The 144,179-nt window shown below is 40.4% G+C and overlaps 1 long non-coding RNA gene and 1 pseudogene across 6 annotated transcripts; one reads left to right on the plus strand and one right to left on the minus strand.

Annotated features, from left to right (window-relative positions):
- Window positions 1-4,485: 4,485 nt before the first annotated feature.
- On the plus strand, window positions 4,486-105,265 carry LOC149119710 (uncharacterized). 6 transcript variants are annotated; one of them, XR_016228260.1, is made up of 4 exons: window positions 4,486-4,555; window positions 5,580-5,630; window positions 5,955-6,046; window positions 104,926-105,265. It is a non-coding gene; the product is annotated as an uncharacterized LOC149119710 (long non-coding RNA). The 6 variants fall into 6 exon arrangements; XR_016228261.1 differs by lacking the exon at window positions 5,580-5,630 and having other exon boundaries at window positions 4,488-4,555; XR_016228263.1 differs by lacking the exon at window positions 5,580-5,630 and having other exon boundaries at window positions 4,488-4,555; window positions 5,982-6,046.
- Window positions 78,955-79,946, minus strand: LOC100341213 (KATNB1-like protein 1 pseudogene; annotated as a pseudogene).
- Window positions 105,266-144,179: the final 38,914 nt, after the last annotated feature.

A 144,179-nucleotide genomic window follows, 5' to 3' on the forward strand; every position in this document is an offset into this window, starting at 1 on the left:
TGTTTCTCCATTATCCATTTGTTATATGAAGTTAGTTCCATCAGCGACCTGGGCATAGGTTTCACTCATTTCTTTTCTTTTCTTTTTTTTTTTTTTGACAGACAGTGAGAGAGAGAGAGAGAGAAAGAGAAAGGTTTTCCTTTTCTGTTGGTTCACCCCCCAAATAGCTGCTGCGGCCGGCGTGCTGCACCAATCCAAAGCCAGGATCCAGGTGCTTCCTCCTGGTCTCCCATGTGGGTGCAGGGCCCAAGCACTTGGGCCATCCTCCACTGCCTTCCCGGGCCACAGCAGAGAGCTGGACTGGAAGAGGAGCAACCAGGGTAGAATCCGGCGCCCCAACCAGGACTAGAACCTGGGGTGCCAGTGCCTCAGGCAGAGGATTAGCCAAGTGAGCTGCGGTGCCAGCGGTTTCACTCATTTCTAGTTCAGTGGCATGGCCCACACTGGTTACATTTCATGGAATTTATTCTTCCTGAAAAATTAATTTATCTCCTTTGGTTCTTACCTCCTCCATACAGATTTTCCTGGCTCACTGTAAATTTAGGCTGCAGTTGGCATCACTCTTTTGGCTGATAATCCCACATTAACATATCTTTTCATTTAAACGTTCTCAGGTGTGTCTTTTCTCCCCCACACATTCCTCATTTCCCAAGCTCATTAAGGGTAAGAATCATATCACACACTTGTATATACCTCTTTTGTAATCCTTTTGACTTCTAGAAAATCCCTAGACAGATACTCAGAGTAATTCTTGAATGAATGAGTAAATAAATAAGTGATATACACAAGAAAAAAATGAAATAGTATACTCTGCCATCTTGTGGTTGTTAGTTTGTAGTGTTGCCATTTTTGTTGCTTTTAAAAAGAGATTTATTTATTTACTTGAAAGTCAGAGTTATAAAGAGAGAAGAAGAGGCAGAGAAACAGAGAGAGGTCTTCTATCCGCTGGTTCACTCCCCAGATGGCCACAACGGCCAGAGCTGTGCTGATCTGAAGCCAGGAGTCAGGAGCTTTTTCTGGGTCTCTCATGCGGGTGCAGAGGCCCAAGGCCTTGGGCCATCTTGTACTGCTTTCCCAGGCCATAGCAGAGAGCTGGATCGGAAGTGGAGCAGCTGGGACTTGAACCGGTGCCCATATGGGATGCCAGCACGGCAGGCAGCAGCTTTACCCACTATGCCACAGCGAAGGCCCCATTTTTGTTGCATTTTTTTTAGTGTTACAGTTTGAAAAGTGACACACCATAACAATGTCAGAGCAATGATGATGAAATGGGGGAAGATTTGTTCTTATTTTGTTTAATGTACCCACAGCATGGTTACTGACATATTTTATAAGAGAAAACTGAAATAGAGGGAAACCAAAAACTGAAACAAACCATGTATCTAAGGGCTGAATATAGATTTGTAGATTATTGATTAGATTTCATTGATTATAATCCTTGGTTTGAAAATGTCAAGTAAGAAGAAACTGTCTCAACATGTTCAACAGTGCAGAACTCTGATCAGATCAGGGAATCTACTAATAGAACTTTTATAATAGGCAGTTAGTGAAGAGAATTACTGCCTCTGAGTTAACAGTCCTGGAATCCGGTCTTAGTTTTGCTGAGCAAACTTGTACAGATAACACACAGCATCTTGTCTCAGTTTTCATCAGTCCGTTTACTTCTCAACTTACTATTATGAGAATGTGAGACCACAGTCATGGAAGTTCTTGGAAAAGTTAAAAAGAAGTGATAGAAGGGTGAGCTTTTGTTAGTAGTTAAGATACTCACATCCCATATTGAATTTTCCTGGTTCATGTCCTGGCTCCTCTTCTGATTCCCGCTTCCTGCTAATGTGCTTCCTGGGAAGCAGAACTTGCTGATCCTTCAAATGCTTGGGACCCTGCCACCAATGTGGGAGATCTGGATTGAATTCCTAGCTCCTGGCTTTGGTCTGGCTCAGCCCTTGTTGTGGGCATTTGAGGAGTGAACCTGTGGATAGAGATCTCTGTTTCTGAAAAAAAGTGATATACATGTTAACATTTCCACAAAATAAAAATATTGGGACAGGCATTTGGCACAGCATTAAGTTTCCACTTGTGATATCCACATCCTATATCAGCCTGCCTGATATCAGAGTCCCAGCTACTCTTCTTCCGATCCAGTGTCATACTGTGGGAGCCCAAGATCCAAGAGGACCTGTGCAGTTTGCCAATTCCAAAGAAACAACTCAGAGAGACATGGGTTTATTTTACTTATAGAAGTGACCAATGGTGGCCTGTCAGTCAATAATCTGCACTGCCTGGTCAGAGTACACTATGTTAAACAGCAAGCACTAATTAAGCACAACTGATTCGAGGTGAAAGCAGCCAGGTGTTTTTGTGCATTTCCACATGGCTGTCAATCAAAGACACAAGCCACAGTTGTAGTCAACTTTCATTTCCCTCCCCAAAAGATACTACCTGAGATGTTTACCCTGAGTTGTAGGGAGGCTTATCTCAGAGGCCACCCCCTAGGCATAGAATGTTCTTTCTCACGGGGGAAGGGAAGTGTTATGAGTCTTTCCCACATCCAGCTTCCTACTGATGTGCACCTTGGAGACAGTAGATGATGGCTTGAGTACTTGGATCCCTGCCACCCATGTGGGAGATCTGGATGGAGTTCCTGCCTGGCTTATAACTGGCCCAGCCCCAGCTGTTGTTGGGCATTTGGGATGTAAACTAGTGGATGTGTTAGATAGGAAGTTAAAAATTAGCCTGTGCATGTGAGAGGGGTCCAAGGAAAACAAAGCTTCCATGGAAGTTCAGAAGCATACCTTGAAAGCAGCCCAATATTTTACACTACAAAGTCCTACTTATACCCTGATAACTGAAGGTGATCTCAGCCTTCAACCCAAGGAAAACTCCCCAGGAGAATCCTCTCTGCTCAGCACCAAATTGGTTACTCAGCCTGAGAACATTGGGCAATAAAAACTTCACAATCTTTCTCCAAGGAAAGCACTCTGTGGGCTACCGATTCTGATAACACTGAATAGTGAAACCTTGGGAGGAATTTCGCCTAATTCACACTCAGCAAATCTTTGTCCTTGTAGAAGACAGACTGCATGCTCAGCTCTCAGCTTTTCCTTGAGCCATCTGCCTGGTCAGGTGTATTGTCTCCATTAAACCACGTAACTTTGCTTTCTCCAGTCTGAATGAGTGGGAACTCTCAGTCTGGAGAAGTGTCTATCAGTTCTGATGGATGCCCTGTTCCATTACACCTTGCTTACCACTCCTTTCTGTCTAACATCTGAATTCTTTCTTGCATGAAGACAAGAAACTATTCCACCCATCTTCACTAACAGATGGGAGATCTTTCTCCATCTGCATCGCTCTCTCAAAATGAAAATAAAATTTAAAACTATAATTTTCTTTTGTACAACACCTAAACATTTAGAAAGTGCCTTCATGTCTATTGTCTATTTTTATTCTCACAAGCAGCAGGCATTTTTACTTTCAATTTAGAGATGAAGTTGAGAGATTCAAATCCAGTCAATATATATTGAGGGACTATTACATACCAAGTATACAGAAGGATATTTTCACACATAAGAGAAGTTAGTTGTCCAAGATCACTTGTCTGATAAGTGGAAGAGTTTGTACTCTGACCCAGATCATCTGACTTTAGAGCCTGGTGCTCAAACACTACTACCACTTTTTTTTTTAAAAGATTTATTTCATTTATTTGAAAGGCAGGGTTAGAGAGAGGTAGAGACAGAGATCTTCCTTCTGCTGGTTCACTCCCCAATGGCTGCAATGGGAGGCGCTGGGGCCATCCGAAGCCAGGAGCTTTCTCTGGGTCTCCCACATGGGTGCAGGGGCCCACGGACTTGGGACATCTTGCTCTGCTTTCCTAGGTGCATTAGCAGGGAGCTGGATTGAATGTGGAGCAGCTGGGGCTTGAACTGGCACCCATATGGTATGCTGACACTGCAGGCTGGGGCTTTAACTCACTACACCACAGCGCAGGCCCCCAAACATTACTGTCTTTAGGTCAGTCTAATTCTTCTCCTTGGGCTATTTGCATTTCATTGTTTTCTTTGTTTTGTGGAATAAAGTATTTTGTTTCCCTTCAAGTATATTTAGGTCCTTAAGAGCAGATGCACCAAAAAGCACTTGGTAGTGTGGGGAGCAACTGAGACTAGACTAAATTACTGGAACTAAGACTAATTCTATGCATCTGATCTCCCACAATATGGCGCTGAGAGAGAGCAAACAACTCCTACGCAGCTGCCTCACCAGTTTGACTGATAAGCTGCAGGAGCTGATCCTGCTCCTGATTGGAGGAGAGCAGCATGCTCGGCGTGTGGGCAGCAGAGCATGGATTGGTGGAAGAGGACTATAAAGGAAGAGAGAAACAACATGCACCAGGAACACCTGAGGAACATCTGAGCAGCCTCTGAGAGAGCCGGCCGGTGGTGTGCCGCTCCTCTGTGGAAGCGGGGAAAGTGGCAGGGGGTGGGGGGGCCGGGGCCGGGGCCGGGGCCGGCAGCTAACCCAGGATGGTGTCGTTCCTCCGCGAATGGGGGAGTGACAGGTAGGACCACCAGCCTTTACTTAATGAAGTGCTCTCAGTCATGGTTGTACATTAACATCATCTGGGGAGTTAGGGAAAATTACTCACATCCAGGCCCCACTAAAGTGTAGTTAAAGTCTCCGGGTGTGGAATCTGGGAAAAAGTTTTCTTTATTTTAAAACTAATTCTAATGTGTATTCAGGGTTGAGAACGACTCTGCAAGAAAGGTCAGTGGTCGACAGAGTCCATCCTCAGAGATTGGTACTGGAAAGCGTCAAAAGCATGCAGTTAGGAAGAGGAAAGGGGAGTAAAGAAACACCTTAGAAATGTCATTTGTTGAGTCTGATTTTGTAGTGTAAGCTGAATAGACATTCATAAGGTGAATCATTGGAGGTAAAGAAGAACTAGGAATGAGAATATGGATCCCACTTTGAAGGAGAGAGAGAGATAGCAGATAATTCCTCCTCACCCCATGAGAGCAGACATTATAAATGTTTATTTCTTCATTCGTGTATCAGATAGTTACTGACCACTTACCATGTGCCAGGTACAATTCTAGGTTTAGACTTAAGGAATTTTTATTTAATTTATATAATTTAAAACATAAATTATATAAAATTTAAATAATTTATTTAAAATATTTAATTTTTATTGGGGGTTTAGGCTAATGGTTTTGCCACAGTTGCCCTGGTTACCTTGAATACCTCTACTTAGGCCACATGGCAACAGTTCAACCACAGTCTAAGTCACATTTAGGAGGAATGACCTGTGATCCTCTCTGAAACATGACCAGATAAGAAATATTGAGAGGAGCTGTCACAAGTTCATTTCTCATCCACCTTCCTACCTTATGGGAGGTTGTCATGAGGCAGTTTCTCATCTACCCACCTGGTTCTGGTAAACAGATTTTTCCACTGCTGTGCACATGCAGTTACCTTCAGTATAGCTTCAGTATAAATTTCTTGGCTGTAGCTTAGAGTTGGCTCCTCCATAGCAGAGGGACCCAATGATTGTGTGATTTGTCATCTGGCCTCTCCATTTCAAGGTCATCAGATGGGACTAAGGACACCAAGCTAATCTTGCTTTTGCTACCTGTGTAAGTAATAAACTGTAGCTATTTGGGCTCATTGTTTCTTATTGGCTGAACATGAATCAGCTCCTCAACTCATGCAGATGTTTAAACTGTAAAATCATAAGTTAATGGTACTTATGAGGGGGAAGGCTTGATCCAGTGATGGGGTTTAAGGTGGGCTTAGTGAGAGATCCTTATATCACTGAGGGCATACTCTCAGAAGGTGATTTTCATGAGGGGTTGGTTATAGAAGCTAAATTGAACCTAGCTGCTTTCTGTTTCTCAAATTTCCATGTGATTCTTTTTTTTTGCCATGTGATTCTTAATGGGCATTTTATTATTTGCCAGTGTTTCATCATTTGCCTCTTTCATCAGATATCAGACCAATGATCTTGAACTGTGAACCTTTAAAATGGTGAACTGAAATACTTCCTTTCTTTGTAAGTATCCTGTGTTGGTATTATATTATTGTAATTAGAAGCTGACAAATACAGAAAATTGGTACTGAGAAGCAGGCTGATTACTGTTAACTGTATCTGAAGATGTGAAAGAACTTTCAGAATTGGTGAAAGAACTTTCAGAATTGGTCTACTTGAAAATATTACAAGAGTTTTGGGAAGCAGCAAGATAATGGTTAGAATGTTGTAAGTATAGTATAATGGGCATTTCTGGTGAGGGCTTAGAAGTCCAGCAAGCTTCAGGTATTTAATTCTAGTAACAAAAAGCTGACTAATACGTTGGTTGAATACATGGAAGTATGATAAGTCAACCCAGAAGCTGTGAATGCATCGTTGCATATGGATAGCTTGACTGCTTGTTAATGGGAACAGACCCATACCATTAGACAGAAAAACAAAATTATTCAAAATTGTCATAAATACAATGAATTCTAAAATGTCAGCTCTATGTGAGTCTAGAAATCACTTAAGGCATCCCATATGGGTACCGGTTGGTGTCCTGGCTGTTCCGCTTCCAAACCAGCTCCCTGCTAGTGTGCCTGGGAGGGCAATGGAAGATGACCCAAGTGTTTGGGTCCCTGCACCCAAGAGAGAGATCCAGAGGAAGGCCCTGTCTTCTGGCTTCAACTTGGCTTTGTCCTGGCTGTTGTAGTCATTTGGGGAGTGAACCAGTGGATGGAAGATCTTTATCTCTCCTTCTCTCTCTCTGTATCTCTGCCTTTCAAATAAATAAATAAGAAATCACTTATATATTGAGGATAATGGACATGTCTTGCAGAAGAATTCCAATTAATAAATGTAGAAGTAAGAAAAATACAGATTCACCTTTAGACAAACACTATAATTATTGTGGACAAGATGGATGTTAAAAATCAGTGCAAAAAAGTTTGAGAAAAAGATAGGTCTCAGTTTATCTTGCTCAATATATTTATTAGTTATAAAGAGAAAAAGAGTTAACTTTTTAGTGGAGAAACCCAGCTACTTCTATTTGAGTGGTAACATGTGAGGGTACTTCAAAAAGTCCATCAAATAATGGAATGAAAAGATAAGCTTATTTAGGTGCATTTTAAATCTATGCATAGATTTTTCATAATATGCATTTTCCATAAACATTTTGAAGGTCTTTCATATACACAGATTTAAATAAATTAAAATAAACTTTTCTTTCCATTTTTCATGAATTTTTACAAATACTCTTTTATGGGGGACAGGTAATAAAGTATTTACACAGAAATAGGCCAGTGTGGATCTTCTGGGTCTATGGACCTACCTGCTGGTCATTTTCCTGGTTTCAGAATACATAATTGGATTGGAAAATTTGAGAAGTTGGAGGAACCCTCATATTGGTTCCTTGACAACTAGGGTAAAAGGTATTGTAGCAGGAAAGGCCAACTAGAAGACTTGGAAATCCTTCACCCTCCCACTTCCCAACACAGTAAGAAAATAGATTTAAAATCATACTGCAATCCAAGGAGACTTGTAGAATTTAGTGCCTTCAAAGACTTACACAATATAGTACCTATCAAGTGCCTATTGAATTACCCAGTGTGGCCTGTGGAAAAAAAATAAAAGGTAAATCATGACAGGTGACAATGCAGTACTGCGAACTTAACTAACTAGTGACAACTGTAACTGCTGTGTCAGATGTGTCTTTACTAGAGCAGATTAACTAGCTGTATGTGGCTCTGGATCAAGTGAATGTGTTATTTTCCATACTTATTAGAAGATGGATCAGAAACAGTTTACATTCACATGGCATGGGCATCAGTAAATGTAGTGAATGCTATGATATGTCATCCAGATTTTCCTCCAATTGCTGAGCATATGTCTAGAAGATTAGGGATCATCTCTTAAAGAGAAATTGTGTGGACTAAAGAAAACTGCCTTACTCAATATCATGCCTCCTTCCATACCCAATAACTAATCAATGCAAGAGTATAAAGGCCTGGCCCTCTTAATTTGGGACAACCAGTCATTCTAGTTCCAGGGCCTGCTATTAGGTTGTCTGAGGCTTTCACTGGGCCTGCAAGATAGATCTAGTTTTCCCTCTGCCTAGTTCTCTTTACTTTACCTCCTTTCCATAGGTGTTGATCCCAAGCACACTGCCTAATAAACAGCCCATATTCTAGTCTCTATCTCAGAATCTGTTTCCTAGGGAATCCAGACTCTGTGACAGTTAGTGCCACGATGGTCTTAGGAAGTGAGCACCATGATGCGATTTTGCACTTAGATCACCCATACCTGGCTGATATTGAGGATTCCATTAATGGTGGTAGGTGGAGCATTGATATTCCCAATTATAACTTTCATTGGTACATTGGTAGAAAGAAACACTCTGGTTATTGGGATATTTCAGGTTTTTGAAAAATATGGGGTGAATAATATTTTCCTTTAAAGATTTACTTTATTTGAAAGGCAGAGTTACAGAGAGAGAGAGAGAGAGAGAGAGAGAGAAGAAGAGATAGAGAAATCTTCCATCCGCTGGTTCACTCTGCAATGGCCAGGGCTGGGCTAGGCTGAAGCCAGGAGCCAGGGGCTTCTTCTGGGTCTCCCATGTGGTTTCAGGGGCTTAAGGAATTGGGCCGTCTTCTACTGTTTCCTGAGCTCATTAGCAGGGAGCTGAATTGGAAGTGGAGCAGTTGGATCTTGAACCAGTACCCATATAGGATGCCAGCACTGGGGGCAGCAGCTTAACATGCTATGCCACAGCATTGGCCCCCAGAATAATAATCTTTAAAAGAATGAAATTTGGTAATTATTTTTAAGTTTGACTGACTGCAAAAAAGATAACAAAAAACCTGAAGCCAATTCATTGGGAATTTAAAGGTAAGAGTCAAAATTCAAAAAAGAAAAACAGGCATTTGGCAGAGTGGTTAAGCTATCACTTGTGATGATGCTTGCAACCAATATTGGAGTGCCTGAGTTCAAGTCACAGCTCCCTCCTGATTCTAGCTTCCTGTTAATGTGTACCCTGGGAGGCAGCAGTTGATGGATCAAATATTTGGGTACCTGTGACCCATGAAGGAGACCCAGATTGAATTCCTAGCTCATATGTTCGGACTGACCTTGGCCTGGCTATTGTGCACATTAGGAGAGTCATCTGGTGGGTGGAAGATCTCTCTCTCTCTCTCTCAATTTCTCTGCCTTTCACATGAATAAATAAATACAATTTTTTAAAAGAATGAAAGCCACAGAAACTCCTTGGTAGCATATAAAGAGGGTCCTCTTTCTGCAGCAGGTTGACAGAGAAAGCTAAGGACCAGGCCTAGGACTTAATCATAGTAATAGTCAATCCAAAGTTGGCTAAAATTCTGATTAAGGCAGATCTGCTTTGCCAAGGTCAGGGCTCTGGTTGGGAAATAATAGGACCCTGACACATGGGCTAGGGATATCTGACTTGAAATCATTGAATTCCCAGATATCTCTTTTTCTTCTGTGGCTGCAGAAGTGACCTGATACTATTAAGAACTGCCATGCCCCATTCACTTGAAGATAAAAAGAATCCTCTTCCTTGCATGACAAGAAGCACCCACACTTCCTCTTCCTGGACAGTAGGCCATCTAGAGTTAAGCCACAATGTAATATTACTGGGGATTTGTTATGACTGCTAAGACAGCAAAGGGGATAATACTCTGATAAAACTGTAGCACCTAGTCATCATATATCACAGGAGCTGGGAAGTAGGCATGGACAAAGATTTTAAGAGTGCTGAACCGATATAGGAGCATTCTACTGGGAAACAGGATTGAACACCCTGTTAAGGACCCTGGGAGATGGTGCAAACAGAGTGGCAGCCAAGAATCCTTAATCAAGAAGGAGTTATGGAAGTGGTTAATAGAACAAGGCATACCTAGAGGCATAATGTGAGGGATATTCCAAAAATTCATAGAAAATATATCCTTTTAACTCCATTTCACATGAATTTTATGAAGTACCCTTATTGACTGGCAGACAACAAGGATACTACTTAATTTGCAGAATAAAAAATAATCTAACTTGGATGAGTAGGAAGCTCAGTCAGTTACTCCAAAACAAAATCATTATCTCTTACTGAGTTTCTGAACATGAGTTAGTGAAACCCATGGACTGAATGGGAGTCCAGGTCTTCCCTTAAAGAGGAAGGATCTTTCAAGATCATTACACACAGTAACATTTTGTGGGGAGCAACCCGGACTGGACTGAGTTACTGGAATTAAGACTTATTCTATGCATCTGCTCTCCCACAATATGGCGCTGGGAGAGGAGAAAACAGCTTCTACGCAGCTGCCTCTTGCCAACTTGAGTGCTGACCTCCAGGAGCTGATCCTGCTCCTGATTGGAGGAGAGCAGCGTACTCGGCGTGTGGGCAGCCGAGTTGGGATTGGCAGAGGAGGACTATAAAGGAGGAGAGAGACGGCATGCACCAGGAACATTTAAGAGGAACACCTGTGCAGCCCCCGAGAGAGCCGGCCGGCGGTGTGCCGCTCCCCTGCGGAAGTGGGGAAAGTGGCCAGGGGGAACCGCCCTTCCACGGAGGTGGAAGGGACGGCAGCCAACCCGGGAAGAACCAGCAGCAAACCCGGGGAGGGCCGAGCAGACGAAAGAACAGCGCAGGGTCCTGTGTCGTTCCTCCACGAAGACGGGGAGTGACATAATGGTGCCGTGACTCGGATATGAAGCCTAGGCAGGGTTTTGTGTCGTTCCTCCATGAAGAGGGGGAGTGACACATTTCTCCACTTCTTTCCCAGTGGGACCTTTTAGTTGAGTACCTGTACACTGGAGGAATGGAAAAAGTCAAAATTTGAGGATTGTGGGACTGACTGGTATGGGGCTATAAAAGATCTTTTCCTCAAAGTTGGGTGGAAATATTCTGTAACACAAATCATACTCCAGATGATCTTGCTGAGATCTGACACACTACTCTCCAGCTAGATCAAATTGTTTTCTAGCTTTTTCCTCTGGCCCCATCTTGCTTGCCTTACTCTTTTCTGAGAGCACTCATCATTAAATCATTTGCACAAGAACTTTTGTCTCAGCCTTGCTTCTAGTGAACTCAATCTAAGACAAATTGTGTCTCTTACTGAGACAATGGTTTGACCATACTAGAGGAGGAAGTGGCATTAGTGCTGGTACACTCAATCCTGATGTGTTGTCACTCCCCCTCTTCGCGGAGGAACGACACAGGACCCTGTGCTGTTCTTTTGTCTGCTTGGCCCTTCCCGGGTTGGCTGCCGATCCTTCCACCTCCGTGGAAGGGCGGCTCCCCCTGCCACTTTCCCCACTTCCGCGGGGGAGCGGCACACCGCCGGCCGGCTCTCTCGGGGGCTGCTCAGATGTTCCTCAGGTGTTCCTGGTGCATGTTGTCTCTCTCCTCCTTTATAGTCCTCTTCCACTGATCCCAACTCTGCTACCCACACGCCGAGTACGCTGCTCTCCTCCAATCAGGAGCAGGTCCTGCAGTTTATTGGTCGAACTGGAGGCAGCTGCGTAGAAGCTGTTTTCTCCTCTCCCAGCGCCATATTGTGGGAGAGCAGATGCATAGAATAAGTCTTAATTCCAGTAACTTAGTCTAGTCCGAGTTGCTCCCCACAATGTGTGACTAGTGTAATGGGCAATTAAGGCTTAAGGACTACCCATTTTTTATTTTTTAAAATTTTTTAAAACTTTTATTTAATGAATATAAATTTCCAAAGTACAGCTTATGGATTACAATGGCTTTTCCCCCCATAACTTCCCTCCTACCAGCAACCCTCCCCTCTCCCGCTCCCTCTCCCCTTCCGGTCACATCAAGATTCATTTTCAATTATCTTTATATACAGAAGATCAATTTAGCATATATTAAGTAAAGATCTCAACAGTTTGCACCCACACAGAAACACAAAGTGTAAAATACTGTCTGAGTACTAGTTATAACATTAAATCACAATGTACAACACATTAAGGACAGAGATCCTACATGAGGAGTAAGTGCACAGTGACTTCTGTTGTTGATTTAAACAAATTGTTTATGGCGTCAGTAATCACCCTAGGCTCTTGTCATGAGTTGCCAAGGCTATGGAAGCCTTTTGAGTTCACCAACTCTGATCATATTTAGACAAGGTTGTACTCAGAGTGGAAGTTTTCTCCTCCCTTCAGAGAAAGGTACCTCCTTCTTTGATGACCTATTCTTTCCACTGGGATCTCACTTGCAGAGATCTTTCATTTAGGTCATTTCATTTTTTCTTTCCAGAGTGTCTTGGCTTTCCATGCCTGAAATACTCTCATGGGCTTTTCAGCTAGATTTGAATGCCTTAAGGGTTGATTCTGAGGCCAGAGTGCTGTTTAGGACATCTGCCATTCTATGAGGACTCCCCATTTTTAAAGATGAACCATTCTTGGAGCTTCACTCTGGGATCAGAAGTGGTGATAGTACTCAAACCAGGCACTCTGATACTGGATACAGCCTTCTCAGACAGCATTTTAATGGCTGAGGCAAATGCTGGCTTCAAATATGGGCATCTTAACTACTAAGTAACTATCCCTGTGCACAAATTTTGATTTATAAAGTTTCTGTTTAGCTTTTAATTTTTATTACATTTTGGAAAATTACAAGAAGTTAAATATTACATAAAATATAGAATAACAATTATCCTACAACTTAACAACAATAGAAAAAAACTTGGTTAAAATTGGGCAAAGAACTTAAACATATTTCTTCTCCAAAGAAATATAGAAACAAATATATAATAAACACATGAAAAAATGGTCCATGTTACTAATAATTAGGGAAATGCAAATCAAAGCAAACAATGTGATGCTACCTCACACTTGTTAGGATGATAATTTCAACAACAATAAAATAAGAAACAACAAGTGGTGGTGAGGAGGTGGGGAAATTTGAACTTTTGTGTACTATTGGTGGGAGTATAAAATGGTGTAGCTGATATGAAACATAGCATGATAGTTTTTTTAAAATAAGAATAGAGGCCAGCACCATAGCTCAATAGGCTAATCCTCCACCTAGCGGCGCTGGCACACCGGGTTCTAGTCCCGGTCAGGGCGCCGGATTCTGTCCTGGTTGCCTCTCCTCCAGGCCAGCTCTCTGCTGTGGCCAGGGAGTGCAGTGGAGGATGGCCCAAGTGCTTGGGCCCTGCACCCCATGGGAGACCAGGAGAAGCACCTGGCTCCTGCTTTCGGATCAGCGCGGTGCGCAGCCACAGAGCGCCAGCCGTGGTTGCCATTGGAGGGTGAACCAACGGCAAAAGGAAGACCTTTCTCTCTGTCTCTCTCACTATCCACTCTGCCTGTCAAAAAAAAAAAAAAAAAAAAGAATAGAGGGGCTGGCACCGTGGCTCACTTTATCCTCTGCATGTGGCGTGGCATCCCATATGGGTGCTGGGTTCTAGTCCTGGCTGCTCCTCTTCTAGTCCAGCTCTCTGCTGTGGCCTGGGAGGGCGGTGGAGGGTGGCCCAGCTGCTTGGTCCCCTGTACCTGCATGGGAGACCAGGAGGAAGCACCTGGCTTCTGGCTTTGGATTGGCACAGCGCCGGCCATGATGGCCACTTGGGGAGTGAACCAACGGAAGGAAGACCTTTCTCTCTGTCTCTCTCTCTCTCTCATTGTCTAGCTCCAATAAATTTTTAAAAAATAAGAATAGAGCCACCATATATGGTGATCCAACTATTCTACTTTTGGATATATATTCAAAAGAATTGAAAGCAGGGACTCAAAGAGGTATTTGTATGCTCATGATCATAGCAGCATTATTCACAATAGCCAAAAGGTACAAATAACCTAAATGTCCACTGATGGATGAATAGATAAACAAAATGTTGTATATACATACAATGGAATGTTATTTATTTAGTATTAAAAAGGAAGAAAATTCCTGCATATGTTAAAACATGAGTGAACCTTAAGTGAAATAAGCCAGTTACAAAAGGACAAATAATATATTCTTATGATCCTACTCATGTGTGGTACTTAAGGGTACTTAAATTCATAGAGACAGAAAGTAGAATGGTGGTTGCCAGGGGCAAAGGGTGGGAAGAAGGGATTGTATAGTTAGAGTTTAGTGGGTATATACTTTCAGTTATGAAGGAGGAAAAGCATTCTGGAGACGAATGTTGGTGATGGTTGTACAACAATATGAATACATTTACTGCCATTGGGCTACGTACTTAAAAATGGTTACAGTGATTTTTTTGTTATGTGCATTTTACAACATTTTAAAACATGATAAAAATTCAGCCCTGTTCTCATGGAGCCTGCATCTTACTAGAAGAGCCATACAATACCAAAATAACAAAATAATGTAATGAAATAGTGAATATCCAATTTGTAAATTTTCATTTGTTCCTAACTCTTTAGCTAAAAGTCTCACTCTTTCCCAAGGTAATAATTGTTATTAGTTTGAAATTATTCCCCCACACTTAAAAAATACATTTTTGTATGTGCACATGCATGTATGATACCTATATAAATATATACTGTTGTGTTTTTTGTATTTTTCCCACAAAAAAGCCTTTTATTTAAGGAATACAAACTTCACGCATTTCATAAGTACAACTTTAGGAATATAGTGATTCTTCCCACGATACCTGCCCTCCCACCCACTCTCCCACCCCTCACCCTCCTCCCTCTCCCATTCCTCATCCCATTCTCCACTAAGAACCATTTTCAATTAATTTTATACACAAAAAGCCAATTCTGTGCTAAGTAAAGAGTTCTACAATTTGCATGAGAAAAACAAAAACAACAACAAAAACCTGTTCCTCAACAGTCAAGACAAGGGTTGTTAAAAGTCATTGTACCTGGAAGTTAACTTCACTTCTTTTATTTTTTTTCAGAAACTTAATTAACTTCAAAGAAGCCCTAAAGAATGAGTGAGCACTTAGACATAATTATAGTACAACTCTGAGGACAGAGTTCCTGCATGGGAAGTTAGTGCACAGTGACTCTTATTGTTAATTTAACAATTAACACTCTTATGTATGACATCAATGATCGCCCAAGGCACTTGAGCTGCCTTTTGATTCCACAAACTCAATCAATATTTATACAAGGCCATAAGTAAAGTGGAAGTTCTCTCCTCCCTTCAGAGAAAAGTACCTCCTTCTTTGATGACCACTTCTTTCCACTGGGGTTTCACCCACTGAGGTCTTTATGTAGGACATTTTTCCGCACAGTGTTTTGGCTTTCCATGTCTGAAATGTCTTGTGGACTTTTCAGCCAGACCAGGATGCCTTAAGGGCTGATTCTGAGGTCAGAGTGCTACTTAAAGTGACTGTCATTCTATGGAGTCTGATGTGTAGACTGCTTCCCATGTTGGAACATTCACTCATTTTTAATTCTATCTATTATTATTACCACTCAATCCTATCCATATGATCATTTTAACACTTAAGATGGTATTTTTACCACCCAGCCTAAGGGGATTTGGGGTCCCATGGCAAGTTTTTAAAAAGTACCCTTAGAAGTCCATAAGAATGTATGCAGAACTATTTAGCTTTACAATTATAAAATTAATATACTTCATAATTACAACTTTAGGAACATGGTGATGCTTCCCACCATACCTCCCTCCCACCTATCCTCCCACCCCTCTTCCTCCTCCCTCTCTTATTCCTACTCTTATTTTTTACTGAGATCTATTTTCAGTTGACTTCATACACATATTTCCCTTTGTTAAGAGGTCAACAAATAGTATATATATATATATATATATATGTATATATATAAATTTTCTCAAGACAAGGGTTGTCAAGTCATTGCTTCACGAAGTGTAAATTTCACTTCTACAGATTGCCTTGTAGGTACTCTGTTAGTTATCACAGGTCAGGGGGAGCATATGGTATTTGACCCTTTGGGACTGGCTTATTTCACTAAGTATGATGTTTTCCAGATTCATCCATCTTACTGTAAATGACCAGATTTCAGTTTTTACTGCTGTGTAGTATTCCATAGTGTACATATCCTATAATTTATTTATCTAGTCTTCAGTTAACGGGTATTTGGGTTGATTCCATGTCTTAGCTATTGTGAATTGAGCTACAATAAACATGGAGGTGCGGAGAACTATTTTGTTTACTGACTTCCTTTCCCTTGGGAAAATTCCCAGGAATGAGATGGATGGGTCATATGGTAGGCCTATATTCAGATTTCTGAGGTATCTCCATACTGTCTTCTGTAGTGGCTTTGCCAGTTTACATTCCCACCAACAGTGAATTATGGTACCTTTATCCCCACATCCTTGCCAGCATTTGTTGTTTATTGATTTCTGTATGGAAGCCATTCTAACTGGGGAGAGGTGAAACCTCATTGTGGATTTGATTGCATTTACCTCATGGCTAGAGTGATCCTGAACATTTTTCGTGTTTGTTGGCCATTTGGATTTTCTCTTTCGAAAAAAGTCTGTTTAAGTCCTTGGCCCGTCTATTAAATGGCTTGTTTGTTTTGTTGTTGTTGAGTTTCTTAATATCTTGTATATTCTGGTTATTAATCCTTTTTCAGTTGCATAGTTTGTGAATAATTTCTCCCATTCTGTTGGTTGTCTCTTCACTTTCCTGAGTGTTCCTTTTGCTATATAGAATCTTCTCATTTTGATGTAGTCACATTTGTTAATTTTGGCTTTGGCTGCCTGTGCTTCTGGGGTCTTTTCCAAGAAGTCTTTGCCTGTTCCTATATCTTTCAGGGTTTCTCCAATGTTCTCTAATAATTTGATGGTGTTGGGTCATATATTTAGATATTTAACCCATTTTCAGTGGATTTTTGTGTAACGTAAGGGTCTTGCGTCATACTTATTCATGTGGAAATCCAGTTTTCACAGCACCATTTGTTGAAGAGACTGCCCTTGCTCAAGGGATTGGTTTTAGCTGCTTGGTTGCATATAAGTTGATTGTAGATGCTTGGATTGATTTCTGGCATTTCTATTATATTCCATTGGCCTGTCCATCTATTTTTGAACCAGTACCAGGCTGTTTTGATTATAAATGCCTTATAGTATATCTTGAAATCTGGTATTGTAATGCCTCCAGCTTTGTTTTAGGTATTCAGGGTCTCCTGTGCTTCCATATGAATTTCAGTATCACTTTTCCTAGATCTGAGAGGAACGTCTTTGATATTTTGATTGGTATCGCATTGAATCTGTAAATTGCTTTCAGAAGAATGGACATTTTGATGATCTTGATTCTTCCAATCCATGAATATGGAAGATTTTTCCATTTTTTGTATCTTCCTCTATTTCTTTCTTTAATGTTTTGTAATTCTTGTTGTAGAGATTGGGCATTTCTCTCATGCACATTTTAGAATCTTCTCGTTATGTTTTACTGTGGTTAGTTTGATTACAATGTGTCGTGGCAAAGATCTTTTCTGGTCATGTCTATTAGGAGTTCTATGTGCATTCTTTTACTTGGATGTTCCTTTCTTTACCCAAATTGGGAAGTTTTCTGTTATTCACTAAAAAGGCCTTCTAATCCTTTCTCTCTTTCCATACCTTCAGGAACTCCTACAACCCATATGTTGGGTTGTTTGATAGAATCCTATAGATTCCCAATAGTGTTTTTTTAGTTTTCTAATTTCCTCATCTTGTTTTTGGTTTGACTGTATAATTTCTCATGCTTTGTCTTCTAAGTCCGATATTCTTTCTTCTGCTTCATCGATTTTGTTTTTAAGACTTTCCACTGCATTTTTTATTTGTTCTATTTAATTCTTCATTTCATTTTGATTTCTCTTTAAGATCTCAATTTCATGGGAGAAATTTTCTTTCATGTCCTGTATGGATTTCAGTAGTTTGTGTATTTGCTTCTGATTACTTTTATGTAATCTTATGATCGATTTTTTAACTTTTATTTAGTAGATATAAATTTCCAAAGTACAGTTTATGGATTACAATGGCTTTTCCCCCCCACAACTTCCCTACCACCCGCAACCCTCCCATCTCCCACTCCCTCTCCCATTCCATTCACATCAAGATTCATTTTCAATTATCTTTATATATAGAAGATCAATTTAGTATATATTAAGTAAAGATTTCATCAGTTTGCACCCACACAGAACACAAAGTGTCAAATACTGTTTGAGCACTAGTCATATCATTAATTCACATTGAACTACACATTAAGGACAGAGATTCTCCATGGGGAGTAAGTGCACAGTGACTCCTGTTGTTGACTTAACAAATTGACACTCTTGTTTAAGGTGTCAGCAATCTCCCCAGGCTCTAGTCATGAGTTGTGAAGGCCATGGAAGCCCCCCGAGCTCGCCGACTTTGATCTTATTTCGACAAGGCCATAGTCAAAGTGGAAGTTCTCTCCTCCCTTCAGAGAAAGGTATCTCCTTCTTTGATGGCCTGTTCTTTCCACTGGGATGATCAATTTTTTAAATTCCATTTCTTACATTTCTTGCATCTCATCATCTTCACAATCTAATATTGAAGTGTTGTGTTCTTTTGAGGGCTTCATGTTGTCTTCATTATTCTTGTTTCTTGAATTGGTGCATTTGTTGTTTGGCATTTGTGAAGATACTCGTTGGTTTCTTCTTCTTCTTCTTCTTCTTCTTCTTCTTCCTCTTCCTCTTCCTCTTCCTCTTTTTTTTTTTTTTTGCTATGGTGGTTTTTTTTCTTTGTACTATGCCTCTGTAGATAAGTGGAGTGTGAATATTTAGAGGTTTGTAGTGGGTGTTTCCAGGGAGCTCTGTTCAGTTCTCCAGGGTGACGGATGTGTCTAAGGAGACACATGCAGGTTTGGTGTGGTAAATCTCCTCTCTCTCTCTTTTTAATCAGAAGGGAAGTTTATTCTTCTCAGCTGAGCTCCTTTCCTCAAAGGAGACCAGTGCCTGATTGCTAGCTTCAGTGGGTATAATATTCATCTGCTCTGCCCCAAGGACCAAACAAAGGCTCTGTATAGTCCTCAGTGTAAGTTCAGATTCCCCAGCAATGTCCCTTACCAGGTAACCAGGAAGCCCTGAGTTTGTGGAGTCTCCCACAGTGACTGCCCAAAGTCCCAGCCACATTGTGAGTCCTCTTACACAGCCTCAGTTTTTTTCACAGTCCCAGCACAGAAGCCTCCCACAGTCATGAGAACCAAGCCCCCTATTCTCCCCACCACAGTCAGGAGTCTCCTCTCGGCTGGTTGCTGGGCATGGACACAAGCTGGCACAACTGTTCTATATGTCCAAAATGGCACCATTACAGGACGTCATTGTAAAGTGATCAGAGAGAGAGAAACGTGTCCCTCCTTTTTTATTTTTCTCCTCTAGTTTGGCAGGTACACCATCCCCCACAAGTCTCCAAGCTGGGTTCCCTCTAGGTTCTCCCTGCAGCTTTAGTGCCAGTGGCTTGGGCTGCTGCTGTCTGTTCTCACCTCACTTTCCAATGCTGTTACATAGGCTCTTGGCTGCTGGAATCCTGAGTTGTGGGTGTCTACGCCCTCCATGTAGGTTCACTGTGTCCCTCTAATTTCCGTAGAGATTCATCTGCCATTTTCTCCCTAACTCTTCCCTGAGACTGTACTCTCTCCACTTTTTTAAAACTATCTTCTCCTGGACTAGAGCAGTAAGCTCCCTTCTTACTCCACCATGTTGGAACCGAACCTGTGGTGGCTTTTATCTTTGGGCTATGTCTGTTTGGATTAGTGCAGTGTCTGCTTTCAGTGAATACCTGGAGGCCAGTGGTAAGTGTGGCCAGGTAGCTCTGTTCAGTGCTCCAGGGTAAAGGGAGTATTACGGTGACACCCAGGTTGGGTGTGGTAAATCTCTTATTTTTATCAGAGGGAAAGTTTGTTCTGCTCTTTTGGCATAGTCTCAGCTCTCCTCCCTTCAAAGGAGACCAGTGCCTGGGCACTAGCCCCAGTGGATATGTTTGTCTGCACTGTCACAAAAACCACACAGAGGATCTGTGCATTCCTCAGTGTAAGCTCAGAATCCCCAGCAATATCCCTCAGCAGAGAACAAGGGAGTCCTGAGCATGTGGAGCCTCCCACAGGGACTGCTCAAAGTCCAGCCACACCCTGAGCCTCCCCATGCAGCCATAGTGTTTTCACAGCCCCACAGCCCCAGTGTTTTCACAGTCCCCGCACACAAGCCTCCCACAGTCACAAGCACCCAGCACCCCCCACCCCCATCAGTTCTCCCTGCCAGGTTCAGGTGTCTCCACTCGGCTGGTTGCTGGATGTGGACATGAGCTGGTGCAGCTGTTACATTTGTCCAAAATGGTGCCTACTCTCTATCAGCTTGTTACAGGGCACGGTTGCAGGGTGATCAGGGAGAGAGAAATGTGTCCCCCCTTTTTTCTTCTCTAGTTTGGCAGGTACACCATCACCCACAGGGCTTCAAGCTGGATTCTATCCAGGCTTTTCCTGCAGCTTTATTGCCAGTGGTTTTGACTGCTGCAGTCTGGTCTTACCTCACTATCCTAAGCTGGTGCAGAGGCTCTTGGCTGCATGTCCACACTCTCCACGTAGTTCCATTGTGTCCCTGTAATTTGTGTAGAATTTCCTCTGCCATTTTCTCCCTAACTCTCCCATGATATTGTATTCCTTCCCTTTTTTTAAACGATCTTCTAGACTAGAGTAGTAAGCTCCCTCCCTACTCAGCCATCTTAATCTAATTTCTCAATCTATGCTGTTGTGTTTTAAAATAATTACATGAGTACTGTCATACTGAGTTACTCTGTTGTTTACTTTTTCCACTCACCAATAAATCCAATATGTCTTTCCATGCCTGTTTACATATGAAACATTCATAGTAATCCACAGTATGGTTGTTTTCTGGTACATTTAACCATTCTCCAAATGATGAACATCTGGGATTTATCTAGTCTTTTCCTGTTAGAAGCAATGCTTCAACAAACATCCTTTCTTGTGCCTCTTTATGTCTCATATGTCCTCAAATGCTTTTCATATAACTTGTTGCTTTGTTTTGAATGTGGTCCCCCCACTCCCAAAGCATGTTGGAAATTTAATCTCTGATGCAAAGGTGTTGTGAAATGGGGCCTAGTGACTGTTCATTAGGCCATGAGGACTCTTCACTCAAGAACTGATTACTACTGTTATCCTGAGAGTGGGTTTATTATTCTCTCTCTCTCTCTCTCTCACACACACACACACTTCCTCTCTTTGCACTTCCACCATGGATGACACAGCAAAAATCCCTTTGCCGGATGATGGCCCTACAGCCTCAGACTTCCCAGCCTTCTGAATTGTGAGGCAATGGATTATAAATCAGCCAGTCTGTGGTATTCTGTTATAACAGCACAAATTGGACTCAGACACTTGTCATCAGAAATGCTTATCTAGGATTCTAGGTAGTCCCAAGAGTGCTATCAATATTAGTTTTGTGGACTATGGCTATATTCCAGGAAACTAATAAGCTAAGATAAATCATAAAAGAGCCCATGAATTATGGAGCTACACAGAGGTATTCACAAAAGACTTACAGATTGGAGAAATGAACTGGATAAAGTATGGGAATAAGTTGAGACAATTGAGTCATAGGAATAGTTCAGATACACTTTGAGGAAATGCTTAGATTTAAATAGTTAATAGAAGTGATTTCACTAGAGGAAAAATAGCATATTGAGGTTAGGTAGGAGTAAGTGGCAAACACATGTTTGAAATCTGGTAAATTAGGAAACTGAAGAGATAAAGCAAGGGACCTCCATGAAGGCCTTAAAGTACAATATTGGAAATCATGATATAAATGGCTAAACTCAACAGGTGCACCTAGAAAATAACTATTAATGAATAAAATAAGGATAAATTTTCTTGCACTCATTTCCTGTAGTGCCTTTCTGAAAGAACATCATGCTTCTCTCTAGCTTATTTTTCTGTTTTCATCATAATTCCTCCCTTATTTCCTGTCTTTATTGCTTAGATACAGGAAGCAAAAAATAGGCAAGAGCATGTCATGGTCCATAGCTGGAGAAGCTGTGTGACTCAGGAGGCCAAACAAGGTTGGGATACAGGAAATCTGCCTTGGCAATGTTCTTATACAGATGTGTTGCTTGATTTTTTTAAAGTATCCATTAATATGCCAATATGTATTTTGGGATTGTTCCTTTCTATGTGTTCCTATGGCATGCTGCTTTTATTCACATCATACCACTGATTTAATTCTGACTTGTATTATAGGTTTTTTACAATTCTGAGGATGAATAATGGTGGCTTATGGGGCATCTCTAAACCATATGCGTGTATCATTTGAGTAATACATGTTACCTTAAAATATTTCAAAAATAGTGAGGTTCATACAAAAGTATAAATTCTTGGGGCTGGCATTGTGGTACAGTGTTAAGTTGTAACCCTGGTATCACATATTGGATGTGATTTCAAGTCCTGGATATTCTTCCTATCTAGCTCCCTGGAAGGGAGATGGCTCAAGTACTTGAGTACATGCCACTCATGTGTGAGCCCCAAATGGAGTTCCTGGCTCCTGGCTTTGGGGTTTAGGCTGGCTTAGATTTGGCTGTTGCAGCTATTTGGGGGAGTGAACCAGCAGATGGAAGATACTTTCTTGATCTTTCTCCTTCTTCACTCTCTCTCCCTCCTCTCTCTGCCTTTCAAATTTTTTTTTAAACTTTTATTTAATGCATATAATTTTCCAAAGTACGACTTATGGATTACAATGGCTTCCCCCCCATACCGTCCCTCCCACCCACAACCCTCCCCTTTCCCACTCCCTCTCCCCTTCCATTCACATCAAGATTCATTTTCGATTATCTTAATATACAGAAGATCAGCTTAGTATACATTAAGTATGGATTTCAACAGTTTGCTCCCACACAGAAACATAAAGTGAAAAATAATAGATGATTTTTTTTAAATGATGATGAAATCAGAGCAGACCTATTGTCATGTTTAATCCCAGTGAGAGTCAAGTTGGGAATTGATAATTTCTTTTTTTTTTTTTTTTTTTTTTTTTTTTTACAGAGGATCAGTTTAGTATGCATTAAGTAAGGATTTCAACAGTTTGCACCCCCATAGAAACACAAGGTGAAATATATTGTTTGAGTACTCGTTATAGCATTAAATCTCAATGTACAGCACATTAAGGATAGAGATCCTACATGAGGAGTAAGTGCACAGTGACTCCTGTTGTTGACTTTACCAATTGACACTCCTGTCTATGGCATCAGTAATCTCCCTATGCTCCAGTCATGAGTTTCCAAGGCTATGGAAGCCCTCTGAGTTCTCCGACTCTTATCTTGTTTAGACAAGGTCATAGTCAAAGTGGAGGTTCTCTCCTCCCTTCAGAGAAAGGTACCTCCTTCTTTGATGACCTGTTCTTTCCACTGGGATCTCACTCGCAGAGATCTTTTGCCAGAGTGTCTTGGCTTTCCATGCCTGAAATACTCTCATGAGCTTTTCAGCCAGATCCAAGTGCCTTTAGGGCTGATTCTGAGGCCAGAGTGCTATTTAGGACATCTGCCATTCTATGAGTCTGCTGAGTATCTCACTTCCCATGTTGGATCACTCTCCCCTTTATTTACTCCATCAGTTAGCGTTAGCAGGTACTAGACTTGTCTATGTGCTCCCTTTGACTCCCAGTCCCTCCACCATGACCAACTGTGAACTGAAATTGATCACCTGGAACAGTGAGATGGCATTGGTACATGCCACCTCGATGGGATTGAATTGGAATCCCCTGGTATGCTTCCAACTCCACCACTTGGGGCAAGTCAGCCTGAGCATGTCCCAAATTATACATCTCTTCCCTCTCCCATTCCCACCACCATGTTCAACAGGGATCACATTTCAGTTAATTTTCAACACTTAATAACTGTGCATCAATTACAGAACTAAACCAGTCATATTAAGTAGAACAGATAAAAAAACTACTAAGAGGGATAATGTATTAAGTTGTTCATTAACAGTCAGGGCTATGCTGATCAAGCCACCATTTCCCATAGTGTCCACCTCACTCCAACAGGTTTCCCTCTTGGTGTTCAGTCAGTCGTCACCGATCAGGGAGAACATATGGTATTTGTCCCTTTGGGACTGGCTTATTTCACTCAGCATGATGTGTTCCAGATTCCTCCATTTTGTTGCAAATGACTGGATTTCGTTGTTTCTTACTGCAGTATAGTATTCTAAAGAGTACATATCCCATAATTTCTTTATCCAGTCTATCGTAGATGGGCATTTAGGTTGGTTCCAGGTCTTAGCTATTGTGAATTGAGCTGCAATAAACATTAGGGTGCAGACCTCTTTTTTATTTGCCAATTTAAATTCCTTTGGGTAAATTCCAAGGAATGGGATGGCTGGGTCGAACGGTAGGGTTATCTTCAGGTTTCTGAGGAATCTCCAGACTGACTTCCATAGTGGCTTGACCAGTTTGCATTCCCACCAACAGTGGGTTAGTGTCCCTTTTTCCCCACATCCTCGCCAGCATCTGTTGTTGGTAGATTTCTGCATGTGAGCCATTCTAACCGGGGTGAGGTGAAACCTCATTGTGGTTTTGATTTGCATTTCCCTGATTGCTAGTGACCTTGAACATTTTTTCATGTGCCTGTTGGCCATTTGGATTTCCTCTTTTGAAAAATGTCTATTGAGGTCCTTGGCCCATCTCTTAAGTGGGTTGTTGGTTTTGTTTTTGTGGAGTTTCTTGATCTCTTTGTAGATTCTGGTTATTTTTATTTATTTATTTGAAAGGCAGAGTTACGGGGGAGGGGGAGGGAGAGGGGGAAGGGGAGGGAGAGGGAGGCCTTTCATCTGTTGGTTCACTCCCAAGTGGCCACAATGGCTGGAGCTGGGCTGGTCTGAAGCCAAGATTCAGGAGATTCTTCTGGGTCTCCCACGTGGGTGCAAGGGCCCAAGTTCTTGGGCCATCCTCCACTACTTCCTAGGTGCATTAGCAGGGAGCTTGATTGGAAGTGGAGCATCTGGGACTACAATTGGTGCCCATATAGGTTGCTGGCAACACAGGTACTATGCAACAGCATCGGCCGTCAAATAAAATCTTTTAAAAATATGGATTATTTTAAAAAATTTTTATTTAAGTTATACAAGTTTCATATATTTCATATTATACAGATTTAAGACATAGTGGTACTTCCCTTCCCTCCCACTCACATTCCAACTCTCACTCCACCTCAGATTCCCATTCTTAATTTTTACATTGATCAGTATACTTAGTGATCATATAGTTAACCCTACTCTAAGTAAAGGAGTTCAGCAATTAAGAGAAACAAAACAAAACAAAATAAAACAAAACTAAACAAAAGATTGTTCCTCAATGGAAGAGACAAGGGCTATAGACAGTCATCCATTCTCAAAATAATGTCTATTTCACTCCAATACATTACATTTAAGTATTCTATTAGTTGCATCAAATCAAGGAAAATATAGTAGTTGTCTTTTTGGGTTGGCTTATTTCACTAAGTGTAATGGTTTCCAGTTGTGACCGTCTTGTAGCAAAAGAAAGGATTTCATTTTTTTTTACAGCTAAGTAGTACTCCATAGTGTATATATATACCATAATTTCTTTAACTAGTCAATAGTTGATAGACATCTGGGTTGATTCATATCTTAGCTATTGTGATTGTGCTGCAATGAATATGTGGATACAGATAACTATTTCACATACTGATTTACTTTGGTTTGGGTAAATTCCCAGGAATGGGGAGGATGGATCATATGGCAGGTCTATATTCAGATTTCTGAGATATCTCCATACTGTCTTCCACAGTGGTTGCACCCGTTTACATTCCCACCAGCAGTGGATCAGGGTACCTTTTCCCCACATCCTTGCCAGCATTTGTTGTTTGCTGATTTCTGTATGCAAGCCATTCTAACTTGAGTGAGGTGAAACCTCCTTGTTGTTGTTGTTGTTTTGATATGCATTTCCCTGATGGCAAATGATCCTGAGCTTTTTCTCAAGTGTCTGTTGGCCATTTCAATTTCTCCTCTTGAAAAATTCCTGTTTAAGTCCTTTGCCTATTTCTTTACTGGATTGTTTTGCTGTTGAATTTCTTAAGCTCTTTATATATACTGAATGTTAACCCTTTATCAGTTGTGCAGTTTGCAAATATTCTCTCCCATTCTGTCAGTTGCCTGTTCATTTTTCTGAGTGTTTTGTTTTGTTTTCTTTCTTTCTTTCTTACTTACTTTCTTTCTTTCTTTCTTTCTTTCTGCTGTGCTTGCTTCTCAGCTTGGTGTAATCCCATTTGTCAATTTTGGCTTTGATTGCCTGTGCTTCTGGAGTCTTTTCTAAGAACTGTTTGCCTATGCCAATGTCTTGTAGGGTTTCCTCCATGTTCTCTAATAATTTGATGGTATCAGGTCATAGATTTAGGTTGTATCCATTTTGAGTAGACTTACCAAGAAAAAAAGGAAAAGACCCAAATCAATAAAATCAGAGATCAAAAAGGAAATGTAACAACGAATACCACAGAAATAAAAAGAATCATGAGAAATTATTACAAAGAGCTGTATGCCAACAAATTAGGAAACCTAGAAGAAATGGATTGCTTTCTAGAAACATGCAATCTACCAAAATTGAGTCATGAAGATATAGAAAATCTGAAAAGACCAATAACCAACACGGAAATTTGAATCAGTACTAAAGACCCTCCCAACAAAGAAAAGCCCACTGGACTGCTTCACTGCTGAATTCTACCAGACATTTAAAGAATAACTAATTCCAATTCTTCTCAAGCTATTCAAAGCAATAGAAAGGAAGGGAATTCTCCCAAACTCTTATGAAGCCTGTGTCATCTTAATGCCTAAACCTGGAAAAGATACAACAGAGAAAGAGAACCATAGACCAATATCTCTGATGAACATAGATGGAAAAATCTTCAACAAAATATTAGCTAATTGAATCCAACAACACATCCAAAAGATCATTCACCTGGACCAAGTTGGATTTATCTCTGTTATGTAGGGATGGTTCAACAAACTGAAGAAAAAAAATCATATGATTATCCAAACAGATGCAGAGAAAGCATTTGATAAAATGCACCATCCTTTCATGATGAAAACCTTAAGCAAACTGGGTGTAGAAGGAACATTCCTCAACACAACCAAGGCAATATATGACAAACCTGTGGCAAACATCCTATTGAATGGGGAAAAGCTGGAAGCATTCTCTCTAAGATCCAGAACCAGACAAGGATGCCCACTCTCACAATTGCTATTTAATATAGTCCTGGAAGTTTTAGCCAGAGCCATTAGGCAAGAAAAAGAAATCAAAGGGATACAAAGTAGAAAAGAGGAAGTCAAACTATCCTTATTTGCAGATGACATGATCCTATATATAGGGGATGCAAAAGACTCCACTGAGAGACTATTGGAACTGAAGAGTGTTTAGTAAAGTGGCAGGATATAAAACCAACCCAGCAAAATCAATATCCTTTTGTATACATAAACAATATCATGCCTGAGAAAGAACTTTTAAGATCTGTACTATTCACAATAGCACCAAAAATAATCAAATACCTTGGAATCAATTTAACCAAGGATGTCAAAGATCTCTATGATGAAAATTGTAAAACACTAAAGAACAAAACAGAAGATGTTAAAAAATGGAAAAATCTTCCATGTTCATAGGTTGGAAGAATCAACATCGTCAAAATATCCATATTTCCAAAAGCAATTTATAAATTCAATGTGATACCAATAAAAATACCAATAGCATTCCTTGCAGATCTAGACAAATAGAGATTCTTGACTTCTCACCCCAAACTGGAATCTGGCACACAGGGCTCTATTTTCTCAGTGTAACAGTTGACTGGAAATGAGTGGAGACTGCCCTCATTATCAACTTGATATTGCATCTGAAAGTTGGTTACCATTTTTATGGAACTGGCATATTTGTACTTATAGTGATAAATAAGAAATAAACATTTTCCCGTACCTAATTTGTATAAAAATTGGGGAAACAAAAGCAAGAGTGTGAGGAGAGAACTACTTTGTTTCAAGACTTGAAGGCTGCAATCAGTTTGAAGAATAGGCAAGATTAGGAATGAAGAGCTTGGGCAAAACTGCTGAGGTGGCAGAGTGCGAAAAAAGGGGAAGTTGTTAGATCACTTCTCTTACCATGCTTCTCATGGGAGGAATCACTTCTAAGCACTTTGTACTGCCTGTCTGCCTTAAACTGAAATTTTCATTGAGTATCTACACTATTCTAGGCACTGGAAATACTGTGGTGAATAAGAAAGAACCCCTGCTCTCATGGAGCTGACAGTGAAGAAGGGAAGCCAGATACCAATAAATACTTAGGTATTTTTTATTAATTATTAAGGAAAATAAAAAGGTGCTAGAAAACAAACACTAAAGAAAAATTTTCCTGATTGAAGGGATCAAGAAAAGTTTCCCATGAGAAAGTCACATTTAAATTGAGCCCTGAAGAGTAAGTAAGGGTTACTCAGTTAAAGAAGAGGGGATAGAATTTTATAGGGAGAGGGCTAAGCACTTGCAAATACAATCTGCTCACTGTATCCACAAGTTTTATACCTGTGTATTCAACAAACCATGGATCAAAAAGATTTAAAAACAAGTTGCATCTGCACTGAATGTGCACCAACATCTTTCTTGCCATTATTTCCTAAGCAACACAGTATTAAAATTATTTATACAGGGGCTAATGCCCTGGCGCAGTAAGTTAAGCCTGTGCCTGCAGTGCTGACATACCATATGGATGCTGGTTCATGTCCTGGCTGCTCCTCTTCTGATCCAGCTCTCTGCCATGGCCTGGGAAAGCAATGGAAGGTGGCCCAAGCACTTGGGCCCCTGTATCCACGTGGGGGACCTGAAAGAAGCTCTTGAATCCTGATTGGCCAAGCTCCAGCCTTTGTGACCATTTAGGGAGTGAACCAGTAGATAGAAGACCTTTCTCTCTGTCTCTCCTTCTCTCTGTCTACAACTTTGCCTGCAATCAATAAATAAAAAAACTATTAAAAATTAAAAAATTATACAACATTTACATGGTATTATAATAAATCTAGAGATGATTTAAACTAGGAGGATGTGCATAGGTTATATGAAAAACACTGTGTAATTTTATTATCTTTTTATAATATTTATTTATTTTTATTCTATTTGAAACACTGAATTCCAGAGAGGCAGAGAGAGGCACACAGAGAGATACCTTCTCTCCACTGATTCATTCCCCAAAATGCTCACAACAGCCAGATCTGGTTCAGGCTGAAGCCAGGAGCCAGGAACTCCATCCAGGTCTCTCACATGGATGGCAGAAACCCAAGTACTTGGGCCATCACTAGCTGCCTTCCAGGCTGCGCATTAGCAGGAAACTAGATCGAAAGTGCGACAGCAGTAACTCAAACCAGGCACTCTGTTATGGAATGTGGGCATCCTAGGGAATAATTTTAACTGCTGTGCCAAATGACCATCTGTATGTAGTTTCATATGAGAGACTTAAGTATCTACAGCTTTTGGTATTTGTGGGATGTCCTGCAACCAAGCCTCTGTGGGTTCTGAGGGGTCACTGCACCCCAAAACAGTCAGTTGGCAGTACTGCTGATCTGACAGAGGGTACATGGGTGTTAGAGAATAGAGAGAAGAGTGGCAGGAAGAGTTAAGAAGGCCATAGCATACAGGGCCTTGGAGGCTGTGGAAAGAGAATTGGACCTTCAGAGTATTTAGAGTCACCAAAAAGCGTCAAGAAAAATGTGCAATGATTGGAATTTTTGTTTAACTTTTGCTGTATCTACCCTGTAGTGAGTTCTTGCACAGGGGATTATAATTCTCAAGTATAGTGGTTAATGAAACAAACTTCTTTCCATAGAGAATTTTTTTTTTTCATTTAGAAACAATAATGCCCAGCACAAAACTGACCACTATGGAAAATATGCCTTTCAGGATTTATCAAGTAAGTTTAGGGAGGGAACTTCCACTCTTCCTTGGCTCACTGATCATATTGAAACCAACAAGAGAGGTGAGGTATATTTTTCAACTTTTAATTTTAAAATTTAGAGTAGGGAAAACAAAATCATTTATTATGTCCTGTTACACAGAGTTACACAGTTAAATAAATAAATCTTTTAAAAAAGAGATAGTTTCATGATCAGCAAAAAGAAGATAACTAGCTAAATACCACAGGAATTAAATAACTCATCCAAGGATCCACAGATAGTTAGTGGGGGGTGGATCTCTTAAATTAAGATGCATGTTTGTTTCTAGTGCCTGTATTCTTAACTAGTTCTTAATTTGGTTGGGCTAATTTGATCGCAGTCTATATTGTGTCAAAACTAGTAAACTATTTGAATGCTGGTGCTAGAAATATGACTCTTTTTTAAAAAGATTTATTTATTTATTTGAAAGGCAGAGTTACACAGAGGCAGAGGCAGAGAGAGAGAGGTCTTCAATTTGCTGGTTTACTCCCCAGATAACCTCAACAGCCTGAGCTGTGCTGATCCGAAGCCAGGAGCAAGGAGCTTCTTCCAGGTCTCTCATGAGGGTGCAGGGGCCCAAGGACTTGAGCCATCTTCTATTGCTTTCCCAGGCCATAGCAGAAAGCTGGATTGGAAGTGGAGTAGCTGAGACTCGAACCGGCACCCATATGGAATGTTGGCACTGCAGGTGGCAGCTTTATCTGCTACACCACAGCACTGGCCCCGCAAATATGACTTCTTGCTGTTGACCATAGGTATAAAAATCGTTTCTAAGAAATTAACAATTTTAGAGATATTATTTTACTCTCTGAATTGTGTGCCTTTGTGGACAGGGCTTGCAATGCCCAGTGTTCAGACATTGTGGATCTAACTAGGACCACAGAAAGGGATCGAATACTTGTCAGTTGAATGACAAGTTCAAGTTACTGTGTTTTGGTCAACAGATTCACGGGAAGTTCTAAAAAACAACTAGTAGCCAATGGAGGAGAATTACACTTTGAAGCAGAATTCCTCTTATTTGTCAGTCTTCTTGGTAAAGGTTTTCCTGATGAAACTTGTCTGCGCTTTGTTTCTTGAGTTCAATGAGTCAGGAGTTTAAAATGTGGACATCTGGCTGCCAGCAGGGTTCTGCAGCTTTCTACTGGAAGGTGCCCACCACAGCTGTCCTGTGAGTGCAGTGATCATCATGCCAGCATTGAAATGGCTTTGGAAGAAAATTTGTTTAAAGAGAATTTTTGTTCCTCCAATGCTATTCAAATGTAGTTGTTTTCCCAGTTAGGCAAATGTTAGAGGAAATGAAATATAAACAGAGATTAATTTCTTCTCTCTGATATTTGATTTGTGTTAGTTGTAAGTTACGCTGTGATCCTTTTGAAGCTATTACACAGAGTTAACACACACATATACAAATTGATAATGAACTTTAAAACTTATATTTCAAAAGCAGAGCTTTGATGTGACCTTTTTATTTGGTAGGTTAGTTTTGTTTATCCAAATAGTGTATTCTTCAATACATGTTTTTGTGTGGAAAATAGCTGCCAAGTAGATCCTTTCATGCTGGGCTAGACATAGTTGTGAAGGAGACTGCAAAATCTGCCATTGGTGGTTCTCCACTTCAATCATTTTTCTTCTCTGCTTAATCACTGCTCACAGTCAGCTTGTACCCTCTTCTCCCTCTCTCTTTGGAGAACGTCACCCCCATCAAAATGTCCTCCCTCAGGGCCTTCTATTCTGCCTCCTGGCTTCTTACTACCCTTCCCTTTCTTTCAATCTGAACTAGAATTGACTCTTCTTTATGGCTACTACTGGTCTAACCTCTGCATGACTATGGTTTCACTGTTCATGTAACCTATATTGTGTCAACGGTAACAATAAATATTTGTTGGATGAATAAATAAATAGGTGAATGAATTTGAGCAATTCTAATGATTAAACAGTATATCAGGTCCTTTATTTTGTCACCTATAAATCATTTTAGTACAAAAAATTCAAAAATACAGAAAACTAGAGAGAGTAGTATAAAGAACCCTTATGTGTGTATCGCCCAGCTTCAGTAGTTATTGACATATAGTCATTCTTCTTTAATTTACACTTCATTTGCCTTTTGTCAAACCTTTTAATTGAATGCAGTTCAGCCAAGATAGTGCACTATGGGTGCTTTGATCTGAATGTCTGTATCCTTCTAAATTCGTATATTGAAAGTTAATCACTAGAGTGATGATATTAGGAGGTAAGGCCTTTGGGAGGTGATTAAGTTGTGCCCCCTCAAGAATGGGATTAGTATCTTTATAAAAGAGACCCCAGAGAACTAGTTTGCTCCTTCCACCATGTGAGGACATAGCAAGAAGGTGCCATTTATGAACCAGAAAATAGGCCCTCACTGGGCATCAGAAATGCTGCTGACTTGAACTTGAATTTCCCAACCTCCAGAGCTGTGAGAAATAAATTTTTGTTGTTTGTAAACTTCCCTGAACTTACAGTGATGTTACATTCTGATAAACCCATCATATATTGAAAATATATGGCAAAATGCACTTACTACCATTAACCTACTGTGCATCCTAGTTTATCAACCCAGGGCACTGCAGTCTAGGTTGTTTCTCCTTATGAGCACAGGGCAGACTGGCTGCTGCAGCTGTTGACCTGACCAGCATCATGAGAGGACTGGATCACATAATTCTAGCCCAGGAAAAGATCAGAATTTAAAATTCAAAATACTTTCCATTGAATGTTAAATGCTTTTATATCATTATAAATTTGAAAAATAGTAAGTTGAACCATTTTAAGTAGGGACTTTCTGTATAGGTACTTTTACTTACAGTTTCAATTTCTTTGACTTCCTGCTTACTCCTCTCTGTTACTCTTTGTTCTTAACCTTCCCCATTCCTTGCTTGACTGGTTTTGTTTTTTCATATATATATATATATGTGTGTGTGTGTGTGTGTGTGTATGAAAAATCAGTTCCTTTTCCCCCCAATATTTATTTATTTGAGATGGAGGGAGGGAGGGAGAGAGAGATCTTCCATTTGCTGACTCACTCCCCATAGGCTTGCAACAGTCAAGGGTTGGCCAGGCTGAAACCAGAAGCCTGGAACTCCATCCGAGTCTCTCATGTGAGTGGTAGGCCTCAAATTCTTGAGCCATCTTCTGTTGCCTTCCCAGGTGCATTAGCAAGGAGCTGGATTGTAAGTGGAGGAACTGGGACTCAAACAAGCACTCTGATATGACACACAGGCATCCCAAGAGGCGGCTTAACCTGCTATGCCACAAAGCCTTCCCTACCAGGGTTCTTATTCTGAGTGCCCAAGTCCATGCAATTGTATGGGGGAAAATACAGCTTCATTTTCATTAACCTCTAAAGGAGATTGAACAGTTTTTTTTTCTATTGTGAGAGTTAGCAACAAACCGCAGTATGTAGTGCCTGCAACTTTGACACCAGTAGAAATCCTATCATGTCCAATTATGGAAGTTGTAGAGGATTCAAAATACTTTTTTAATTTTTTATTTTGTATTTTCAGAGCTCTCTTTGCTTGAAATTATGGTACTTATCAGACCAATCACAATAACTTGTTATTTAATATGTTAATAAGGAAACACACATATTACTATATCACATATAAATATTTTGCAATTATATGGAAATACATTTGCTTTCATTTGTAGTTCATTGTTTGATTTTTAGAATTTAAAAATACTATTATTAAAGGAAACCCATAGGTTTCCCCAAATTATCAAAGGGGTCTATGTCCCAGAAAATGTTAAGAATCCCATGCCTAGACATTTTGGTCAACAACATATTTGAATTTTCCATTGTGACTTTAATTTGCTACTCTCCCCTCATACCACATTATTATTTATTGCTGGCTTTCTGTGAAATACACAGGAAAGAAGCTCCTGTCTTCCAAATCCTGTCTGCAGAGATAACTTCCCAGGGCCTGTTCCTTTTCCTCTGCCAGAAGAGGAGCCTGGTAACCTTTGCTAATAAACCCCAGAAAATTGATTCAGCCAATTATCATTTACTAGCAACAGGAGGGCCTGATGGATGACTTTAATATACAAGTATTTTAGTTTTCTACTGCTCAAGTAATTCTCATAATTCAGTTGGTTTCATATTATAATCATTTTATCTCCTGACTGTTGGGTAAATATTTAACTCTGACTCTTGGGATTTTAGCAAGACCAGACCTGCCCTTGGCATTAGAAAAGAAGATGCAGGTTTAATTTTGTTTATCTTCCCCCTTTATTTTATCAATGTCCCTCACTCCCTTGTTTTTTATACTTTCTCCGCTTTCCCTGTCATTCACACTCAAAAGAGTTTCATTCATTCTAGGCTCAAATCTCTGAGGTAGCAGTAGATAAATCTGTTGTGGCTCACAATCTAATGGCCTTGAGCTGAATTTATAAGCCTGCATTGCAGGAGCACTGCCCAGGTGGAGAGGGGTGGCCATCTTGGTTGTGGGATAATTTTCCTTTACCAGAGGCTCGTCTCATTTTTTGCCTCAGGTCCACCCAGTAGTCTTCATTTGCTGTACCTGTTATCACTCTTAACACCAGGCTGACCTGGAACATAGCCTTTGGAGCATCCTCTTCCCTAGCCTAACACCAATGCTGAGCACATGAGCATGATTAATCTGGAGGTAGGGCCTTCCACAGCAGGTACCAACACCCTAGGAGCACTTCTGTTTCATGTTATACCCAATTTCCAATGTTCAGTATCCAATTGTCACATAATGGATAATTGCTCTTCCTTCCATTTCTAAAGTCTCTGTGCCTACAATGAAGTATCATTTAAGTTCTTTTATTATGTATGAGGGATGCTGCTATTTCTATAGATGAATTGCAGAAAAGAAAATATTGACATGCCCCTATTCTTCTTTTCTCAGGCTAACAGCTCATGTCAGTTTCCCAGACAACTTCTCTCCTTAAATGGGAGTATCCTTAAAAGAATCTAATAATGGTGGTTTTTAATGTTAAAATATCTTAAAATTTCTGTCCTTTTCAGGCACTTAAACATAAAGTCAGGCATGAGAATCCTATAAAAATCAGAGGCAGACAGGCTGGGATTGAGGGCCACCCTAACTCACTTCATGTATTGGCTTTCCTATGTTTCCCCAGTTTATACTTTTATATCTTGCTTTGACACTTTTTCTAGCTCTTCAGACTTGGTGGATATGTTTTAGGATCTATACCAACTTGCATCTTGGTATCTTCTGGACTCCACATTTAGAATCTGTTCCTTGGCTCCGTGTATCCTGACTCTTGGCAACTAAAACATTGGCTCCACCCACAAACACATTGGCTGGTCCACCTAACACAACCACTGAGCTTGTTTACTTTCCAAGGAGTCCAGGGATCTTCTGCATATAATTATGGATCATCATTCTTTTTTTTAAAGATTTATTTATTTATTTTAAAGGCAGAGTAACAGAGAGGCATAAGCAAAGAGAGAAATGTCTCCCATCTGCTGGCTCACTCCCCAAATGGCCGCAGTGGCCAGAGCTGGATCATTTTGAAGCCAGGAGTCAGTGGCTTCATTCAGGTTCCCCACACGAGTACAGGGGTCCAAGCACTTGGGTCATCCTCCGCTGCTTTCCAGGGCCATAGCAGAGAGCTGGATCAGAAGTAGAGCAGCTGGACTCAAACTGGCACCCAAACGGGATGCTGGCACTGCAGGCAGTGGCTGTACCCACTATGTCACAGCACCAGCCCCATGGATCATCATTTTTCCCTGAAGTTCAGTAAAGCAGCATCTAATGAGGTTCTGACAACAGTCAAAACAGCACACTGCACCACCACTGTTCCTATGCAAAAGAGAGATTGGACTTGCTGACACTGTCCTCTCAGGTCCCCTGTCTAGGTGCCCACAAGTTGCTTCTGCTTCTGTTATGGCTTCTCACTTCAAATACAACCATTAACATAGATATAGTAACTGTTTTTTTTTAAATTATGGTAAAACATATATGATATAAACTTCTATTTTAACCATTTTAAGTGGACAACTCAGTGGCATTAATTATATTCACAACATTGTACAACCCTACCATTTTTGATTTCCTCAAACAGAAATTCTAAACCTGCTAAGCAGTAACCCCCATTCTTCCCTCCCTTTCACTCTCAGCCCCTGGTAACTTCTTATATACATTGTCTCCATGCATTTGTTCAAAATTTGTTGTCTAAGTGGAGTCATATATTTATTCTCTTGTGTCTGGCTTATTTCATTAAGCATAATCTTTTCAAAGTTCATGTTGTAATATGTACCAGTTTTTAATCCCTTTTTATGACTGCATGATACTCCATTGTGTGTATGTGTGTATATGTATAACATTTTGTTTCCATACAACTGTCTATGGACACTGAAGTTGTTTCTACCTTTTGGCTATTGTGAATAATGTTGCTGTGAACATAGGTATATTAGTAGCTATTTAAACCTTGATTTCAATTTTTTTCATTACATATCTAAAAGTGGAATTGCTGGATCATATAGCAAATCTGTTTAACTTTTTTTTTTAAAAAAGATTTACTTATTTATTTGAAAGCCAGAGTTTCAGAAAGAAAGAGAGAAAAACACAGAGAGATATCTTCTATCTACTGGTTCACTCCCCAGATGGCCACAGTAGCCAGGACTTAGCCAGGGCTGAGCCAGGCTGAAACCAAGAGCAAGGAGCTTCATTTGTGTCTCCCATCTTCTGCTGCTTTTCTCAGGCAACTACCAGGGAGCTGGATTGGAAGTGGATTAGCTGGGACATGAACCAGTGCCCATGTGGGATACTGGTGTCACAGATGGTGGCTTTACCCCACCACACTACAATGCCAGCCCCTATGTTTAACTTTTTGAGTAACTGCCAAACTGTTTTCCACAGTGTCTGCACCATTTTACGTTCTTACCAACAATGTATGAGTACTCCAATTTCTCCATTTCCTCACCAATGCCTGCTATTTTCTGATTTTTAAAATTTATATGTGGGGGGCGGCTGGCATTGTGGTGTAGTGGGTAAGGCTGTTTCTTGCAACACTTATATCCTATATGTGTGCTGGTTCATGTCCTGGCTGCTATACTTGCACTTCAGCTGCCTGCTAATGGCCTGGGAAAAGCAACAGAACATGGCCTAAGTGTTTATGTCACTGCCACCCATGTGCGAGACCTGGATGAAGCTCTTGGCTTCAGTCTGGCCCAGCCCTGGCTGTTGCTACATCTGAGAGTGAACCAAAGGACAGAAGATATTTCTCTCTCTCTCCCTCTTTCCCTTTTTCCCTCTCTCTCTCCCTTTCTCCCTCTCTCTCTTTCACTTTGATTTTCAAATAAATAGGTAAATCTTTTTTTTTAGTACAACATTTTATATTAAGACAATGTTATAGGGGCCTGTGCTGTGGTGTAGCAGGTAAAGCCGCCGCCTGCAGTGCTGGCAATCCCCTACAGGCACTGGCTCAAGTCCAGGCTGCTCCAGTTCTCTGCTATAGCCTGGGAAAGCAGTGGAAGACGACCCAAGTGCTTGGGCCCCCACACCTGCGTGGGAGACCCGGAAGAAGCTCCTGGCTTTGGATCAGCCCAGCTCTGCCCATTGTTTCCAAATGAGGAGTGAACTAGCAGATGGAAGATCCCTCTCTCTCTACACCTCTGCCTTTCAAATTAACGATTTTTTTTTTAAAAAGACAATGTTATAAACCTAAAATGTCATTTAAAAAGTTTCATTCACAACATAGCAGCCATCCTGTCGGGCCATTGCTTATACGGAGCCAAGTATTTTCTGCATACTGAGTGTGCAATGACAGAGCTCTGCAGGCCTGCTTGGACTCACTGGCGATGAGCAAATGACAGTAGCAGTGGTACAGCACGGTGAAACTATCAGACTGGAGACCAGTTAGGAAATGGCTAGGGGTTGTTGTTGGCTGGGGCTCTAGTTGGTAAAAATCAAGCTTACACATTCTGTGGCTACCATAGCAACCATCCTCCACTGCCCTCCCGGGCCACAGCAGAGCTGGACTGGAAGAGGAGCAACCGGGACAGAATCCAGCGCCCCAACCGGGACTAGAACCCGGGTACCAGCGCTGCAGGAGGAGGATTAACCAAGTGAGCCATGGTACTGGCCCCGCATCTTGTACACTCTTAAAGGGACTCTTCCTTTTTTTCATTTCCACAGGGACCTGACCTAAGTGCCCATTAGTTATCTATCTCCTCACATCCTTCCCTCTCCACCACCCTAAAGAATGGATTCTAGGCGCCGGATTCTGTCCCGGTTGCTCCTCTTCCAGTCCAGCTCTCTGCTGTGGCCCGGGAGTGCAGTGGAGGATGGCCCAAGTGCTTGAGCCCTGCCTGCATGGGAGACCAGGAGGAAGCACCTGGATCCTGGCTTTGGATTGATGCAGCGCGCCGGCTGTGGTGGCCACTTGGGGGGTGAACCAATGGAAAAAGGAAGACCTTTCTCTCTGTCTCTCTCTCTCTCTCTCTCACTGTCTAACTCTGCCTGTCAAAAAAAAAAATAGATTCTAACTGATGTTAGGGATATGGGGGGGCAATCACCACTCTGGCTGCTTCATGCTGGAAGGGGGAGTCATTGAGGGACAGTAGCAGAACATTCTGCTGAGGGTTAATCTAAGGGTCCCTGGCAAAATGAAGATTTCCTCAGGGGTGTAACACCTGGAGTTTGATGGCTTCTTGTTGTTTAGTTCTGGATATCACGAAGCATAAGGCAGTTATTATATCTCCCAATTTGGAGCCTCATTTGTTGAGAGTTTCTGGAAGCATCAAGGTACAACACTTAGTTTTAGAGCTTTAGATGTAAAAGAATTGTCAGGGGTTTAAACCATTTGGTCAAAGTACGTTAAACATCAGCATCTTAACCAAAGCTGTGGACCAGATCTAATCAGATAAATCTAATGCCTTTAAGATTTAAAATTTTAAAGCAATTAAAAGGCAACAGAAAACACATGAAACTTCCCTGAGATACAAAGAACTTTGTTACCTAGGTCAGTTACAAAATAGGAAAACCTTGACTGAAAAGGATTAGCATGTGATATCAGCAAATTAGCTCACCAGTCAGGACACTTGAATATATAATGTTATAATTGTGCTCAGGAATCGCTTACCTCATTAAGTTTCTCTGGCTATGAGCTTGTTAACTATTAATATTGGATATTTTTTCACTTAATTGTGATACTGTAACCTATATAGCTATTTGCTAAAGGATATCTTTGAAAGCATTTGGGATGGGTGGGAGTACTAAGTAACGTCCTGGGATAGAACATTCCCTCTTTATTTTTCTTTTGGCTATTCTCTCCTTCCTTTTTCCTTTAAAAAAAAAACCTTTCTGTCCAACACTCTTGCCCAATACATCATCTCTGTTTGGATATCTTAATATCCTCCTTAGTTGCAAAGTGAACTAGTGGAAGGTGGGAGATGCTGTCTTGCAAAATGTGCCAATTATATGAAAACACCAGGTAAGCTACTTTTAAAGTGGAACACAAAAATCAACTTATTAAATCCCCAGGCTGGGAAGTGAGAGTTAGGTGCAGTGCTTAAGATGCTGCTTGGGATGTCTACATCTCACACTGAGTGCCTGGGTTCAGTCTCCGCTCCCAGTTCCAGCTTCCTGCTAATAAGGTACACAATGGAAGGCAACAGGTGATCGATCAAATAGTTGGGTTCCTGCCACCCATATGGGAGACCTAGATTGAGTTCCTGGTTCCCAACTTTGGACTGGCCTTGCCCCAGCTGTTGAAGTCTTTTAGGGAGTGAGCTAGTAGGTGGGGGATATATCTCTTTCTTTTTCCCTCTCTCTTTCAAGTAAAAAGCACAAATAAACAGTTTAACAAAGTCATTGAACTGAAAATATAATAATGTGCCACAGATAATGTGTCAGCTGATGGACCACATATGGCATAGTGGTCTCATAAGATAACAGAGCTGAAAAATTCCTATTGCCTAGTGATGTTGTAGCTGTCATAACCTCATGGTACAATACATTACTCATGCTTTTGTGGTGATGTGTGTATAAACAAATCTGTACTAGGAGTTGTTTGAAAGTACAGCACTTACAATTATGGAACATAATACTGGATAAGAAACAACTATGTTGCTGGTTTGTGTATTTACTATACTTTTCATCATTATTTTGGTGTGTATTCTTATTTTTAAAATGTTAACTATAAAACAGCCTCAAGTGGTCCTTGAGGAGGAATTTCAGAAGGCAGTATTTTTAAAATAGGAGACGACAGCTCCATGCATGGTACCACTTCTGGGGATCTTTCAGTGGGACAAGATGTAGATGTGGAAGGTAGTGTTATAGATGATCCCAACCCTCTGTAGGCCTGGTTAAAGTGTGTGTTTGTGTCTTCATTTTTATTTTTTAAAGACATTTTTAATTTATTTGAAAGGCAGAGTTACAGAGAGAGAAGGAGAGACAGACAAAAAATTTAAAGGTTAAAAAAAACCCTAAAAATAGAAAACCACTGATAGAATAAGGTTAAACAGAATGCAAATATTTTTGTACAGTTCTACCATGGGTTTGTGTTTTAAACTAAGTGTATTTATTTATTTATTTATAACTTCCAGTGTTCAGTCCCATAGTAGGGGAACTTGTTGACAGCAGTGGTCTATTTCTTTCTTTCTTTTTTTTTTTTTTAAAGATTTTATTTATTTATGTGAGAGGTAGAGTTACGACAGAGAGAGGGAGAGACAGAGAGAGAAAGGTCTTCCATCTTCTGGGACTCCCTAAATGGCTGCAAAAGCCAGAGCTGGGCTGATCTGAAGCCAGGAGCCAACAGCTCCTTACAGGTCTCCCACATGGGTGCAGGGGCCCAAGTACTTGGGCCATATTCTACTGCTTTCCCAGGCACATTAGCAGGGAGTTGGACTGGAAGAGGAGCATCCAGAAGATGAAACACTGCCTATATGGGTTCCTGGTGCTGCAGGTGGAAGCTTAACCTACTACGTCACAATGCATGCCCCAAGCTAAATGATATTAACAAGAGTAAAAACTTTAAAAGCTTAAGGAGCATGTGAAGTAAACAAGTTACAGAAGCTAAGGTGAATTTATTATTTTTAAAAGTCTTTTAAAAAATTTATTTATTTATTTGAAAGTTAGAGTTACACAGAGAGAAGGAGAGGCAGAGAGAGAGAGAGAGAGAGAGAGAGAGAGAGAGAGAAAGTCTTCCATCCACTGGTTCACTCCCCAGATGGCTGCAACGACTGGAGCTGTGCCAATCCTGAAGCCAGGAGCCAGGTGCTTCCTCCAGGTCTCCCACGTGGGTGCAGGGGCCCATGGACTTGGGCCATCTTCTATTGCTTTCCCAGGACACAGCAGAGAGCTGTATTGGAAGTGGAGCAGCCGGAACTCGAACCGGCGCCCATATGGGATGCTGGCACTGCAGGCAGCAGCTTTACCTGCTATGCTACAGCACTGGCCCCAGGTGAATAATAGATTAATAATAATTAAAGAAGGAAAATATTTTCTAATAAATTTAGTTTAGCTGTTTAGATGTTTACACTGTTTTTAAAGTCTGCAATAGTGATGTGTTGATAATATCCTTAGCCTTCATGTGCACTCACAAGTTGCTCATTGACTAACCAACAGGAACTTCCATCCCTATGAAGGTGCATAATTTTTAGAATCTTTTATATCATATTTTTACTGTGCCTTTTTGTGTTTAGATACACAAGCACTTAACATTGTGTTACAGTTGCCTACATTATTTAGTACAATAGAACCCTGTACAGGATTCTAATCTAAGAGCAATAGGCGATACCACATAGTGTACATAATGGAAATGATGAGTGATGGTAATATTGCTTGCCACAGTATGAATTTGATACATCTGTAAAACTGTTCTATCATGGTGTATGATGAAATCATCTAACAATGCAATTCTCAAAATGTATTCATGTTGTTATGCAACACATAACTAACAGTCAAGACTGCATAATGTGCAAAAAAATGGAGGAATCTGGAAAACATCATGCTGAGTGAATTAAGCCAGTCCCAAAGGGACAAATATCATATGTTCTCCCTGATTGGTGACAACTAACTGAGCACCATAAAGGAAACCTGTTAAAGTGAAATGAACACTATGAGAAATGGTGACTTGATCAGCCCTTGCCCTGACTGTTGATGAACAACTTAATACGTTATCCCTCTTAGTATTTTTGTTTGTTTGTTCTACCTAATACTATTGGTTGAATTCTGTAATTAATACATAATTATTCTTAAGTGTTGAAACTTAACTGAAAAGTGATCCATATTAAATATAAGAGTGAGAATAAGAGAGGGAAGAGATGTACAATTCGGGACATGCTCAAGCTGACTTGCACCAAACGGTAGAGTTAGAAACATACCAGGGGATTCCAATTCAATCCCATCAAGGTGGCATGTACCAATGCCATCTCACTAGTCCAAGTGACCAATTTCAGTTCACAATTGATCACATTGATAGGTATAAGAGTCAAAGGGATCACACAAACAAGACTAGTGTCTGCTAATGCTGATAGAATCAAAAAGGGAGAGAACAATCCAACATGGGAAGCGGGATACACAGCAGACTCATAGAATGGCAGATGTCCTAAACAGCACTCTGGCCTCAGAATCAGCCGTTAAGGCATTCAAATCTAGTTGAAAAGCCCATGAGAGTATTTCAGGCATGGAAAGCCAAGACACTCTGGAAGAAAAAAAAGAAGACCTAAATGAAAGATCTCTGTGAGTGAGAACCTAGTGGAAAGAATGGGGCCATCAAAGAAGGAGGTACCTTTTTCTGAAGGGAGGAGAGAACTCCACTTTGACTATGACCCTGTCGGAATAAGATGGAAGTCGGCGAACCCAAAAGGCTTCCATAGCCTTGGCAACTCATGACTAGAGCCTAGGGAGATTCCTGACGCCATAAACAAGAGTGTCAAATTGTTAAGTCAACAACAGGAGTCACTGTGTACTTACTTCTCATGTGGGATCTGCCCTTAATGTGTTGTCCAATGTGAAGTAATGCTATAACTAGTACTGAAACAGTATTTTATACTTTGTGTTTCTGTGTGGGTGCAAACTGATGAAATCTTTACTTAAAATATACTAAATCGATCTTCTATATGTAAAGATAATTGAAACTGAATCTTGATGTGAATGGAATGGGAGAGGGAGCGGGAGATGGGAGGGGTGTGAGTGGGAGGGAAATTATGTGGGTGGAGCCATTATAATCCATAAAGTGTACTTTGGAAATTTATATTTACTAAATAAAAGTTAAATAAAGATGTATTTATTTATTTGAAAGGCAGAGTTACAGAGAGGCAGAACAGATGCAGAGAGAGAGAGAGGTCTTTCCGCTGGTTCACTTCCCAGATTGTTGCAATGGCCAGTGCTGGGCCCATCCAAATCCAAGTGCCTGGAACTTCTTTTTTTTTTTAAACTTTTATTTAATGAATATAAATTTCCAAAGTACAGCTTATGGATTACAATGGCTTCCCCCCCATAACTTCCCTCCCACCTGCAAGTCTCCCCTTTCCTGCTCCCTCTCCCCTTCCATTCACATCAAGACTCATTTTCAATTCTCTTTATATACAGAGATCAGTTTAGCATATATTAAGTAAAGATCTCAACAGTTTGCACCCACACAGAAACACAAAGTGAAAAATACTGTTTGAGTACTAGTTATAACATTAAATCTCAATGTACAGCACATTAAGGACAGAGATCCTACATGAGGAGTAAGTGCACAGAGACTCCTGTTGTTGACTTAACAAATTGACAGTCTTGTTTATGGCATCAGTAATCACCCTAGGCTCTTGTCATGAGTTGCCAAGGCTATGGAAGCCCCCTGAGTTCACCGACTCTGATCATATTTAGACAAGGTTGTACTCAGAGTGGAAGTTTTCTCCTCCCTTCAGAGAAAGGTACCTCCTTCTTTGATGACCTGTTCTTTCCACTGGGATCTCACTCGCAGAGATCTTTCATTTAGGTCATTTTTTTATTTTGCCAGAGTGTCTTGGCTTTCCATGCCTGAAATACTCTCATGGGCTCTTCAGCCAGATCCGAATGCCTTAAGGGCTGATTCTGAGGCCAGAGTGCTGTTTAGGACATCTGCCATTCTATGAGTCTGCTGTGTATCCCGCTTCCCATGTTGGATTGTTCTCTCCCTTTTTGATTCTATCAGTTAGTATTTGCAGACACTGGTCTTGTTTATGTGATCCCTTTGACTCTTATACCTATCAATGTGATCAATTGTGAACTGAAATTGGTCACTTGGACTAGTGAGATGGCATTGGTACATGCCACCTTGATGGGATTGAATTGGAATCCCCTGGTATGTTTCTAACTCTACCGTTTGGTGCAAGTCAGCTTGAGCATGTCCCGAATTGTACATCTCTTCCCTCTCTTATTCTCACTCTTATATTTAATATGGATCACTTTTCAGTTAAGTTTCAACACTTAAGAATAATTATGTATTAATTACAGAATTCAACCAATAGTATTAGGTAGAACAAACAAACAAAAATACTAAGAGGGATAACGTATTAAGTTGTTCATCAACAGTCAGGGCAAGGGCTGATCAAGTCACCATTTCTCATAGTGTTCATTTCACTTTAACAGGTTTCCTTTATGGTGCTCAGTTAGTTGTCACCAATCAGGGAGAACATATGATATTTGTCCCTTTGGGACTGGCTTACTTCAATCAACATGATGTTTTCCAGATTCCTCCATATTGTTGCAAAGGACCGGATTTCATTTTTTTTGATTGCTGTATAGTATTCTATAGAGTACATGTCCCGTAATTTCTTTATCCAGTCTACTGTTGATGGACATTTAGGTTGATTCCAGGTCTTAGCTATTGTGAATTGAGCTGCAATAAACATTAATGTGAAGACAGCATGTTTGTTTGCCAATTTCATTTCCTTTTGGGTAAATGCCAAGGAGTGGGATGGCTGGGTTGAATGGTAGGGTTATATTCAGGTTTCTGAGGAATCTCCAGACTGACTTCCATAGTGGCTTTACCAGTTTGCATCCCCACCAACAGTGGGTTAGTGTCCCTTTTTCCCCACATCCTCTCCAGCATCTGTTGTTCATTGATTTCTGAATGTGAGCCATTCTAACCGGGGTGAGATGAAACCTCATTGTGGTTTTGATTTGCATTTCCCTGATTGCTAGTGATCTTGAACATTTTTTAGTGTATCTGTTGGCCATTTGGATATCCTCTTTTGAAAATTATCTATTGAGGTCCTTGGCCCATGTCTTAAGTGGGTTGTTTGTTTTGTTGTTGTGGAGTTTCTTGATCTCTTTGTAGATTCTGGTTATTAATCCTTTATCTATTGCATAGTTTGCAAATATTTTTTCCCATTCTGTAGGTTGCGTCTTCACTCTCTTGACTGTTTCTTTTGCAGTACAGAAACTTCTCAATTTGATGCAATCCCAATAGTTAATTTTGGCTTTGACTGCCTGCTCCTCCGGAGTCTTTTCTAGGAAGTCTTTGCCGGTGCCTATATCTTGCAGGGTTTGTCCAATGTTCTCTAATAATTTGATGGTGTCAGGTTGTAGATTTAGGTCTTTAATCCCCGTTGAGTGGATTTTTGTGTAAGGTGTAAAGTAGGGGTCTTGCTTCATGCTTCTACACATGGAAATCCAGTTTTCCCAGCTGCCCTTGCTCCAGGGAGTGGTATTGGGTCCTGGATCAAATATGAGTTGGCTGTAGATGTTTGGATTGATTTCTTGTGTTTCTATTCTGTTCCGTTGGTCTATCCATCTGTTTCTGTACCAGTACCATGCTGTTTTGATTACAACTGCCCTGTAGTATGTCCTGAAATCTGGTATTGTGGTGCCTCCGGCTTTGTTTTTGTTGTACAAGATTGCTTTAGCTATTCGAGGTCTCCTGTGTCTCCATATGAATTTCAGTATCATTTTTTCTAGATCTGAGATGAATATCTTTGGTATCTTGATTGGTATTGTCGCTCCCCCTCTTCGTGGAGGAACGACACAGGACCCTGCGCTGTTCTTTTGTCTGCTCGGCCCTCCCTGGGTTTGCTGCTGGTTCTTCCCGGGTTGGCTGCTGTCCCTTACACCTCCGTGGAAGGGCGGTTCCCCCTGGCCACTTTCCCCACTTCCGCGGGGGAGCGGCATACCGCCGGCCGGCTCTCTCGGGGGCTGCACAGGTGTTCCTTCAGATAGATGTTCCCCTTAGATGTTCCTGGTGCATGTTGTCTCTCTCTTCCTTTATAGTCCTCTTCCACCAATCCCAACTCTGCTACCCACACGCCGAGTACGCTACTCTCCTGCAATCAGGAGCAGGATCAGCTCCTGCAGGTCATCACCCAAGCTAGCGAGAGGCAGCTGCGCAGAAGTTGCTACTCCCTTCTCAGCACCGTATTGTGGGAAAGCAGATGCATAGAATAAGTCTTAATTCCAGTAACTTAGTCTAGTCCGAGTTTCTCCCCACAGGTATCGCACTGAATTTGTAAATTGCTTTTGGGAGAATAGACATTTTGATGATATTGATTCTTCCAATCCATGAGCATGGCAGATTTTTCCATTTTTTGGTATCCTCCTCTATTTCTTTCTTTAAGGTTTTGTAATTTTTATCATAGAGATCTTTAACGTCCTTGGTTAAGTTTATTCCAAGGTATTTGATTGTTTTTGTAGCTATTGTGAATGGGATTGATCTTAGAAGTTCTTCCTCAGCCGTGGCATTGCCTGTGTATACAAAGGCTATTGATTTTTGTGCATTGATTTTATATCCTGCTACTTTGCCAAACTCTTCTATGAGTTCCAGTAGTCTCTTAGTAGTTCTTTGGATCCTCTAAATAAAGAATCATACCATCTGCAAAGAGGGATAGTTTGAGTTCTCCCTTCCCAATTTGTATCCCTTTAATTTCTTTTTCTTGCCTAATGGCTCTGGCTGAAACTTCCAGAACTATGTTGAATAGCAGTGGTGAGAGTGGGCATCCCTGTCTGGTACCAGATCTCAGTGGAAATGCTTCCAACTTTTCCCCATTCAATAGGATGTTGGCCATGGGTTTTTCATAAATTGCTTTGATTATACTGAGGAATGTTCCTTCTATCCCCAATTTGCTTAGAGTTTTCATCATGAAAGGGTGTTGAATTTTATCAAATGCCTTCTCTGAATCTAATGAGATAATCATATGGTTTTTCTTCTGCAGTTTGCTAATGTGGTGTATCACATTGATTGATTTGCGAACATTGAACCATCCCTGCATGCAGGGATAAATCCCACTTGGTCTGGGTGGATGATCTTTCTGATGTGTTGTTGTATTCTATTGGCCAGAATTTTATTGAGGATTTTTGCATCTATGTTCATCAGGGATATTGGTCTGTAATTCTCTTTCAATGCTGCATCTTTTTCAGGCTTAGGAATTAAGGTGATGCTGGCTTCATAAAAAGAATTTGGGAGGATTCCCTCTTTTTCGATTGTTCTGAATAGTTTGAGAAGAATTGGAGTTAGTTCTTCTTTAAATGTCTGGTAGAATTCAGCAGTGAATCCATCTGGTCCTGGGCTTTTCTTTGTTGGGGGGGCCTTTATTACTGTTTCAATTTCTGTCTCAGTTATGGGTCTTTTTAGGTTTTCTATGTCTTCCTGTTTCAATTTAGGTAGGTTGCATGTGTCCAGGAATCTATATATTTCTGATAGATTTCCCTGTTTGCTGGCATGCAAGTCCTTGTAGTAATTTCTGCTGATTCTTTTTATATCTGTGGTGTCTGTTACGTTTCCTTTTTCATCTCTGATTTTATTGATTTGGGTCTTTTCTCTTCCTTTTTTAGTTAGTTGGGCCAATGGGGTGTCAATTTTGTTTATTTTTTTCAAAAAACCAGCTCTTCACTTGGCTGATTTTTTTGTAATTTTTTTTTGGATTCAATCCTGTTGATTTCTTCTTTGATTTTAATTATTTCTCTTCTGCTACTAGATTTGGGTCTGGTTTGCGGCATATTTTCTAGATCCTTGAGATGCGTTGAAAGCTCATTTATGTGCTGCCTTTCCAATTTCTTGATTAAGGCACCTATTGCTATAAACTCTCCTCTCAGTACTGCTTTTGCCGTATCCCATAAGTTTTGATATGTTGTGTTGTTATCCTCATTTACTTCCAGAAAGTTTTTGATTTATCTTTTGATTTGTTCTATGACCCAGTGTTCATTCAGGAGCATGTTGTTCAGTCTCCATGTGTTTGCATACTCTCTAGGGATTCCTGGGTTGCTAATTTCCACCTTCATTCCACTGTGGTCTGAGAAGCTGCATGGTATGATTCTAATTCTTTTAAATGTGTTGAGACTTGCTTTATGGCCTAGTATGTGGTCAATCCTAGAGAAGCTTCCATGTACTGCTGAGAAGAATGTAAAATCTTTAGCTGTAGGATTGAAAGTTCTGTAGATATCTGTTAGATCCATTTGGGCAATAGTGTCGATTAAATCTGCTGTTTCCTTGTTGATCTTCTGTCCTGTTGAACTGTCTATTTCTGAGAGTGGATTATTGAAGTCCTCCAGTACTATTGTGTTGGAATCTAAGTCTCCCTTTACGTCCCTTAACATACCTTTTAAATAAACCCGTACCCTGTAATTAGGTGCATATACCTTTATAATAGTTACATCTTCCTGTTGAATTGAACCCTTAATCATTATATAGTGCCCCTCTTTGTCTCTCTTAACAGTTTTTGTGTTAAAGTTTATTTTGTCTGATAATAATATGAGCCTGGAACATCTTACAGGTCTCCTATTTTGGTGTAGGGGCCCCAGGACTTGGGTCAGCTTCCATATCAGCAGGGAGCTGGATCAGAAGTGGAGCATCTGGTACTCAAACTGGTGTACATATGGAATGCCAGCACTGTAGGTGGCAGCTTTACCCACTATGCCACAGCACCGGCACCATGACTGCACAATTTAAAAAAAAACAGATTGAGATTGATTTGTTTATTTGAAAGGGGGAGAGAGAGATAGAGAGAGAGAGAGAAAGAGAGAGAGAAAGAGAGAGAGAAAGAGAGAGAGAAAGAGAGAGAGGTCTTCCATCCACTGGTTCACTCCCCAGATAGCTATAGTGGCCAGAATTGAACCAGACTGAAGTCAGGATGCAGGAACTTCTTCTTGGTCTCCCAAGTGGGTGCAGGGGCCCAAGCAATTGGGCCATATTCTACTGCTTTCCCAGGCCATAAGCAGGGAGCTGTATCAAAAGAGGAGCAGCCAGGACTCAAACTGGTGCCCATATGGGATTCCGGCCCTGCAGACAGTGACTTTACCTGCTATGTCACAGCATCAACCCAAGACTGCATGCTTTTTTTCATATGCAAAGCACTCTGCTATAGTGTAGCAGAGGTATGAGGCATAGTTTCTGCCTTTTACCAGAGGTTTAACCACAATCCTCACTGCTATTCTTTACAGAGCTTCTTGAATCGCCCGTTCAACTCAATTCTCACTGCCAAAGCACTGTAAGCTATATTCCACCATGTCTGCTTTGTTGCTTAAAGTCTCCCAGTGCAGTTTCATCTCATTTCAAACTCTCTTGCATACCATTGCCAGATTAATCTTCCTAAAGTCCTATTTCCAAAATTGTGCTTAGGGGAACATTAGTTCTGATACATGTTCCTCATTAGAAAGAGGATTTGTGCTAATGTGAGTTTAAGGACCAAGGAACATTCAAGTCTCTCAAGAAGATTCACAATGTTCATTACCATGTTAAAAGGTCTGAGAAGCCCTGCAATAAAAAAATTTAATGTTCTTTAGCCCCAAATTCCAACACTTAATTGACCACAGAACTTCTTTTTCATGTAATAGCAATTTGCATTACACACAACACTTTTCCACAAATACTACCCTAAAGACTTGTTTTAGTCATGCTGGTTTTCCAGTCATAAAATCTCCAGTGGTTCCCCATTTTTCCATAGGGGGAATATTCATCTTGTCAGTCTTACTTCAAGGACCTTTGTAACCCAATTCTAACTTAATCCAGCCCAATTTCATCTTCTTTTGCTTCCCTACATGGAGCATTTATCCCCAGTATATTGCTTTCTTCATCATTCTATGCTCATCAGCTGTTTTGGTCTAGAGGTAGAGCTAAGGTCAATAATAATTAGGGATACATATTTGAAGCTTTAGGTAGGAGTCATTTGTGAATAGGTTAAACTTGGAAGGCCTATCAGCAAGGACCTGGGAATGTGGTAAGGAGGTGAGAGAATGCCAGTTGCTGAAAATGGCATAGAAATTAAGATGTAACTTTGTGCACACAGGGAAAGGTCTTATAGTCAGATAAATGAACATCAAGATGGGGCAGATTACAAAAGCAAGTGCCAAAAAAATGAAAAGTACCTGTGGTGAGGTCAGGTCAACTATTTATCATGTGTAGAAACAACTATGGTGCTTGCCAGGATGGGAGCAAAAGCCAAAACATTCTTAAAGACAGAGTTGTTGTTGTTGTTGTGTGTGTATGTGTGTGTGTGTGTGTGTGTGTGTGGCTTTTTTAGGGCAGTGATTGATGTTATTGAGACTCATGGAAGTTATGCACCTGCTTGCTGTGGTCTATCTCCCAGGCTTCAGGTACTGGAACTTAATTCACTCTGTGGTGACATTAAGCGGAAGGGACTTTTGGGAATTCAGTCATGAGATCAGTGTCCTCATGACTGATTAATGCTTCATAAAAGGGCTGAAAGAAACTAGTTTAGGCTCGTATGTGCTCTTCCATTCTGCCTACTGTGTGATAACATCTGGGTGGTGCATCTATGAGGACCTGGACTTCACCAAATACCAAACCTTCTGGCACCTTGATTCTGGATTTTTCAGCCTCCAGAACTGTGAGACAAATTCATATTGTTTATAAATTAGCCATTTTGTTAGAGCAGCACAAATGGACTAAGACACTTCTCAGAAGAAATGCACATATACACAGAATTTTGCATAACATTTTAGGAGTTTCATAGACTCTGAAATTCATGGGGTCAAGTTTAACAAAACCTCATATGTCAAAGAAAAACAAAAACGGAGGCCATAGATTACTTAGACTCCAAGGCCAAATGCTCTTAACTTGTCATCCTGATTTTCCCCAAACACTAGTTCTAATCAAATGATACACAAATGTTAGCTTTATTCAGTGAAATTAAGTTAATCAGCATAGAGAAATCAGCCCAAATAGCTCTGTCTTAAAAAAAAGAATGTTAATGTATAACAACTGATCACCAAAAAAGTGAAAATTTTTTCTTCTTTATGATTTATAGACTTTCAGTTGGAGACCTTCTGACCTTTTTTTCCCCAATGAACTTAAGTTATATTTTCCTCCCTTTTTTCTCTCCAAAGCAACCCCAATTATAAAAGTTAGTAGGATGACATCATCAAACAAATTGTACTTCACTACTGCTTACTGGCTTATGTTCCCAGAATTTCTAAAGTTGATTCAGTGACCTACTTGTTATCTGTTACACTTTTACGTGTTCCTGGGAAACACACACACATGCACACACACACAGAGTTGCTTGGGTACCTCCATGTCCACTCAGTATCCTAGGAAGAAGTTTTCTACCAAAGGACAAGGCAAGGTTAGAAAGCTATTTGTACTAGGGCTGTGAGTAGGATGGTTAGATTCAAGCCTACCTACCTTCCTCCTCTGCAGATCTGCTAATCTTGTGAGCCTTGAATTTTTTTTTTTTTTTTTTTTTTTGGCAGGCAGAGTTAGACGGTGAGAGAGAAAGAGAAAGGTCTTCCTTTTTCCGTTGGTTCACCCCCCAAGTGGCCGCTATGGCCGGCGCATTGCACCGATCCAAAGCCAGGAGCCAGGTGCTTCCTCCTGGTCTCCCATGTGGGTACAGGGCCCAAGGACCTGGGCCATCCTCCACTGCCTTCCTGGGCCACAGCAGGGAGCTGGACTGGAAGAGGAGCAACAGGTGCAGAATCTGGCGCCCCAACCAGGACTAGAACCTGGGGTGCCGGTGCCTCAGGTGGAGGATTAGCCTAGTGAGCCACGGTGCCAGCCCGTGAGCCTTGAATTTAATCACTGTTCTCCTAGTTCAGTCATTGTCAAACCTGTCTTTGCTTATTTTTTAAATTTTGTTTTCAAACCTGCCTTTGAAATATGCCCACGTACATTTCCCAAATCCCAGGGCTTCTAATTTAATTGCTTTGAGGCACGGCTTTATCTTTTATAAACCATTATGTTTTATAAACAAAGTTTAAAATTAAATAATGCTTATCTATAATATATGAAAATTATTTCTTATAAATACATAAAACCTCTTCTATAGCTACCAGGTTTCTTTTGCCCAGCAATGTTTTATCTATATAAGGAAACTAATTTTCACCTTCAGAGAAGGTGATATTCTGTCACAAAGGTGTACGGTCAAATTTATCAAATCTCAGTTTTTTTGGTAGGTATATAGAATTTTTTTTTAGCATGGTACAAAAACAGAATAGTATAAAGAATCCTCATGTTCTTATCACCCAGCTTCAACCATTATTAACCTATGGTCAACCTTTTAGGTATATATTCCCACTATTTCCCACCAACAATTCTTTTTTTTTATAGAAAACTTTTATTTAATAAATATACATTTTGAAAATACAACTTTTGGATTATAGAGGTTCTTCCCCCCATACCCACCATTCCACCCACAAACCATCCCATTTCCTACCCCCCTCTCATCCCATTTTTCATTAAGATTCATTTTTTTTAACTTTTATTTAACAAATATAAATTTCCAAATTACAGCTTATGGATTACAGTGGCTTCCCCCCGACATAACTTCCCTCCCTCCCACAACCCTCCCACCTCCTGCTCCCTCTCCCATTCCATTCACATCAAGATTCATTTTCAATTATAAGATTCATTTTAATTATCTTTATGTACAGAAGATCAATTTAGTATATACTAAGTAAAGATTTCAACAGTTTGCACCCACACAGAAACACAAAGTAAAAAGTACTGTTTGAGTACTAGTTATACCATTAATTCTCATAGTACAACACATTGAGGACAGAGGTCCTACATGGGGAGCAAGTGCACAGTGACTCCTGTTGTTGATTTAACAATTGACATTCTTATTTATGACGTCAGTGATCACCCAAGGCTCTTGTCATGAGCTGCCAAGGCTATGGAAGCCTCTTGAGTTCACAAACTCCGATCTTATTTAGACAAGGCCATAGTCAAAGTGGAACTTCTCTCCTCCCTTCAGAGAAAGGTACCTCTTTCTTTGATGGCCCGTTCTTTCTGCTCGGATCTCACTCACAGAGATCTTTCATTTAGGTCATTTTTTTTGCCAGAATGTGTTGGCTTTCCATGCCTGAAATACTCTCATGGGCTTTTTTTAGCCAGATCCAAATGCCTTAAGGGCTGATTCTGAGGCAACAGTGGTGTTTAGGGCATTTGTGATCCTATGAATCTGTTGTGTATCCCTCTTCCCATGTTGGACCGTTCACTCCTTTTTAATGCTCTCAATTATTGCTAGCAGACACTGGTGTTATTTATGTGATCTCTTTGACACTTAATCCTATCTTTATGATCAGTTATGATCTTAAACTGATCACCTTAACTAGTGAGATGGCATTGGTACCTGCCAACTTAATGGGATTTGGAGTCCCATGGCAAGTTTTTAGCTTTACCCTTAGGGGTAAGGCCGAGGGAGCATGTGCCTCCTCCCTCTCTTATTCCCACTCTTATTTTTAACAGGGATTAATTTTCAGTTGGATTTAAACACCTAAGAATAATTGTGTGTTAATTGAAGAGTTCAACCAATGGTATCAAGTAGAAAAAGAAAATACTAAAAAGAATAAAATAGTAAGCTGTTCCTCTATAGTCAGGATAAGGGATGATCAAGTCATTGCTTCTCATAGTGTCAGTTTCACTTCTACAGGTTTCCTTTTAGGTGATCAATTCATTGTCACAGATCAGGGAGAATACATGATGTTTGTCCCTTTGGGACTGGCTCATGGAGAATATATGATGTTTGTCCCTTTGGGACTGGCTCATTTCATTCAGCATGATGTTTTCCAGATTGCTCTATTTTGTTGCAAATGATTGGATTTCATTTTTTTTTTACTGCTGTGTAGTATGCCATACAGTACATATCCCATAATTTCTTTATCCAGTCTTCTGTTGATGGACATTTAGGTTGATTCCAGGTCTTAGCTATTGTGAATTGAGCTGCAATAAACACTGAGGTGCAGATAGCTCTTTTATTTGCCAATTTAATTTCCTTTGGGTAAATTTTGAGGAGTGGGATGGCTGGGTAGTGTGGTAGGGCTATATTCAGATTTCTGAGGTATCTCCAAACTGTCTTCCATAGTGGCTTTACCAGTTTGCATTCCCACCAACAGTGGGTTAGTGTCCCTTTTTCCCCACATCCTCTCCAGCATCTGTTATTCATTGATTTCTGTATGTAAGCCATTCCAACCGGGGTGAGGTGAAACCTCATTGTGGTTTTGATTTGCATTTCCCTGATTGCTAGTGATCTTTAACATTTTTTCATGTGCCTGTTGGCCATTTGGATTTCCTTTTTTGAAAAATATCTATTGAGGTCCTTGGCCCATCTCTTAAGTGGGTTGTTTGTTTTGTTGTTGTGGAGTTTCTTGATTTCTTTGTAGATTCTGGTTATTAAACCTTTATCAATTGCATAATTTGCAAAGATTTTTCCCATTCTGTTGGTTACTTCTTCACTTTCCTGTTTCTTTTGCAGTACAGAAATTTCTCAAATTGATGTAATCCTAGTTAATGTTGGCTTTGACTAGCTGTGCTTCCGGGGTCTTTTCCAAGAAGTCTTTGCCTGTGCCTATATCTTGCAGGGTTTCTCTGATGTTCTCTAATAATGATGGTGTCGTGTCATAGATTTAGATCTTTATTCTATGTTAAGTGGATTTTTGTGTAAGGTGTAAGGTAGAGGTCTAGCTTCATACTTCTGCATATCCCACCCCCAATTCTTAGATATGATTTGAATATGTTTTTTTTCCCCTCTGAAACTCACATTTAAATTTGATTGCCATTGTGGTGATGTTGGGAGGTAGGGCTTTTAGAAATGGATTAGTTCTTTAAGAGGGATTAATGTGATTCTTATAGGACAGGGTTAATTACTGCATGAAGGAGTTATAAAGTAAGGCTGTCTTTTGTTCTTTTCCTCTTCTGTATGTGCCCACTTGCCCTTCTGCTTTTTTTTTTTTTTGCCATGCTATGATGCAGTGCCAGGACCTTGTCAGAAATCTGACAGATATCAGTGCTATGCTGTTGGATTTCCAACCTCAAGAACCATGGGCTAAATTAACTTCCATGCTTTGTAGGTTAGTCAGGGTGAAGTATTCTTTTATAGCAACAGAAAACAGACCAAGACAGACACACAGACACACACACACACACACACACACACACACTATATATATATATGTGTTATTTATATAGTCATAGTTTTATTCTTTGATCAAAATCAGCTTTACTGAGTTATAATTTATATACATTAAAACTTACCTTTTAATATCCACTTCTATGAGTTTTGCTAGCCTTAATGCCATATAATGTCACTGTTACCAAGACGATGAACATTTTTCATCACCCCAAATTGTTCCTTTATATATTTTTATAGTAAATAGTATTCCAAGGTCTGATTGTAGCACAGTATACTTGTATACTTGTTTACTCATTGAAGAACATTTGGGTTGTTCACAAATTTGACTACTATAAATAAAGCTGATAGGAGCATTTGTATACAGGTTTTTGTGAGTATATAAATTTTAGTTTCTTTTGTGTGAATATCTAGGAGTGGTTTCTCTGAGTCATGTGGTAAGGGTGTATTTAACTTTACAAGGAACTGTTACCCTTACAAGTGCCTGGTAACATTAGAGTTTATTAATTTTACTGTAGCCATTATAATAACTATAGAGCTTTAATTTGTATTTCCTTATTAATTATGTTGAGCATCTTTTTTTTGTTGTTGTTGAGCATCTTTTTACATGCTTATTTGCCAACTGTAGGAGGTTGAATGGTACACCCCTAAAATTCATGTCCACCTGGGAGCCCTGAATGTTTCCTTATTTGGAAATAGAGTCTTTGCAAATGTAGTCAAAATAGGATGAGGTCATACTAGATTGGGGGGGGTGGGATAGTCCAATGACATGTAGGCTTTTAAGAATAGAGAAATTTGGAGACGTAGATACATAAAGGGAAGACAACAGGTAAAGACAGAGGCAGAGATTGGAGTTAGGCTGCCACAAGCCAAAGAACAACAAGGATTGCTGGCAGTAACCGTAAACTAGGAAAAAGCAAAAAAGGATCCTCCCCTAGAGACTTCAAAGGGAGAGGATATTTTGTTGGTGCTTTGATTTCAGATTTCTACCCTCACAGAGAGACAGGGTGGGTGTTTTGCCTAGAGTTTAAGAGACTTGTTCCCTTTTCCCTTCTCCTCAAGTGGTTGGGCCCCTGCAACCCATATGGGAGACCTGGATTGAGTTCCTGGCTCCTGGTTTCAGCCTGGCCCTGTGTCTGTTTCAGGCATTTCCCAGCACATGGAAGTTCTGTCTGTCTGTCTCTTTGTTTTTCTGCCTCTCAAATAATAATGAAAAGTTAAACAAACTCAGAAAGAATGAATTTCTGTTATCTAAGTCACCAAGTTTGTGGTAATTTGTTATGGCAGTTCTACAAAACATATCATCTGTATATTCTCTTTGGTAAAATGTTGGTTCATATCTTTTGCCCATTTTAAAATTTCTCTTTTCCTAACTATTGAGTTTTTTAAACATTTATTTAATAATTATAAATTTCCAAAGTATAACTTTTAGATAATAGGGGCTTTTTCCTCCCATAACCTCCCTCCCACCCACAACCATCCCATCTCCCACGCCCTCTCCCATCCCATTCTTCATCAAGATTCATTTTCAATTATCTTTATATACAGAAGATCAACTTAGTATATACTATGTAAAGATTTCAACAGTTTGCACCCACACAGAAACTCAAACTATAAAGTACTGTTTGAATACTAGTTATACTGTTAATTCACCTATTACCACACATTAAATCCAGAGATCCTACATGGGGAGTAAGTGCACAGTGACTTCCATTGTTGATTTAACAATTGACACTCTTATTTATGGCAGCGGTAATCACCCGAGGCTCTTCTTTGATGGCCAGTTCTTTCCACTGGGATCTCACTCACAGAGATCTTTCATTTAGATATTTTTTTTTGTCACAGTGTCTTGGCTTTCCATGCCTGAAATACTCTCACGGGCTTTTTTGCCAGATCCAAATGCCTTAAGAGCTGATTCTGAGGCCAGAGTGCTGTTTAGGACACCTGTCATTCTATGAGTCTGCTGTGTATCCTGCTTCCCATGTTGGATTGTTCTCTCCTTTTTAATTCTATCAGTATTAGCAGACACTAATCTTGAATTTTTTTAAAGATTATTTAACAAGTAGAGTTACAGAGAGAGAGAGAGAGAGAGGAGAGAGGAGAGAGGAGAGAGGGAGAGAGAGAAAGGTCTTCCTTCCGTTGGTTCACCTCCCCAAATGGCCGCCACGGCTGGCTCTGCGTGGATCCGAAGCCGGGAGCTAGGTGCCTCTTCCTGGTCTCCCATGCGGGTGCAGGGACCCAAGCACTTGGGCCATCCTCCACTGCCTTCGCAGGCCACAGCAGAGAGCTGGATTGGAAGAGGAGCAACTGGGACTAGAACCAGCTGCCCATATGGGATGCTGGCGCCGCAGGTGGGGGATTAGCCAAGTGAGCCACAGCACCAGGCCCTAGTCTTGAGTTTTGAAAGGCTTATATTGTGCATAAAAATCTTTTATCAGATATGTGGCTTGAAAAATACATTGTTCAAATTTCTAGATTGTGTTTTAATTTTCTTACCAGTATCTTTTCAAGAGCAGAATTTAAAAATATTCATGAAGTCTAGTTAATCAATTTTTCCTTTATGAATCATAGTATTCATATCATGACTCCAGATTCTTTATGGAACCCCAGATCGAGAAGGCTTTCTCCTATATTGTCTATGGTTTAGTTTTTGTTAACTTTGTGTAATATGTGAGGCTTTGGTCAATATTTTGCTTTGCTTTTTTGAGTATAAATATCCAATTGCTGCAATATCATTTGTTGAAAAGACTATTCTTTCTCTGTTGGATTGCCCCTTTTCTGGGTTCTATCCTGTTTCATTGATTTTGGGTCTATCATGGCACCTCTTTTTATTACTGTTGCTCTATAGAAGGTCTTGAAATCATATAGCACAAGCCTTTCAACTTTTCTTGCTATTCAAATTTGGCTTCTCTTCCTATTTTGCTTTTTTATATGTTTTTAATTAGCTTGATGGTATCTACAAAATTATTTTTGGGAGTTTTGAATTATGTTTAAAGTATAGATTAATTTGGAGAGAATTGACACATTAAGAAGTTGAATTTTTAAACTCATGAACACAGCATATCTATTTATTTAGATGCTTTTAAATTTAGCACTACCAAATACAGTATTGCATAGGGATTGTGAAAACAGATACATTTCTATATTGTTTAGTTTTTAAATTTATTTATGGGGCCAGTGCTGTGGTATAGCAGGTAAAGCTGCTTGCCTGCAGTGCTGGCATTACATATGGGTGCTGGTTTGAGTCCTAGCTGCTCCACTTCTGATCAAGCTTTCTGCTATGGCCTGGGAAAGCAGTAGAAGATGACCCAAGTCCTTTGGCTCCTGAATCTGCATTGGAGACCTGGTCGATGCTCCTGGCTCCTGGTTTTGGATCGGCGTATCTCTGATCATTACAGCCATCTAGAGAATGAACCAGTGGATGGAAGACCTCACTCTTTCTGCCTCTGCCTCTCTGTAACTTAGCCTTTCAAATAAATAAATCTTTAAAAAATAAATTTATGTATTATTTATTTGAAAGGTAGAGAGGGAGGGAGAGAAAGGGACAGAAACAGATGGACAGATCTTTTACTCATTTGTTCACACCCAAAGTGCCCAAAATAGCTGGGGCTGGGCCAGGTTGAAGCCAGGAGACTGGAATATAATCCAGCTGTTCCTTGTGGTGCTGGGTACCCAAGTACTTGGGCCATCATCTGCTGCCTCCCAGGGTATGCATTAGCAAGATACTGGAAGCAGAGACAGGACTTGAACCCAGGTACTCTGATATGGAATGTTGGCATTTCAGGTATTATCTTAACCACTGCACCAAATGCCCATCCCCATTTCTGTATTATTTTGAAGAAAATAAAAGATATTGTATAATTTCATCTGTAGTTATGACTATGTATATTTCTAAAAGACTCTGAAAGCATAATATTCTCATTATGTATAAGTTAGAAGTAATTTTTCTTTAATATAATAAGATATTTAGTCATTTGCAGATGTCTCATAAATATGATTTTTTTATGTTTGTGGTTTTGAATCATGATGAAAATAAGGTTCATAAACTATAATTTGTCGATATGCCTGGTATTTAATTTATAGATTTTCCTCTTATCTTTTATTAGAAACTGGATGGTTGGTCAAGTAGAGTTTTCCTTCACCTGGATTTTGCTGAAAGCATTCCCATAGTGTTTGATATGTTTCTCTGTTCTTATTTCCTGTAAATTAGTGGTTGTTTCTAGATACTTATTCAGGCACAGGCTCAGTTTTTTTGACAACCTCAATTATTAAACACTTGGATCAAGTTATATGTAATATTGCTGCAAAATGGCCTTGTATGCATTTAATCAATTCTTATATGATAATCAACAACCAACAATTCGCTAATATACAGAAACACACAAGAACTATCACTTCCTCTTTAGATTAGCATTTTACCACTCTTGAAAAGCAATGTCCAATTCTGAATCTCTGCAATCACTTTTTGCACTCATCTTGAATGAATGATGGGCTGACTTAAGCTGAAATGAAACATAAACGTTTTCTTGCAAATAAGTCACAAATTAAAAACAAAATATTTTACATAATTCATTACTAAATACCATAAAACTGACTTAATAAGCGCTCTCTCACCATATTGAACAGGCTAAGAGTGCGTGTTAAAGCATGTTAAAGGTTAGAGACTCTCTTATCAAAGATGACTCACAAGTTAAAACCTTCAAAGAAAACCATCAGGCTTTCATCACCAGCCTCATAAAGCACTCTATAGCTGTACTTTGGAACCTCAAATCTATTTTTAAGTCCTCACCAGCTTCTGGAAAGGAAGCTTCTGAATTAGAAGCCATATCGATTTCCAGCCTTGTAAGGCAAGGCTTTATAACCCTCTGGCAGCATTAGTGGTTAACTAATTTTGTGGCCTTTCCAAATGATGGATTTGTAAGCAGGATATTTGTTGTCTCTCATTTTCTTTAATCCAATACAAAAAACTTTAAATATTTAATTGACAAATAAAAACTGAGCATATTCAAGATGTATAGCATCATGATTTGCAATACATATACACATGTGAGGATTACCACAAACTGACACAGCCAACACCACCTGTGTAGTATCTTAGATCCTCAGAACTTGTTCATTTTATGACTAGAAGTTTGATCAGCATCTCTCCATTTCCTCTACCACCCAGTCCCTGGTAACCACCATTCTACTCTCTGCATCTTTGAGTTTCACTTCAGAAATTCCACATTTAAGTGAGATCATGCAGTATTTGTGTTTCTGTATGTGGCTTCTTTTTTAAAAGGTTTTATTTATTTATTTGACAGACAGAATTACAGAGAGAGAGAGAGAGAGAGAGAGAGAGAGAGGTCTTCCTTCCGTTGGTTCACTCCCCAAATGGCTGCAACTGCTGGAGCTGCGCCGATCTGAAGCCAGGAGCCAGGTGCTTCTTCTTGGTCTCCCATGCGGAGCAGGGGCCCAAGCACTTGGGCCATCTTCTACTGCTTTCCCAGGCCATAGCAGAGAGCTGGATTGGGAGAGGAACAACCGGGACTAGAACTGGTGCTCGTATGGGATGCTGGCGCCACAGGCGGAGGATTAACCTAGTGTGCCATGGCACCGGCCCCTGTGGCTTGTTTCATTAAGCATAATGTCCCGCAGATTCATCCACGTCGTTACAAATGGCAGGATAGTCCCCTATTTATGGCTGAATAATATTATGTTGTATGTGTATCTATATTTACATCACATTTTCTTTGTCCATCACCCAATAGATGGTCACTTAAGAGTGTTTCCATATCTTTTCTTATAAGATTTATTTACTTGAGAGAGAGAGAGATATCTTCCATCTGCTGAATCACTCCCCAAATGTCTTCTATGGCCAGGGCCGATCCAGAAGGAAGCCAAGATCCCAACGCTCTGTGTGAGTCTCCTTCGTGGGAAGCCAGAGCCCAAGAACTTGGGCCATCTTCCACTGCTTTTCTAGGCACATTAACAGGGAACTGGATAATAAGTGAAGCAGCCTGTGCTCAAACTGTCACTCTGATTTGGGATGCTGACCTTTGCAGACAGCACCTTAGTTCACTATGCCACAATGCCAGCTCCTCTATAACTTGACTATTGTGAATAATGCTGCAATGAGCATAGGAGTATATACAACAGAGATATTGATTTCATCTTCTCCAGATATACATCAAGAAATGGGATGGCTGTATTGTGTCGTAATTCATTTTTAATTTTAAGGGATCTCTATATTGTTTTTGATTATGGTTATATCAATTCACATCCCCACCAACTACACATGGGTTCCCTTTACTCCACAAACTCTCCAACACTTCTTATCTCTTATCTTTTTCATAACATCCATCCTAACAGGTGTGAGGTGAGCTCTCATTGTGATTTTGATTTGCATTTCTCTGATTAGTGATGTTGAGCACTCTTTCATGTATTTGTCTATCTGTATATTTTCTGTGGAAAATTATTTATTCAGGTATTTGCTCATTTGCAGATTTTACAGGTTTTTTCCTGTTGAGTTGTATAAGATTATATGTGTATATATGTATATATAATTTATTTTATTTTTATTTGACATCCAGAGAAAAAGTCAAAGAAAGACAAAGAAAGAGCTCCTATCTGCTCATTCACTCCCCAAATACCCACTACAGTGAGGGTTGGGTTAGGAACACAATTCGCTTCTCCAATGTAGGTGGCAGGGACCCAACTTGAGCCATCACCTGCTGCCACCCAGGGTGTGCATTATCAGGAAACTGGAATAAGAAGCAGAGCTGAGAATTGAATCCAGGCACTATGATATAGGATGAGGGTGTCCCAAGTGACATCTTAATTGCTATGTCACATATCTGTCCTTTATTCCTCATATATTTTGAATATTAACCCATTTTCAGATATATGGTTTGCAAATATTTTCTCCCATTCTGTAGCTTGCTTTTATATTTTGTTAACTTTTTTTTAAAGATTTTTAGTTTTATTTTGAGAGATAGAGTTACAGATAAGAGGGAGACACAGAGAGAAAGGTCTGCCATTAGCTGGTTCACTCCCCAAATGAATGGCTGCAATGGCCAGAGTTGTGCTGATCCGAAGCCAGGAGCCAGGAGCTTCTTCTGGGTCTCCTATGAAAATGCAGGGGCCCAAGCACTTGGACCATCTTCTCTTGCTTTCCCAGGCCATAGCAGAAAGCTGTATTGGAAGAGGAGCTGCTAGGACATGAATTGGTGCCCATACAGGATGCTGGCGCCACATGTGGAGATTTAGCCTAGTATACCACAATGCTGTTTAATTCTCTGTGCTGAAGCCTTTGTTGTAGTTCCACATGTTTATTTTTGCTTTTGTCATATGTGTTTTTGGTGTCATGTGCAAAAAAAATCATTTCTAAGAAGTTTTCCCCTTTGCTTTCTTCTCTCTTTATAGCTTTAGACTTTATATTTAAGTCTTTAATCAATGTTGAGTTAATTTTTGTGTATGTTCTAAGACAAAAGCCCAATTTCATTATAGTATCAAAAGAAAAGAATTACTTTTGATACTATAATGAATTTATATACACTGAAAACTGTGGAAGAAATTGAAGACACAAATAAATGGAAACATATCCCATGTTCATGGATTGAAAAAATTAATATTGTTAAAATGTCTATATTACCCAAAGAGATCCATAGATTCAGTGCAATCTTTATCAGAATTCCAATGGGGGCTGGAGTCATGGCACAGTGTGTTAAGCTGCTGCTTACAATGTTGGCATCCATATTGGAGTGCTGGTTCAAAGCCTGGGTACTTCTGGCTAATACACCTGGGAAGGCAGGATGATGGTCCAAGTATTTCAGCTCCTGCCACCCAGGTGGGAGATGAGGATGGAATTCCTGGCTCCTGGCTTCAGTCTGGCCCAGATATGGCTGCTGTGACCATTTGGGGAGAGAAGCAGTAGGTGGAAGATTCTCTCTCTCTCTCTCTCTCTCTCTTTCTCTCTTGCTTTGCCTTTCAAATAAATATTTTAAAAAGTTCCATGGCATAATTCACAGAAAACAATCTTAAAATTCCTATGAAATCACAGAAGACCATGAATAGCTAAAGAATCATGAAGGAAAACAAAGACAGAGGCATCACAATTCCTGATTTGAAAGTATATTGGGGCCGGTGCCGTGGCTTACTTGGCTGAAACTCCGCCTGCAGCACCGGCACCCCAGGTTCTAGTCCCGCTTGTTTCTCTTCCAGTCCAGCTCTCTGCTTTGGCCTGGGAAGGCAGTGGGGGATGGCCCAAGTACTTGGGCCCTGCACCCACATGGGAGACCAGGAGGAAGCACCTGGCTCCTGGCTTCAGACCAGCGCAGCGCGCTGGCCATAGCAACCCTTTGGAGGGTGAACCAACGGAAAAGGAAGAGCTTTCTCTCTCTCTTTCTCTAGCTTTGCCTGTAAATAAATAAATAAATAAATAATAAATAAAAGTATATTGGGGCCGGTACTTTGGCGTGGCAGGTAAAGCCGTCAGCTGCAGTACTGGCATCCCATATGGGCGTGGGTTCGAGTCCCGGCTGCTCGACTTCTTATCCAGCTCTCTGCTATGGCCTGGGAAAACAGTAGAAGATGGCCCAAGTCCTTGGGCCCCTGCACCCATGTCGGAGCCCTGGAGGAAGCTCCTAGCTCCTGGCTTTAGATCGGCACAGCTTTGGCCGTTGCGGCCAATTGGGGAGTGAACCAGCTGATGGAAGACCTCTCTCTCTCTCTCTCTCTTTGCCTCTCCTTCTTTCTCCGTGTAACTTCAACTTTCAAATAAATAAATAAATATTAAAAAAGCAAATATATTAAAAAGGTATAGTCATCAAAATAGTATGGTACTGGCATAAAAACAGATATGTATATCAATGGAACAGAATAGAGACCCAGAAATAAATCTACACATATATGAGGATACTTCAAAAAATTCACAGAACTGACTGAAAAGATGTTTGTTTTGGTGTTAAAAATTTTGAAGTCCATGCATATTTTTTCATAATACACATTTTCCATGAACTTTTTAAAGTTCACTGATGTGCTCAACTAATCTTTGACAAGGGCACCAAGAATAACTAATGGGGAAAGGAAAGTCTCTTCAGTAAATGATGTTGGGGAAACAGGACATCTACATGGCAAGGAATGAAATTTGACCCCTATCTTACACCATATACAAAGTTAACTTGAAATAGATTGAAGACTTAATATATGGCCTGAAATAAAAGGTTTAGGTTACTTCTGTGTCTATTTCTGTAGCCATACCATTAATGTGCTCTAGTAACTAAGCTAAATAAACAACTGCTCTTTCAATTACTGTCTAACCTTCCCACTCTTAGAATAAATGCATTTTTAAAGATATTTATATATGTGTATCTATGTGTGTATGCACATATAGTGTGTATATACACATATGCTTGTACACACATAATTTACATAATTGATGTATTTTAAAAAAAGATTTATTTATTTGAAAGGCACGGTGACACACACACACACACACACACACACACATGCAGCGAGAAATTGGTCTTACATTTATTGGTTCATGCCCCAAATGGCTGTAATGGCTGGGGCTGGTCCAAGCTGAAGCCAGAATCTTACAGCTCCATCTGAGTATTTCACAGGAGTGGCAGGGGCCCAAGTACTTGGGCCATTATCCACTACTTTCCCAGGCACATTAACAGAAAGCTGGATCAGAAGTGGAATAGCCCAGACTCAATCCAGTGTTCCAACATGGGATGCCAGTTTTGCAGGTGGCAAGTTAGCCAACTGTACTACAACACCAGCCCCATGACTTATTTTTATATAACCACAATGACATCATTTCTAGCAAAACTAACTATAACTCATTAATATGATCTAATATCCAGTCCATATTCAAATGTCCTTGTTTTCCTTAAAAATTTTGTTTGGATCAAGATCTAAACAAGAGTTACACACATTTTGTGGCTTTTTCCCTTACATTTAAAAATTCTACGGGGCCAACATTATGGCAAAGCAAGTGAAGATGCTACCTGTGATGCTGGAATCCCATATGGGCACTAGTTAATGTCCCGGCTGCCCACTTCTGATCCAGCTCCATGCTGGTAGCTTGGGAAAGCAGCAGCAGAAGGACCAAGTGCTTGGGCCCCTGCACCCCATGTGGGAGATCTGGATGAAGCTCCTGGCTTTGGCCTGGCCCAGCTCTGGCCATTGTGACCATCTTGGAAGTGAACCAGCAGATGGAAGATCTCTCTGTCCATTTCTCTCTCTTTATGTAACTCTTTGAAAATAAATAAATAGGGATCAATGTTATAGCATAGCGGGTTAAGCAGCCTCCTGCAGAGCCAGCATCCCATGTGGGTGCTAATTCAAGTCCCTGCTCCTCCACTTCTGAACCAGCTTTCTGCTGTGGCCTGGGAAAGCAGTAGAAGATGGCCCAAGTGCTCCTGGCTCTTGGCTTCGGATCAGCCCAACTCCTGCCATTGCGGCCATTTGGGTAGTGAACCAGCAGATGGAGGTGCGCTCGCTCGCTTGCTCTCTCTCTCTCTCCCTGACACTCCCTCTCTGTAACTCTGTCATTCAAATAAATAAATAAATATTTTAAAGAAATAAGACAAAATAAATAAATAAATCTTAAGAAAAATAAAATTCTGCAACAATTCACCTCTTCTTTTTCTTCCCACACTATTGGAGAAACTGGGTTACTTGTCCAGTAAAATGCTTCACTTTTTGCATTACACTAATTACTTCCTTCTGGAGTTATTTTACTTGTTCCTCTGTTTTAGTTCATATGAACTCGAATGTAGCTATATACAAGAGGATTGATGTGTTTCATGTTCTTTCTGTATTTGGCAAAAATACTTTGTAGGTGGTGCTGTGTATAATCTATTTTATCAACCAGAAGGGACATCATTTCTGGCTGTGCCACTTTTTAAATTTTAAATTTTAAAAGAGCTTTGGATTAGCATGAAATGCTTATATATTTTTATGGGATGCACTGCAATATTTTAACACATATGCATAGCATAAGCCAATCATTTCAGATTATTAGCCCTTCTATTTCTCTTATTGTAAACTATAGTTACACTATTGTTCTGCAGAACATCAGAATCCATTACCTTCATCCAATTCCATTGTGGCACTCATTATCAAATGTCCTCATCTTTCTCCCCTCCCTTTTCCAGCCTCTGGTAATAACTATTTTAGATTCCTAGCAACTATATCTGTATGTACAAATATTCTTAGCAAATAAATATGAATATACTATATATATATATACACACACACATACATTTTAAAAACTTCCCTTCCATGTGTGAGAGAAACGACACAATATTTGTCTTTCTGTATCTGACTTATTTCACTTAACATAATGACTTCCACTTACATCCTTTGTGCTGCAAATTTCAGGATCTCATTATTTTTATGGTGGAATAATAATATCCTATTGTGTTTGGAAAAAAACACATTTTCTGTCAGTTCATCCATTGATGGGCACCTAGGTTGATCCCATACTGGCTACTGTGACTAGTAATAGAATAAACATGAGAGTGCAGACATCTCTTTCATATGCTGACTCAATTCCTTTCAGATACATACCTAGGAGTGGGATAGCTAGATCATATGGTAGATCTATTTTTAGTTTTCTGATGAGCCTCCTTAATGTTCTCCATGATGGCTGTAATATGTTGCATTCTCATAACACAATGTATAAATGTTCCCTTTTCTCCATATCATTGCTAGCATTTGTTCTTTTTGTCTTTTTGATAATAGCCATTATAATTGGAGTAAAATAATATCTCATTGTAGTTTTAATTATCATTGTCCTGATGGCTGGTGAAGTTGGGCATTTTCCCATGTTTTTTTTTTTTTTTTTTTTTTTGCTACATGAATTTCTTCTTTTGAAGAATATCTATTCAGATCCTTTGCCCATTTTTAAAACTGATTGTTTTATTAATGTTGATTTTTGAGTTTCTTATATATTCTGGGTATTAATCCTTTGCCAGGTATATAATTTGAAAATATTTCTCAATTCTGTCAGCTATCCCTTCACTGTGTAGATTGTTTGCTTTGCTGTGCAGAAGCTCCTTAATTTGATACCTCATTTGTGTATATTTGCTTTTATTGCTTGGGCTTTTGGGATTTTTTTTTTGACAGGCAGAGTGGACAGTGAGAGAGAGAGACAGAGAGAAAGGTCTTCCTTTGCCGTTGGTTCACCCTCCAATGGCCGCCGCGGTCGGCGCGCTGCGGCCGGTGCACCGCGCTGATCCGATGGCAGGAGCCAGGAGCCAGGTGCTTTTCCTGGTCTCCCATGGGGTGCAGGGCCCAAGCACCTGGGCCATCCTCCACTGCACTCCCTGGCCACAGCAGAGAGCTGGCCTGGAAGAGGGGCAACCGGGACAGAATCCGGCGCCCCGACTGGGACTAGAACCCGGTGTGCCGGCGCCGCTAGGCAGAGGATTAGCCTAGTGAGCCGCGGCGCCGGCCGGGCTTTTGGGATCTTATAAAAAAATCATTGCCTATGCAATGTCTTTGGAGTGTTTCCCCTGTTTTCTTTCAGCAGTTTCATAGTTTCAGGTCTTTGATTTATTTTGAATTGAATTTTGTATAAGGTGAGGGGTAAGGGTCTTATTAAAACTTCTGCAGGTGGAAATTCAGTTTTTTCAGCTGTATAGATGTGTGGAATTATTTCTGGGGTTTCTAATCTGTTCTGTTGTGCTATGTCTGTTTTTATGGAGGCACCATCTTGTTTTGGTTATAATAGCTCTGTAATATATCTTGAAATCTGGTATTGTGATGTCTCCAGCTTTATTTTTTTTGTTCAATATTGCTTTGAAAGTGAGGGATAAAACAACAAAGGAAACTCCATACAGGTTGGAAGGACACAGCAGGTGTACATGGAGGCTGTGGACATGCACAAATCAGGACCACAATAGGCAAGAGCCTCTGCACCAGCTTTGGAGAGTTAGGTGAGACCAGACTGCAGCTTCCCAAGCCAATGGTGATAAAGTTGCAAGAAAAGTGTGGAGGGAACCCAGCGTGGAGTCCTGTGGGAGATAGTGTACCTGCCAAACTAGAGGAGAAAAAAGGGGGGGCATGTTTGTCTCTCCCTGATCACCCTGCAACAGTGTCCTGTAATAAGCCAGTAGAGAGTGGGCACCATTTTGGATATAGGTAACAGCTGTCCCAGCTCGTGTCCACACCCAGCAACTAGCCAAGTGGAGACTTTTGAGTCTGGCTGGGAGAACTGACAGGGGGCTAAGTGCTCATGACTGTGGGAGGCTTGTGCTGCTGGAACTGTGAAAACACTGAGGCTGTGTGGGAAGGCTCAGGGTATGGCTGGGACTTTGGGCAGTCACTGTGGGAGGCTCAGGGCTTCCTGGTTACCTGGTGAGGGACATTGCTGGGGAATCTGCTTACACCAAGGACTGCACAAGGAAAGTTTATAGCAATTGGACAATATATCAAGAAATTGGAAAGATATAAAATAAATGAGCTATCAATGCACCTCAAAGACCTAAAAAACAACAACAAATAAAAACCAAAGTTAGAACAATAAAACAACTGAAAGCAGACTGAAAGAGAAAAGATGGAAAAAGATATTCCACACCAATGGAAAGTAATAAAGGGCAGATATAACTATTCTACTGTCAGCCAAAATAGAATTTAAGACAAAAACTGTTAAAAGAGACAAAGAAGGACATTATGTAATGTTTGAGAAGTTTCTGTACAGCAAAAGAAACAGTAAAGTGAAGAGGCAACCTATAGAATGGGAGAAATTATTTGCAAACTACAGAACAGATAAAAGATTAATTACCAGAATCTACAAAGAGATCAAGAAACTCCATAATAACAAAAAAAAACAATCCAGTTAAGAGATGGGTAAGGGACTTAAACAGTGAAATAACAGAGTCCCAAAGAGACAAATGTCATATATTCTCCCTGATATGTGAGAATTTTTTCTTTTTTTATTTAGTAAATATATATTTCCAAAGTACAGTTTATGGATTATAATGGCTTCCCCCCCATAATTTCCCTTCCACTCACACCCCTCCCATCTCCCGCTCCCTCTCCCATTCCATTCACATCAAGATTCAGTTTCAATTATCTTTACATATAGAAGATCGATTTAGTATATTTTAAGTAAAGATTTCATCAGTTTGCACCCACACAGAAACACAAAGTGTAAAACACTGTTTCAGTACTAGTAATAGCATTACTTCACATTGAACAACACATTAAGGACAGATCCCACATGAGAAGTAAGTACACAGTGACTCCTGTTGTTGACTTAACAATTTGACACTCTTGTTTATGGCGTCATTAATCTCCCTAGGCTCTAGTCATGAGTTGCCAAGGCTATGGAAGCCTTTTGGGTTCACCGACTTCCATCTTATTCCGACAGGGTCATAGTCAAAGTGGAAGTTCTCTCCTCCCTTCAGAATAAGGTACCTCCTTCTTTGATGGCCCCGTTCTTCCCACTGGGTTCTCAGGCGCAGAGATCTTTCATGTAGATCTTTTTTTTTTTTTGCCAGAGTGTCTTGGCTTTCCATGCCTAAAATACTCTCATGGGCTTTTTTTAGCCAGATCCAAATGCCTTAAGGGCTGATTCTGAGGCCAGAGTGCTATTTAGGACATCTGCCATTCTATGAGTCTGCTGTGTATCCCGCTTCCCATGATGGATCGTTCTCTCCCTTTTTGATTCTATCAGTTAGTATTAGCAGACACTAGTCTTGTTTGTGTGATCCCTTTGACTCTTATACCTATCAGTGTGATCAATTGTGAACAGAAATTGATCACTTGGACTAGTGAGATGGCATTGGTACATGCCACCTTGATGGGATTGTATTGGAATCCCCTGGCACATTTCTAACTCCACAATTTGGGGAAAGTCCGATTGAGCATGTCCCAAATTGTACATCTCCTCCCTCTCTTATTCCCACTCTTATATTTAACATGGATCACTTTTCAGTTAAATTTAAACACCTAAGAATAATTGTGTGTTAATTACAGAGTTCAACCAATAGTACTAGAACAAAAAAATACTAAAAGGGATAAAGTATTAAGTTGTACATCAACAGTCAGGACAAGAGCTGAACCAAGTCATTGTTTCTCATAGTGTCCATTTCACTTCAACAGGTTTCTCCTTTGGTGCTCAGTTAGTTGTTGCTGATCAGGGAGAACATATGATATTTGTCCCTTTGGGACTGGCTTAGTTCACTCAGCATGATGTTTTCCAGATTCCTCCATCTTGTTGCAAATGACTGGATTTCATTGTTTTTGACTGCTGTATAGTATTCTATAGAGTACATGCCCCATAATTTATTTATGCAGCCTACTGTTGATGGGCATTTGTGTTGGTTCCAGGTCTTAGCTATTGTGAATTGAGCTGCAATAAACATTAAGGTGTAGACAGCTTTTTTTATTTGCCAATTTCATTTCCTTTTGGGTAAATGCCAAGGAGTGGGATGGCTGGGTTGAATGGTAGGGTTATATTCAGGTTTCTGAAGAATCTCCAGACAGACTTCCATAGTGGCTTAACCAGTTTGCATTTCCACCAACAGTGGGTTAGTGTCCCTTTCCCCCCCCATCCTCTCCAGCATCTATTGTTGGTAGATTTCTGAATGTGAGCCATTCTAACCGGAGTGAGGTGAAACCTCATTGTGGTTTTGATTTGCATTTCCCTGATGGCTAGTGATCTTTAACATTTTTTAATGTATCTGTTGGCCATTTGGATTTCCTTTTTTGAAAAATATCTATTGAGGTCCTTGGCCCATCTCTTAAGTGGGTTTTTTGTTTTGTTGTTGTGGAGTTTCTTGATCTCTTTGTAGATTCTGGTTATCCACCCTTTATCTGTTGCATAGTTTGCAAATATTTTTTCCCATTCTGTCAGTTGCCTCTTCACTTTCCTGACTGTTTCGTTTGAAGTACAGAAACTTCTCAATTTGATGCAATCCTAAATGTTAATTTTGGCTTTGACTGCCTGTACTTCTGGGGTCTTTTCCAAGAAGTCTTTGCTGGTACCTATATTTTGCAGGGTTTCTCCAATGCTTTGTAATAATTTGATGGTGTCGGGTCATAGATTTAAGTCTTTAATCCATGTTGAGTGGATTTTTGTGTAAGGTGAAAGGTAGTGGTCTTGCTTCATGCTTCTGCACGTGGAAATCCCATTTTCCCAGCACCATTTATTGAATAGATTGTCCTTACTCCAGGAATTGGTTTTGGATCCTTGATCAAATATAAGTTGGCTCTAGATGTTTGGGTTGATTTCTGGTGTTTCTATTTTGTTCCATTGGTCTATCCATCTGTTTCTGTACCGGTACCATAGCTATTGTAAACGGGATTGATCTTCGCAGTTCTTCCTCAGCCATGGAATTTCTGTGTATACAAAGGCTGTTGATTTTTGTGCATTGATTTTATATCCTGTTAGTTTGCCAAACTCTTCTATGAGTTCCAATAGTCTTTTAGAGTCCTTTGGATCCACTAAATAATGAATCATATCCTCTGCAAAGAGGGATAGTTTGAGTTCTCCCTTCCCAGTTTGTATCCCTTTAATTTCTTTTTCTTGCCTAATAGCTCTGGCTAAAACTTCCAGAACTATATTGAATAGCGGTGGTGAGAGTGGGCATCCCTGTCTGGTACCAGATCTCAGTGGAAATGCTTTCAACTTTTCCCTATTCAATAGGATGTTGGCTGTGGGTTTTTCATAAATTGCTTTGATTGTATTGAGGAATGTTCCTTCAATACCCAGTTTGCTTAGAGTTTTCATCATGAAAGGGTGTTGTATTTTGTCAAATGCTTTCTCGGCATCTATTGAGATAATCGTATGTTTTTTCTTCTGCAGTTTGCTAATGTGGTGTATCACATTGATTGATTTGCGAACATTGAACCATCCCTGCATGCAGGGATAAATCCCACTTGGTCTGGGTGGATGATCTTTCTGATGTGTTGTTGTATTCTATTGGCGAGAATTTTATTGAGGATTTTTGCATCTATGTTCATCAGGGATATTGGTCTGTAATTCTCTTTCAATGCTGCATCTTTTTCAGGCTTAGGAATTAAGGTGATGCTGGCTTCATAAAAAGAATTTGGGAGGATTCCCTCTTTTTCGATTGTTCTGAATAGTTTGAGAAGAATTGTAGTTAGTTCTTCTTTAAATGTCTGGTAGAATTCAGCAGTGAATCCATCTGGTCCTGGGCTTTTCTTTGTTGGGAGGGCCTTTATTACTGTTTCAATTTCTGTCTCAGTTATGGGTCTGTTTAGGTTTTCTATGTCTTCCTGTTTCAATTTAGGTAGGTTGCATGTGTCCAGGAATCTATATATTTCTGATAATTTCCCTATTTGCTGGCATACAAGTCCTTGTAGTAATTTCTGATGATTCTTTTTATATCTGTGGTGTCTGTTACGTTTCCTTTTTCATCTCTGATTTTATTGATTTGGGTCTTTTCTTTTTTTAGTTAGTTGGGCCAATGGGGTGTCAATTTTGTTTATTTTTTCAAAAAACCAGCTCTTCGCTTGGCTGATTTTTTGTAATTTTTTTTTGATTCAATCCTGTTGATTTCTTGTCTGATTTTAATTATTTCTCTTCTGCTACTAGATTTGGGTCTGGTTTGCGGCATATTTTCTAGATCCTTGAGATGCATTGAAAGCTCATTTATGTGCTGCTTTTCCAATTTCTTGATTAAGGCACCTATTGCTAGAAACTCTCCTCTCAACACTGCTTTTGCTGTATCTCATAAGTTTTGGTATGTTGTGCTGTTATCCTCATTGACTTCCATAAAATTTTTGATTTCTCTTTTGATTTCTTCTATGAAGTAGAAGAACAACTTTCAGGAACATGTTATTCCATCTCCTTGTGTTTGCATATGCTGTAGGGATTCCTGAGTTGCTAATTTCCACCTTCATTCCACTGTGCTCTGAGAAGCTGCATGGTATAATTCTAATTCTTTTAAATGTGTTGAGACTTGCTTTATGGCCTAGTATGTGGTCAATCCTAGAGAAGCTTCCATGTACTGCTGAGAAGAATGTAAAAGCTTTCTGTGTAGGATTGAAAGTTCTGTAGATATCTGTTAGATCCATTTGGGCTATAGTGTCGTTTAAATCTACTGTGTCCTTGTTGATCTTCTGTCCTGTTGAACTGTCTATTTCTGAGAGTGGAGTATTGAAGTCCCCCAGTACTATTGTATTGGAGTCTAAGTCTCCCTTTAAGTCCCTTAACAAATCTCTTAAATAAACCGGTGCCCTGTAATTAGGTGCAAATACATTGATAATATTGTATCTTCCTGTTGAATTGATCCCTTAATCATTATATAGTGCCCCTCTTTGTCTCTCCTAACAGTTTTTGTGTTAAAGTTTATGTTGTCTGATATTAAGATGGCTACGCCCGCTCTTTTTTCATTTCTGTTGGCATGGTATATCTTTTTTCAGCCTTTCACTTTCAGTCTGTATGCATCTTTGTTGGAAAGATGAGTTTCTTGTAAGCAGCAAATCGATGGGTTTTGTTCCTTAACCCAATCAGCCAGTCTGTGTCTTTTAACTGGACAGTTCACGCCATTAACGTTCAATGTGACTATTGATAAGTAGTAACTTTGCCCTGCCATTTGCCAAAGATATTTTCTAATATATGCTTTGAACTTCCTGTGATCTTTTGCTGTGAGGTTTCCTTCCTTTACCTTCTTTCATATTGATGACCGTGTCTCTGTGTTTCTGTGCGTAACACATCTTTAAGCATCTTTTGCAGGGCTGGACGAGTGGCAACAAATTCTTTCAATTTCTGTTTGCTATGAAAAGTCTTTATTTCACCTTCATTCACAAATGAGAGCTTTGCAGGATATAATATTCTGGGCTGGAAGTTTTTCTTCTTAGTACCTGGGCTATGTCTCGCCATTCCCTTCTAGCTTGTAGGGTTTCTGATGAGAAGTCAGCTGTGAGTCTAATTGGAGATCCTCTGAGAGTAATCTGACGTTTCTCTCTTGCACATTTTAGGATCTTTTCTTTATGTTTCACCGTGGTGAGTTTGATTACAACTTGTCGTGGAGAGGCTCTCTTTTGGTCATGTTTACTAGGGGTTCTATGAGCTTCCTGTACTAGGATGTCTCTGTCCTTCTCCAAACCCGGGAAGTTCTCTGCAAGTTTCTCACTAAAAAGGCCTTCTAATCCTTTCTCTCTCTCCATGCCTTCAGGAACTCCTAGAACCCGAATGTTGGTTTTTTTAAAATAGTATCCTGAAGATTCCTGACAATATTTTTTAGATTTCTCATTTCCTCTTCTTTGGTTTGACTGTATCCTTTCCTGTTCTCTGTCTTCTAAGTCCGATATTCTCTGTTCTGTTTCACTGACTCTGTTTTTAAGGCTCTTTAATGCATTTGTCATTTGATCTATTGAGTTCTTCATTTCATTTTGATTTCTCTTCACTATCACACTTTCCTGTTCTACCAGTTTCTGCGTTTCATTTTGATTGCTCCTTAAGATTTCATTTTCTCAAAGGAGATTTTCTATCCTGTCCAGTAAGGAATTCTGTAGTTGAAGCATTTGTTTTTGAAAACTTCTAATTGTTCTTATCATAAATTTTTTGAAATCCATATCTTGCATTTCTTCCGTCTCATCATCTTCATAATCTTGTCTTGAGGTGTCTTGTTCATTTGGGGGTGTCATAATGTCTTCCTTTTTCTTGTTTCCTCGGTTTCTGCATTTGTTGCTTGGCATTGTGGAGATATTCTTTGGATTCTTCTTCCCTCGCTGTGGTGTTTTTTCTTGTTATACTATGACTGTATTAAGTGGACTGTCTGCTTTTGATGGCACCTTAGAAGCCTGAGATGGGTGTGGCCTGAGAGCTCTGTTTGGTTCCTCAGGGTTAAGGGTGTGCCAATGGTGACACTCCTAGGTTAGGCGTGGTAAATCTTTCTTTTTTTGATTCAAAAGGGAAGTAATTCTGCACAGCTGAGTGGAATTGGAGGTAGTTAGCAGGCGAATGATGTACCCACAGGAGCCAGAGATCGGAAGCTCTTTCCCAAGGACCACACAGGGAATCTGTTCTGCCCTCAGTGTGGGCTCAAAATCTCCTGCAGTCTCCCGCTGGGTTGCCAAAGTTACCAAATTGTAGCATCTCTGGAGAGTACTCATGTGAATTCCATGAGTTTTCTCCCCCACTGACTCTTTTTTCACAGTCTCAGTTCATAGCACCACACATTCACTAGGTCCTAATCTCCTGTTATTTCACCACCCCCCCAGAGTCAGGTTTTTCTGCTTGGCTGAGGGCAGGTGCATACCTGAGGTCGCCCGCTTATGACACCTTCTCTTTGTCTTGCTTGCCTTTGAGAGGTGAGCAGAGAGAGAGAAACTTGTGTCCATATCTGTCACTTTTTTTTCCCTCTCTCTTCTAGTTAGCCTGGTGAACTTTTCCCCACGGGGTTTCAAGCCTCGTTCCCTCTAGTCTCCTCTTTCCACTTTCCCGCCAGTGTCTCGGGCTATTGAGGTTCGGCTCACCTCGCGTTCCAGCACTGGTGTGTTGATTCTGTCATTGGTGTCCTGAACCATGGGCTCCCACACTCTCCACGCAGGTCCACTGTGAATCACTAGTTCCGGAAGAGTTTCCTCTGCTGTTTCCTCCCCTACTCTTCCTTGAACTGCAGTATCTCCACTTTTATTAAACTGTCTCTTCCCGGACTATCAGTGTGCTCCCTTCCTATTCCGCCATCTTGCCGCTCTCCTCTCTAATGTTATGCCTCAAGTATCTAGACAGAGAAGAGTAAATAGTGGATTTTGAAGCTGCTCAGCTCTTCACTGAAGAACACCATTTGGGTGAACAGTCAGTCTCAGGATAATCAGGCACTTGGTAGAATGAGAACATCTGCAGTCACCCCTGAATGGTCAAAGTTCAGGTCCGCATCCTTGTGCTTCAGGGCACGGACTGATATGTGAGAATTAATAGTACTCCTAAAATGAAAGGTATAAAAGGGAAATTGACACTTTTAGAAACAATGACTTGAATAGTTCTTGTCCTGACTATTGAGGGACTTTTTTTATTGTTACTTTTATTTTTTATTTACTTTTTTCCCTTTATTTTCTTTCTTTTTCTTTTCTCTTCTTCATACTATATGTTGAATTCTTTACATAACATAGAGTTAACCATGTGTATATAAAGTCAATTGAAAAAAGATCCCAATAAAAAAATAAGAGGGGGAATGAGAGATGGAGGAGGTAGTCTATAACTGTAAAGCTGTATAGTTCTGCATACAGTTCTACATACTTACTTCTAGGGGTACAGCCTAAAATCTTGTCATGGGACTCCAAACCCATTAAAGTCGGTGGTATAAGTGCCATCTTAATTGTTAAAGTGATCATATTAAATGTTAGAATCAACATATAGATAGGTTTAAGTAAAATTTATCATATAAATACAGAGAGGCAGAGGCAGAGAGATCCATGAATATTTATTTTAAGTATCCGGGGAACCCTGTAATTGGGTGCATATACATTTATTATAGTCACATCTTCCTGTTGAATGGATCATTTAATTATTACATAGTGCCCTTCCTTCTTCTTATCTTTTAATAGTTTTTGTTTTAAATTCTATTTTGTCAGATATTAGGATGACTACACCTGCTCGTCTTTGCTTTCCTTTAGCGTGAAATATCTTTTTCCATCTTTTCACTTTCAGTCTTGCATGTATCTTTGTTGGTGAAATGTGTTTCTTGTAGGCAGCAAATAGATGGGTCTTGTGTTTTTATCCATTCTGCCAGTCTGTATTGTTTAAGTGGAGAGTTGAGGCCATTTACATTCAAGGTGACTATTGATAAGTAATGACTTGGTCCTGCCATTTTTCCATCAATATTCCTATTCTTTTCCTTGGATGTCCTTTGTACTTTTACTGGGAGATTTTCTGCATTCACATTCTTTCATAATGACAGCTATCTTTCTGTGATTCTGTGTGTAACACATCCTTACGTATCTTTGTAAGGCTGGATAAGTGGTGACAAATTCTTTCAATTTTTGTTTGTAATGGAAGATCTTTATTTCACCTTCATTCTTAAATGAGAGCTTTGTAGGGCACAGTATTCTGGGTTGACAGGTTTTTTTCTCTTAAGACTTGACCTATATCTTCCAGTTCTTTCCTAGCCTGTAGAGTTTCTGATGAGAAGTCAGCTGTGAGTCTAATTGGCAATCCTCTGGAAGTAATCTGGTGTTTCTCTCATGCATGCTTTAGATTCTTTTTTACGTTTTACTGTTGAAAGCTTGTCTCCTTCTCCTTCTCCTTCTCTTTCTCCTTCTTCTTCTTTGACTGAAAGATTTCCAAAGTTTTGTTTTCTAGCTTGGCTATTCTTTGTTTTCTATCACCAAGTATGTTATAAAGGTTTTTACTGCATTTTTTGTTTGTTCTGGTGAATTCATCATTTCTAACAATTCACTTTGATTTCTCTTTAAAATCTCAATTTCGTGGGAAAAATTTTACTCATTTATGTATGGATTTCTTTAACTCACGGATTTTTTTTTCTCATAGCTTTTGAGTAATCCTATGATTAATCTTTTGAATTCTGTTTCTGGCATTTTATCAACCTCTTCATCTTCACATTCTAATATTTTTTTAAGAAATATTTAGTGAACTTACTCAAGTGAAGGAAGTTTAAATGATACAGAAATGAAAAATATTAGGTGTATATATATACAATAAAAAGTGAATATAAATTAGTTAATTCCATGGACATTTCCAGTTAAACATTCATACAAGCACATATTCACCTTTTTTATATGGGGATAATACATACATACATGGCATGATGATTCTGGCAAAAAAACAGATGATAAAAATATTCTCAAGTTTTAAAAATTGTGTGGAATGTATCTGAACAATAGCATTCTATGTGAATGTAAACCCCTGATTTAATTCCAGGATTTTATCATGCCAGAAACATGGTTGGTTTCAATTTTTTAAAACAGATATTGGTATCATATTATATTGGCTTAGTTAATAATTAAGGCATTTTCCATACACAGCATCTCAGTGTGAACATTTTTAATATTGATTATTTGCTTTAATGTTTTCACTTTCAAACTCTTTTATTTATTTATTTTTTTAGAATCCTCCATCTGCTGTTTCACTGCCCAAATGCCCATAAAAGCCAGAGCTCAAACTCTTTCAACATAAGAAAATAGCTGCACACATTTAAGTGTTTTTTTTTTTTTAATAAAATGCGATCTTAAAAAAAATCACAATTGGTCTTTGTAGTTTCTGGTAATAACTCTTGTCTTACTTTTGCAGAGTATAAATTATATTCTTATGCATGATTGCATTAAGACCTGGTAGTTTTTTTAAAATTCTTTTTTTTAAAGGTTTATTTATTTATTTGAAAGTTAGAGTTACAGAGAGAGAGAGAGAGAGAGAGAGAGAGAGAGAGTCTTCGATCTGATGGTTCACTCCTCAGATGGTCAAAATGGCTGGAGCTGTGCCTATCCAAAGCCAGGAGCCAGGCACTTCCTCTGGGTCTCCCATGTGGGTGCAGAGGCCCAAGGACTTGGGCCATCTTGTACTGCTTTCCCAGGCCATAGCAGAGAGATGGATCAGAAGTGGAGCAGCCGGGTCTCGAACCGGTGCCCATATGGGATGCCAGCACTTCAGGCCAGGACATTAACCCACTGCGCCACAATGCCGGCCTGACCCAGTAGTTCTTAAACAATGTTGTAAATAACCATACAGATCTCAAATACAGCAAAACCGAACAATCTTCATAGTGTGCTTTCACTTCATAGTATCCTTTTGGATACTATTCCACTTCAATGTGAAGTATATTGTTAGGGTTTCATTATGTGGCTTTTTAAAAGAAAAATTGATTTTAATTTCTTCCACAGTTCACAGTTCTCAGAAGAGACCTATTTTTGGAAATCTTATAGTCCCAGGATGTGTTGAATAACCAAATACTGTTTAGTAGATGAAATTTCTCAATGCAACTGTAATAAAGAAGCATCTACATCCTTAGCTATATTACCAGTATATCCTGGAACCAAAGTAAGGTGGTTTTCTTGTTCCCACAACCCACTTAATTGTTGTATTAAAATCTAAATATTTCCATCATTCCTGATTTGGATTACAGTTCTGACCACCACCTTTTTATGACTGCTTGAAGCCAGTTTAAATAAACTATTACATATTCTTCAAATCTGCTTTTAAGTAATGACTTTACTAGAGGCAACAAGTCCACACAACAGTCACGTGAGATATAATGTTTTTCTTTCTGTAAACTATTGGTGAGTACAGCTAGGCAATCTACTACAACTCCAAGATCTTGTATCCTCACCAAATAGGCTACAAGTTCACTTATACTTCTCTTTCTCCAGAAAAAGCTACATTCAATCGCAAATTCCTGATGAATAAAACTTGGGCCATTGTTTCATGGTCCTGAGAAACCTCAGAAAAAAACTACTATATTTTGATGATGGGCTTTTTGTCTGTGAAGAGCCAGGGTCACTGGAATTAACCAAATATGTGCGACTATCATGGCGTAAGTTTTCAGGTAGGTGACCTGCATAAGCCAGTTCATTTTCTTTATTTGCTGTGTCACAGCCCCCAGTGCTAGGGGACTGGTTTTTTTTTTTTCTGTAACAAGGATTTGGAAAGTGATGATGAACTTTCTTTCTGTGATAGATCACCTTACGTAGTTTATCTGGGGTTTTCACAGCTTGTCCAACTGTTCTGTTTACGTAAGCAGCCAAATGTTTGGGAGATTTCTTAACCTCCTTCATGTTTATTGGTGAAACTAAGAGATCCTTTTTATAGGAATATCAGTGGAATGATCCTCACTATTAGTGCAAAAGTTCCATTTTTTAACATCGTCGGTTTCAGATGCCATAATCTCTTAAATACCTGCACCTCATGGTATCACAGCACCTCAGCCCTGCCCAGGTGCTGACGAGCCACACCTGGCAGCCTAGAGTCCGTTTCTGTCAGCTTCCCCAACAGGCCTGACTCACAGCCATTCAAACGCTGCCTTCACATTCTTTTTTTTTTTTTTTTTTTTTTTGACAGGCAGAGTGGACAGTGAGAGAGAGAGACAGAGAGAAAGGTCTTCCTTTGCCGTTGGTTCACCCTCCAATGGCCGCCGCTGCCGGCGCACCATGCTGATCCGATGGCAGGAGCCAGGTACTTCTCCTGGTCTCCCATGGGGTGCAGGGCCCAAGTAATTGGGCCATCCTCCACTGCACTCGCTGGCCACAGAAGAGAGCTGGCCTGGAAGAGGGGCAACTGGGACAGAATCCGGTGTCCCAACCAGGACTAGAACCTGGTGTGCCGGTGCCGCAAGGTGGAGGATTAGCCTAGTGAGCCACGACACTGGCCTGCCTTCACATTCTAATATTGAAATGCTGTTGTGTTCCTCTGGAGGGTCTTGTTGTCTTCCTTATTCTAGTTTCTTGAATTTTTGCCTTTATTTTTATGCATTTGTGGAGACACTTGTTGGTTTTTTTCTTCTGATGGCTTTTATCTTTGAACTATATCTGTGTTGCTTATTGGAATGTCTGCACTTTCAGTGAATACCCAGAGGTGTGTTCTGAGTGTGGTCGGTGCTACAGGGTGAGGCAAGTGTCCACGGTTACACTCAAGTTGGGTGTGATAGATCTCCTCTTATTAATAGAAGTGGGGGAATGGTCATTGCTGTTTTTGTGATCATACCCTCACCTCCTCTCCTCCAAGGTGATCAATGCCCATGTGTTAGCCCCAGTGGGTGCAAAACTCATCTGCAACATTATGTGAACTGCACAAATGATCTGTGCAGTCATCACTCTGAGTACAGATCCCTGTCAATGACCCACCCCAGGCCACCTGGGAGCTCTGAGTGTGTGGAGCCACACACAATGATTGTCCGGGGAACCAACTATGCCCTGTTTCCTCTCATGCTGCCATGGAATCCCCACAGTCTCAGCACACAAGGATCTCACAGCCTCTGGGTGCAGAGGGTCTGCTCTGCCCCACCAACCTGTCTGGCCACAGAGAGGCACTTGTTCCACGAGCCTGTTGTCTGTGGAGTACTCCACCTAGGTGTTTTGAACCCCAGAGCCTGTGGTATGTTGGGAGGCTGGGAGCACCTCACAGTCTTATGTGATTGCCGAGTCCTCTGTCAATCCTCTCAGCCAGGCTCAAAGTCAATGTGCACTGTGGATTTTTCCCTCAGTTAGTTTTCTGGATCACACATGTACAGAAGAGGCACTGTTTGAATGTTGCCCTCTCCCCACCACTGCTGCCAATATTGCTGAGAAGATGGTGTCCTGTCTCAACTAGTTCCTGTGTGTGCGCAGAAGGGCTTCTGCAGCTGCTGTTTTTGCCCAAAATGGTGCCCAATCCCTCTCAGCTGTGTGCCAGCCATCGTTGTTGGGAGGATAGGGTGAGAGAAATGTGCCCCTTTTACTTCTACTTGGTCTGTAGCCACCCTCTAGCCCATAGGGCTCCAGGCAGAACTCACACTATGTTCTCCCTCTGGCTGTATCACCATGGGTTGCTGAAGTCTGACCTCACCTCCAACTCTAAGCTGCTGTTCTCTCCGGCTCTTGGTTGCTGGAATCATGTGTTGTGCCAATGTTCATGCTGCATGTCCGCATGTTCCACAAAGGTCCACAGCATTCCTCTTCCTTCCATAGAATTTCCATTGCAGTTTTCTCTCTAATTCTCCTATGAGGGAACTTCCTATGCTTTTCTTTTCTTTTTTAAATTGTCTATCCCTAGCCTAGTGTAGTACGTCATTCCCTATTCTTCCATCTTAGAAATCCTCTCCATGATTTTTTTTTAAAGTTTAATCAGATGAAGGAGGTTGTCAAAAAGCCAAAAGTAAGAATAAAATGTTACCCAGAGGTGGTAACTGAATGACCCAAGTCCCAAGTGGAGGCAGAGCAGATGGAATCTACTAAGGACTGGCCTCTGACTAAAGCTTCTCAAGTTGCCAAGAAGGTTGACAAAGGTTAAAAAATAGAGAGGAATTTCATTTCCTTTGGGTAAATTCCAAGGAGTGGTATGGCTGGGTTGTATGGTAGGGTTATCTTCAGGTTTCTGAGGAATCTCCAGACTGACTTCCATAGTGGCTTAACCAGTTTGCATTCCCACCAACAGTGGGTTAGTGTCTCTTTTTCCTCACATCCTCTCCAGCATCTATTGTTGGTAGATTTCTGAATGTGAGCCCTTATGGTAGTCGGATCCGGCTGAAGAGCCCATGAGAGTATTTTAGGCTTGGAAAGCCAAGACACTCTGGCAAAACAAAACAAAACAAAACAAACAAAAAAAAACAAAACACAAACCAAACAAACCTAAATGAAAGATCTCTGCAAGTGAGATCCCAGTGGAAAGAACAGGGCCATCAAAGAAGGAGGTAGGAGGTACCTTTCTCTGAAGGGAGGGGAGAACTTCAACTTTGACTATGACCCTGTCTAAATAAGATCAAAATTGGCGAACTCAAAAGGCTTCCATAGCCTTGGCAGCTCATGCCTAGAGCCTAGGGAGATTACTGATGCCATAAACAAGAGTGTCAAATTGTTAAGTCAACAACAGGAGTCACTGTGTACTTACTTCTCATGTGGGATCTGTCCTTAATGTGTTGTCCAATGTGAAGTAATGCTATAACTAGTACTGAAACAGTACTTTACACTTTGTGTTTCTGTGTGGGTGCAAACTGATGAAATCTTTACTTAATATATACTAGATTGATCTTCTGTATATAAAGATAATTGAAACTGAATCTTGATGTGAATGGAATGGGAGAATGGGAGAGGGAGCGGGAGATGGGAGGGGTGTGAGTGGGAGGGAAGTCATGGGGGGGGGAGCCATTATAATCCATAAACTGTACTTTGGAAATTTATGTTTACTAAATAAAAGTTAAAAAAAGTAGAGAGGAAAAATAAGCCCAGAGGGAAACACAGCCCCCAGCAGAGTTTCGACCATCTCTGGATTTTTTTTAAACTTTTATTTAAGGAATATAAATTTCCAAAGTACAGCTTATGGATTACAATGGCTTCCCCCCCATAACGTCCCTCCCACCCGCAACACTCCCCTTTCCCACTCCCTCTCCCCTTCCATTCACATCAAGATTCATTTTCGATTCTCTTTATATATAGAAGATCAGTTTAGCATACATTGATTTTGAGTGCCGTGCAGATCCCAAATACTTTCAGAATTTGCCTTCCATATATTTGTGTACCTGGGTTCAGGAAATTTAACCCTTCTCTGTTCTACCCATTGAGTCCTCTCCTTTTCTCCTTTTCTTCTGCTCTTAGAGCTCTCTGTACTCAGAAAATATCACTCTTGTACTTATCTCTAGGATAGGTGTGAAGCTCAACGGAGAGAATTCATATAACATGCTTTTTCACTTTTAAATAATAGCTTTATTGGATATAATATTCTTGATTGGAACATTTTTTTTCATATAACATGCTTTCTACACAGGAAAATACTGAATAACAGTCAGCTGTTGTTATGATATTAAGACCCCAGAAATTTCAGCTCTTGAGCTACTTTATATATATATTTTTTGGTTCCCAGTTTTTAATGAGTGTCAGGGCTTATTGGATTTTAATTAGGTTCACTATTTGTAGTGAGGTCTCACCCTATTCCCCAAGTTGTGTTTGTCTTGGTACAGTAGCCTGTATTTGAAGACCCCTTTAACTTAAGGTCAAATTCAATGGTTATTGTCTTCCTCTTAACACTCCAGGTTTTGAAAAATACCTCTAGAACCCTGAATGCCTTGTCCATGTCTAGAGTATAGGTAAACATTCTGTTTTGCAAAAACTAGATCCATGAGGCAGCCAGGCTGGCAAAGTCAGGTATAACAATTTCACACTTGGCTGAATTGTGTCTGAAAGGTTATCCTTTGGGGTGTGTGTGTGTGTGTGTGTGTGTGTACAAACTTTTAAGTGTTCCCCTAACTTCTGGAATTTCTTCACTTCAAATATATACAGCATCCCCTCAGGATGGTCAAGCAGGTTGGAAATGAGGAAGTGTGGATATTTGTCTCTTCACATTGCCATTCAGACACTAAACAGTTGGATAAGCCTGGAGCAAAACTGGAATTTGCAGGTTTTTTTCTGAATTCCAGGAGAATACTTGATTTGAGGAGATCCAGACCAATGGGCAATTTTATCCTCTTGGAGAATCAATGTCTGAACTTCCAGGTTATAGTTTATCCAGTGAAGAAGATATCGAATTATCAGTTATAAGGAATCCAGATAAGGTGAACTATGCTGCCTCTACTGCTACATGCCACAGGCAATGTGTACAGAAAAAGGACAAGATGAAACATATTACTCTGTGGAGCTCCATGTTTGGATCTAGAATAAGATCTTTAGCAGTCTCCAACATAGAAAATTAAAACATTGGTTTTCCCTAATCTCCTACCCGGATGGCTTAGAGTTTCAGAGGCAGAGTCCAGTTTTTTTTTTTTCAAGATTTATTTATTTGAAAGCTAGAGTTTTACAGTGAGAGAGAGAGAGAGAGGGAGGGAGGGGGAGGTATTCTATACATTGGTTTACTCCCCACATGGCTGCAATGACCAGAGCTGTTCCTGTCCGAAGCCAGGAGCCAGGAACTTCTTCCAGTCTCCCATGTGAGTGCAGAGACCCAAGGACTTGGGCCATCTTCTTCTGCTTTCCCAGGAACATTAGCAGGAAGCTGGATGGAAAGTGGAGCAGTTGGGACCCAAACCACTGCCCATATGGGATGCCAGCTTTGCAGGTGGTGGCTTTGCCCACTATACCGCAATGATGGTTCCAGGATCCAGGTTCTTGAAAGTCTTTGCATGGGGCAGCACTGTAGCATAGCAAAGCCACAGCCTGCAATGCCGGCATTCCATATTGGTGCTGGTTCAAGTCCTGCCTGCTGCACTTTTGATCCAGCTCTCTGCCACAGCCTGGGAAAGCAGTAGGAGATGGGCCAAATCCTTGGGCCCCTGCACCCATGTGGGAGACCTGGAAGAACCTCGTGGCTCCTGGCTTTGGATTGGCACAGCTCTGGCTGTGGTGGTCATCTGGGGAGTGAACCTCCCTCCCTCCTCTCTTAGGTTCTGCCTCTGTGTAACTCTGCCTTACAAATAAATAAACAAATCTTTAAACAAAAGTCCCTGCAGACAGTGATGCAATGCTCCCACGGAAGTCCTGTGTACAGTCAATGCCACTGGGGCTGATGCTGGACAGGTGGAGGTTTGTGCCTAAAAAGTAAATCTTTTCTGAGTTCTTATTAGGCTGTTGCCATCAGTTAGAAAGTGGTAGCTTCCTCCCTTAGCACCTATGATAACTATGAGTGGCAGAGCTGTTGTGGACTGTCCCAGGAACTGTCTTGCCTCTAGGACCAGTGATTAATGGATTGATATCTAGGTTTGGCAAGTGAAAGTGTGGCAAGCTGAATAGGAGAGCCATTTAGGAGGGAAGTATATGAGTAGAAGCACATTGAGGTCTACTTCAGGCAAGGATAGGAGGTCCCTGAGGGATTGTTGGGCCATATTATTAACAGAACTGTGGGATTTGTTTCCCTATTGTTAGCAGAGCAAGGGAAGGTAGAGCCCTCAAGTGAGAAGCTGGGCCTTTTACATTTTCAGGACTGTTACAATATTTGTGGGACAAAAAGTCAAATTTAACATGGGATATCAGTCTAGAAACCAAGGTTAGGACCACATAACTGGCCTGAGTGATGATTTTCTAGTCTTAGGTCTTTATAGTTCTCTAGACCAGAGACTTTGTGTTCTCCCAAATAAAGGATTGGAGCTGAAGACCAAGGGACTAGGCTAACAGGATTAAGAAATCTGAGTAAAAAGCCCATGAGAGTATTTCAAGCATGGAAATCAAGACACTGTGGCAAAAAAAAAAAAATGACCTAAATGAAAGATCTCTGTGAGTGAGATCCCAGCGGAAAGAATGGGCCATCAAAGAAGAAGGTACCTTTCTCTGAAGGGAGGAGAGAACTTCCACTTTGACTATGACCTTGTCTAAATAAGATCGGAGTTTGTGAACTCAAGAGGCTTCCATAGCCTTGTCAGCTCATGACAAGAGCCTTGGGTGATTACTGATGTCATAAATAAGAGTGTCAATTGTTAAATCAACAACAGGAGTCACTGTGCACTTACTCCCCATGTAGGATCTCTGTCCTTAATGTGTTGTACTATATGAATTAATGGTATAACTAGTACTCAAACAGTACTTTTTACTTTGTGTTTCTGTGTGGGTGTAAACTGTTGAAATCTTTACTTAGTGTATAGTAAATTGATCTTCTGTATATAAAGATAATTGAAAATGAATCTTGATGAAGAATGGGATGGGAGAGGGAGTGTGAGATGAAATGGTTGCAGGTAGGAGGGAGATTATGGGTGGAAAAGCCACTGTAATCCATAAACTGTAATTTGGAAATTGATATTTATTAAATAAAAGTCAAAAAAACCCAAGTATGTAAAAAAAAATCTGAGAAGAAGAACCTAGGTATGCTTGAATCTAATCTTTTTGTGCATAACTTTTTTTTAACTTTTATTTAGCAAATATAAATTTCTAAAGTACAGCTTATGAATTACAATGGCTCCCCCCATAACTTCCCTCCTGCCCGCAACCCTCCCAACTCCCGCTCCCTCTCCCATTCCATTTGTGCATAACTTTTTTTAATAAATATTTATTTGAGAGAGAGCGAGAGAGAGAGAGAGAGAGAGAAAATCTTCCATCCACTGGTTTACTCCCCAAATGGCCACAATGGCTAGGACCCAGAATTTCTTCTGGGCCTCCCACATGGGTACAGGGGCCGAAGGACTTGGACCATCTTCCGTTGCTTTCCCAGGCACATTACCAAGGATCTGGAGTATCTGGACTCAAATTAGTTCCCTTATGTGATGCTGGCATCATAGGTGTTGGCTTTACCAGCTACACCACAATGCCAGTCCTGTGTGCATACTTATATGAAGTATTTGAGTGACCTAACATTCTTTTTCTTTTCTAATTAACCTATATTTTTACTCTGTGGATCCCAAGTTCTTAGGTTTCCAAAATCTGCATATATTCCAAAGTCTTTTTTTTAACCTATATATTTATTGATTTTGGAATACTGGCTGTTGTTGCCTCTGGGCAGGGCCAGACCAAATGACTTTCTGGGCCTAAACCACCAGTAGGCTAGAGGTTCCCCTCCCCTGCAGTCTAAACCCACATTCTCAGTTACTGCTGCTTTCTCTCTCTCTCTCTTTTTTTTAACTTTTATTTAATGAATATAGATTTCCAAAGTACAGCTTATGGATTACATTGGCTACCCCCCCCATGACTTCCCTCCCACCCGCAACCCTCCCCTTTCCTGCTCTCTCTCCCCTTCCATTCATATCAAGATTCATTTTCAATTTTCTATATATACAGAAGATCAGTTTAGCATATATTAAGTAAAGATTTCAACAGTTTGCACCCACATAGAAACACAAAGTGAAAAATACTGTTTGAGTACTCGTTATAGCATTAAATCTCAATGTACAGCACATTAAGGACAGAGATCCTCCTCTGCACAGTGACTCCTGTTGTTGACTTTACAAATTGACACTCTTGTTTATGGCATCAGTAATCTCCCTATGCTCCAGTCATGAGTTTCCAAGGCTATGGAAGCCTTTTGAGTTCACCGACTCTTATCTTATTTAGACAAGGTCATAGTCAAAGTGGAAGTTCTCTCCTTTCTTCAGAGAAAGGTACCTCCTTCTTTGAAGACCTGTTCTTTCCACTGGGATCTCACTCACAGAGATCTTTCATTTAGTTTTTTTTGTTGTTGTTGTTGTTGTTGTTTTTTTTCCAGAGTGTCTTGGCTTTCCATGCCTGAAATACTCTCATGGGCTTTTCAGCCAGATCCGAATGCCTTTAGGGCTGATTCTGAGGCCAGAGTGCTGTTTAGGACATCCGCCATTCTATGAGTCTGCTGTGTATCTCGCTTCCCATGGTGGATCGCTCTCCCCTTTATTTTATCGGTTAGTATTAGCAGGCACTAGACTTGTTTATGTGATCCCTTTGACTCTTAGTCTTTTCATTATGATCAATTGTGAACAGAAATTGATCACTTGGAATAGTGAGATGGCATTGGTACATGCCACTTTGATGGGATTGAACTGGAATCCCCTGGTATGTTTCTAACTCTACCATTTGGGGCAAGTCAGCTTGAGCATGTCCCAAATTGTACATCTCTTCCCTCTCTTATTCCCAGTCTTATATTTAACAGGGATCACGTTTCAGTTAAATTGCAACACTTAAGAATAACTGTGTATTAATTACAGAATTAAACCAGTAGTATTAAGTAGAACAGACAAAAAATACTAAGAGGGATAATGTATTAAGTTGTTCATTAACAGTCAGGGCTATGCTGATCAAGTCACTGTTTCTCATAGTGTCCATTTCACTTCAGGAGGTTTCCTTTTTGGTGTTCAGTCAGTTGTCACCGATCAGGGAGAACATATGATATTTGTGCCTTTGGGACTGGCTTATTTGAGTGACCTAACATTCTGACATCTGGGCCCCCTCCCACTTCTCACCTTCTTTTCTGGACAGCTAGTTATTTTGCAATTAAAAATGGGTTCATTTCTTGGAAATGTTTGCTTGACTGGGCCAGGATATATACTTGCTTCCGGATTGTATCATGTAAGAGTCAAAAGTCTGCAGTGGGTAATTGGTTGCAAAAGGGAATTAGGAAGAGAGGGAATACATCTATATTAATCTCCTTTTAGTGATTAAACTTGTGAAAAGAACTAAGAATTTAAATGCTCATTGTCATCAGGAAGTGAATTATTTTAATCTCTCTTCAATAGTTATCTATTAATTAAGTGAGAATAAAGAGGAGAATAATTGGAGATGTGTTTTCTTAGCTATCTTGTGCCTTTTGAGTCAATATTCCTGGTTATTAATGAGTTATTGGATAAATGGAAGTATGCACAAAATGAGACATTCTAAAAGGAGCAACTAGCTTGAGGTTGTGCCTAGTTTTTTTTTTTAAGATTTATTTTATTTATTTGAAAGGCCGAGTTGAAGAGAGAGGCAGAGACACAGAGAGGTCTTCCATCCATTGGTTTACTCCCCAGATGGCTGCAACGGCTGGAACTGTGCTGATCCCAAGCCAGGATCCAGGAGCTTCTTCTGGGTCTCCCACGCAGGTTCAGTGGCCCAAGGACTTGGGCCATCTTCTCTGCTATCCCAGGCCATAGCAGAGAGCTGGATCGGAAGAGGAATAGCCAGGACTAGAACCGGCGCCCATATGGGATTCCAGCACTTCAGGCCAGGGCTTTAATCCGTTGCACCACAGCACTGGCCCAGAGGTGGTAGCTAGTTAAGAGCAATATGATAGGCATGGGTATTGTGGTGCTGTAGGTTATTGCCTCCACTTCCAATTGCCCCTGGGAGGCAGTAGCTGGTGTCTCAAGTACATGGGTCTTTGCCACCCATATGGGAGACTTGGAAGGAATTCTTGGCTTCTGGCTTTTGCCTGGTCCAGTTCTAGCTGTGTTGTGCATTTAGGGAGTGAAACAGCAGATGGAAGATTTCCCTCTCACTTTCTCTTTCTCTCTCTCTCTCTCTCTCTCTCTCTCTCTCTCTGCCTTTCAAATAAGTAAAAATAAATAAATATAAAAAAATTCTTTAAGCGTAGGAGTTTGGAGTTAGATTCGAGTAGAACCCCAGTATGGCCCCTTACAACCTGTGTGACATTGACTAAGTTACTTAATCAAAACCTCAATTTCCTCAGCTGTCAAATGTCAGTAATAACAAAAAATAACCACATGATTTTCAGGGAATTATATGAAATTAAAGCATATAAAGCACTTAGCCTAATGCCTGACAAATAGAAGGTACAGTCAGATATCCACGTCCATAGTTTCCACAACTATGGATTTGACCAACCATAGATGGAAATATTTGGAAAACATTGTATCTACACTGAATATATACAGACATTTTTCCTTGCCATTATTGCATAAGCAATACAGTACAACTATTTGCCCAACAATTATATTGTATTAGGTATTATAAGTAATTTAGGGATGGTTTAAAGTGTGTGGTGTTATATGCAAATTACTATCCTGTTTTATATAAGGGACTTAGGTATCCATGGATTTTGGTATCCTTGGGGGCAGTCCTGTAACCAATCCCCCTTGGATACCAAGGAATGACTGTGATCCTCAATGAATGTTTGTTTCCTTTCTGTTTTCTCAGAACAGGAACCTTTGTGCTATAAAATCCCAACTGCTTTGTTTTACATATGTTTTGATGAACCTTTGGTCCTTGCTCAGGGCTGTGTCCTGGTAGCCCATCTGTCTTTGCCAAACCTATCTCCACCCTTTTCAATATGACATAATGGTTTTGAGTTTGGGCTCTGGAGTTAACAGATCTGGGCTGGAATCCAAGCTGAATTACTTCCTGGTTTTATAACTTTGGAACAATTATTTAACCCTCTATTCTTTCATTTCCTTGTGTGTAACATAGAGTTAATTATAAGCTACTTTGTGGGATTATTGGGAGGATTCACTGAAATGATGCATGTAAAGCATCATGTTCAGAATAATGTCTGGCACATGGTAAATGTCAAACCAAATGGTTGCTATATTATTTCTATCCTGGCTTTCATTCTCTCAGAGACCTGATGGATATCAATTGATCATCTGACAAAATTATTTAAGCAAACAATTTGTGATTTAAGTGCATCCACCCATAAAACCAAAGATACCACAATCCACAATCTGGATTCTAAGCTGTGTCATTTCAAACATTACCCTGTACTTTTTTGACACTGCTCCAATTGAGGGGTGATGTCTAGTCCCCTTTCCTTGAATCTGAGTACTGTGGATGTTTGACCAATAAAATATGGTAGCAGTGACACTGTATCCATTTCTGGGCCTATGCCTAAAGAAACTGGCAGCTTTCCCTTCCTGTATTTGAAAGTGTTTATTTTTGGAACCCAGTAATATTCTGTGAGGAAGGCCTAAAGGAGTCCCTATGAAGAACTGAGACTCCTGCCCTTCAGCCCTGACTGAATTCCCAGCTGACAGCCAATACTAACTTTCCAGTTAATACAAATGAGCTATCTTGGACATCGCTCATAGTTGAGAGAGCTAAACTGACACAGTCTGAAACAAAGATCAGTCCACTTTGCCAAACTTTGTCTCTGTTGTACATGGGTGATGATCATAAATGTTGTCGTAAGCCACTAAGTTTAGGATGGTTTGTTAGACAGCAATAAAAAAATCAAAATACAGATTATGAGTATCTGGTTAATAGGGAGAAATCACTTGAGGAAGGCTGTTCCATGCACAACACTATGTAAGTGATAACTGGGGGCCAGTGCCGTGGCTCACTTGGCTAATCCTCCTCCTGCGGCGCTGGCATCCCATATGGGCGCCTGCTTCTAGTCCTCTTCCAGTCCTGCTCTCTACTGTGGCCCGGGAAGGCAGTGGAGGATGGCCCAAGTGCTTGGGCGCCTGCACCCGCGTGGGAGACCAGGAGGAAGCACCTGGCTCCTGGCTTTGGATCGGCGCAGTGCCAGCTGTTACGGCCATTTGGGGGGTGAACCAACGGAAGGAAGACCTTTCTCTCTGTCTGTCTGTCAAAAAAAAAAATAAGCGATAATTGGTCCTATCTATTTGTAGGACTGGCTTTTGTCTGAATTAGGGTGTGTAATTGTCTTGTGATATTAAGTTTAATGCTTCAGGTAGAAAAAATGTAAACCACAAACATGAAATGTTTTTGATCAAACATTTGGACAATATTAAACTAAATGTTGATTCTCTACTTATCAAATGTATTTCTCTCCCATCTACCATATCTCTGAAATTATTTAATTTTCTGTATAGATATTCAAATAACAAAGTACAGAGATCATCCACAAATCTTCCCTTTCTCTGACACCTCACATCCAGTTCATTAGAATGTCTGTTGGCTCTGTCCTCAAGATGTATTCTAATGTGCCCTCTTTTCTCCATCCCTACTACTGCCCTAGTAAAAACTATGCTTTTGTCTTGCTTATTGGCCACAAACTTATGTGCTTTCTTATATCCTTTCCCAAGATGCTGCCCATTTTTCAAATTGTGCTGCTGCTATTCTATTTTTTTCACATCCCTTCTGAACTTCCAGAGCTTCATGGCAGTGTAACTTGAAGCCCTGCACTTGAATGGCCTTCATGTTCTACACACTGAGCCTATCAATGTCAAGTTGTCATTCTACTTCTACACTTGTATAAAATGACATCTCATGAGAGGTAATGTCTAGTCTCCTGCTATATAGGCTCAAAAAACCTATAGAATTTGGCTTTTTGTGAAGATATCAAGGGACCAAATGATGCTACCTGGAAGTGAAGATAATTCATATCTATGGAAGATATGAATTCAGATATGAATTTTGACCACTGGAAATGAAGAAGGCAGCCAGGCAGAGAAGTTTCTCCTACTTTTCCTTCATATAGTTCTCTTAAATGTGTGTATGTGTGTGTTTTCCTTTGAATAATTGTGGAAAAAGTCCCATATGCTGAGCAAACATACCTGACAAGTGACCTGCAATTTTGTGAACTAACAACTAACATCTAATGAGGTATTGCATTGTATCACTTTGCTTTGATCTTTCCTTGCTTCACTTATCTTTTCTCTTCATACTGTTTCCCTGGGCTTGAACAAGACCCAAGTGGTTAGTTCTTCAACTCTTACCTTAGGCTTTGTTTTCTAGAGGATTCTGGATAAGACACTTGATATTAGAAGTGGGGTTACATAAAATGCTACTGTTCACTTGTCTAAAAGCAATAAGGACCCTCTTGCTAATGGTAAGCTATATGGTAATAACCTCTGGCATCAAGTGGAATTCCAATTAATTGAGCTCTCACCTGTGGTATGTGCTATTTTATTGATGTGACATGTAGATAGAGAGTAAGATGAAGGAGGGGGCCTAGTGGCTTGGTTCCCATTTGATATACAAACAATTTTACTTGTAGAGATTTTGGGGTAGAATGCTTGATTTTGACTGAAGTATAAACTGTCACTATGAAGCTATAAAGGAGATTCTTATCTCCTGCAGCTACAGGACACTGTACCAAAAATCAAGCTCAGAATCTGATAAAGGTGTCAGTGTTGTGAAGCAGACTAAATGTACAGCCCTGTTAAGTTCATTATGTCAAAATAAGACTGGAAAGAGTAGAACATGGAGAATTGAGTTGTTATTTTGGTGGAGAAATCGAAGAATTATGAACTCCCCAATTTCTCAGCACTTTTCTTGCATGCAGAAGTAGCCCCGTTTTATTGCCAGAGAAGAATAGCTTACCTTTTTATGGAGACTAAGTAATGATTTCACCTGAAGCAAGTTCCTTCTGAGGTGATGTTTTTTCTTAAGATCCAGCCCTCCATCCTCATTGCCTCCAGATAAATAACCAGAATCTGATCTCTGTACAACTTGTATAGAGAAGTACAAACCAGTAATTTTTCAATGTTCATTAACATGGATAATCAAAAGCAGCTAACAAAATAAAAAACATTTGGATTATTTGCATCCAAGAACACAAATATGCCAAGAAAATATATACCATATGGCTTAATTTATATGACTACCAAGAACAAGCAATGAAAATCTATGGAGAAGGAATCAGAAAATGCTTGCCTCTGGGTGGGCATAAGTGGTTAAGTAGAAAGGACTCAGGGAAACTTTTTGAGGTGATGGAAATTTTGCATATTTTGTTTTTAATGGTTTCATGAGTATATACAATTGTCAAAGCTATACTCTCCATATTTATATGTAAATTATACATTGATAAAACAATTAAAAGGCATTTTACCTTTATATGGCAAGGAAATCTTCACTGTCTTACTCAGGGTTATTTTAACTCTCCTGATTTCTACAAGATTGGTGATAAAATTGAACATCTTGAGCCTTGATAGAGTGTCATATAAGCCCCATATGCAAGGATACTTCAAAAAGTTCATGGAAAATGGAATTAAAATATTTTTCACTAACATTTTTGAAATTCATGCATACAGATGTACTTCACAAAGTTCATGCAAAAGGCATACTATGAAAAAACTGCATGGATTCCAAAATTGTTGTACCAAAATAAATATATCTTTTAATTCCATGTCCATGAACTTTTTAAAATATTCTGTATTGAGGAATGTATTTGCATCATGAATTTCTATGAGTTTTGGGGTCTAGAGAAGAATATACACTCTAAGCTAAAGAACACAATAATCTACTTTGCAGCCCTACCACTAAGAAAGAGGCATAGCAGTGGTAGATCATTTTGGATTTTGGATACAACATAAACTGCACATAAGAATATTGTTCTGGGGGCTGGCGCTGTGGAGCAGCAGGTTAACACCCTGGCCTGAAGCATCAGCATCCCATATAGGCTCTGGTTCAAGTCCTGGCTGCTCCACTTCCAATCTAGCTCTCTGCTATGGCCTGGGAAAGCAGTACAAGATGGCCCAAGTCCTTGGGCCCCTGCATCCATGTGGGAGACCCGGAGGAAGCTCCTGGCTCCTGGCTTCGGATCGGTGCAGCTCCGGCTGTTGCAGCCAATTGGGGAGTGAACCATTGGATGGAATATCTCTCTTTCTCTCTGCCTCTCCTCTCTCTGTGTTACTCTGACTTTAAAATAAATAAATAAATAAATCTTTTTAAAAAAGAATATTGTTCTGGTGCATTTATTGAATAACCTAGAGGGCTGTCATTTTAAAGTGAGGCCCAGCACAAGAGAGGACTCCATAGCAGATCAAGATCATGTTGCAAGTGGGTATCCCCTCTGGGCTCTATGATCAATCAGATCTAAAAGTACTAGATTAAGTTTCTGAAAAATCTCTAAGAAACTTACCTTGTGTATCTCTAAGGTTTTATATTTTATTTTTGTTTTTAGTAGACCTATATAGTAGGAGCATGCTTGCTAAGTTTAATGAAGAGAATACATCTCTGACAGACCAGGTAGGCATCTTAGTAAAGGACTGAGAGCCCAGTCTATTTTCAGACTGGGGTTTTTATGGATATGGATGTGGGTATGGATATGGGACTTGCATTTTCCCTCCCTACTCTCTCTCTGGAATATGGCCAGGTAGAGGGCTTTCTGAGTGTGGAATTCCTGAAATTCCTCCGAGAATTCATAATGGACCTATTAGCCCCCATGGTGTAGGGCACATAAGATTCCCCTAAGATTCTCCTGGGAGAGTATTGGGACCTATCTCACAATGTTATCAAACAATGACAAGACTTTTGATATGCAAATGATGGTCTGCTTCCAAGGCTTGCTTCTACATCTCTTTCCTCATTCCACTACCTGTTTTTCTAAAAAATAAAATACCATTTTCTTTGGCCCCTCTTTTGCATATAGGCTAATGTCTACCTAGCTACATTGGCATTCCCCCCTCAAGAGAAGTAGCCCATAATCATATTGGGATAGCATGTGTGAAGGTCCATCTTCTCTTTTTCTTTGTCATATGGGCATAGAGCTGGTTATAGATATTCTTCTTTTTCTGTCTATCCTTATGGTGTTCGAGGGTGGCCTTAGAAAATATTGTGCTGCATGATCTTGAGGGTTGGATATGTTCCCCCAATGGATAGACTGGAAGGCCTGTTTCACAATCATCTGGAGCTGAATGGCTTTTATATTTTAGAGACAAAATAAATGAAGACATTAATGGAACATGGTTTAAGAGAAGCAGTAGGAGTGTGGAAGCTAAGGAGGGGGCTACGGAGGGGGAATAGCCAGGATTTCCATGACCCAATTCTAGGCTAGAAATTCTAACCCTGTTCTGCCTGGTATTAAAGTTGTCTGTCGTCATCCAAGAAATGGCAAATATGGTTTTGCACCTGTATAGTTTAATTGAAGAATTGTTCTTTTATACACATTGTCTAGTGTGCTAGTAGAGAAAGAGTACCTGATTCTGGGGTGCCATACTCATTATCTACTGCTGAATTATGATATTATCACAACATTAGCAGTTTAAAACAATATATATTTATTATCTCTATTATCTCACAGTTTATATGTGCCAGAAGTCTTGACTTAGCTGAGTCTTCTGCACAGGGCCTTAGAAGGCTGAAAAAAAATATGTTGGCCAGGCTAAATTTCTTTCTGAAGTTTTTTTTTATTTGACAGGTGGATTTTCAGACAGTGAGAGAGAGAGAGAGAGAGACAGAGAGAAAGGTCTTCCTTCTGTTGGTTCACCCCCCAAATGGCTGTAACAGCCAGCACTGCACCAATCCAAAGCCGGGAGCCAGGTGCTTCTCCTGGTCTCCCATGGGGGTGCAGGGGCCCAAGCACTTGGGTCATCCTCCATGGCCCTCCTGGGCCACAGTACAGAGCTCACAGTACAGAGCTGGACTGGAAGAGGAGCAACTGGGACTAAAACCATGTGTCCATATAGGGTGCTGGTGACACAGGCGGAGGATTAACCAAGTGAGCCACGGCACCAGCCCCTCTTTCTGAAGTTTTAGATCCTCTTTTCAGCACATAATTGTTGGAAGAATTCAATTCCTTGTAGCTGTACGACCAAGATCCCTGTTTCTTGCTGTTTGTTGACCAAGGGCCTCTCTTTTTTTTTTTTTTTTTTTTTTTTTTTTTTTTAATCTTTTATTTAATGAATATAAATTTCCAAAGTACGACTCATGGATTACAATGGCTCCCCCCCCATACCGTCCCTCCCACCCACAACCCTCCCCTTTCCCACTCCCTCTCCCCTTCCATTCACATCAAGATTCATTTTCGATTATCTTAATATACAGAAGATCAGCTTAGTATACCTTAAGTAAGGATTTCAACAGTTTGCTCCCACACAGAAACATAAAGTGAAAAATAATAGATGATTTTTTTAAAATGATGATGAAATCAGATCAGACCTATTGTCATGTTTAATCCCAGTGAGAGTCAAGTTGGGAATTGATAGTTTCTTTTTTTTCTTTTTTTTTTTTACAGAAGATCAGTTTAGTGTACATTAAGTAAAGATTTCAACCGTTTGCACCCCCATAGAAACACAAAGTGAAATATACTGTTTGAGTACTCGTTATAGCATTAAGCCTCAATGTACAGCACATTAAGGACAGAGATCCTACATGAGGAGTAAGTGCACAGTGACTCCTGTTGTTGACTTTACCAATTGACACTCCTGTTTATGGCATCAGTAATCTCCCTATGCACCAGTCATGAGTTTCCAAGGCTATGGAAGCCCCTTGAGTTCTCCGACTCTTATCTTGTTTAGACACGGTCATAGTCAAAGTGGAGGTTCTCTCCTCTCTTCAGAGAAAGGCACCTCCCTCTTTGAAGACCTGTTCTTTCCACTGGGATCTCACTCACAGAGATCTTTTTGCCAGAGTGTCTTGGCTTTCCATGCCTGAAATACTCTCATGGGCTTTTCAGCCAGATCCAAGTGCCTTTAGGGCTGATTCTGAGGCCAGAGTGCTATTTAGGACATCCGCCATTCTATGAGTGTGCTGAGTATCTCACTTCCCATGTTGGATCACTCTCCCCTTTATTTATTCTATCGGTTAGTGTTAGCAGGTACTAGACTTGTTTATATGCTTCCTTTGACTGTTAGTCCTTTCATTATGATCAATTGTGAACTGAAATTGATCACTTGGAATAGTGAGATGGCATTGGCACATGCCACCTTGATGGGATTGAACTGGAATCCCCTGGTATGTTTCCAACTCTACCAATTGGGGCAAGTCAGCCCGAGCATGCCCCAAATTATACATCTCTTCCCTCTCTTATTCCCACTCTTATGTTTAACAGGGATCACATTTCAGTTAATTTTCAACACTTAAGAATAACTGTGTGATAATTACAGAATTAAACCAGTCATATTAAGTAGAACAGACAAAAAAAAAAATACTAAGAGGGATAATGTATTAAGTTGTCCATTAACAGTCAGGGCTATGCTGATCAAGTCACCATTTCTCATAGTGTCCATTTCACTTCAGGAGGTTTCCTTTTTGGTGTTCAGTCAGTTGTCACCGATCAGGGAGAACATATGGTATTTGTCCCTTTGGGACTGGCTTATTTCACTCAGCATGATGTGTTCCAGATTCCTCCATTTTGTTGCAAATGACTGGATTTCGTTGTTTCTTACTGCGGTATAGTATTCTAAAGAGTACATATCCCATAATTTCTTTATCCAGTCTACCGTTGATGGGCATTTAGGTTGGTTCCAGGTCTTGGCTATTGTGAATTGTGCTGCGATAAACATTAGGGTGCAGACCGCTTTTTTGTTTGTCAATTTAAACTCCTTTGGGTAAATTCCAAGGAGTGGGATGGCTGGGTCGAACGGTAGGGTTATATTCAGGTTTCTGAGGAATCTCCAGACTGATTTCCATAGTGGCTTGACCAGTTTGCATTCCCACCAACAGTGGGTTAGTGTCCCTTTTTCCCCACATCCTCGCCAGCATCTGTTGTTGGTAGATTTCTGCATGTGAGCCATTCTAACCGGGGTGAGGTGAAACCTCATTGTGGTTTTGATTTGCATTTCCCTGATTGCTAGTGACCTTGAACATTTTTTCATGTGCCTGTTGGTATTTGGATTTCCTCTTTTGAAAAATGTCTATTGAAGTCCTTGGCCCATCTCTTAAGTGGGTTGTTGGTTTTGTTTTTGTGGAGTTTCTTGATCTCTTTGTAGATTCTGGTTATTAACCCTTTATCTGTTGCATAGTTTGCAAATATTTTTACCCATTCTGTCGGTTGTCTCTTCACTCTCCTGATTGTTTCTTTTGCAGTACAGAAACTTCTCAATTTGATGCAATCCCAATAGTTGATTTTGGCTTTGACTGCCTGTCCAAGGGCCTCTCTTATTCCTAGCAATTACACATAGTTCCTTGTTGCATTGCCCTCTCACAGATCTTTTTATGGCATTGTAGTTTAGTTCTTATATATAAGTAGGAGAAGCTTTCACTTTAGTCTGCCAAACTGGAGTATTATATAATGCAATGTGATCATTGGAGTGATGGCATCATTAATTTTACCATATTCTGTTTCCTAGAAGCAAGTTGAAGGTTCTGCCTATACTTAATGGAAGGGAACTATACTTAATGGAAGGGAATTATATAAGGGCACGGCTCATTAGAGGTCACCTTAAGGTGTGTCCACTAGAGGCACCAAGTGACTCTATAGTATGTATTCCTGTGGATGTCATATGACATACCAAGTTGTAATGTTGGGTATGGGCTACAACAATCTTTTACGGTATCCTTATTATTGGGTTCAAGCAATTCCAGTAGGCATAGATAAAGTGTAGGAGAAGATACCTATTAATCTAGACTTATAATGCATCATACTAGTGGACCTGCTGCTCGTCAATAGACGAGGAAATGGTTTAGACTTGATTCACAGATGGGTCAGCGAAATATGTTGGCATTATGTGTTTATAGATTACTATCCCATTATAACCTGACTTAGCTGTGGCTTTGAAGAACAGTGTTGAAGGAAATAGTCCCAATGGGAAGTTTCCCTTCACTAAAGCAGACTTAGCATTTGTCACAGCGAAGATCCTAATCCACCAGCAGCACATGACATAGCACTATTCTTCAGGGAGATCAGCCAGACACCTGGTGTTAGGTCAGTTACTTGGCTCTTTTGTAATCTCATGAGGACAGTAATTCTTCTTTATCAGAATAGTTATTTATTATAGATAAGAATTTGTTTTCTCTGCGTGTATTGCCTGCACTGGTACCACTGTCTGACGGGTTGGTAGAACAACATAGTGGTTGGTGGAACAATAGAACAGGCCTTTTTGAATGTTCAGTTAAGGGTGTATAAAAAGGATAAAATCTTGTAGGGTTCTTTGCTGTATATTAAATGCTGGGATGTGGTATAATAATGATCAGTATACAGTACTGTGTCTTTTATATAGTAATATATATACCTTTTATATAACATATATAATATATATAAAGTGTATATACCTTTTATATAATGTACCATTTAATGATTTAGTCAATGAGGGACCACATATAGGATGGTGGTCCCATAAGATTACAATGGAGCCGAAAATTCCTTCCACCTAGTGAGATTGTAGCTGCTGTAATGTCATAGTTCAATGCATTACTATGTGTCTGTGTTGATGCTGGTGTAAACAAAACCATTATGCTGGTGGTCATATAAAGTAATAGTACATACAAGGCCAGCATTGTTGTATAGTGAGTAAAGCTGAGGTTTATGACACTGGCATCTGTTCCAGCTGCCCCACTTCCAGTCCAGCTCCCTGCAAATGCAGCTGGGAAAGCAGTGGAAAATGACCCAAGTATTTAGGCCCTTGCTATACATGTGGGAGACCTTAAAGAAGCTCCTGGCTCCTGGCTTCAAACTTGCCCAGCATTGGCCATTGCGCTGTTTTTGGAATGAACCAGTGGATGGAGCATTCTCTCTCTCTCTCTCACTGCCTCTCCCTCTCTCTCTGTAACTCGGACTTTCAAATAAATATTTTTAGAAAAGAGAATAGTATATACAATTATATATAATATATAGTAATAATGATAAAAGCAACTATGTTACTGGTCAATGTATTTACTATACGATACTTTTAATCATAATTTTATAATGTACTCCTACTTATAAAGAAAGTTTACTGCAAAACAATCTGTTATTTGGGTAGCAGCTTCATGCATCTCAGGCTTACCACATCTTTTAGCACATTATTTTTCTCTTGCACTTGATTTAATCTTACAATGTTTTATTCATCAAGGAGCAATAATCTATACCATACAAGATTACTTAAAAAAGTTCTTAGAAAAAGTAATTTTAATTTAATTCAAAAGAATTTTTGAATCCGTGCATAGTTTTTTTCATAGCACACTTCTTCCAGGAACATTTTGATGACACCTCATAGATGGATTTTAATATTTTTTGCACCAAAATCAACTTATCTTTTAATTTCATTTTCCATGAAGTATTTGAAATATATATATGCTATTTACCACATAGCCTAGATAGGCTATACCATTAAGGTTTGTGCAAATATACTCTATGATGTTTGCACAATGACAACATTGCCTAATAACATGTTTCTCAGAATATTACCACATTGTTCAGTGGTGTATGCCTACAATTAGAATACACAGAACTAGGAATATGAAAGAGTCAGGAAGCTTTAAAAAATCCTGTAACTACCACAGTAAGTGGGAATCTCCTTCCCACTTTGCTCAGATAAGTGCAGTGAGAGCAATGGAGATACTGCTTGTTCTGATGGCAGCGAGAGCTGCTGCCGGAAACAGCCGAAGTTTCAACTAGCATTGACAGGTGTGGGCATTTGGCCTAGCAGTTAAAGTGACAGATAAGGTGCCTGCATCATACATCAGGGTACTTGGGTTTGATACCTGCCTGCAGCTCCTAAGTATAGCTTCCTACTTATACAGATGCTGTGAGGCAGTGGTGATGACTCAAGTAATTGGGGTTCCGTCTACCCAGATGGGAGACCTGGACTGAATTCCCAGCTCCTGGCTTTTGCCTAGCCCTGTCCTGGACATTGTGGGCATTTAGGGGGTGAATTAGTAGATGGGAGCTCTGTCTCTCAAATAAATATATTTTAAAAATTAGAAAAAAGAATAACATTATCAGAAGCATCTGGGAAAGCTGAACAACAGATAGATGGTAAGGAATTGGGCATTATAGGTGTAGTGTTAAGAGCTAGAGTTCTGCCTGAACTTGAAATTCTGATTCTAAAACTTAGCTGCATGACTTTGGGCAAATAGCTTTACCTTCTGATCTTTGACATATCTGTAAAACAGAAATGATAATAGTAGCTACCCTCAGGGTTATCAAGAGAACTACTAAATGTGTATAGTAATGTTTGAAAGATTCCTGGAAGAGTATCTGGCAGAGACTAAGTGCTAGAAATAGAGAGATTTTACACTGATGCTGATGAAGATTGCGATCCAAGGCTTTGTGTTTGCATCAGACTATTCCATAGATCTATGAGTGACCCTAATAATATGTCTGTATGATTATATTTCTTCAACTATAGAGTTTATTTTAATATAATGTCCGTAGAAATTCCTTTAAAATAACCATTTTTTATTTCTGTATTTTGTTTCTGGTGTAAAACAATCTGTTATTTGAGTAGCTGCCTCATACATCTCATGCTTACCACATCTCTTGATCGCATCGTTTTCCCTTACGCTTGATTTAATCTTACAAAGTTTTGTTTATCATAGTCCTAGGAGCAATAATCTATACCATATAAGAGTACTTCAAAAAGTTCATAGGAAAAGTGATTTTAATTTAATTCAAAAGAATTTTTAAATCTGTGCAGTTTTTTTTCATAATACACATTTTCCAGGAACTTTTTAATGACTCTCAAATGGATTTCAATATTTTTTACACATTTTTCTGCATATAATATTTCTTTTTAAAATATTTATTTAACTGAAAGGCAGAGTTACAGAGAGGCAGAGGCAGAGAAAGAGAGAGAGGTCTTCCATCCGATAGTTCACTCCACAGATGACCGCAACAGCTGGAGCTGTGCCGATCCGAAGCCAGGAGCCAGGAGCTTCTTGTGGGTCTCCCATGCAGGTGCAAGGGCCCAAAGACTTGGGAAATCTTCTACTGCTTCCCAGGCCGCAGCAGAGAGCTGGATCGGAAGTGAAGCAGCCAAGACTCGAACTGGCACCCATATGGGATGCTGGCACTGCAGGTGGAGGCTTTACCCAGTATGCCACAGCATAGCCACTTGTACATACTATTTCTACTGTTAGATTATTATTGCTCTAGGCATAATGCACAATTATCCTAGGACTTTTCTTTTCAGCTCTTATATGTTCTCTTTACCTGTTTCATGGATTTCATATTTTTCTTTAAGAAGTCCCCTAATGGGGTGGACATTTAGTGGCTAAGATAACCAACTCCCGCATTGGAGTACCTGGGTTCAGTACTTGACTCTGGCTTTTGGTTCCATCTTGCTATTAATGCAAACCTTGGGAGGCAGTGGTGATGACTCCAGCAATTTGATTCCTGCCATACATGTGAGAGATTTGGATTGAGTCTTTAGCTCCTGGCTTCAGTTCACCCCAGCCCTAGCAATTTTGGGAATTTGGAGAGCGCTCTCTCTCTCTCTCTCTCTCTCTCTCTCCCTCTCATCCTCTCCCCTCCCCTTCTCTGCCTCTCTCCCTTTCTCCCTTCCCCCTTCCCTCTCATAAGTAAGTAAATAATAAGTTTCCTAAGAAAAGATGCATTAGAGATAAATTCCTTGATAATTTATTTATCTTTTTTTGAACTTTTATTTTTTTAATTTTTTAATTTTTTTTTTAATTTTTTTAACTTTTATTTAATGAATATAAATTTCCAAAGTACGACTTATGGATTACAATGGCTTCCCCCCCATACCGTCTCTCCCACCCACAACCCTCCCCTTTCCCACTCCCTCTCCCCTTCCATTCACATCAAGATTCATTTTCGATTCTCTTTATATACAGAAGATCAGTTTAGCATACATTAAGTAAAGATTTCAACAGTTAATTCCCACACAGAAACATAAAGTGAAAAATACTGTTTGAGTACTAGTTATAACATTAAATCTCAATGTACAGCACACTAAGGACAAAGATCCTACATGAGGAGTAAGTGCACAGTGACTCCTGTTGTTGACTTAACAACTTGACACTCTTGTTTATGGCATCAGTAATCACCCTAGGCTCTTGTCATGAGCTGCCAAGGCTATGGAAGCCCCCTGAGTTCACCGACTCTCATCATATTTAGACAAGGCCATGGTCAAAGTGGAAGTTCTCTCCTCCCTTCAGAGAAAGGTACCTCCTTCTTTGATGACCCGTTCTTTCCACTGGGATCTCACTCGTGGAGATCTTTCATTTAGTTTTTTTTTTTTTTTCCTCAGAGTGTCTTGGCTTTCCATGCCTGAAATACTCTCATGGGCTTTTCAGCCAGATCCGAATGCCTTTAGGGCTGATTCTGAGGCTGTTTAGGACATCTGCCATTCTATGGGTCTGCTGTGTATCTCACTTCCCATGTTGGATCATTCTCTCCTTTTTTTATTCTATCAGCTAGTATTTGAAGACACTAGTCTTGTTTATGTGATCCCTTTGGTTCTTAGTCCTATCATTATGAACAATTGTGAACAGAAATTGATCACTTGGACTAGTGAGATGGCATTGGTACATGCCACCTTGATGGGATTGAATTGGAATCGCCTGGTATGTTTCTAACTCTACCGTTTGAGTTAAGTCAGCTTGAGCATGTCCCGAATTTCGCATCTCTTCCCTCTCTTATTCCCACTCTTATATTTAACAGGGATCACTTTTCAGTTAAGTTTCAGCACTTAAGAATAATTGTGTATTGATTACAGTATTCAACCAAAAGTATTAAGTAGAAAATACTGTTTGAGTACTAGCTATAGCATTAAATCTCAATGTACAGCACACTAAGGACAGAGATCCTACATGAGGAGTAAGTGCACAGTGACTCCTGTTGTTGACTTAACAAATTGACAAAAACCATTTGATTATCTCAAAAAAGCATTTAATTAAATATAACAACATTTAATGATGTAAACCTTAAGCAAATTTTGTATAGAAGAAACATTCTTCAACACAATCTAGGTAATATATGACAAACCTACAGCCACCAACATATTGAATGGGGGAAAAGTTGGAAGCATTTCCACTAAAGTCCAGAACTAGACAAAGATGTCCAGTTTCACAATTGCTATTTAATGTAGTTCTAGAAGTTTTAACCAGAGCCATTAGACAAGAAAAAGAAATCAAAGGGATACAAATTGGAAAGGTAGAAGTCAAATTATCCTTGTTTGCAGATGACATGATTCTCTCTCTCTCTCTCTCTCTATATATATATATATATAGGAACCAAAAGACTTCATAAGAGATTTTTGGAACTCAAAAGAGAATTTGTTAAATTTGCAGGATACGGGGCTGGCACTGTGGCATAGTGGGTAAAGCTACTGCCCGCAATGCTGGCATCCCATATGGGTGCCAGTTCAAGTCCTGACTGCTCCACTTCCAATCCAGCTCCCTGCTAATGTGCCTGGGAAAGCAGTGGAAGACAGCCCAAGGCCTTGGACCCCTGGACACACGTGGCAGACCTGGAAGAAGCTCCAAGCTCCTGGCTGTGGATTGGCCCAGTTCTGGCTGCTGCAACCATTTGGGGGATGAACCAGTGGACGGAAGATCTCTCTTTCTCTTTCTCTGACTTTGCCTCTGCCTGTAACTCTGCCAATCAAATAATAAGTAAATAAATAAATGAATAAATAAATCTTTTAAAAAGTTGCAGGATATAAAATCAACACACAAAAACCAATAGCCTTGAATACAGAGAGAATGCCATGACTGAGAAAGAACTTGTAAGATCAGTCAAATTCCCAATAGCTACAAAAATATTTAAATACCTTGGAATAAATTTAACCAATAAGTTGAAAGATCTCTACAATGAAGAGTACAAAACATTAAAAAAAAGAAATAGAAGAAGACACAAAAAAATGGAAAAATTTTCAAGGTTAGTGGATTGGAAGAATTAATGTCATCAAAATATTCATACTACCAAAAGCAATTTACAGATTTAATGGGAGCCTAATCAAAATACCAACAACATTCTTATCAGATATAGAAAAAAATAGTAAAATTCATATGGAAACACAATAGACCCCAAATAGCTAAAGCAATCCTAAACAATGAAGTAAAATGCAGAGGCCTCACAATACCAGATTTCAAGGCATACTACAGGGCAGTTATAATCAAAAGAGCCTGGTCCTGGCATAAAAATAGAGGACTTGAACAGGAATTTTTCAAATGATGAGATTCAAATGACCAACAGACATGAAAAAATGCTCAGGATCACAAGCCATCAGAGAAATGCAAATGAAACTACAATGTGGTTTTACCTCAGCCCAGTTAGAATGGCTATCATGCAGAAATAAAAAAAAAACAATAAATGCTGGTGAGGATATGGGGAAAAAAGCAGCCTAATCCACTGTTTGTAGGAATGCATACTATTACAGCTACTGTGGAACACAGTATGGAGATTCCTGAGAAATCTGAGAATAGATTTACCATATGACCCAGTCATTCCACTCCTGGGAATTTACCCAAATGAAATAAAATCAGGATATGAAAGAGTGATCTGTACCCCTATGTTTATTGCAGCACAATTCACAATAAATAAGTTAAGGAATCAACCCAGATGTCCATCAGTTGTTGACTGGATAAATAAAATGTGGTATATATACACTATGGAATGTTACTCACTTGTACAAAAGAATGAAATCCCATCTTTCACAGCAAAATGGATATAACTGGAAATCATTATACTTAGTGAAATAAGACCCAAAAGCAAAAATGTCATGTTTTCATGTTTTCCTTGAGCTGTGGTGACTAGTAGAGTATAGAAATTGTAATGTATATGAGCAAAATTGACATTTTGAAGTTTGATTATTTTTATAGCCCTTATCTCTGCTGTTGAGGAACATTATTTTTTTCTTCTTGCTATTTGTTGAAATCTTTACTCACCCCCAAAGCAGGGCATTGCCTTCCTGCTGGCAGGGACATGATGCCTGTGTGTGCTGGCCAATCCCTGTGAGCTCTGCTCCACTGAGGGGCCCTGTTCTGGGATAATATTATAATTATAAAATAAACTGAGACATTGGCATAGGCAAAGACCCCAGAAGCACAGGCAATCAATGCCAAAATTGACACATGGTATTATATCAAGCTGAGAAGCTTCTGCACTGAAAATACTCTCACACACACACACACACAAAACCAAAACAAACCACTAAGCAAAGTGAAGAGGTAACTGACAGAATATGAGAATGAGAAAATATTTACAAACTACAAACTATGCAACTGATAAAGGGTTAACATCCATAATCTATAAAAAGCTCAAGGATTTCAACAACAACAACAACAAAAAAAAACAATTAAATGGACAAAGGACTTGAACAGGAATTTTTCTTTTTTTAAATTTTTATTTAGTAAATATAAATTTCCAAAGTACAGTTTATGGATTACAATGGCTTTTTCCCCCCATAACTTCCCTCCCACCCGCAACCCTCCCATCTCCCATTCCCTCTCCCATTTCATTCACATCAAGATTCATTTTCAATTATCTTTATATACAGAAGATCAATTTAGTATATATTAAGTAAAGATTTCATCAGTTTGCACCCATGAATAGGCATTTTTCAAGAGAGGAAACTGAAATGGCCAACAGACACTTGAGAAAATGCTCAGGATCACTAGCTATCAGGGAAATGCAACTCAAAAACCACAATGAGGTTCACCTTACTCCAGTTAAAATGGCTCTTATCAGAAATCACCAAATGACAAATGCTGGTGAGGGTATGAGGAAAAGGTACCCTGGTCTGCTGTTGGTGGGAATGTAAACGGGTGCAGCCACTGTGGAACACAGTGTGGAGATACCTCAGAAATCTGAATATAGACCTACCATATGATCCAGCTATCCCACTCCTGGGAATTTACCCAAACTAAAAGAAATCACATATGAACGAGTTATCTATATCCCTGTGTTCATTGCAGCACAATTCACAATAACTAAGATAAGGAATCAACCCAGATGTTCATCAACTGTTTACTGAATGAAGAAATTATGATATATATACACTGGAGTACCACTCAGTTGTAAAACAAAAATGAAATTCTTTCTTTTGCAATAAGATGGATGCAACTGGAAACCAATATACTTAGTGAAATAAAAAGACAAGTATCATATGATTTCCCTCTTCCAAGGTAACAGAGTACCTGAAATATAATGTATTGGATTGAAATAGACATTTTAAGACTTGATGATTTTTTATAGCCCTTGTCTCTTCCATTGAGGAACAGTGTTTTTTTCTCTTCATAGTATTTGTTGTACTCTCTTACTTAGAGTTAACTATACAATCATTATGTATACTGAAAATAGGTTTTGTAAAAATTAAGAGTGAGAATGCGAGAGGGAGGGGAAGGAGAGGTTGGGACATGGGCAGGAGGGAGGGTAGGGGAGAAGTGTCTCTATGTTCCTAAATCTGTATATATGAAATATATGAAATTTTAACTTAAATAAAATTAAAAAAATTAATAAGGAAGGAGGAATAATGGTTGGAGTATGGGCAGGAGGGGGAGTTGTACGGGAAGTGCCGCTATGCTCCTTAATTTATATGTGTGAAATACATATTTTTTTCGTCTTATATAAATAAAACTTATAAAACAGAAAACAGGGAAAAAAGAAATTGGATATGTTTGACTTGAGAGCCCAAACCCTTAAACCACCACACTTTACTTCTATTCTTCTTAATCATGATACTGGTGATAATTATGTGGTGAACTTGATGCTTTACTTCTGTGGTGTCCCTCCCAAATGGCATAGCCCTGATATAATCACCAGAAAAAAGCCAACCTTGAAGGATAGCCTAAAATAGTACCTAACCAGTACTCCCCCAAACTGCCAGGTCATTTAAAATAAGGAAGGAATACAGTCGATGTTTATGAAAATTTTGGTGCAGGGAACTAAAACATTCTGTCCCTTTACAAAACCAATGAATAAACTGGCAAAAGCTATCAGAATCATCTTTCTTAGAACTCTGAATACTAATGAAAGGCTTGCAGAATCAAAGGTTTGCTTAATGAAGGAAAAGCAGCTGGTTCTTGCTAAGGGAGCTTTTTGGCATTTTAATTTATCCTGGACCATCCCCTCTTCTCCAGTTGAGCAACAGCCTAGAAGAAAACAGTACATATTCCTGGTTTAAGTACCACCCAGTACTTATACCATGGAGCAGAATAGACCTTGTTTCAAAGAATTAGGTCTGTTGGTTTTGAGCTGCCTTGTGAGCCCTTGAAAGACTGAATCATAGTGCCTGCCTTTAGTTAGCATCAGAACTCTCCCATCACTGAGCTATGTAGGAAGTAATTGTGGAAAACAGGACAAATATGAGTATTAGCTGCCGTCACAGACACACAAACACACACACATGAGCTTCAAAAAGTTCATTAGAGAAATGGAACATATTGGAACATATGTGAATTTTCTAAGAGCTTTTTGAAGTTCCCTTATGTAAGGATAAGATGGGAAATTTCATAAATGGGACATTACTTGAGGGGACAGGCATAGATGGATACTGTAGTTAGAACCCTTAAGTAGCTAGAGTTTAAAGTATGAAATTGTATTATATTTGTGGTCATTGAGGGATGCTGGAAGCAAAGGAAGAGATGAAAACCATGCATAGTAAAAACACTATGATTAGAATCATCTAAACTAGTGATCAAGTCTTGGTTTTCTGTTCACAGGCCCTGTGATCTGGGGTAAAGTGACTTAACCACTCTCAGCTGATTTCCTCATCTGTGAAATGGAGATGACAAATTGAGGATTAAACAAAATAATACATTCCCTGTCACATAGCACATAGCACTCTACTTGATGTTAGCTTTTTTTTTTTTTTTTTACTATCTAATCATTGTGATTTGGCAGAGGGACATCCCGTAGCAACCACAGGTCTTTAAGTGGGAGAGGACATTTTGTGTCAACATCTGACTTTAGGAAGCCTCACTTTTCAATATGGATGTTTTTCTGAGCTCCTCCCCTTTCTAGCAGTCTCAAGTCCTGGCTCAAACATCTTGCAAGCAGTCTTAAGCACAGGGTGCTTTTGTGATATTTGTGGTAGCTAAAAATCTTTTTTAAAAGATTGTAAACATACAATCAAAGAAAATGGAAACCACATGGAAAATTTAGCTGCTTCCAATATGTTCTTGGTCTCCCATTCTACATCCTGCTAGGGCCTGTTCTGCAGATGATGACTGAGAATATCCTCTTCAGAGTAATAAATCACAGGAACATTAAGTGCATTCCTGCAGCTGCAGCAGGGCTAGTTAGAAGCCTATTCAAGAACAGGGCTTATGTAGTGAGGTTTTTTCCTCCTCCTTTAAAAAAGCCACCTGTACCATTTTTGTCTTGGTTTTTATGTGGAAATGAGTTTAAGATGTAATTTTCTTCCTTTACTTCTATTTATGAAGTACAAATAGTTCTTTGTTAATAGAAAAGGAAAAATCCCATAAATCCAAATGCCAAACTTAATTAAGACTCTAGAGAAAGTGTGCCTCTTTAACTTTTCAACTTCCTTTCTTAGCAATTTAGCAGCTGGACAAGATGCAGGTGGAAGGAATTGCTTCAGTGACAGCTGGGCCTGAATCTCTCACATTCCTGCAAGTGCACTAGTTCAGGGCACAGAACTCTCTGGGAGAACTAGGGCTATTCTGGAAGTAGCACATACTGTAATATAAATCTTTTTCCTGTTGATTGGCAAAAATTCCAAATGTTCTTTGAGGCTATGAGAGATAGCTCTGAGGAGAAAATTAGAACCAGATCATCTAATCCAGATGTTGTAAATGAGGCCTTGATAAGGACAAAAAAACAATCTTTGTTTTTCCTCAAGCCTAGTTTATAATAAAATCACTTCTTTATGAACTAGGCCTTGAGGAGGGAAGATCCTTCACTGTAATCATAACAATTCTAGTAAGATTCACATAATGAGATTAGCTGTGCAATTTGGTGAATTTGATGATCAGCCATATAGAGTGTTTTAAAGAGTTTCAGAAGGGCTCCCTCTGCACAGAAAAATCACCTTTACTCAGAGGTCTCAGTGCCTATATTTCTTCATCTTAACTCTTTTGTCAATGATTTGTTGTTTAAGTTACTGAGCTTTAACCCCAGAAAAATGAATGCAGATGTGTATACACAGAGCAGTATACATTTTCATGGGCTTCATATATTTCTATGAAATGCCCTGGGGCATCGTAGGATGGTTAGCATTTCTCATAGTTGGTTTTCTTTTTTTTTTTTCTTTTTTTTTTCATAGTTGGTTTTCAAGAGCCTATAGCAAGTGTCCTGTGTACATATTGACCACAGTTGACATTAAAAAGAAGCTCTATAACATTTTTCTCACCAGCACATTAAAATATTATTCAAAACAATGAACTGGCCGGCGCTGTGGCTCAATAGGCTAATCCTCCACCTTGCGGCGCCGGCACACCGGGTTCTAGTCCCGGTCGGGGCGCCGGATTCTGTCCCGGTTGCCCCTCTTCCAGGCCAGCTCTCTGCTATGGCCAGGGAGTGCAGTGGAGGATGGCCCAGGTGCTTGGGCCCTGCACCCCATGGGAGACCAGGAAAAGCACCTGGCTCCTGGCTCCTGCCATCGGATCAGCGCGGTGCACCGGCTGCAGCGGCGGCCATTGGAGGGTGAACCAACAGCAAAGGAAGACCTTTCTCTCTGTGTCTCTCTCTCTCACTGTCCACTCTGCCTGTCAAAAAAAAAAACAAAACAATGAACTAATGATTTCATATCAAAGAAAAGGATGGTACTTAGGGACGATATTCATTAAGGAATATAGATCTGCCTTGGTGATACATGGATTGATGACAAGTCAGCTTCTTGATCTCATGTCAGCACATGAGGTGATTTTTCCCCCTTCCTATTTCTACTAAATTAAAAAACCCAAAGTTTAGAATACATTAAAATGTTTTAGAATGCTCCGGGATAGGTGAAATAAGAATGATAAAATTTGATAGCTATTTGTCTTAATTATCTCCCAGAGAAGATCCTGAAGCAAGGACTTCAGTGCAGTTAGTATGTTTGGGTTGTTTTCCCAGGAGGGAGTGAGGTAGTAGGGAGAGTGCAAGAAGGAGGAAAAGTCAATGCAATATTTATGTTATGAGGTTGCTGTATTGGGCAACAAGGACTAGACTGACTGGACTTCCTAAGGGTACAGAGTTTCAGAACTATCCCCCTTATGGATGGAAAGATTCATATCTCATCCACTGGTTCCTGTCCTTTAACTGGTTGAAGGTTGTCCCCATAAGCATTAACACTTCCATGCTTTCAGGCTGTGCTTTCCTGTGGACTGGCTTTGGAGAAGGTATGGTGAAGAAATGGAAAGAGACAAACTTAATCTTGAGGGAGATCAAGGGATGATGTGAGTCTAAGCTCACATGGAACTATTCAGCTCTGGCTGAAATCAGAGATGGGCTGAGGGGCTGTGGTGCAGGGCACTTGAAGATTTTGCCACACTCCTGAAGATGGGTAGTGGATACATGGAGGTTTATTATCCTACCATTCTACTTTTGTACATTTAAACTTTTGATTGTAAAAAGAAATTTCAAAATTCTAACTCAAAATCCTAGATCATTGGTAAATGTCTGAAGTATTTAGTGGCTTTGTGATACAATTTTGGGAGTTTGCAGCAATCGTGAGCCCAGAATTTACAATAGTTACCTGATAACACTTTGAAATACTCTTCTTATAAGATGCTAAAATCCTAGAGAAAATCACACTCAAAAGCTGAAAGGTTGAATAGTTGCATGTGGGAGATAGATGAGTATGGTTTTCTAAATCACTTTTTTGATTTAATTTGGTTCTGGAAAATGTTGTTACAAGTGTTAGTCAGTCTTGGATGCCATGTTTAAATATACCCAATAAGGGCTGGCATTGTAGTATAATATGTTAAGCCACTGCCTGTAATGCGGGCATCTCATATTGGCACTGATTCGTATCCCAGCTTCACCCCTTCTGATTCAGCCCCCTTGCCAATGCTCCTGGGAAAGCAGCAGAAGATAATTCAAGTGCTTGGGCCCCTGAACCCACATGAGAGACCCCGAAGAAGCTACTAGCTCCTAGCTTTGGCCTGGCACAGCTCCGGGTTTTGTTGCCATTTGGGGAGTGAATGAGAGGGTGGGATCTCTGTCTGTCTCTGTCTATGTCTCTCTGAATCTTCTGTATCTCTCTCTCTAAGTCTGCCTTTCAAATAAATAAAATAAATTGAAGGGGAGGTTCCAAGATGGCGGAATAGGGAGGGAGCTAACTGATAGTCCAGAAAAAGATAGTTTAATAAAAGTGGAGATACTGTAGTCTTAGGGAAGAGTTAGGGAAAAAATGTCAGAGGAAACTCTTCCAGAATTAGAGGGATATGGTGGATCTACATGGAGGGCATGGGTGCACATGGCTCAGGACCCCAGCTGCCGAGAGAGTCTCTGCAACAGCACTGGAAAGAGAGATGAGTCGAAACTGCAGAAGCCCGAGACACTGGCAGAAAAGCAGAAGGAAAAGCCTAGAGGCAATGAGGCTTGAAGCCCTGTGGGGGAAAGTACACCAGCCTAACTAGAGGAGAGAAAAAAATAAAAGGGATTGTAGACATGATTCTCTCTCTCCACTCACCTTACAAAGGCATGGGAGACAATAGAGCAGGTGCCATTTTGGATATACATAACAGCTGAGCTAGCTCGGGGCTGAGCCTGCCCTCAACCAAGCAGAAAAACCTGACTCTAGTGGGGAGTAATAACAGGACACTAAGACCTAGTGAATGTTGAAGCTTAGGAACCAGGACTGTGAAAAAAAAAATGAAGGTGTGTGGGAAAACTCACGGTGTGGCTGAGACATGAGTAGTTTTGGTGGGAGTTGCCACAAGCTCAGGCGGCCTTGGATACCCAGTGAGAGACATTTCAGGGGAATCTGAGCTTACACTGAGGACTGCACAGATCCTTTGTGTGGTCCTTGGGACAGAGCAGACGAATATTAAACCCACTGGGGCTAGCACTCAGGCACTGACTGCCATCGGGGAGAAGAGCTCAGCTGAGCAGAATTACTTCCCTTCTGAATAAAGAGAGAGAGAGAGAGAGAGAGAGAGAGAGATTTACCACACAAAACCTGGGTGTGTCACCTTTGGCACACCCTTAACCCTGAAGAACTGAACAGAGCTCTCTGGCCACACCCACCACAAGTCTCTTTACATTCACCAAAAGCAGACAGTCCACTTAATCTAGTCATAGTATAATGAGAAAAGCCACCACAGTGAGAAAAAAAAAGAATAAACCAAAGAATATCTCCACAATGCCAAACAACAAATGCAAAAACTGAGGAAACAAGAATAAGGAAGACATCATGATACTCCCAAAAGAACATGACACTCCAATACAAGATTATGAAGATGATGAGATAGAAGAAATGAAAGAAATGGAACTAAAAAATTTATGATGAGAATATTTAGAAGTAATCAAGAACAAATGCATGAACTACTGAAATCCATGAGTACATGACAGAAAAATCTCTCTTGTGAAAATGAAATGTTAAGGAGGAATCAAAATGAAATGAGGAATTTAGTAGAACATGAAATTGTGATATTGAAGAGAAATCAAAATGAAATGAAGAATTCAATAGAGAAACTGACAAATGCATTTGAGAGCCTTAAAAACAGAATCAGTGAGGCAGAAGAGAGAATATCAGGCTTAGAAGACAGAGCACAGTAAAGTGTAAAGTTAAACCAATTTAATTTCCTTTGGGTAAATTCCAAGGAGTGGGATCGCTGGGTTGTATGGTAGGGTTATATTCAGGTTTCTGAGGAATCTCCAGACTGACTTCCATAGTGGCTTTACCAGTTTGCATTCCCACCAACAGTGGGTTAGTGTCCCTTTCTCCCCACATTCTCGCCAGCATCTGTTGTTGGTAGATTTCTGTATGTGAGCCATTCTAACCGGAGTGATGTGAAACCTCATTGTGGTTTTGATGTGCATTCCCCTGATGGCTAGTGATCTTGAACATTTTTTCATGTGTCTGTTAGCCATTTGGATTTCCTCTTTTTTTTTTTTTTAATTTTTTTTTTTTTTTTTGACAGGCAGAGTGGACAGTGAGAGAGAGAGACAGAGAGAAAGGTCTTCCTTTTGCCGTTGGTTCACCCTCCAATGGCCGCCGCGGCCGGCGCGCTGCGGCCGGCGCACCGCGCTGATCCGATGGCAGGAGCCAGGAGCCAGGTGCTTTTCCTGGTCTCCCATATGGGGTGCAGGGCCCAAGCACCTGGGCCATCCTCCACTGCACTCCCTGGCCACAGCAGAGAGCTGGCCTGGAAGAGGGGCAACCGGGACAGAATCCGGCACCCCGACCGGGATTAGAACCTGGTGTGCCGGCGCCGCTAGGCGGAGGATTAGCCTAGTGAGCTGCGGCGCCGGCTTGGATTTCCTCTTTTGAAAAATGATATTGAGGTCCTTGGCCCATCTCTTAAGTGGGTTGTTTGTTTTGATGTTGTAGAGTTTCTTGATCTCTTTGTAGATTCTGGTTATTAACCCTTTATCTGTTGCATAGTTTGCAAACATTTTTTCCCATTCTCTCGGTTGCCTCTTCACTTTTCAGACTGTTTCTTTCGCAGTACAGAAACTTCTCAACTTCATGCAATCCCAAATGTTAATGTTGGCTTTGACTGCCTGTGCTTCCGGGGTCTTTTTCAAGAAGTCTTTGCCAGTACCTATATCTTGCAGTGTTTTTCCAATGCTCTCTAGTAATTTGATGGTGTTGGGTCATAGATTTAAGTCTTTAATCCATGTTGAGTGGATTTTTGTGTAAGGTGAAAGGTAGGGGTCTTAAAATTTTTACTTAGTATATGCTAAGTATTGATCTTTTGTATATAAAGATAATTGAAAATGAATCTTGATGTGAATGGGATGGGAGAAGGAGTGGGAGATGGGATGGTTGCGGGTGGGAGGGAGGTTATGGGGGGAAAAAACCACAATAATCCAAAAACTGTATTTTGGAAATTTATATTTATTAAATAAAAGTATAAAAAAGGAAAGCATTTATGACAATCCTTACCAGTGAAATAGTTCTGTCTTGGGTACTCCCTGTATCCCATTGCCAGATTGGGCAGTCAAGCCCTTGCCCTCTGTAACTCTTTTAGACACTCCCTGTGATCCCTGTGTTTTCTTCTCTCCTGGATTTTCATCCACTGTATGGTAAGTGTTAGTTACTTTGCCAATAATTATCAGCATTTATATTCCAACATACCATGCTTCAAAGATCACTTGGTTTAAAAAGTTCAGTTTTCATCACCATTCAACCCCTTAGGTAACTACTGCCCTCATGCTAGCCAGAAACTTCAGTATGATACCTTACCTAGGCTGGTCTTCTTCAAAAAGCAAATCTTTCTATAGCTCCTGTCTTTTATAGTCAGAACTTGTCTGTCCTGTGTCCCAGTCCTGCAGGCCCTGCTGAGTGACAGGATTGATTCATAAACTAATAACTGATAGTGACATAATATCTTAGGAAATTATAGGAAATGCAAATTCTCAGACTCCGCTTTGAGAAACTCTAAGGATAGGGCCAAAGAATCAATGATTAAGCAATCCCTCCAGGTCATCTCAATGCATATGAAAGTTTGGGAATCACTACTCTAGTCCAACATTCCCATTTTACAGTGAGAACACTGAATCCACGTTCTCTAAATTGGTACCTTATAGAATCAGTTCTCTTTCCCTCAGTCTAGTACTATTTCCATGTACTGCATAGCTCCAGAAACATGCTTGTTGACTAACAACAGAAAGGGTAGCAACCTGTTCCTTCTATTAAGAAAGAGCTTAAAATTTTATTAAGCATCCTCATAAACTCAGGGTAGTTACTAAACATGTGAAATGAATTAAATAATATTCTGAAGGTAAATGAGATGCTTCCTGCTCTTAGCATTAATTTTCCCTCCCTTGTTATCAGAGATTCTGGATAACAACCACCTTGGAAAAATATTTATGCTGTTTGACCCTCACAGCCTTCTACAAGTACTGTGCCAGAACACATGTATATACAGTGCTTTCAAAAAGAACGACTAGAGAGCCACTGAAAAATGGCTGCCTCATGGCTCTGCAAGAAGCAGTTAGCAAATCTGGAAAGGGAGGCCAACCACACCTCACCACCTTGGAGGGTAACTGAGTAGCCAAATGTTTGAAAATGATCTTGATTAGTAGAGCAGTGGGAACCCCCACACACAGAAAGGGCCAGTCTAAATTGGCAGCCCATTTGCTTAGATCATGCTGAAACTGGTTAGTGTATGAGAAAGAATGAGGGTCCAGAAACCATTCCATGAATGTCTTCAGCATTTAAGTACTGTTACCACCATTGCCACGATCTGGAAGAATCCTAGATAACAACACATGGAATGGCACCTAAGCAACAGTTATGATTTGGGGAGTAATTCCAGCTAGAGTGTACAGTATAGCACCATTTAAGCAAAAGAAATCACTAAAGCCAAGTTAGCAGAGAATCCATAAAACCATTCTGTCCATAAATCATCCTTAGAGAATAAGACTGTTTTTGCAAAATTGGTAAAAAGTTCAAAGTTGGTAAGGTGAAGAAGGGGGGGGCTCTTTGCCCTTTCCTTCTTTTGTTATTTTTCCTTTTCTCTGATTTTTCAAATCTAAGCTCTGCAATTTCTCTTATACCATGCTTTCTTTCCTTCATCCAGCCTTGCCCCTTCACCTCATCCCTTGCTTCTTCTCTTAGATTCACACTCTTCCAAGTTCAATCCTCTCTCTGTCCTATGCTCAATCAGGTTGATATTCAGGGAAGGTCTTCAAGTTATGCTTCTGTCTCACAATAGACTAGGTGGGGAGTAGGGCCCAGCACCGTTTAGGCCTGGCACTGCAGCTGTCAGAGTATTGGGAATCACTCAGTGCTAGAGCACAAACTCCTTGAAGCTGCCTTAGCAGATGTGCAGATGGCAGCCCTGCAGCTCCGTTAATAGGAAGTCCTCCCAAATAGCATGGACTCCTGAGCCACTGGCCTCTCCATATCTACCTACACCCCACAGGTCCTGCAAGCTTTCATCTTGCCTAGGCCCCAACTCTAACAATACTAATCTTGAGGCTGGACGAGGTCCCATTATGACAGAACTGGTATTGAAGTGTGCATTATCAGCATTTCTGCCTTGAACCCCAGAACTGCACTCTTATAATACTTCCCATGAGCAAAAGGACTCATAGACTCCAGAAAATTAGACGTGCTCCTAGGACAGCTGTTTGGCACGGCCATTAAGATATCACTTGAGATGCCCACATCCCATTACATAATGCCTGAATTCAAGTCCCAACTCTACTCTCAATCCAGTTTCCTGCTAATGTGCACCCTAGGAGGCAGCAGGTGATGGCTGTAGTACTTGAGCCCCTCCACCTGCATGCTCTGTGTGTGTCTGCCTTTCAAACAAATTATTAAATAATTTTAATCCTGTTCTCTTCCTGTTTGGACTCAGTGTGTGAATTGTCAGCACTCCCCCATGAGAAGCTGGATTTTTTTTTCCTTTTTTATTTTTATTTTATTTACTAAATATAAATTTCCAAAGTACAGTTTATGGATTACATTGGATTCCCCCCCCCCCCATAACTTCCCTCCCACCCGCACCCCTCCCATCTCCCGCTCCCTCTCCCATTCCATTCACATCAAGATTCAGTTTCAATTATCTTTATATACAGAAGATCGATTTAGTATATATTAAGTAAAGATTTCATCAGTTTGCACCCACACAGAAACACAAAGTATAAAATACTGTTTCAGTACTAGTTATAGCATTACTTCACATTGGACAACACATTAAGGACAGATCCCACATGAGAAGTAAGTACACAGTGACTCCTGTTGTTGACTTAACAATTTGACACTCTTGTTTATGGCGTCAGTAATCTCCCTAGGCTCTAGTCATGAGTTGCCAAGGCTATGGAAGCCTTTTGGGTTCGCCGACTTCCATCTTATTCCGACAGGGTCATAGTCAAAGTGGAAGTTCTCTCCTCCCTACAGAGAAAGGTACCTCGAGAAGTTGGATTTTACACAATTTTTTTCTTCCTTTCAATCTAGGTTTTATCCCTCAACTCTCCCACACTTTCTCCCAGCATGCCTTTGTGGTTGTCAGCACCCTATATTATATCACTTTTTCCTCTCACCTCTCATTTCTTTGCTCATTCTTCACTTTTTTCATGGCTCCCCCCTTGACTTTTCTCCATACTTGGTAAAAATCTTCTCTCTCCCTTTTGTACCTTCCTTTTCCTTTTCTGAATCACTTCTCTCCATCACTATTATGGCACATTTAATGTTTTACATGAATGAGACAGAACAACCACTCTATGAACAGGATCAAGGGACTGAAGTGACTCCTTATGATCTTGACCATTTTACACAAGCAATTTTCAAAGAAGATGGATTAATCAAGGTTGATTTGAACCTGTTGCCCCCTGTCAGAGTCTCTGAGGCCAATCTTTCTGCTCTAACAATTTCCCATTTTAACTGAGGGTTGTCAGGGATGAAGATGTTAACAGAGTCAAGGGTTCTTTGCTTCCCCTGAGTCACCAAAAAGCAATTTTCACTGATGCTAGTGAGGATTACATTAAAATTGTGTGAAAGAAAGAGCCTCACTTTTTGTCATCTGGTGCTCAGCAGGACTGTGAGGGCATACTCCCTCTCAACAGCTCCAGCTACCAAAGCTTGTGTTAAAAGGTCAGTTAGGTAGAAAGGAGAGTGTTTCCTTGAATCATCATAATCCATTTGTTGATTCATTAAACCTCCCTGACTCTATTTCTTCCAAACCATTGTTTATGTTTCTTGGAACTCAATCTTATCCCTCATTTTCAGATAGTTGGAAGGGGAAAGTCTGGTCCAACTGGAAAAGTTTAAATTGGTGATTCCTATTTGATTCTGATCAACACAGAAGAAGTAAAAGAGGAGGGATAGTGATATCTGTGAAGACTTCCTAGCTGAATTATCTGACACATACAAAAAATATCCAGCCTTCAAGTACTGGAATCTCTATTCTTAATTTAAAGCACAGAGTATGACTTTAGGTGCCTCCCTCCCCACCAATCAATGCCAGTGGAATTCTCCTAGCAGCCTGTCTAAAAATGAATGACAAATCAAGGACTCTCTATTCACGTACCCACTCGATTTACAACGAAAAATCATTTAGCTTGCTCATTGAACTCTTAAGAAAACAATTAGGCTTGGTAGTAGAAGCATCAACAGAACATTCACTAATCTGTTACTAGATCTTCAATGTGATCCCATGTTCTTAAACAAGAATACCTGGATTTGGCATTCCATATGTTTCTAGAAAAGGAGGCTGTCTAGTCCATTCAGGTAGCTATAAAATACTTATAAACTGAGTATCTTATACATAGAAATTTATTTCTCACAATTCTAGAGGCTAGAAAGTCTAAGATCAAAGTTTTGGCAGAACCAGAGTCTGATGATGGCTCAGTCTCTGCTTTACAGATGGCACCCTCTTCCTATGTCCTTACATGGTGGAAGGGGCAAGATAGCTTTCCAGAGTATCTTTTATAAGGGCATTAATTCCATTAATAAATTGTCAGCCTTCTTGACTGATTGCCTCCAAAGCCCCAACCTTTCCATATTATCACATTGAAAGTTAGATTTCAACATACGATTTGGAGGAAGACAAAAATCACCCAGACCTTAGCAGAGGCCAAATGGGCATTTTTACTTGGTATTTTAAAATTCCCTGCATTTTCATAAAACTACTTAAGCCCTAAGAAGACCTTTATCAAATCAGAACCCCATTTGCTCAAAGTCTTCTCTGTTCAAAATTAATTATGGGAAAACTGAGCACTGTTTTTTTCATTGGCTCTGGTAATACAACTTACCCCAAGGATGATATGCAGTGCACAGCTGGGGCCATTTTAACCAAGGAAGTCAAATTACCATGCTCATTTTCAAACATTGACCTTGATACCTGGGTTAGGATTCTCCCTAGAGTAACTTCATTGTGCATTAAATGTATGTCTATTCATCAAGCCATTTTCATTCATTTACTCAAAAACTTAAGTAATTCCTCCTATTTTCCCATCTGTTGAGTAAGTACTAAATAGAATAACAGCAACAAGCAACATAATCACAATGTCTTCCCAAAGAGCTTACAAATCAACATTCTCCTGGAGCAAACTATCTGTATTATTTTTTACCTAGACTCCTTTCCTAAGTCCCTTTACTTAACCAGATGTTTCTACTCTACTCCTAAGACAAACTATTGACTTTGAATCAAGTCCACATGAGTCTCCTGCCTTAACTCCCACCCCAAGAACCAATGCCCAGAGAATCTTAATAGGGAAGCAAAAAGACTAAACAGATCACCACCACCCAGTAATCAGGTCCTATCTTTTGCTCATTAATTCCATTAATTAGTGGAATTAATTAATGATTGATCTGAAACCAGATTTCTGACATTCACATCACAGGAATCTGATGGCCAGCTTTGTGATTGTTCTTTTGTCCACTATATTCCCTGATACTACCCAACAAATCACTGAAGTTTGTACATTCAAATTAGTACTATGTTCATACCACCATGAGCTCAATGTTTTAGACCTGTAAAGGTGTAGAAATAATTAAAAACCTGTATCAGGAGCAGATGTTGTGGTGCAATGTGTTAGCAACCACTTGAGACACAAGCATTCCATATCAAAATGAAGCTTTGAATCCCGCCTGTTGCACTTCCAACCCAGCTTCCTGCTGATCTGCCTGGGAAGGCAGAAGATAATGTCCCAAGTACTTGACTTCCTGACACCCATGTGGGAAACTAGGATGGAGTTCCTGGATCCTGTCTTTGGCCTGGCTAAATCTAGCTATCACAGCCATTTGGGCAGTGAGCCAATAAGTAAATTTGTAAAGATTGATTTATTTATTTGAAAGGCAGAGTTAGAGAGAGAGAGAAGGAGAGACAGAGAGAAAGAGATCGTCCACTGGTTCACTCCCCAAATGGCTGCAATGTCTGGGGCTGGGCCAGGCCAAAGTCAGGAGCTTCTTCTGGATCTCCAAAGTGGATGCAGGGGCCCAAGCACTTGGGTCATCTTCCACTGCTTTCTCAGGTACATTACCAGGGATCTGGATCAGAGGTGTAGCAGCCAGGTTTCAAAACTGCGCCCATATGGGATGCTGATGTTGCAGGTGGTAGCTTAACCTGCTATGCCACAACACCAACCCCAAATAAATAAGTAAATCTTAAAAAAATCCTGTATCCTTTAGGGTCCTCTCAGAAAATAGATGGCATTCTCAGAATGGGTATTTTGGTGATAGAGATTAGGATTAATAAGTGTACTGTTTATAAAGGGGCAAACAGAGCGCTCCTGTGCTCGTAACAGGATCTACAGATGCTTTCTCTATCTTGGCCTGACCAAGGAAAGGGAGGACTTTGACCACATCCATACAGGTCAGCCTTCCCAGTTAGATTACAGGATGAAGAATGCAGAGAGGGTCCAGAGAGGCAGACATAAACTATCCAGCACAGAACTTCTCATTCAAATTTTTCAATAATTTAGAGCAGACCTGAGATAATTATGCAATGTTCCATGAAAATCAGATTTCTTAAGCAAATGAGTAGGCTAAACAAAATGGCATGAAGAGATTTTATTCTTATTGAAAAAAGTAAACATTTTCAAACATTTTTTCAACTATAGAACTCATTGACATAGCAAAATGAATGATTTTTTTCTTTTCTACTTATTAAAATGAGTCTCACTTTAACAATTTTTAGCATTATCTCATGTTATGAAATGTGACTGAAAACAAAGAAAATGTACTTGCTTAAAATAGTCTATATTTAAGATTTATAGATAATTCAGGTTATTTTCCTTGTATTGACTATTAAAAACAAAAGCCAAGCATAACAAATTAAGGAGCTTCAACACTTATGGTAACATTATAAGACTATGATCAATTATCTAAATATATCTTTCCTGAAGTCAACCAGAAAAGCTTAATAAAAAGAAAATAAGTTGATGTTGAGTCTCTTAACAAAGGTAATAAAAAATGGACCTACAATGTGTTCAGTGAAATAAGCCAGGTGCAGAAAGATAAGTACTATATGAACTCACTCATATGTGGAATCTAAAAAAGTTGATCTCATTGAAGTTAAGAACATAATGATATTTTCCAGGAGGGGAGAGGGAGGGATAGGAAAATTTTGATTAATGGGTACTGTTATAGTTAAATAGGAGAAAGTATTCTATTGTACAGTACAGTGACTATAGTTAACAATAATATATACATACATGTTTGCATAAATATGTAAACGTACAAATTACATTTTTGTAAATATATATAATTACATGTAAATTATATATAATTTGAGACACAGATAAACCACCTACCAACTATCTGCTGGTTCATCCCCCAGATGCCCATAACTGCCTGGACTGGATTCAAGCCAAAGCCAGGAACTTAATCCAGGTCTCCCACATGGATGGCAGTGACCCAACCATTTGATCTATCGCTACTGCTTCCCAAGATGACCATTAGCAGGAAGCTGGAGTCAGGATTTGGAGCCAGACATTCTTATATGGAATGCAGGTATACAGCTGGCTTTTTAACCACTAGACCAAATATCTACCCTAGAAGGGGCCAGCGCCACGGCGCAGCTGATTAAAGCCCTGGCCTAAAGTGCCAGCACCCCATATGGCTGCCGGTTCTAGTCCCAGCTGTTCCTCTTCCAATCCAGCTCTCTGCTGTGGCCTGGGAAGTCAGTAGAAGATGGCCCAAGTCCCTGGGCCCCTGCATCCATGTGGGAGACCCAGAGGAAGCTCTTGGGTCCTGGCTCCTGGCTTCAGATCAGTGCAGCTCCATCTACTTGTAGCCATCTGGGGAGTGAATCAGCAGATGGAAGACTTCTCTCTTTGTCTCTACCTTTCTCTGTAACTCTCTTTCAAATAAATAAAATAAATATTTTAAAAAAATCTGTGGGGAGCAACTCAGACTAGACTAAGTTACTGGAATTAAGACTTATTCTATGCATCTGCTCTCCCACAATATGGCGCTGGGAGAGGAGTAAACAGCTTCTGCGCAGCTGCCTCCAGTTCGACCAATAAACTGCAGGACCTGCTCCTGATTGGAGGAGAGCAGCGTGCTCGGCGTGTGGGCAGCAGAGTTGGGATTGGTGGAAGAGGACTATAAAGGAGGAGAGAGACAACATGCACCGGGAACATCCGGATAACATCTGAGCAGCCCCCGAGAGAGACGGCCGGCGGTGTGCCACTTCTCCGTGGAAGTGGGGAAAGTGGCAGGGGGAGCCGCCCCTCCTCGGAGGTGGAGGGGTCGGCAGCCAACTCGGGAAGGACCGGCAGCAAACCCGGGAAGGGCCAAGCAGACAAAAGAACAGCGCAGGGTCCTGTGTCGTTCCTCCACGAATGGGGGAGCGACAAAATCCACCCTAGAAGAAAAGTTTTTGAATATTCCCACCATAAAGAAATGGTAAATATTTGAGGAGGTAGGTGTGTTTACCCTTATTTGAACATTACACAATGTATAAAGGTATCAAAGTATCACATGGTACCTAATAAATGTATATAACTTTTGTGTATTGGTTACAAACAAGAAAAGATCCTTCACAGTGAGCAAAGATCATATATATATATATATATATATATACACACACACACATATATATGAGATATATCCATATATATATATATGGATTTTTAAAAAGTGGACCTCATTCTAAGGACTGCCATTGCACAGCCTAGGTTCATGTCCCTTATTCTTTGCCTCCATTCCTAACCCTGAACCATCTCAACAGATGACCAGTATGATAATGTTAAAGCCATTTCCAAAGCCGAGGAATCATCCACAATGGAGCCCATGATGCACTGAGGCTAAAAACGCAGCAGCAGACAGACTGGCTTAGGAATTTATTGGTTATGCCAACTCAGACAAATTGTTTTATTGCTTGGACTCTCAATTTTCTCGACTTACACACCACTTGTTACAGGAAATGAATAAGATCATGTCTCTAAAATTCTTAACACAGTGCCTGACACACTATAAGCACATAGTAAAAACTATCATTTTTATAATCAGAAATAAGAGTTAACGCAAAGAAAATGGGAAGAACAGGGGGTGAGGAGTGAGTTTCCATTAACTAGGATATTATATTATCCAGACTCCCATTCCCTAAGGGGTCTCATTAAGTCCATATTTATGGCATTGATTTTTTTTCTTTTTTTTTTTTTTTTATCTTTTATTTAATGAATATAAATTTCCAAAGTACGACTCATGGGTTACAATGGCTTCCCCCCCCCATACCGTCCCTCCCACCAACAACCCTCCCCTTTCCCACTCCCTCTCCCCTTCCATTCACATCAAGATTCATTTTCGATTATCTTAATATACAGAAGATCAGCTTAGTATACCTTAAGTAAGTATTTCAACAGTTTGCTCCCACACAGAAACATAAAGTGAAAAATAATAGATGATTTTTTTAAAATGATGATGAAATCAGATCAGACCTATTGTCATGTTTAATCCCAGTGAGAGTCAAGTTGGGAATTGAAAATTTCTTTCTTTCTTTCTTTCTTTTTTTTTTTTTTTTTTACAGAAGATCAGTTTAGTGTACATTAAGTAAAGATTTCAGTCGTTTGCACCCCCATAGAAACACAAAGTGAAATATACTGTTTGAGTACTCGTTATAGCATTAAGCCTCAGTGTACAGCACGTTAAGGACCGAGATCCTACATGAGGAGTAAGTGCACAGTGACTCCTGTTGTTGACTTTACCAATTGACACTCCTGTTTATGGCATCAGTAATCTCCCTATGCACCAGTTATGAGTTTCCAAGGCTATGGAAGCCCCTTGAGTTCTCCGACTCTTATCTTGTTTAGGCACGGTCATAGTTGGCATTGATTTTTTTTTCCAAGACAACAATTTTACATCTAAAACATCTCTACCTCTTACTGCTATTTACAGGTGGCCACTGTAATAAGATCTCCACTCATTTCAAAAGCAGGAAGCAAAACGGGATAAGAGAACTACATCACTACAGAAACAACAACAAAGAAATGTATCTAAAAATCCTCAAGGAATAAGTTGGAAAGAGGATCCAAGTTGGAATATAGAGGCATAACAGGAAGGAATTCAAATTTCCATGATGTGTTTGTTTGGCTCTTGATCCAGAGAAGCCATAGATGCATATGTTAAGTACACTTTCACATCTGATTTATTTCTCTTTATCCATACAGCACAATGTCCAAGGTCACAACTCTCCTTTTCCAGTGCCCACAAACAGAGAAGGTAAAAATGAACAAGAACATCCAGACAAATCAGAATACGCCCCTAATGCCAAACATAGCCTGTCTTGCCATCCCAGCCCCTCTGGTCTACTCTCCCCACACAGCAGCCACAGTGATCCTTTCTAAGTAAAATTACACCAATCCTGTGCTCAAATTCATCCATTGTCTTCTTATTTCACTCAAAGTAAAGATCTAGTCCTGGGGCCAGCAATGTGGCACAACAGATTAAGCTGCCACCTTCAATGCTGGCATCCCATATGCGTACTGGTTCCAGCTGCTCTATTTCCACTCCAGCGCCCTGCTAATTCTCCTGGGAAAGCAGCTGCAGATGGCTCAAGCCCTTGGGCCCCTGCACCCATGTCAGAGACCCAGATGAAACTCCTAGCTCCTGGCTTTGGTCTGGCCCAGCTCTGGCTGTTGTAGCCATTTGGGGAGTGAACCAGTGGATGGAACCAGTGGATGGAAGATCTCTCTCTCTCTCTCTCTCTCTCTCTCTCCAAGTCTGCCTTTCACATAAATAAATGTTTGAAAAAAATCTAGTATCTACAATGGCTTACAAGGCCCTAAGCAGCTTGCTACCCCCAACAATATCACCATGATTTCTTTGACCTCATGTTCTACCTTTATCCCCCAGTCATTTCCCTCTAGCCACTTTAGGTTCCTTGTATTTCTTTTTAAAGATTTATTTTATTAATTTGAAAGACAGAGTTACAGAGAGAGGTAGAGACACAAAGACAGAGTCATACTTACTGCTTAATACAAAATTCTGAATTTCTCAGTATCAATGTGGAATAAACTGACTACATATAAAGCATGCATCTGTGTCCCTCTGTGTTGTCCCTGTGGGACTTAGAGGTAAGGAGAAATGATGTAAACATGCTGAAGTTCATAATGATTAGTGTGATGCAAGTAATGCAGTCTGTGGTCTGTGATCCAGGACTCTTGGGTTTTATACCAGCAACCATGAAACAGTAATAAGCTAAGCTATTGGGGCCAGCATTGTGGCACAGCTGGTTAAGCTGCCTCCTGCAATGCCAGCATCATATACAAGTGGCTGGTTTAAATCCCAGCTACTCCACTTCTGATGCAGCTCCCTGCTAATGTGTCTAGTAAAGCAGTGGATGATGGTCCAAGTGCTTCAGCCACTATCACCCAGATAGAGTTTCTGGTTCCTGGCTTTAGCCTGGACCAAGTCCCAGCAATTGTAGCCATTACAGGAGTGAACCAGTAGGTGGAAGATTTCCCTCTCTAACTCTGGCTTTCAAATAAATAAAATAAATCTTTCTAAAAAGCTAAGTTATTATCTTGTAAGTAGGATAAAGTCAAATCCCAAACCTGATGGAAGATATAACCTGTTGAAAATCTATGATGTGAAACACACACCTTTAGGCAATAGACATATGAAGGTACTTCAAAAAGTTTATGAGAATAAGTAACTAAAAGTAAGTTTCTTTTGGTGCAAAAAAAACTTTGAAATTAGAGTTTTTTCATAATACACATTTTCCATGAACTTTTTGAAGACCACTCATATACAGCAGTGAACAAAACAGACAAAAGTCCTCTCTCATAAACTGTATACTTTATGGGGGAAGATAGACAAGTGTACAAATAAATAAGATTAGAGATTCTAAACAATGTTATGAGGTAAAGAAGCACTGGAAAGTGTCCTTCAGTGTCTTCATCTGTAAAATTGGGCCTATATTAATACCTACCTCTCAGGATTCTTGTGAGTGCTCAGTTAATAAAAAGTCTTCAACAAATATGGGATTTTCTTTTTTTTCTTTCTTTTTTTTTTTTTGACAGGCAGAGTGGACAGTGAGAGAGAGAGACAGAGAGAAAGGTCTTCCTTTGCCGTTGGTTCACCCTCCAATGGCCGCCGCGGCCGGCGCGCTGCGGCCGGCGCACCGCGCTGATCCGATGGCAGGAGCCAGGAGCCAGGTGCTTTTCCTGGTCTCCCATATGGGGTGCAGGGCCCAAGCACCTGGGCCATCCTCCACTGCACTCCCTGGCCACAGCAGAGGGCTAGCCTGGAAGAGGGGCACCCGGGACAGAATCCGGCGCCCCGACCGGGACTAGAACCCGGTCTGCCGGCGCCGCTAGGCGGAGGATTAGCCTAGTGAGCCGCGGCGCCGGCCCAATATGGGATTTTCTTATTATTCTCTCTCTCCCATGGAAATGAGGAGAGAAAAGCAGCTCCCTGCTGTGCTTTGTAAGGGCTGAGTGAAGGGAGCTCACTCTGCACTCACTCAGAATGAAGATGGAATCCAGCAGAGAGAGCCTTTCCTAAGAAAATATGAGGTTTTCAGTTCCTTGCTATCTTACTTTTTTTTCTGATAAATACTTGGGAACCAGGAACTTGAAATATTGTGAACAAAAAAGAAATGGGAATTGCAGTTCATCCATGACCTTGGCAGACACCTTCCACACAAAGGTATCCACTGAAAACACACCTGAGCAGTTCTGATCTCAGGAGCTTCTTTTCCCTCTGACTTTTCCCCAGTTGCTGCCCAGAACCCATCTTTCCCAGGGCCTTAATGGTACAGCTGGATCACTGCAGGATGTATAGAACCCTTGCAAACTTCTGTTCCTTCCGCTCCCACTTCTCCTACCCAAATGCAGCTGCTTCCTCTCACCCCACTGCTGATCCTGAAAACAGTGTCTCCAGCCCACTTCCTCCTCTCCACCCCTTCCCAGCACCTGTGTCAACATGATGTTCACTTATAGGTGCCTCTCCAGTCTACATGCATCAGACAGTAACAGATGGTGATTACTGCCCTGCAGAGGGACAGAGTTCTATTTTTCTTTCTGAGCCATCATACATGAAACTATTTCAAGGACCCATTTTGTGCCATGAATACCTCCATCCCCTTCAATAACTCACACAGACATCACCCTAATAATGCTATCACCCTATCGAACAAGTAACTGGCCTCCAATTACTCTGACCCAATTGCTGCTGCAATGTGTGTTATGTTCAAATGATAGTTGGTGATCAAGTAGCGAATTCACAATAATGATGGGACACGGTACTTCATCTTTGTGCATGCTTTGCTTACATGTCATAAAAAAGGCCTCTTAGAAAGCCTTTCTGAGAGTTTTGAAAAAGACCTTCATTATAAGGTCATATGTCTAGAACTCAGGTAGCCTTGGCACAAGATTTTTCTCTGAACTATGTATACAGTGAGCTTCTCTAGGCCTTGCCAGCCTGCAGGTTTATAAACAATGGCCTTTATGTCTCAAGAAAAATTAGCCTCTACCTAAAGACTCCCAAATAATAGCAGAGGCCCACAATATGTCTTCTTCATTCCAGGGGTTGCTACTACTGCCCTCCTGTTGATTCCTTGCTGCTTGTGCAAACTAGCTGTGCACACTGGGTGCTGCTATCTGCTGCTACAGCTAAGGCACTGGGCACTTAACTTGGCAAAACTAGGCCATGTATCATTTACTTTGTTAGAGTCACAGTCAAGCATATCAGCCAAGCCAACATCCTACTAAGGTTCCATGTTTTTTTTGTTTGTTTGGTTTTTGGCAGAAACCTCTTTTCTTCCACCTCTGTTTTCTCAAAAGATTCATTACTCAAAGGCAGCTGGACCAGAAGTACATACCTACATTCAGAATTTTCCTTTCCCACACAAAGACAAGTATCACATGATCTCACTTACATGTGGAGTCTAAAAACAAGGTGACCTCATACAAGTTAACATTCTAATGGTGGTTACTACGGACTGGGGAAGGAAGAAGAAATGGAAAGATGGGGAAAGAATGATTAATGGGCACTAGGTTATAGCTAGATAGGAATAAGAAATCATTGAACTCGATTGCATTGTAGGGTGACTATAGATAATGTTGACGCGCTGTGTATTTTCTATTTAAAAAACTAGAAGATAGGATTTTGGATGTTTTAACCATAAAGAAATGTTAAGTATTTGAGGAGATATATATATATACTTACTCTGATTGATTGGACATTACACAATGTTTACATGTATCAAAACATCACATAGTACTTTATAAGTAGGTGCAAATTTTCTGTGTATTAAAATGTATATTTTAATTTTAATAAATAAAAATATCTTTAGAAAAGAATTTTACCTTCCCTCCAGAGACCAAGAATTTCTTAATGGGTCCAGCTCACTCTGCCTGATATCCCTTGGAGTGAAACATGTAAATCAAAATCCAATCCTGTATATCTTCTCCAACACACCAACATTACCTATGTACTCCTTTGTCCCTCTCCCTAAAGGGCTAAGTTAAAAGAGAAGAAAAGAAGAGGGACAAAGTGCAAAGGTGGGGACAAACAGGTGGCTTTATGTTTGCTTTACACTGGCAGTGAAAGTTCTTTAACAGCTAGTTATGTCAATATTGAAGGGAATAAAAGAATGTGTGATAGCAATTTCTGAGCAGAAGCCAAAGGTTTTCCATGTCTTTGTAAGAGAAGTTCAAGTTGAAGCAGGAAGCTATCAATCATGAAACTGTAAAGTGTACTGTATTTATATGTAACTAATTCAAAAAGTTGCCACAAAGGCTGAATTGGAAGCTTCATGTCTGCATGAAATTTCCTGTATTTTTAATGTGTATGATAGATTTAATTCTTCTTGAATATTAAAGTTTGCCAATTGCAAAAAAAAAAAAAGAAACTGTAGGGTGATTATAGATAATGTTAATATGCCATGTATTTCTCTATTTAAAAAACTAGAAGACAGGATTTTGGATGTTTTCACCATAAAGAAATGTTAAATATTTTAGGATTGAATGGGGGAGAGAAGTTCCATTGAAAGCTTTTGACTTGACAAATTTGGGCTGCTATAACAAAAAGTCCACAGATTTGCAGTTCTAGAGACTGGGGAATCCAAGATCAGTGTTCCTGGAAAAGATTTTCTTCCTGATTTGCAAATAGTCACCTTCTTACTGTGTCCTCACATGGTGAGGGAGAGATCATATCTCTTGCACCTCTTCTAAAAGGAAACTAATCCCATTCATGAAGACTCCACTTTCATGCCCCCCCCTGCAAACACCATCACATTGAGAATTAGGGCTTCAACATATGTATTTTGGGGGGACAGAAGCATTCAGTCTATAGCCAACTTCAAGGCCTATTATAGCTCTGAAGATAGAGAAAGTACTTGGAACAGTGTGGTATTGCCTAAAGTGTGGGGCCACTAATAAGATGCAAAATGATTATTAGTCCTATCAAGGCAAAAATAGAGTTTCTACAGCTTTATTCTATTTAACCACTTGGTATTGGATTTCAATTTGTAATAGTTACATATTTTTCTTGCTTTCTTTAAAGATTTGTTTTATTTATTTGAAAGGCAGAATGACAGAGTGAGAGAGAGAAAGAGAGAGAAAAAGAGAGAGAGTGAGAGGGAGAGGGAGAGGAAAGGAGAGGGAGAGGGAGAGGGAGAGGGAGAGGGAGAGGGAGAGGGGGAGAGAGAGAGAGAGAGAGAGAGAGAGAGAATCTTCCATCTGCTGGTTCATTCCCCAAATGGTAACAATGGTGGGGACTGAGCCAGACTGAAGCCAGGAGCCCAGAACTCTATCAGGTCTTCCACATGGGTGGCAAGGGCTCAGATACTTGGGCCATTTTCCACTGCTTTCTCAGGAGCATCAACAGGGAGCTGAATGGGAAGTAGACAAATGGTACTCAAAATGGTGCTCTTATATGAGATAACAACATCACAAGCAGCAACTTAATGCACTGAGCCACAATGCTAACCACATAAATTTTTCATCTGGGGCTGTAGTTTTGGTGCAGTGGATAAAAGCTGCTGCTTGCAATGCTGGAATTCCATATGTGCGTCAGTTCAAGTCTTAGTTACTATACTTTTGATCCAGCTCCCTGCTGATGTGCCTGGGAAAGCAACAGAAGATGGCCCAAATGTTTGGGCCCCTGCCACCCACATAGGAGACCCAGATGAAGCTCCTGGTTCCTGTCTTCAGCCTGGCCCAGCCCTGGCTATTGCAATCATTTGGGGACTGAACTAGTGCATGGAAGATCTCTCTCTCTCTCTCTCTCTCTCTCTCTCTGTAACATTTTCAATAAATAACATAAACATTTAAAATGTTTTAATGAAACTTTGTGTAAGTAAAAACAAGCTTATTCAAAAATAGTAAGTGAATATTAGTATAGATAGTAAATGATATGGCAAAAATCATGAGTGATGTTGTGTAGATACATATGTTCAATGTAGTGCTGATCACACAGATTTGGTCAAGGCTTCACTCTTAATCACCTAGGAGGATTTACCTCAAAAGCTACATTTGCCTACGCAAGAGAAAAAGGTATCAGTGGGATCCCACATATGGTTGACCTCAGACCCTGACCCAATTTGACATCTGTATGGAAATCACTTTATAAAGTGCTGCTGAAATTCCAGCCAAACCTCCTCCAGCCCTGACTGTAGATAGTTAGTGACTTGTGAGAGCATCGTGGTCTGACAAAGCAGATGAGTCTTTAGCCTCAGTCTGGCAAGCAGTCTGACTCAGGTCCCCAGGCTTTTCTCAATAAGCCTTACCCATCCATGGTTTGTTGAGCCAGTCTCATCTCATATTAAGAGGAAATGAAGGGCTGGTGCCGTGGCTCAATAGGCTAATCCTCCGCCTTGCAGCGCCGGCACACTGGGTTCTAGTCCTGGTCGGGCCGCTGGATTCTGTCCCGGTTGCCCCTCTTCCAGGCCAGCTCTCTGCTGTGGCCTGGGAGTGCAGTGGAGGATGGCCCAAGTCCTTGGGTCCTGCACCCACATGGGAAACCAGGAGAAGCACCTGGCTCCTGCCTTCGGATCAGCACGGTGCGCCGGTCGCAGCACGCTGGCCACAGTGGCCATTGGAGGGTGAACCAACGGCAAAGGAAGACCTTTCTCTCTGTCTCTCTCTCTCACTCTCACTGTCCACTATGCCTGTCAAAAAAAAAAAAAAAAAAAAAGAAGAAATCGAGAAAAGACCACTTGTGTCTGTATCAGGTGGCCTATAATGTCTCAGATTCACTGTATTCTAGGGTTTCTTGGAACCAGAACAGAAGAACAGAAATTACCACCAATCTACCCCTACTATCCATATTTTTATTATCCCTTAAAACACCTAGATGACTGTACTTTTAAAACAGCTCCCTGAACTCAAGATCCTGGGAAAAGTGACAGGTGTTTGGCACAGCAATTAAAATACCCCTTTAGGGTGCTCAAATCTCTTATCAGCATGCCTGGTTCCAGTCCCAGATCCACTTCCAATCCAGCTTCCTGCTAATGAACACCATGGGAAGCAGCAACTGATGACCTAAGTACTTGGATCCCTGCCACCCATGTGAGAGACCCAGGTTGTGTCCCAAGCTCTTAATTTGGGCCTGGCCCAGCTCCAGCTGTTGCAGGCATTTTGGAAGTGAACCAGCTGATGGAAATGTTCACTCTTTCTGCCTCCCACTCCCCCTCTCTCTCTTATGTATTCAAATTAAAAAAAAAGAAAAGAAGCTTTAAAAGACTGGGAAGAGTACTTAAAGGCCACTGAAGGTGGTTTGAGTTCCTCTCAAGGGCCTTGATATCAAGTGGGCCAGGTTTCCCTTTTGTACTATGAATAGGCTAGGACAGGTCACTACAGTAAGTCCTCCCATTCCTATGACAGAACAAATGGGGAACTCTCTTCCCTTACTATAGGTGCTTTCAAGACATCTGCCCAGAAGCAAACAGCCCCCTCCTTTCAGCTCACTTGTCCAAAATCTGCTTTTGCCAAACATTGAAGCTGCTTCCAGTTCAATTTGTCTTCACTTGAATCTACATCATTTCTCTTATTATAGCACAAAGAGGCCTTGGTGGTCATCTCATATTCCCACATTTGGATTCTTTGTTTCCATATGAATAAGCATGGGGCCTCTAGGCAAGTCTCCTTTTCCTTCTTTCTCCTATTGAATATCCCACACGTAGCAGCTTCTTTTCAATCCTACATTTTCTGTTTACCAGAATATGTTGACTTTAGGTTGAATGTGTCAATACCCTTGACTGATTTGGGTTGGCTGTTAAAGTAAAATAAAGCAGTAGGGTTTTTCAAGGCATACAAAAAGAAAAGAGGAGAAATAGCAAATGGTATTACTGAAAGACCAGCTGTTCCATCCACTCCATCTTTATACGCATGATCAGCAGGGTGTTATTTAAGATATCACTCCATCACCAACAACAGCTCTTACCCACTACACACACAGTTCAGCTTGTTAGGGGTTTTGCTGGCCTCTCTGAGCTTCCAACAGTGCTGGGGGAGGTAAACTGAAGTAGCTATTAAGGGCACCCAGCAGGAGTCTTCTCAGGCATTTTGCCTTATTAAGAAGACTAACAACTTGGTGCCCTATGTGATAATGACCTGGGAATAAGACTGCCAAAAAATTGTGGGATACAATATTTAAATATATAAGGGTACTTTAAAACATTCATGAAAAAATTGAAAGTAAATTTATATTTTGGTACAAATGCTTTTAGAAATCCATGCATTTTCTTCTTTTTTTCTTTCTTTTTTATTTAGTAAATATAAATTTCCAAAGTACAGTTTATGGATTACATTGGCTTCCCCCCCATAATTTCCCTCCCACTCACACCCCTCCCATCTCCTGCTCCCTCTCCCATTCCATTCACATCAAGATTCAGTTTCAGTTATCTTTATATACAGAAGATCGATTTAGTATATATTAAGTAAAGATTTCATCAGTTTGCACCCACACAGAAACACAAAGTGTAAAATACTGTTTCAGTACTAGTTATAGCATTACTTCACATTGGACAACGCATTAAGGACAGAGATCCTACATGAGGAGTAAGTACACAGTGACTCCTGTTGTTGACTTAACAATTTGACACTCTTGTTTATTGCGTCAGTAATCTCCCTAGGCTCTAGTCATGAGTTGCCAAGGCTATGGAAGCCTTTTGGGTTCGCCGACTTCCATCTTATTCCGACAGGGTCATAGTCAAAGTGGAAGTTCTCTCCTCCCTTCAGAGAAAGGTACCTCCTTCTTTGATGGCCCCGTTCTTTCCACTGGGATCTCACTCGCGGAGATCTTTCATTTAGGTCTTCTTTTTTTCATGCATATTTTTTCATAATTCACATGATTTCCTCCAGCTTTTGAAGACTCCCTCATATGCATGAATTTTATCTTTTGCTCCAAAATAAACATACCTTTTAATTCAATTTTCTACAATTTCTTTTTTGAGAGAGAGAGAGGGAGAGGTAGAGGGGAAGGGAGAGGGAGAGGGAGTGGGGTAGGGAGAGGTAGAGGGGAAGGGAGAGGGGAGGAGGAGGGGGAGGCAGAAGGGTAGGGGGAGGGGAGAGAGAGAGAGAGAGAGAGAGATATTCCACCCACTGGTTTACTCCACAAATGCCTTTGCCATCCCCAGCTGGAGCCAAAACTGGGGGCCAGAAACTTTATCCAGGTCTCCCATGAAGATGGCAGGGACCCAATTACTTGAACCATTACTTGATGCCTTCTAGGGGATACATCAGCAGGACATTGAAATCAGGAAGCAGAGTGGAATGGAACCCAGGTACTCTGATGTGGGATGCTGGTATCTAAACTATTAGGCTAAATGCTTACTGTCCCATGAAATTTTTCACATACTTTCATATACATACTTAAAGATACACTTGTTGTTTATCTTAAATTCAAATTTAACTGGGCATCTCATATTTTTATTTTTAAATATGAAAAATTATCATATTCAGTACATCTTACTCAGCAACCTTATTACACCAACGTGATTCTAAATTGTCCTTAGTTAATAGGATGAGAAACAGGCTAAAATGTATTTTTTCAAGCTAACTAATTATGATCAAATTCTCCATCCCTGACCCTGCAATAAAGAGACATGACTAGTTTCCCCCTGTTGAGAACATCTGGTTACCTCCCTGGCTCTAATTCTCACTTACTCTAGGATACTTGTCCACTTTTCTCACACAAAATGAACTCTTCTCAGGAGAACTCTGCCCCTACAAGTTTTAGACAAATGTGTATAATGTCTCCACAAGTGGCTAGGTGGTAGATAATGACCACTTAGAGATATCTGAGAATTAACTGTGATTGCTCCCCATAGAATCAGCAGAGTTCAGGAGGAGGAAAGAGAGGACTATTGTTCAGCCTTTCCTTGTGAATCCTAAATCCATCTCTTTAGGACACTGCAGTCTACAAGCCCCCCATTTGAATGCCAGTACATTTGTTGGTGGAAGCCATTATCTTGTTTACAGACTGAGAGCTTCATTCAAATAAAAGAAATGTAACGTAAGAATCTATAACTAATCAGAAAAGCATGAAGACACCTTCACGTGCCACAAACAAGAAAACAGCTTTGAAGGGGATTGGGCTGTTATTTGTTTACTATCCTACAGGCACTATTCAGTAGATTAGGAAAGATGGTGGTTGCCACAGCACCTTGAAAAATACCTAGGACATCCTCAGATTAGAAGATGCTCCTTCAAGTACCACTGTGAATCAGACAGATAAAGTGGTGGACAGGTGGGTTTCATTGCTACCTCCTAAAGTGGAGATCATCTGAAAGGAACCTCAAGTCTTGGGTCTCTGGATCTACCATTGTCAGATGCCCATCGGGTAAGCTTCAGCAGGGAAATCCTGTATGACTATGGCTCATTCATCTAACTGATCTATACCTGAGGACACTTATTATTCATTTAATCCACACAAAATTAATGAATTTCAAGAGCCAGTGTTGTGGCATAGCAGGTAAGGCCACCACCTGCAATTTCAGCATCCCAAATGGGTGCCAGTTTGAGTCCCTGCTGCTCTACTTCCTATTAGCTCCCTGCTAATGACCTGGGAAAAACAGTAGAGGATGGTCCAAATGCTTGAATTCCTACCACCAATGTAGGAGATACACAGGAAGCTCCTGACTGCTGGCTTGGCCTGGGCCAGACCCAGCCATTGCAGGCATCTGGGGAATGGCTCGTAAATAGAAGATATTCTCTCTCTCCCTCTCTCTCTCTCTCACCATGACTTTCAAATAAATAAATAAATACATCATTTTTTAAAAAAAGTTAATGAATTTCTGTGTGTCAGCACAGATGATACAACCATGGAAAAAACTGATATAGTCCCAAACTCATGGAGATAAGGGTCTAATTAGAAACACAGCGAAGGAAATGAGCCACTATAATACATGATATAGAAGTTTAAGTACTATAGCAGCATGAAAGAGGGATGCCGTACCTACTCCAAGACAGTCTTGGAAGCCCCCCCCCCCCCATGGAAACTCATGTCTGCATTGAGGCCTGACAGATGAGAAGAAGTTAATGGAGAAAGTGTTCCAAACAGAGGCAGCATTCCCAAAGCCCAGAAGGGATTTTGAGAGGTAGCAGGAGGGAAAGATGGAATTGGAGGGCTAATCATAAGAATTCATAACATTCAGCCTGGGTCTACTATGCACCAATGGTGTGCTCAGTGTTTGGTATGCACTGTCTCATTTGAGACATCACAGCATCCTCAGATGAAGCAACTAAGACACAGAGAAATTAAGTGCCTTACCAAAAGTCACACCTCTGGTGAGTGGTGAAACAAGGAATTGAACCTCAGCTATCTAGCTCCAGAGCCATATTCTTTTTGAAAACAAATTATGTGTTTTTTTTAAGGACATAGATGGAGACAGAGATCCTCCATCCACTGGTTAACTCCCCAAATATTCACACAAACTGAGACTGGGCCAAGCCAAAGCCAGGTGCTGAGAACTCAATCAGGGTCTCCCATTTCCCATATGGGTGGCAGGGACTCAAGTACCTGAATCCCAGGTGCACATTAGCATGAATGTAGAATTGGGAGTAGGGTCAGGACTCAAACCAAGGCACTCTAAGACACAGGCATCCCAAACAGTATTCCAAATGCTGTCCCCAGAATCCACATTCATATTCCCCACAATATAATATCAAAATCTATAATTGAAACGAATCAAACAAATGGCAGGACTTCAGCACAGGACTCTAGCCGTCACTCCTGGAGTCACCAACTCTACCTATGGTTCCAAATCATCCCAGTTTTTGGCTCTTGTCTGACCTCGAAATGGGCCCAGTCCCTGGTTTCATGCCTATTACAAGAGCCCAGTCATGACTCTCCATGTTCTTTGTATCCCTGGTCATCAAGTTAGGTTCCCAGAGCTGAGTCTGAGTCCCTAAAACCCATGAAAACTAGGGCCTATCTTGCATAATCCTGGCTCCTAGTCTCCTCTTATCAGAATCCCAGGTGCCACTATGCCTACTTATCTTGATTTCTTCCTATTCTGATTTCATGGACATACCCAGATTGCTGTAGTGTCTCCGTGTCTATAACTGGCTTCTGGCACCTAGCCAGCTTCAGTCTAGTTGGGCCCAAAATGAGAGGGAAGAGATTGGAGAAGGGAAAGACTTGTAAAGGCAAGAAGGGCAACCTTGTAAGAGACTGGATAAGGTAAGAGATTTTTTTTTTGACAGGCAGAGTTAGACAGTGAGAGAGAGAGACAGAGAGAAAGGTCTTCTTTCCATTGGTTCACCCCCCAAATGGCCTCTACGGCCAGCGTGCTGTGCAGATCCGAAGCCAGGAGCCAGGTGCTTCCTCCTGGTCTCCCATGTGGGTGCAGGGCCCAAGGATTTGGGCCATACTCCACTGCCTCCCCGGGCCACAGTAGAGAGCTGGACTGGAAGAGGAACAACCGGGACAGAATCTGGCGCCCCAACCAGGACTAGAACCCGGGGTGCCGGCGCCACAGGTGTAGGATTAGCCAAGTGAGCCACGGCACTGGCATGGTAAGAGATTTTTGAATATGGATACTGCTGACACTGAAAACTTAGAAGCAGAGCTGGTCTTAGTCTTAGGTGGAGTATATGCTATAGTTTAAATATGATGTAGTTCCCAAATTCATGCAGGAATTCACACCCAAAAGTCGTAAGTTAATGGTACTGAGAGGGTGAAAACTTAATCAAATTATTGTGCTTGGAGGTGGGGCCTTTGGAAACTAATTAGATTGGATTGAGTCAGGGTGGACCCTGATGATTAAATCCAGGTGGCTTTATAAACGACCAGATAGACATAGACACAAATGCTTGTTCATTGTTGCCATGTGATGTTTGCTCTGTGCCACTTCAGGACTCTGCCAAGAAGAATGCTATCATCACATGACCAACCAATGATCCACCCAGTCTTAGACTGTGTATCTCCAGAACCATGAGGGAAAGCTCTGCCCACCAAAATCTCTTTCTTTTATAAAGTTTATATTTTGTTATAGTGATGAAAGGCTGACTAATACATTGTTACCCAATCCCTCCCTAAGTACTCTATTACAATAGTTGTATGAGGCCTGAAATCCCTTTAAAAGTAGGCTCACACACACACACACACACACAAAAAAAAAAAAACAAACAAAAAAACAAACAAAAAAAACAACTGAGAACATAGAGCCCAAGAGAGGAGAAACATATACTTAATTTGGTAGTAGAATACAAATTTTTCCAGATATTCTCTTCAACTAGGTGAGCACCAAGAACCTAAAAGGAAAAGGAAGAAAGTCTTGTAGGTAGGAAAATGGAGCCAAAAGAGGAAGCTCAAGAGTGCTCACAGGCCTCCATATCCCAGCTAGGCAGAGATGACACCTTGACTCAGGGCCAGTACCGCCTAGATGTAGTGCCCTCATCATATCGTCAATGTGGTTTCTAACCTCATACTAGCATATGAATCAGACAGAAAACCTAGCATTACCTATTTATTAGGTGCTGCCCTTAAAAATCAGCTGAATCTAGTACAGTCCCTATGAAACAAAGGTTAGCTGATGAGTTCACATTTGAAGCCACTCTCCTTCCTTTTCCCAACTCCCCTTCCTTTTCCCAACTCCAGAATTCAGGGACAACTGTTGAACAGATGGAAGAGGCAGTTAGCACCTAGCCTACAGCTTCTCAAATTTAACTGTGCACATGATCACCTGGGTATCTTGTTAAAATGCAGATTTTGATTCAGTTGGTTTGAGATGAAGCCCAGAGTTTCAATTTCTAAGGAGCTCACAGTTAGCATTGTTGCTTCGGGGTGGTGGGGGACACATTTTAGATAAGAAGAGCATTGCTGCCATAGTGCATTCCATTATATTGACTTGCCTTGCCTCTTCATAACCAGTGAAGAACTAATATGAGAGGATCATATTGGACTTTTATTTGACAAATCTGGAAACTCTATATAGGATGGCTGAATGAACAAATGAACTTCCTGTAGGGAAGAGATGAGGTGGTGATAGCTCATTAACAACAACAACAAAAGTAAAATTACACTGTCCAACAAGGAGAGTTATATTTTCCCCAAGTTTCCTACAGCAGTTTGTCATCAGACACATAAAATATCTTTGGCATTTCACTGCCAGGGGAAAATTGCTTCAGGCTAAGCTAGGAATTTGGTATTGCCGTGGATTTTACTATATTTTAACAGTTAAGTTCAATTACCACATTGCTTAGCATATTGTTTTACAACACTGCAAACTATTAAAGCTATTTTTCATTTTAACTTGCTGCACAGTGCCAGCCCCTATTTTTCATTTTAAAGGTGAAGAAACTAAGGCAGACCAGAGAGGTGATTCAACTTGCTCAAAGTCACATGGCAAGTCAATAGCAGAACTGGACCAGAACCAGTCAATGAATCCAGTACTCTTTCTACTACAAAGATTTGTTAAAATAGTGTCTTAACAGGGAAAAGATTTTAAGTTGATTGGTCACAAATTGTCCCCGTACCATGCTGTGCTGGATATAAATGTAAATGGAGACTGGAGAAAAAATTTTCCAGGCTCTTCGTCACTCAAACAAATAGACATCTTTTTGAGCACATATTATCAATTTGTTTATTCAGCAGACATTTGTTCAGACTTATTCTAGATGGGGATAGAGAGTTTTTTTTTTGAATAAACAAAACATAGTCATGTCTCTGTCTCTAATTCTGCTTTTCAAATCAATCAATCAATCTTTTAAAAAATTAGATTCCCTACCCTTAGAGAACTTAGAATCCAGTAAGAAGAAACAAATATAAAAACAAGCAAATGTGATCAAATCTTGTACATACAGAGGGGTACAAAAGAGAAGGGGTACAAAGCTTCAGAAAGGAGATGAGCAGCCAAAAAGGAAAGCAGGCCACGACAAGCATTGAGTATAATGCTGAAACTCCAGTATGATAAGTTCCGCATCTGGTGCAAAGAGAGGAGAGGGATCTCTATGAGCTACAGAAGTCTTGGAAGACTTTTTGGATAGTAAGTCTGGAATTGAGCCTTGGAGCATATATAAGAACCATGTAACTAGGAAGCATGATTCAGATGGAGAACAGCATGAACAAAAGTATAGATACCAGAAAGTACATTGCATAGTTTAGGGTAGCACATGGGATATCAAATTTAAAATTGTTCTTAAATTATCCTTCACTATTTGTTTCTCCAAAATGGTTCCATTTTTACTTTCCCATAGATATTTCTGGTGAGTGGCCCATATTTTTATTGTTTCTTTTTCTTTCTTTTTTTGACAGGCAGAGTTAGACAGCGAGAGAGAGAGACAGAGAGAAAGGTCTTCCTTCCGTTGGTTCAACCCCAAATGGCCGCTATGGCTGGCATGCTGTGGCTGGCGTGCTGCGCTGATCTGAAGCCAGGAGCCAGGTGCCTCCTCCTGGTCTCCCATGCGGGTGCAGGGCCCAAGTACTTGGGCCATCCTCCACTGCCTTCCTGGGCCACAGCAGAGAACTGGACTGGAAGAGGAGCAACAGGGAAAGAATCTGGCGCCCCAACAGGGACTAGAACCTGGGATGCCGGCGCTGCAGGTGGAGGATTGGCCTAGTGAGCCGCGGCAGCCTTTATTGTTTCTTTTTAAAGAATTCTTTTTTGATGTTTATTTATTTTCATTTACTTGAAAGGTGGGGGGGGCAGGGGGAGAGAGAGAGAGAGAGAGAGAGAGAGAGAGAGAATCTCCAAAGTTTTGAAGCAAGAACCATATCTTGGTCTCCCATGTGTTTGGCAGGGGCCCAAACATTCCAACTGTTGCCTTCTAGAATGTAACAGCAAGAAGCTAGACCAAGAAGTGGAGCACTGGGGCTGGAAGTGGCACTCCAGTGTGGGATGCAGGTGTCCCAAGTATAAGCTTAACCTGTTGTGCCTCTACAACTTCACTCTTTACTTTCACTATACCTTTGGTAATCTGTAAGGCCATCATGTATACTTATTCATATACTACACTGCACGAAGATGCCCAGATATGGAGATGAATGGGTGCTAAATTTCAGACTGCACTGCACTCATCAAACCATGATTTACTTTTTTAAAGATTTATTTATTTGGAAGGCAGGACTACAGAAAAGAAGAGGCAGAGAGAGAGAGAGATAGAGAGAGAGAGAGAGCGAGAGAGCGCTATATATATATATATATATAGAGAGAGAGAGAGAGAGAGAGAGAGAGAGGCCTTTCATCTGCTGGTTCACTCCCCAGATAGCTGCAGGGGCCAGAGATGAGCTGATCCAAGAGCCAGGAGTTTCTTCCAGGTCTCCCACATGGATGCAGGGGCCCAAGGACTTGGGCCATCTTCTACTGCTTTTCCAGGCTATAGCAGAGAGTTGGATCAGAAATGGAGCAACTGGGTCTCAAATGGCACCAATATGGGATGTCGGCACTGCAGGTGGTGACTTTACCCACTTTACCACAGCTCTGGCCCCAAGCCATGATTTATTTTCCTATTTTGATACAGATATGCTTACCAGATCACATATCCAGTTTAAAAATGGCAACTTTATGGTGGACCAGCTACTATTGTGGCATAGTAGGCTAAGCCTCCAGTTGTGGGGCCCATATCCCATATGGGCATTGGTTCGTGTTGCAGCTGTTCCTCTTCCAATCCAACTCTCCACTGTAGCCTGATAAAGCAGTAGAAGATGGCCCAAGTATTTGGGCCCCTGCACCTATGTGGGAGACCCAGAAGAAGTTCCTGGCTCCTGCCTTTATATTGGCTCAGATCTAGCCATTGCAGTCATTTGGGTAGTGAACCAGTGGATGGAAGACCTTTATCTCTGTAACTCTACCTCTCAAATAAATAAATAAAATCTTTTTTAAAATGTCCACTTTTTCTAATTTATCCAAAGGTACTCCAGCAGAAGAGATACTAGATCAACTATAATCAAATTGTGAAGTATAATTATAGATTTACCCCAAGTCTTTATAGCTTAACCAACTAATGAAGCCACAACCTGTACACTGAGTTCCACCAATTTTAACACTAATAATGACTGAAGTAGGAATTTTATCAGAATTCTGAGTTACCCTTCAGGGAGCTTAGAATTGCCATGCTCCTAGAGCTGGCATCAAGTGACTCAAGATGACCTAGGCCTGGTGTGGCTCCCTTCGTTTCATCAACTTCTGATCTTAAACTGGATGACTAAGTGCCACCCATTCCCTTGACACAATTGTTCTTTTTCATAGGAAAATTATACTTCTGCATGCTCATCAACAAGTTTATTTTTTTGTTTCTTATTTCTCCTGCCTGGCAGTACCCAAAATCAGACTTATAAATCATGTGGAAATTCACCTGCCAGACCCATTGCCATAGTGGGTAGACTTGTACCAAGTCGTGACTACTCTTTCCTTCCCAGCTGCCCTGTGCCACTGAGAACCAGTCTTCCCCACAATCTGTTGACCAGGGCTTTCAGACTCCAAGGTTCCCTCTTCTTTACCAGTGTTAAAGGCAAAGCAGCTATATAAAAAAGACCCAACAGTACAATGAGCCAATGATCAATGAAGTTTCTCTTCACATGACATAACATCCAGTTATTTTTAGACTTGGGCTCATTCCAACACATATCTCAGCTAGGGTAAAATTCTTACATGTCTATTAACTGTGTTACAAGCACATCCATGTTTTTTCTGGTAGGAAGATGAAAAAAGCAAAGAGCACATGGGCAAAGTCTAAGGGGCTGGACCTAGAAGGAACACATACCACTCCATTGGTCACAGAACCATGCCATGCCACAAAGGAGGTTGTTAAATGTAGTCCATTGCTGTATAGCTTTGTCCCAGCTACAGCTTTATTATTATGAAAGATGTGAAACCTTCTTTCCCATAAGTAAAAGGCATCTATATTGTCACAATTTCCTACCCAGGGTAGAAACTCAATGATCAATTTCATTAGAGCTCAACAAACTTAAATGTAATCAAAACTTGATGTGTTAATGAATATGTTTAGTATGTAGCATAAATGTTTCCATTAAGCACTATTTCTCAAAAGGTAGTGCATGGATTCTGGATGATCCAGGGCCATTGATTATCACCAGAGACCTAGCAAGTGGCAGGGAAAAAGGAGTGATTATTTCTTCACA

The sequence above is a fragment of the Oryctolagus cuniculus genome, chromosome X, assembly GCF_051225735.1.
Source record: "Oryctolagus cuniculus isolate XC-2025 breed Fujian yellow rabbit chromosome X, ASM5122573v1, whole genome shotgun sequence".
In the NCBI taxonomy this organism is placed as follows: domain Eukaryota; kingdom Metazoa; phylum Chordata; class Mammalia; order Lagomorpha; family Leporidae; genus Oryctolagus; species Oryctolagus cuniculus.